At 35.9% G+C, this 144179-nt stretch overlaps 3 protein-coding genes across 4 annotated transcripts; all 3 read left to right on the top strand.

Moving 5' to 3' along the window:
• The first annotated feature begins 44578 nt into the window (after nt 1–44578).
• On the top strand, nt 44579–74066 carry mRpL55 (mitochondrial ribosomal protein L55). Its single transcript, XM_081742120.1, has 3 exons — nt 44579–44707; nt 50890–51097; nt 73817–74066. Exons 2-3 carry the CDS (start codon nt 50891–50893, stop codon nt 73964–73966), a joined length of 357 nt encoding a protein of 118 aa, XP_081598246.1. The 5' UTR covers nt 44579–44707; nt 50890; the 3' UTR covers nt 73967–74066.
• Nucleotides 56359–63576, top strand: LOC145672915 (uncharacterized). Its single transcript, XM_081742119.1, has 3 exons — nt 56359–57136; nt 59072–63345; nt 63449–63576. Exon 2 carries the CDS (start codon nt 59154–59156, stop codon nt 63057–63059), a length of 3906 nt encoding a protein of 1301 aa, XP_081598245.1. The 5' UTR covers nt 56359–57136; nt 59072–59153; the 3' UTR covers nt 63060–63345; nt 63449–63576.
• A 5762-nt stretch (nt 74067–79828) lies between the features above and the next one.
• Nucleotides 79829–139927, top strand: LOC145672914 (cytochrome P450 4C1-like). 2 transcript variants are annotated; one of them, XM_081742117.1, is made up of 12 exons: nt 79829–80068; nt 101287–101393; nt 105110–105200; nt 109808–109993; nt 118759–118828; nt 120842–120968; nt 122290–122368; nt 129690–129799; nt 132937–133005; nt 134155–134323; nt 136641–136820; nt 139662–139927. In XM_081742117.1, exons 1-12 carry the CDS (start codon nt 79882–79884, stop codon nt 139829–139831), a joined length of 1545 nt encoding a protein of 514 aa, XP_081598243.1. In that variant the 5' UTR covers nt 79829–79881; the 3' UTR covers nt 139832–139927. The 2 variants fall into 2 exon arrangements, with proteins under 2 accessions (XP_081598243.1, XP_081598244.1); XM_081742118.1 differs by lacking the exon at nt 101287–101393 and having other exon boundaries at nt 79949–80068.
• Nucleotides 139928–144179: the final 4252 nt, after the last annotated feature.

The following is a 144179-nucleotide window of genomic DNA, read 5'->3' as shown; positions in this document are numbered from 1 at the left end:
CTATTACGATGCAGTAGAATTAAAGATAACGAATGTCGTAGATAGCTTCAACGTTTGGTGACTTCTTTAGTATTACCAGAAAAAGTGACATTATAGTTTTACCTGTACCGTTCATTTGCTAAACGTCAATGACAGGGTAACTTCGATTTTCTAAGCCAATCTTGATGTTTCTGAGTTAGGTGTGAATCGAAAGTTCCCGGATGACTACGTTTGAGAGAAAAATGTGTGCGAACTTTTTTTTTTTTCATTGAATGCTGTAGTTTAAATTACAACGATAACGTTGTATATTGTAAAATTTACCTGTGCCTGTTTGCAGGAAAGGGAATCAGAGGCGAATTTTGTGAGTAATTTTATGTTTATGATATTCAAGATTTCGATTGTCAATTTTTCGTATATAATTGCTATGGTTACGAGGTAACATATGTGCTGAATAATAAGTCAAGATTATATGTGTTTAAAGCATTAAAAACTAGTATCAGAAATAATAATTTGTCTTTATCTATATATAAATGGAACCAGGTAATGATTAATTACTATATCGAAAGTGTTATAGCTATTTAAGGTGATTAACCTTACATTTTTATGGTGCAACGTAACCCGGGACCTTGTACAGTCTTGAAGATTAGTAGAGACGGGGTTTTAAGTTTATTTAAAGGGACTTATGAATATACAATATACGTGTTTACGTAGTGGAAGAAAGATAGAACGAAAGGTAAATATGGCCAACGTACAGAATACTGATAAATCTATGACTAGCACAGAAGAAACCATGTTGCAATCTGTAACTATCAATCAAGTTATGGATATGTTGAAACAATTAAGCCAACAAATGAAGGAAGGTCAGACTCAGCACACTCACCAAATTAGGGAACTACAGGAAGAACAAAGTCAACAAATTAAGGAGCTTCAGGAAGATCTTGAGAAAAAGATCAACCAACAAACCCAAGATTTCGAGGCGAAATTTGAACAAATAGGAATATCTCACGAAAACAAATGGAAAGCCGTTCAAAGTGAACTTGCTCACATGAATCAATGCATTATCACCAGATTTGAGCGATACGATGGAAAATTAGAAGAAATGGAACAAAAGGTTAATGAATTTCAAGGGTCAGTAAATGATTTAGAATCCTCAGTATGCGTGCATGAGAACCATATTAAGCGGTTACAGGAAGAGGTCAATTTGCTGAAAGAGAAAGGTATCCCTGAGGATATATCACAAGAGGATGGACATGGACATGGGAACGAAGTACGCTCTGCCTTTTCATCTCGACGTAATCGTCCCCATAGCAGAGTAGTGAAAATCAATACGTCATCAAGCGGTGAAGAGGAAAGTATAGATACAGAAAGAAGAGGGAGACAGTCATCCCGACGTAATCGTCTCCATCGCAGAGTAGTGAAAATCAACACGTCATCAAGCGGTGAAGAGGAAAGTATAGGTACAGAAAGAAGAGGGAGACAGTCATCCCGACGTAATTTTAACAGACGTATGAAAATTAATACAGGTAAACGCATAAGATTTAGTGAGGTTAAGTCTCTTACTAGATTTAGTGGAGTACCAGAAGATATCACTGCTAGATCGTTTCTAGAAAAGTTTGAAGATGAATGTGGGCTGATAGGTATAGACGAGTCCCAATATCTAAAATTGTTGCCACATGTGCTGCTACCGCCTTGTCTAACTTGGTATAAAGCTATTAGGAGCAGTTTGTACTCATATTCTGACTTCAAAAATGCTTTACTGTCAAATTATGAGAACGATTTCATGATTGCAAACAGAGATGCCATTTTAAGAACCAAATCTTACAGTCCAAAACTCCATGGAAGTATTACCGAGTTTGTGGTATCAACATACAATGAGCTAAGATCTCTGAATCCCACTTATCCTGAATCCCGTATTATTGCATCCATCCGAATTTTGCTGCCATACAGGTTACAACAATTGTTAATGACTGTACAGTGTATTAGCTTCAATTATTTGATCATGCTTGTTCAAAGCTATGAAAGTCAGTCAATAATTCACAATAATAATAATAATAATAGAATTCAGGATAGAGGTCAGGTTAATTCTAGACGTAATCCAATCCAGTATGCTTCTGTTAGTAATATTAATGTGCAAGCTGATAATCATTCTAATGTAAATGGTTTTAATAATAGAGGGAATAACTATAATGGTACCGGTAATCAAACACAATCTAGTTGCAGAAATAGAACTAGAAACTTTAGAAATGGCAACAGAAATTTCAACAGAAATAACAATTATCGCAGATTTTCACAAAATCGATTTGCAGATGGGAGGAGTTTTGTAAATAGAAATCCAAATAATGCAACCGTGCCTAATCGTCATGGAAATACTATAGATTGTGGAATACAATGTTGTTTAATTGAGCCCTTCGAACGTATAACTTGAACTATCCAAAAAGGCGTCCGATGGATTTGTATTTAGTTGACCTTTGCTTACGTTTATGGTTAATATGATCTTCTGTCGAAAAACATATATAATTATGAAATATTTTGATTATGGATTAAACTCATTATTTACAGAATATTGACGAAGTTAATTTATGGCAATTAACTGAAAATAATCTTGCATTTATTCCTTATAGTTTAGTTACAATTTCCTTTTATAACTGTAATTTGAGGAATTGTTAAGTTGTACGGTTACATCGTCAAAGTGACGCCGCATTAAAGAGGATATACAAGTTTTGTGAGTTGTATGCCGGACCTTATTTATGCACTAAACAATTTAGTCCTAAAGTATTTGAACTTATGGATATAAAGACAGGCAAAACTTTAGGATTACGAAACATCGATGAAATTAAGTTGTGGAAACCTACCGAGAAGATTAGAAAACGGTGGTTGGACTTAGTTCGAACTTTAATTCCTTCTGAGGTCATGACACAAGCTAATATTGAGACCAACTAACGAAGGAATTCTTTCTTTAAAAGGAGAAAAATGAAGTGTTTTGTGAATATATAAATATGTAATTTAGTTCATTGTATTTGATGTTGTGTCATTTTGTCATTGCGTTTTCAATTGATATATCTTAGAATTATGTTTCTTATTTGATGTTAATGTACCATATCTTTTATAAAAATTCTTCCATAATTATAAAAAAAAAAAAATTTTGCTCATTAGGGGATGAGCATTTGTTTTAACAATGATTTCGTTTGAATTTGTTCTCTGTGGATTTGTTGCAAAGTTTCTTTCCAAATTATTCACTGAAGATTTGTTAATTTGTATTTCATATCAAGAAATCATTTTAAAAATGTATTGTATTATATTTATATTTAAACTATGTTTATATTAGAACGATGGTACTTATACAGGGGCTGTTCAAAAAGTAAGTGTCTTAAAGTTTTCCAGGGTTCTTTCCTTTGTAGTCAAACTACTACGGAAGTCCGCATTCGGGCCCCATTTACAACGATAACGTTGTATATTGTAAAATTTACCTGTGCCTGTTTGCAGGAAAGGGAATCAGAGGCGAATTTTGTGAGTAATTTTATGTTTATGATATTCAAGATTTCGATTGTCAATTTTTCGTATATAATTGCTATGGTTACGAGGTAACATATGTGCTGAATAATAAGTCAAGATTATATGTGTTTAAAGCATTAAAAACTAGTATCAGAAATAATAATTTGTCTTTATCTATATATAAATGGAACCAGGTAATGATTAATTACTATATCGAAAGTGTTATAGCTATTTAAGGTGATTAACCTTACAAAATTCCCGACCAAACTTGATGAGTTCGGTGTAATTTTACTATATTTTACGAACGAACTTAATCGTGTTCTTTCTGACGATATAGTGTGGTAGTTCTTAAGATACAACGGTTACCCCATGCGTCAATTTGTATCCTTTCTCCACAAATTGTGATAGATATAATACGATAATTGTTGGTTTTGAAGGATGATGGAGAGTTTCCTGTACATCTCCCAACTGGGTTTGTTTGGTGTTGGAGGAAATCATCATAATCCAGTGTCGGATCTATAAAACGCAAGACCCCGCGGTGCGGGGGGCCCGGGCCCTAAGGGGCCGAAAAGTTTTAAAAGGGACACTGCACCTTGCCTGTAAATACTAATTTTTAAAAATTTGGAGAAATTGGGATAGTCTTTAAAAATGCAGAGAGCAGGGCCCTGTGTTCGTAGAAAAAAGGCAACTCAAAAAAAAAAAAAGCCTTCAATGAACTAGTAGATGATCATCGGTTTTCGGATACAGAGGCTTGTTTCAGGGTTCATGTTTACAATAGACTTCTAGATATAGCGAACAATAAAATAGAGAACCGTTTTACATCATTGCAGACAATTCTTGATGAGTTTTCAATCATATTCCCGAAAGTACTTGTGAACCTTACAGACGAAGACATTTTAGATAGGGTTGGGAAACTACAAACGAAGTACCAGCAAGACATTGGCCCGTAGCTACCATTGGAATTAATTTCCCTTCGCACTGGACTTAAAAACCATATTTCAAAGATCAACACTGATTTCGAATTGGCGGTATTACTATAAGTCGAGTTTAATTACCCCAAATTATCCTGAAATTTCGACTATTTTTGCTTCATTCCTCACTTTACTCGTGACTGTGGCTTCTGCTGAACGGCCATTCTCGATCTTAAGAGGCCTCATCCCGGCGAAATTAAAATACCGCTAATTTTACAGTAATCATGTGATATCTTCAAATAGATAAAAGATAATTGAAATGTGGAACAAGAGCGCCCTAGACAACATTATTTTGCGTAAGGTACCGTTATCACAAGTCACCTGGTGGCTTTCCGTTTTCAGCCGTTTAGAAACGCGAAAATAAATGCCGATTTTCAAAATGGCTCGAAATCGAAAGCAGATAAGTGAATCGTGATAACGGTATCTCATGTAACATAATATTGTCTAGGGCGCTCTTGTTCCACATTTCGATTATCTTTTATCTATTTGAAGATAACACATAATTACTGTAAAATTAGCGGTATTTTAATTTCGCCGGGATGAGGCCTCTTAAAGAGGATCAAGAGCTATTTAAAGTGTTCAATGACACAGGAGAGAATGAGCCATTGGGAATGGTTGGCAATCAAACCATATGAGGGCTTCGGCCATTGAAAAGAGAGATCTTATAAGTTAGTTTGCGCACATGAAGTCGAAGAGATACGATTTCTTGTAAAACGTAAGGTTGAATCTCTATTCCATAGCAAATTGAACACTAGGAATATTTAATTATAATTACAATGTATTATTTTATAAAAAGTATTGAATATAGAGAGGGGTCCCTTTCAAATTTTCTTGCGGTGGAGCCCGAAATTTCTAGATCCGGTATACTGCCATAATCTTATCCTCAGCTGAAAGGTTTGTTTCTTCGGAAGGATCCAAGGGTGCAAAACTTAGTAGTAAGCACACTTAGTGGGTTGCAGTGATCTTGCTTTGACGGTGTGCTTGGCCATCTTCAAGGCTGATTCAGTAGCCACAAATTTACCGAATTCGTCCTAAAAGGTAAAGTACGGTACCTCATCTAATGTGTGAGCTCCGAAGCGGAGTCTAAGTTCAGTATGAGGATAAATTATATTACCATAAAATTTGTAAAATCACCCCTAAAATTAGACTAAATTAACAGAGTAGCCGGGATTTCTGGGTGGGTGTGGGCTGAGGAGGCGACCAACCGGAACCTTTTGTTGAGGAAGGTCTAAGCTTGTGGGGGTATAATTCTACAAGCCACTATGTCTATGTCAGCGTTTTCCCAACCGGTGTGCCGTGAATGGACCGCTGGTGTGCCGCGAGGAATCGAAACAAAATTATTAATTTTATAGCAATCAAATTGCAAAACGAAGGGAAAAATGTATATTTGTGTTTCACATTACTATGAAACCCTACTATGAATCTACAATTTTAAGTTTCATACCGGGTTTCTATTCTGTATATTTCTAATGTTGAAAAAAAAGTATTTGGTATCATTGTTATGACCATTATTGCTTCTTTATTGTTGCAGACTATTTTGTAACTTGAAAATTTAAAATATTGTTCAATCTTTTCGAAAATTACCTACATTTGTGTTTTAAAAATAAAATAGATTTGTTTGTTCGTTCTTATTTAGTGATCTTCCTTCTTAGTATTAGGTTGGATACAGTTTTTAAAAAGAAAGCGTATTTTTAAAAACCTGAGTCCAATATTTCTTTGCAATTGTTTCCTATTTTTAAATTAGAATGAAAAATAAGCATAATTAATTGTCACGGGAAAAAACAGTGATAGAGCTTTCTTCTCTGTGAGAAGGAGATCAATAATCACAGAAAAATACCATTGTGTTTTATTTTTACAAATAATAATAATATCAATAAGTGTGCCGCGAGAATCCAAGTAACACCCGTAGTGTGCCGCAAGTTGAAAAAGGTTGGGAAACGCTGGTCAATGTACTGTAATATTGAACGGGTATTATTCTGCACCCGAAAAGACCATAAGTAATTGTAAAATGCTTCCACCTATACTTTCAGAAAAAAAATAATAGAACTAGATTGTTTTTATAAGAGAAAGAGTACAGATGAAGTGTAAGATCAATTTTTCATGTTACATCAACCACTTCCCTGTTAAATAACTATAATTTTATTGAGAAAGTGTACAAATGTACTCTTATGCTGAGTCATGAGGCTTTGGGGAGGAGGTCTGGGCTCGGTGGACCCCCGTGGGTGCCGATTAGGATTAGGATTAGGAATTTAGATTTCTGGGCTCTCGGCGTTTATGGCCGTGTTAGCCCCTCACGTTTGAGGGATGATGTCCTTCGGCGAGCACACTATCCGGGGAAAGGGTAGGAAGAAAAGACTGGGGAAGGCAGGAAGCGGCCTGGGACCTATGTATTAGGTACTATCCCGGCATTTGCCTGGTGTGAATGAGGAAAACCCAGGAAAACCTCATTCAGAATGGCTGGCCTGAAAAAGCTGTTTACACTTTTTTGAGCGACTGCCCACACCGGGAATCGAACCCGGGAGCGCTCGCACCCGAAGGCGAGAGCGTTAGCGACTACGCTACGCGGGTCCATCGCCTCTAGTCCTGACTCCCAAGAACCATCCTCTTGCGTATGTCCCTGATCCTCGTGCATTTATACCCCTCCCCTCGAGGGAGATTCTCTGTTATCTCCATTGAGTCTAAAAATTTTCGAATGAGGTCAAATTACTTCACTTAATGTTATCTTTTTCACATTTCTTACTTCTAGGAAAAAAGAAAGAAAGAAAGAAAATAAACTAATATTTGCAAAACAAAGACTTAATCTGCAAAAACGCTATGAGGTTGAAAGATGAGTTTGCAAGTTTTGCCTTTTTTAGTTAGTGGCTTAACCTTATGATCATGAGTTGAGAGCATGTCTTGACGAAGTTTAGATGTCTGTGTTTTCTTCTTTCTTCTTGTTTTTCATGGACAGTGACTTAGCATTTTTTCCTGCACGACATGGGTTGTATTAAAGCTGTAAAGATATTTATGAAGTCAGGACATTACTTTCTGCTAATAATAATCGAATGAGTTTATAGATCTTTTTACACGTGTCTCAGTCCCACCGGGGACTTGTCCCCCACCAATATTTGTTAGACGGTTTTCACCCCCCCCCCCCAATATTTTAAGTATCTTAAATCAACGATGACCCAAAAGAGACTCAACCATGTAGCAGTTTGCTACCTTCACGAAACAACGTTAGACAAAGCGGATATGAAAAAGTAGCACAAAAATTTGTTCCCAGTTGTGAAAAAAGGCAGTCAGTTTTTAGGTCCTATGAAGCAGTGGCGGATCTAGAACGTAAAAACTGCGGGGGGGGGGCTGTCAGAACCATACTATGATAGGTATATCATGAGTTTACTATAATCTCTCAAGAATATATAAATAATAGCTTCAATTATTTTTGTCGCTCAAAAAACTGAAAATTTGGGAGGGGGCTAGGCCCCCCGGCCCCGAGCTAGATCCGCCACTGCTACGAAGCTGAAGATGGAGTAATCTATACAGTACAATTATTATTATTATTTTTTAAATTATACATTGATGAGCCTCATTTACATCAGTAGTAGACTTATATGTCTAAAACCTGTTTTCAAATCTTCATTGTTTCTGACAGTATTCACTTCACACTACCTTCTATCGTTATCTTATTTTTTGACATATACGTGGTAAAATTTAAGTGTAAAATTGAGTTGAGTTGATTTCGAGTTTAATATTCCTTTCAGCAGCGAGGCTATATGAGACAGGATCTACTTATTAACGTGGAATTCGAACATCATGAGCTCCCCCGGGAATCGAACCCGGGTCTCCCACGCCAAAGGCGCATGCTCTAACCGCTTAGTCACGAAGGAGCTCTAAAATTGTAAAACAAGATTGAATTTTACTGTAAAGTATGCTTTTGTTTAGTACCATATTTTCCAAATAATTGAACTATCAAAGGTAAATATAAAACAGAACAATGTTTAAGTTTTTATTTGCTTTTTAAGTCAAAATTGTTTAAACTGCAAGGTACGAAGACTATTTTTTAAAATTTTCTGCGGGGCCTCGGACCCCCCGCTCTCCTGAGGATATTATTCCATACATCCCAGTCCCCTGGTAGTCTGTACCCCGAAAGTTTATATGCTGCTGACCCCAATGGATCGGCACGTTGCAGGGCTTTTGCCCTCAATGTTTTTCTACTCGTGGCTATCCCGCGAAAGTCATGAATCAGAGTCTAAAGGCGAAGAAATCCTTGATGGATTTGAATCGGAAACAAAAACAACAAAACCAAAGAAGACGAGACGTTATTTTGAATTTACTTTTCAACTGAAAAACAAAGCGATACTCAACAATTGAACGATACCGTATCTATTGTTTTAGACAGAGTTAACATATTTTAGACATTATTTATATATTCGAAACGAGAGAAAAATAACAATTTTTATCACTTGTGTTGGTAATATGTAGTTTATTACTTGTTCGTTTGTATGACATTCTTACCTGTGCTTTGTTACTTAAAGATGAGCATAATCTGCGATTTTTGAAATCAAATACAGGAGTGTTTCAAAACAACACCGACAACGTTTGGGAAATGATTCCTGACACCAAGATAAGACAAAAAGTATAGACCAACCTGGGTGCACAAATGCTTCCTATCGGAGTTATAAGCTGAGTGGTAGAGCGTTCACCTCCTGTGCTTGGGGTCCCTGGCTCGATCCCAGCTCGCGCCGTGTGGATTTTGTGGTGGACAAACACCGTGATCGTCGGTTTCCTCAGGGTTCTCCCGTTTCCTTCCACTTTCTTCATTCCACCATTTCATTCATTACTCATTATCACCGTCTCCTTTAGCTTAACCTGTATAACTGTGGGACGTGAAACTTAAAGATTTCATTTCATTTTTTTTAATTTTCATGAACAGAGTAACAAAGTTGAATAAACGAAGGTAAAATAATTAGTGGAATAAGGTCATGAGCTGGGTTCGAACCGGGGCCTTTCTCACAAGCGGTAGGCGTTTCATCATAAATCACTAAATTCTCTTTGCTATTTGATTTGAAGTGATATATGAAAAGATAGATTTTGAGATCGGAATCTATGTCTACATTCTGTCGTCTTTATCACTTTACATTTAAAAAAAAAATGAAACAATAGAGCATTTCGTTAAATGATTTTTTAGACTTTGGCACTGGAAAAAGATATGTTTTGTAAAAGTTGAGGAAACACGTGTTTGAAACTGATAAGAATCACGAGACCTTATTTGCGAAATCGATGTTAAATCCCGTAGCAGAATAACTGGAAACAATCACTATACATCTATATATTCTAGCGAAATGTTTACATGTATTTTGTAATATTTTATCAAATTTGTTTTCCATAGTTTTGTAATTGGTCATCAAAAGAAGAGAATAAAATGTCTTTCTTTTCATTTTTTTTTTAAAGTTCTCTCTGTTTTCCTTTCTGGAAAACCTTCAGGTGCACTTTGATACGAACTGCTTTGTACTCCCTCATCTTTGCGTGTTCTTCTTCCAATGTCATTGATCTTTTAAGCATGTGCATGAAAAGAGAAACAAAGGATTAAAAAAAAAAAAAAAAAAGAACTCGATACGCAAGGGGTTGTTCCACTACGAAGAAGCCATAAAAAATATCTTAAATACTATAATCTTGTTAGTATAACTCCTTATTTACAATACAAAATTAGTGGTGTAGGTAGCAAGTTCTTGAGGGAGCACATGAATTTTTTAGAAGACGGGCTTTTTACATGCTAGAAACAAACCAAACATTTTCTTTCAGAATATGAAAGCATTAATAACACCACAAGCATTAATAAATGCATTAATAAATGCATATTACATATTAATATTATACTCTATTACATTTTCTTGGGGCGCGGTGGCTCAGTGGTAGAGCGTTAACTTGCAGTGCTTAGAATCCCTGGTTCGATCCCATCTCGCGCCGTGTGGACTTTCTGGTGGACAAACACCGTGCTCGTGGGGTTTCTCGGGGTTCGCCCGTTTCCTCCCACTTTCTTCATTCCACCATTTCATTCATTTCTCATAATCACCGTCTCCTTTAGCCTAACCGGCATAAACGTAGGACGTAAAACTTAAATATTTCCTGGGGCCGCGGTGGCTCAGTGGTAGAGCGTTCACCTCGGGTGCATGGGGTCCCGGGTTCAAATCCTGCTCCCGTCAAGTGAACTATGTGGTGGACAAACACCGTGTACTTGGGTTTTCTCGTATTTCTCCCATTTCCTCCCACTTTCTTCATTCCACCATTTCATTCATCTCTCATAATTACCGTCTCCTTTAGCCTAACCGGCATAACCGTGGGATGTAAAACTCAAAAATTTCATTAATAACATTTTTGAAATATTTTTATTACATTTTCAAAATGATGCCTTAACCCTAGAAGTATTGTGCTATATGAGTCGGAAACATGGACATTACGCAAAAGGATGAGAAACGACTGGAAACTTTCGAAATGTGTGTGTGGAGAAGAATGGAGCGAATTATCTGGGTCGAACGGAAAACGAATGAGATTGTGTTAGAAATGGTGTGGGAGAAAATAACAATGTTATATATTATTAAGAAGAGGAAGAGAAACTGGTTGGGACATTAGATAAGAAGGAACTGTAACATGAGGAACGTGCTAGAGGGTATGGTGGCAGGAAAGAGAGGGAGGGAGCGAAGGAGACTACAATTAATGGACGGTATCAAAATAGAAAAATCGTACTTGAAGACGAAGAGGTTAACGGAAGACCGTGGAGCAAGGAAGCTTTTAAATTGCAGCAAGTAACCTGCCAATAATGGCGGAATGCCTATGATGATGATGATGATCCCTAAAAATTCCAAGAAACAAGGAAAGGAAAAGGGGGCTCCTACAACCAACAAGGTAACTTTTGTTTAAAAAAATCAACAAAATATTATCAGCAGTCTTTTCTTAGTTATTTATTAATTGCTGTTAATTGGACAGCTTCCCATAAAAATAGAAAAATCTCTATTTATAAGTAGCTTAGAAAACAGGGTTGTGGGTTCGAGAAGACTCTCATTGGGATTACCTGAAACTATTTAATTTAAATTTCATAACAAATCTAATTTAAGTACTGTTATTTAACTGACAAAATATCAAAGATAGTTTTATTTCTCACGTCCCTGAATTAAATGAAGTATGTATATATCTGGTCATACTGGTCAATCAGGCAACATTGAAGTACTATTGGTGATGCACGCCAACGATGTTACAAAATAGAGGATCTACCCATATGTATCTTCATTCTTTTAGCACAATGAAGAAAAAAAAGAGCATCGACACATCTGATTGGCTACTGTCATTTTCGCCATGAATGTTGGCTCAAAACACTGGGACCTTAGTGGCCGGAGCAGGAGGAGTAAGGATGGCGAAATTGTTACGTATAGGCAGATTCTCTATTTTATAACATCCTTGATGCACCCTTGCTTCATCTTCACTTATTATTTGGGTTTATTATGTACACATTTAAAAAATGCTATAGTATGCGGCGATAACCATTTTAGGGGTACAGGAAATATGTGCTCAGATGCTTTGATTGCTAGATTGATAGTTTTAGGAATTTGCATTGCTCAATTTTATTGCCCATAAATGAGAGTGGAGTATCATTACTCGTACGCAATATCTATTTACTCTGTACCAAAAAATATTGTGCGATGCGTTGATGCAGACCGTTACGGAATATGTCCGTTGGTAGGAGTACGTTCTGCGCTATGGCCTAATGTGACTATGATCAGTATGTATGTATTCAAGCATCGGGACAAACAATCAGACGGAGAGATATTAATAAATCACTCTTTCGGCATAGAGGCTGTAAAATATATAGATCGGTTGAAATCTTTAATTCGAGTTCTTTAGATCGTTGCTCGATTCGAGTGGAGTGAGTCAATGGGTCGTGGATCAACAGAACATGACCCACTACGATCTATCCCCCATCGTCACTCACTGACCCATTCTAACCCATCGATGGGGCCGCGGTGGCTCACTAGTAGAGCGTTCACCTTTGGTGCATAGGGTCCGTAGTTCAATCCCAGCTCGCACCAAGTGACCTTTGTTGTGAATAACAGTGTGTGTGGTTTTTCCCGGGATTCTCCAGTTTCCTCCCACTTTCTTTATTCCACCATTTCATTCATTTCTCATCACCGGCATAATCGTGGGATGTAAAATTTAAAGATTTCTAACCCAACGACCCACTACAACCAACCAACCCACTACGATCTACTGACCTACTGTGTTCAGTGCATTGTAGACGGCATCTTCTGAACACTGGTTAATTTGTCTACGTTTTACTTTCAAGGCCTCCATGTTTCTTCTATTTTCATTTGTTTCTATTTACGTGCCTAAGATGAGTATACCTATATCTAAGTGAAAAAGAACTTTTTCAGGCACTTTTGTATATTGATACAATTGACCGTAGAAATTCAAACTACGATTAGCGATAGTCTCACAGCCTTGTTTTATTAGAAGTGTAAACTCTTTATTCAGTTGAGAGGAGAGCGTGGATCATGGGTCAGAGTTGATGACGATGAGTTTTGGTGGGTGGAGGTCGTAGTGGGTCACAGTCATCGGTCAGAGTGAGTCACGGTAGGTCGTGGGTCAGTGGGTCATGGTTTTCATTGACCCACGCCATCTCTGTGCTCGAAATTAAAACTGAATGGGTTGAGGTGTTGCTCATAGTGACGACTAATCCTCGGTCTTGCAATCAACTATACAGATCTGAACTTGCCTGCAACTGAAGCATATTTAATACATAGCATTAAAGTTACGTAACAGACTGTTGAATCACCTATTTCCTGCTCTATAAATTCGTTACTGTCTTCTCTGAACACAATAAAGGAAACATACGTGTTATTTCCACAATGCAACTGTGAGACTATTTCTATAACAAGATACGAAATAACAAAAGCATGCATATAGAATCTCGCAATTAAAAATAAATAAAAGTGGCATTTTTCTTTTTTACACCTTGCAGTGACACCTATTAAGGCATTAATAGATTTTCTGAAAAATGATTTATACGAATGTTCTTTTTTTCTAATGATCGTTTATTCAATTAACAATACCCCTTATCACATTCTTAATGACGCTCTTCTTCTAAGATCGGAAATATCACTTGTGAGCAGAATACAATAACACGTCAGCTATAAATTATCCCGTGACGCATTCATAATGTAATGTTACAATATCTGTTTTCATGATGGCGGAGAAGTTAAAAAAATCAAACGACTATGTTGCATGGGCGTCCGAAGAAAATTTTCTAGGGGAGGATCTCCCTTATTGCCCCACGTTTGGTATTTTTTTTTTATTTGTATTAAGAAAATCTTGTGAAATTTAAGTTGTTTTCGTGAGCCAGGAACACCCTGCCCCCACCTTCGGGCGCTCATGCTATGTTGTACTATTTGCATATTCAATACAATATTGCTTAGAAGTTCCTTGCGATTTTCATACAAACGCGTAGGGACGCCGGCCTTGGAGGACCGATGGGATCCGTGATCCCCCAACGTTTGCTTCGACCCCGTAGAATCTGGATAACTTTGCTTAGGTTTCTGATAACGAAAAACAAATATCTGAACTCCTCCCGCAAAAAAGTTATACGGCGCCGCTATGTAAAGAAGTACTCTTGAAAGGCATCAAGTTTGCAGAGATTTGTAAATGAGCTGTCTGAAACCAATCCGAACTAACTACATTTTCGTTGCTGAGGGAAATACGCCTTTACGGAAACGGTGGCAATTTGACATAAACTGCTGCCAAAACCAAATATTATATACATAAAAAAGGTTTACTTTGCTTATTTCATATCCATGTACAGTACATATATCAGGAAAACAATTAATAACAATTACGCTCAATGATAGTAATTATTATTTGAGCTGTCTGAAAACAGAGTGCACTAACTGCATTTTCGCCTGAGTTCAAGCATGAAATCAGTTGCGTTTCGTGTATTTCACACGGAACCTTATGACAACATACTAAATGTAGAAATTGACGAAACATTCACGTGTATCCCATTACCAAGAACAGCAGTTCCTGTCGATAATAAATGAAATGTTTCAGTTTTACGTCCCACCATTATGCTGGGTAGGCTAAAGGAGAAGGTCATAATGGAGAGTAAATGCAATATTGGAATAGGAGAACCCCGAGAAAACCCACGCCTATGGTGTTTGTCCACCACAATCACTTGCCGAGAGCTGGGATCGAACCAGCTACCTGACGCACCAGAGGTGAACTTTCTACCACTGATCCACCCTCCCAGTTCCTTTTGAGCATTCACTGTTTCCGTAAGGGCTAATTTCCTACAGCACGAAAAAAAAAAAGTTGGTTCGTTTTAGCTTCAGACAGCTAATAGAATCTTGAGCGAGAAGGTTTTGAGGAACTATCACCATTTAAAAAAAAAATAAAGGTTGTACGCTATTTCTACTTATGCTGTACCGTGTATCATATACCTTGTATACTTCACGCCCCGTTTCCTGTCCTTTTTGCCACTGGCGCAAATCTCGGGGGGATGAGAGGGACATGTTCCCTCCAATCTTGGAACTGGGGAGACTATCCCCCCAATAATCCGATTTGAATTGTGCTTTTTGGGGAGAGATGTGATGATTTTGTCCACCGCACAAAGGAAAGTTAGCTGAAAGTCATGTTCCCCAGAATAAGCCTCAAATCTGCCCGCCTTGCTAGGGATGCGCACGAGACGAGTCGAGACAGGATTTTCCTGACAAAATTCGAGTCGAGACACGGCTCTTCCAATAGTAAGATATACATTTTTCGAGTCGAGACATCATTTTTACAGCACATTTTCGAGACGAGACAGCCACAAATCTTGTCTCGTGCGCATCCCTACCGCCTCCCAATGTTGAAGACAACTCTGCTCCCCTGATCCTCGACAGCATTGTTTTTCAACTTCAGAAATATTTTGAACATCGCCAAAAAAAAAAAAAAAAAAAAAAAAGCAACGGTCTTATCCGTCCCCCCAATGTTGAAGACAGATTTGCGCCGCTGCTTTTTTCTCGTTGGTCATGCGTTGTTTCTTGCTGACTCCTTCTGTGATTTCAAATTCAGCTTTGAATTTTCAAATCTTCAGTAATAATAATAATAATAATAATAATAATAATAATAATAATAATAATAATAATAATAATAATAATAATAATAATAATAATAATAATAATATCAAATATGGTCTTCATGAAACTACAATTCTTACTCAATAGTTATTTTACGTTTCTACCATATTTAATTTTAAGACTCTTTGTTACAACACTTATAATAAGTAAGTTAAATAATCAAAACAAAAATCGTAATTTAGTATACATTCTAGGCTCCTTGTAAATCAGTTATGAGTTGTTTAACTGTCACTTTTAATTTTTTTTTTTTTTTTAGTAATTTCAAATGTACCGACAACCCTTTCGACAATTGAAAAATGATACAAAAAATGAGCATTACTTAGTTTGAGGCTGATTAGTGATCGATTGATAACGGGTTCTTTCTTTCTTGTTACAACACTGTCGCTATTGTGCTTCTGAATAATAAACAAAACCAGTCATACCAATTTAGCCTATTTTAGGCTAAATCTAGGCTATTTAGAGAGGCATTTATTCATACAAATTTACGAAATGCTTATAGCCTCAAATATAGCTTATTTTATGAAACTCTTTTGCCATTTTTGCCTTTTCTATTAGCCGTTAAATTAATTGTAGAAATTATTTTTCTTTCAATATATATATATATATATATATATATATATATTAATTTAGCCTATTTGTCATTATCGTATTAATTGATTTCTCTAGACAGAGGGTATTTTATTACGCAACAAACATTTTTTTCATTCTTCTTCTCTCCCCCACCCACAGATTTACAACTATTTACAACTTTACAGATTTTAACAATATTTATTGACTCAGAATTTCAATGTTGCTCGCGTAATGGTCCCATTATTTGCTACTTTAGATCTATATCTATATCTATATCTATCTATCTATCTATCTATCTATCTATCTATCTATCTATCTATCTATCTATCTATCTATCTATCTATCTATCTATCTATCTATCTATCTATCTATATATATATATATATATATATATATATTTATATATATATATATATATATATATATATATATATATATATATATATATATACAGTGGCGTATTTACGATTTTGTTTCGGGAGGGACTTTCTAACTTTTTGGGGGGGGCTTTGCCTGGAAATGTGAAAATTCTGCAAGATATTTCATCTACTTTACTATACTAAGTAAGATTTCGGGGGGGCTTAAGCCCGGATTACAGTATATATATATACAGTAGAGCGTCGATTATCCGAAGTAATTGGGGGACATGGGTGTTCGGAAAACTGGTTTGTTCGGATAATCGAACTGTACTGTACTGTACTGTACTGGACTGTACTGCACTGTACTGGACTGTACTTCTACAGCCAGTGCCAAACCGACAGAAGTGTGCTGATTGTTGAAACACAGCGACTAGCGGCTTGGCCGGTCAGCAGCGCCTTATGAAGGCCCCATTAGAAGTAATGTTCCGCCAGCGGTGGCTCAGTGCGTCGACTACTGTGGGAAACTTGGTTTGGGAGTGAGGGGGATGATGGACGGTAGGGTGGGAGAGTTAACAGGTTCGAGCGAGTATACAGTTCGGTTAAGCGGTCGTTCGGTTGACCGACGTTCGGATAATCGACGCTCTACTATATATATATATACATTAATTTTCACATTTCATTACAAGGATGAAAATTTTCTAATACAAATTTAGTAAGCTGTTCGTTTCTTCAAGCTACAAAGATTGTTTTTGTTTATTAAGGAAACAAATAGGATATCAAATTAGCTTCAAAACTCTCAATGCAATCATGATGATTCATGTGGATGTACGGAGAAATAAGAAGTGTTTATAAGAACTATGACCTGCCGAAAGAAGTGCTACTGAAAATTCGGACAATGGCAGGCTACATATAGACAACCAATCCACAATCCAACAATGGTGCATCCAGTTCCAGCGCCTCGGCTAGCTGCGATGTCATCGATGATGACTTATTTCAATTAAACTAATATGGCTGTTGATTTTCACAAATCAGATGAGTTCATGGATTTTATTGTAATTTAGTCATGTATGATGCTTGTTAATCTTCTGCGAATACAATTCAACATTTCATATTTTATTATAACTCACTTATAATCCTACATACAAAAAGGGGGTTTAAAATCTACATTGTGGGTTATAGGTTAGCAGTTCAAAATCTAGCAATTTTTTTGCGTAAAAAAGCTTATTTCTGAAGATCATCTAGCCTATTTTGTTCAGAGGTTGTTGGTAACACTGAACAAAACGCAGACTGTGTACATTTGCAGTATTGCAACCATTAACAAGTTATTGTTCTTTTCATTAAATTTTCAAGCTGATGTTCTGATCTGAGAGGTTTATTTTGTAGTGTTGTGAATAATGTATTGACTTTGTAATTTATCGTTTGTGTCAGTGTGTGTGAAGTAAAACGACAGCTTCCAGTTCAAAGAGAGGATTGTACAGGATGGCCACAAAGTCCTGTTACCCCTGAAAATAAGTAACAAACCACTAAATGTACGTAAATAACTACACGGAAAGAACTGAATGGCATGAGCAACAATGCTTTAGAGAAGTGTTATTGAGATAGGAGCTTGTGTAAGACATTTTGCGGAGCATTGCAGGTGTAACTTGAGTGAAAGCTTGTTCGAGAGATTCTGTAAGACATTTTGTGGAGCACTCCAGGTGTAACTTGAGTGAAAGCTTGTTTGAGAGCTTCTGTAAGACATTTTGCGGAGCATTGCAAATGTAACTTGAGTGAAAGCTTGTTTGAGAGCTTCTGTAAGACATTTTGCGGAGCATTGCAGGTGTAACTTGAGTGAAAGCTTGTTTGAGAGCTTCTGTAAGACATTTTGCGGAGCATTGCAAGTGTAACTTGAGTGAAAGCTTGTTTGAGAGCTTCTGTAAGACATTTTGCGGAGCATTGCAGGTGTAACTTGAGTGAAAGCTTGTTTGAGAGATTCTGTCAGTCCGGTAGTGGTGTCGTAACAGTTTTGTGGAACGATGCTCTTGATGAACCCGCATAGCGCTATCACAGGTGGTGAGGCCTGGGTTTCGTGTTGGCCAGGCAAGTGGTGAGGACAGATCCGGACTACCGGAAGTATCAATCATCGTTCACACAATCTGAAACAACGGAAAACCTTACATTAGCATTTATGAAACGGTAACGGCGAAACTTACATTCGCATTTATCAAGTTGTTCCGGGAGTTCGTAGCCACCCTGTATAGTGAAGGTTACATCAGGTATGGTTTAACGTTCATTGAAAAGGGCGGTATTCAACTGCCACAGTGTGTTTTATGACTTTCTGTCCTTAGCAATGACGCTCCCCACCCCCTCTGATTGGGACGACATTTGTTAACAGTGCATCCAGAAAAATCTAAAGATTTTTTTTTTTTAATTGTGAAAAGACACTTGCTAAAACGTATGAAACTTTTAACGACCAAAATGAGAAGATGTTTGAAACATCATATGAACCTTCTGTTCTAATAGCCAAAGATAAAAAAAAAATCCTATTGTTGAGACTTTTATCAAACCGTCATACTTATGGCAACCAAAATTGTATCCTCGTCGCCATAAGTGCCTTTACATCGCAGTGACGGGTATGTGACCGCGCAGTACTCCAAGGAAGGGATGGTTGTATAAGAATTTGTGATTAATTTTGAAGAGTTTTTATTTTGACTAGGGAATTAACATAGGTGAAGGGAGTAAAGACACAGATTTGAAGCATCAGTTCACTGTTATTGAAGCATCAGTGCACGAAAAGATTCGTATTCTCAGTTTTTCTATTTATTGTTTTATATGTTAAGTTAAACACCACAATATGTATCACTGATATCGCAGATCGTATTATTTTTTAAAATCGTGTTTGTAACCTATTGTCAAAACATTCATCTCCAGACATGATGTAGAGAGAAGAGAAAGAGATACGACATCTGTAATATATGTATATGTGATTCACTAAGTAACTGTAGAAATTAATTCAAGGACACATAAGAGAGCGAAAAGGAGCTCTAGAAGTCTGAACTTTTTAGAAACGTCCTAGATAGGTGAAAATATAGTTAAAAATTGCAAAAGGTATCATGTAAATTACCTCTCTTTTCTTATATTCTAGTATACTTTTTCTTTCACATCCAAACATCTCTATTCAGAATTACGAGATAAAGGTGAAGAGAGAAACATTTCCATTTCAAGAATTATATCAGGAAAAAAATCTTTTGACTTAGACTAGATTCGAACTCGCAACCCTTGAATCCATGGCTCAGCGCTCTACCGACTGAGCTAACAACTACTGTTGGAAATGTCAGATTTCTACAACTACCGGTTGCTGAATGGTGTGTATTAACCAAGTTTGCCGAGATAATTGCTTCATATAGCTATAATAATAATAATAATAATAATAATAATAATAATAATAATAATAATAATAATAATAATAATAATAATAATAATAATAATAATAATAATAATAATAATAATAAAGCAGAAGAAGAACAGAATCTAAAAAGTCACATATGTTAAAAATTTGACGTGCAGAGTAAGTCCTAATATGAGATTTTATTAATTATATATAATAAATGTAAGCGTGGTTTATTCGTGCGTGCTACTCAAACTGTGCAACTCACTACCTAGTCCCATAAGGGTTGTACGCGTATGGTACAGTAGCCTTGCGTCCTCCAACCGTGAAGAATGTTTCTGTTTGAACCTATGCGTGTCCTAAGAGGAAGGAGGAGATTGAAAGAAAGAAAAGTGGTTTAGAAATTATGCAAACGTAGAATATGTCACGAGGTGAGGTGATATAGAATTCAGCGTGTCTTTCAGCTACTACTCTATACAAGACGTGCATCTACGACTTAACGCGGAACCCGAACCACACGACTCCTGACGGGAATCGAAACCCGTATCACCTCTAGTTCTCTCATGGGATACATAGGAACATGTAAAAGTAATCGAAAATTTCTTCTATCTTTCTGATAAAGAAAACAAAGTTGATACCAGATATAAATAACGAAAAAACATATGAATTTAAATGTAAAATTTGAGTCCAAAACACCCACTTATAAACAACTGCTGAATTTTAGAAAATAAAGACATGTAAATTGAAGTTATGTGATTAACTTGGAGCTTCAAAAACCAACACCCAGAAACCGCCGTGTAAAGTCTAACTGATGCAAATTTTTTTATTGCATAACTTGCGTTCGGCTAGGCGGGGAGTCCGCCCCCAGACGCTTGCATTTGCTCTTTCTCCGACCTCTCACTTTTCATATCCCTAAGACCTCTGATCTTAAGTGGTTTCGAGATATGGCTATCTTATTGTAACAATTTCAACTCCCAACTTCATCTTCCTGCTGTTTTTCTTCTAACCGTAATATATATATATATATATATATATATATATATATATATATATATATATATATATATATATATATATATATATATATAACGCTGGAATACATCTTTAATGGAGATGTTTCTACTCTTAAGGGATTTTGGAATATGGCCATTCTATTTTACCAATTACAATTTAAACCTTTTTTTTCTAAGGAAAAATGAAAAAAAAACGCAGAAACATGTCTTTAATTGTTTTACTTGCAAAACCTAAACACCAATTTTCATTCCCGGCGGGAGCTCATGTATTTCGACTTCCACCTTAATCAGTAGGTTAACGTTTCATATAGTTTCGCTACTGAATGGGACGTTAAACTCAAAATCAACTCAACCAATTTTCATGTCAATAACCTTAACGATTTTCGAGTTATGACCATCCAATTATAACAATTGTAACTTTACCCTATTTTCTTCCTTTCTAGGGCAAATATCATAAAAACGCTTACATACATATCTAATTATTTTAAATGAGAAGTCCATATACCAAATTTCATGTCGTTAACACTCAAAGATTCCAAGGTATGGGCATTTTAAGATAATTGCCACTCCTCTTTCTCCCTTTTCACTTCAAATTTCCAAATGTATGGTCCCATTCTTCTTTTAGTGGGACCATACATTACAAATCATATGCCCTTTCTAAACTTCAAGTTTCTAGCTTAAGCGGTTTGGCCTAGCGTTGATCAATCAGCCAGCCAGAACTTGTTATTTTATATAGAAAGATACATAATAAGCAAATTAATGACAAAAATATTACTACAAAAGCAATATAGCAAAGAACTCATATACTGTGTTAAAATATGTAGATATTCATTCATTTGGTAAAATTCATAAAACTAAGAGCACAAGCTTAGCGTACGCGCGTTTGGCGTGGGAGACCCAGGTTCGATTCCCGGTGGGAGCTCATGTGATTCGGATTCCACGTTAACCAGTAGGTCTACATATCATATAGCCTCGCTGCTGAACGGGAAGTTATACTCAAAATCAGCTCAGCTCTGCTAAGGGCATAAGCAGTGTGGACCTACGGGTTTTTGGGTTCAACCACAGATGACAAAATTACACCCCTATTGCTTTACAATTGCTGTAAATCTCCCTGCTTTGGAAATGAACGGAACTTGACATTCACTTCACCAACTTTTCTATTTCGTGTGTTCATTTTAAAGCCGTACACAGCGCATGAGGGCATTGCTAAAGTTTTCAAAGTCAATGTAAGAAATACAGATGAGTTCTATTTACACAATGTGTACAGTAGAAAATATTCAATAATATTCCACATAGAAAATATCATACACAACAGTGTGTAAGAAATTCATCAAATGTTTAAAAATCAAAGAAAACGTACTTCAACACAAATGCAATTAAAACCTGACTCTGAGAGCGCAATAATGTTATCTTGTTCGAAGGGTCAGTGATTTTGTGTCTAACAGGCTGAGCGTGGGCTTACCCTGTCTTATGTTTATGCTCTTGGTCAAGTGGTTTATTGCTTGTGCCTTTTGGTATTTGCCCTAAAGCTATACAGCGCGTTGTGTGCGTTCTTCCTTCCCTGCCCCTGGGTGGCGAAAGGCTGCATTGGGATGAGGGGCAAGACACCTTGCGACCTTGGAAGCGAGTAACATATAAAATGATCGAAAACGACAACCGATGTTCATGTAGAGTTCATAGTTTCGAGGTCGCTGAGATGGTTAGGCGTAAAGCTATCAGCTATTTTCTTTTAGTGATTTCTTCATATACGTCTACCAAGTTAACGAATCAGTGATAGAACGTTCTCCTCTGGTGCTTGGGGTTACGGGTTCGATCCCAGTCCCCGCCAAGTGAACTTTGTGGTGGATAAACACCGTGTGCATGGGTTTTCTGGGAATTCTTCCGTTTCCTCCCACTTTCTTCATTCCACCATTTCATTCATTATTCATCATCACCGTCTCCTTTAGCCTAACCGGCATAACCGCGGGACGTAAAACTCAAAGATTTCATTTCATTTCATTTTCAAGTTAACGAACCTTGACTTACCTGCGTACAGTGGTTGGTTAGTGTGTCCTCGATGGCTATTTTTACTTTTTCCATGATCATCCCATACCATACAGTATTTTTTATGTTTTGAGAAAGCTTGATTCTATCAATTCGTTAAACAACAATGTTTCTTTTTTCTTTTTCTAATCATGTTTCTTAGTATTATCCTCTTCATTCTAACTAATTTAAATATTTTCAATAATTCAGAATTTAGACTAAAAAATGTTACAATGATCAAGAATTGTATAAGAAGAGGACTCTTCATTTCTAATCATTGTCATAACCGGAAGGGAAAACTTTAAAAAAATTGAAATAACTTAGCAGACGTAGAAAATCGACGGAAATAATAAACATCAACTATTAGTTGACTCTTAGAAGTATAGTATATAGTTCTCAACCCAAGTAGAAGATGCACTCTTTGCTTCATGAAAATAATAAACATTTTCCACAAATAATTACAGAAAAGTAATTTCATGACATTTACTGAGCGAACGTAGGTTACTGGTTAGCGTTGACCTTTGTAATTGGGAGTCTCCAGGTTCAAATTTCGATACGAGGCATCTTGACTAGTGATTTTGCAGTACCACTGGGCGAATACCGGGATACTTTTAATACATAAGCTTTGGCAAATTTTCTTGAAAACTTTGTTCTTGTGTTGTTAATGTTTCAGTGTGAAATGGCATTTTGCTGCACGGAAAATATTTTTAGTAAACAAAATATAGTAGATGAATGGTTAGTATAAGGGACTCCTACTTGTTTTCTTTAGGTTCAAATCCCGACTGTTCTTACTGATTTTTTCTTTTAGTTACGCTCATATGTTGCGCTCCAGAAGTTCAATTTTGAAGTAAATGTAGTCGCAGCTAGTTTAAACTGAAAATATTTTCAAAACTTTTTGCTATTATATGTTTTTGTTTTACTTGCGATGTTTCAACTTTGATATTAGATCTTAGACCTTAATGTAACTCATCTTCCTACGTCATATTATGATGAATGTTTTCACAACAACGATAGTCGGGCGGTAATACAGAATTCCATTGTTACTGCAGGGCCGGATCTTGAATCCTGCGAACTACGCGTTCGCAGGAGGCGCCAGGTGAACAGGGCGCCAAATTAGAAAAATGAATTTTGTTTTAAATGTAAATATTCATTTTAAAAATGTTATGATGAAAAATTTTCCTCATATAGCTTCGAATAAATATTGTACAGACTGAGATACAGATAAAATACATCAAAAGGACAATAAAGTCGAATCTTCGCTTGGTTGGCTGTAAAACACCCCTTTACAAATGAAATGGACTCGCACATCAATTTCTTGCTGTACTGTACCTTGGAGTTACAACCACAGTTATTTGCTCAATTATCAGTTCTTTACTGAAAGAATGTGGGGATAGCACTTCGCATGGCAAGAGAGAAAGTACGTGGGGATCTGAGCAGTACAGCGCTGAAGTAATTAATTGGGGATGAATGAAATGAAATGCATGTTTTCTAATAGAAGAAATCACAGAGACACAAAGGTTAGGAAAGGAAAGGGTTTTACTGTACCTCAGCCATTTCGATATGATGAGCCTCTTCAAATATCGGGTGAAGCCTTATCCTCCAATTCGTTGAGTGTTTCCGTCTGGTATCGATCCCGGACCTCACGTTCGAGAGTGAAGAACCTCTCGACTTCAGGGCAACAGCTCCCAGATGTCCTGACCTCTTCAGAATGACACCTCTGTCATGCAATGGATGGTGAGGGCCCAGGCGTGCCGACCGTCTTTCAATTGCTGTTACGACGACTCTTCTGAATAGGGGTCCAAAGTGTGTTTCTGGCGGCTTCTGTCATACTTCTCACCTCGAGGGTCCCGTGTCCCCTGGTTTTGTTCTACTTCTTTGCTTTCGCTTCTTCCTGGTGCTCCGCACGTGGATGACTAGCTCATCACAATTATCTTGGTCAATATGGAAGTTTGTTAATTGCTGAAACGGCGTGGCTGAGCTTGTTTTGATGAAGTTACGGAAACTAGGAAGAGATTGGTAAGCATGAATTTGTATTGGGATGAGGTGACAACATAGGGAAGTCTCTTCTTTATTATTTAATAATTACAATTTCTTGTTTGAAGAACAATAACAACATACAGGGAGAATTCAAAATAGGCGCTAAGCCTGATATCCTCTAGAAATTGATGCCAATGCCACACTCACAAGAGATGCTAGTTTGAGGAAAATTTCCATGGCACAGGATAGATCTTTTAAAGAGGGAAAAGGGATGTTTTACGAATATGAGATAAAATCAATGTAAATTTAGCTTTCCAATAGATGTTGTATTAAGCACTATGACCGTAGAGCTAAAGACTGGTATTCTTTCCACAATCCCACCATATGCACAAAATACAAATATAACAGACTCTTCATTCCTTTCTCAACAGTTAAGGGTTGAGAAAGATCACCGTAAATGAAATGCACATTATCAAAGTTGAAGCAAGCATGGGCACCCAAAAGGGGACGAAAGGGCCATGCCCCACCTGGCTTACGACAAGTATAATGTATATGTATAATTTCTTAAGATTTTCTTAATACAAATAAAAATACCAAACGTAATATAGTAACGAGGGAGATGACCACCCTAAAAACATTCTTCGGGCCCCCATGCAAGCAAGTAGGCTTTCTTGTCCATTCGTCCAGGGAGTGGAGCGAATACTAAGAAAAGACGGGCGGTACAAATGGGTTCTTTAAAAATCATTTCTGAGGGAAATTCTAACTTAAGTTCCTAATGACTCACAATCGCTGTCCAGTGCTTAATGCTCACTTTGTTAATATCTATTAGTCATTTGTCATTCGTCAACATTTTCATTTCTATCCTAAGTCATTTCGTTTTTGTTTATATTTTTAATTTATAATGATGTGTGCTTTCACTTTTTAATAGTACTTTGTTTTTCATGTAATAATAATGACCAACGATATAAAACCAAGTGAGCATTTTATCGGAAAAGAAAGCTACAAAACGTGAAAGAAGATAAGAGGCAACCGAAGGCTCTAAAAAAGTTTCTTTCGAGTGCTGGACAAAATTAGACAAATATTGAGGTGGGGAGTTGTCAATATCAGTCACTGTTAACGAAGCATTTGCAGGTCGACATTCTTTTGAAGCTGACAAATTTATTTTAACCTGATTGCAGTAATTTAATTGTGGAATTAAAATGGAACGATACGGTCATTTCGGTTACGGGTCTGAAATAAATTTCATGTATTTCAAAATTTGTTTGAATACAATTAGTTTTCACGTGGCATATAAGTATAGAACTTGAAAGGATATAATCGAAAGCGACGAAAGGTCATTTGGATGACAAGTATTTTTTTCAGTACTCTCACTTTCAATCACAGCAGCGTATACAGATGCTCGTTTTATTATGACAGATAACAATAATTATTAATCCATTCTCTGCTAATAAATATAGATGGAGCGATATTTTAAATTAGTAATAATTCTAATGCAAAGTAGAGTTTTGATTATTAGTTACTTGTGTTCAGGGATGTACCGACATAGGTGCTACGGATGCGCAAGGGGCCAGGTCGAGACAGAATTTTCCAGACAAAATTCGAGTCGAGACACGGCTCTTCCAATAAAGAAATATACATTTTTCGAGTCGAGCAATCACTTTTACAGCACATTTTCGAGACGAGACAGCCTCAAATCTTGTATCGTGCGCATCCCTAATAGGTGCAGTTTTCTATTCAGAAAACATCTTCCGGGGGGCACACTTAGTAGGGCCACTGCTGGTACTCTTTTATTTATTATTATATTATAGACGTATTATTTTGATCTCCTCCCGGGGGGAGTAGCCCCCTAAAATATGTGTGGACGAAACACTGAACAGGCAGTCTGAGAGTCTGGATCCCTCAATTAGCATAATTTCAGGGGGCAAATACACAAAATTATTTGCATTTTGTAGGCTATTCCGAAAAAATCTTCGGACCTCAATGGGTGCATCATTACTTGTGTTTACATTGTGTTACTTCCTGATTTCGAACGTCTATGTTGGAAAGAAACATGAAAGAATTGAATTGTTTTATAGGCATAAGGGGCCCTGAAAAGAATTTTTGCGGAGAAACCTGATTTTAAAGTTCTGCCACTGATCGGGGACAAATTACATATAAATTAAGACACACTTTTGTCATTTGTTGTGTATTGAACTAGTTTAACTAAAATTAATAAAGAATTATTTGAAATCAAGTATATCTCAAGAACGATTAAATGGACTAGCTTTGATGGCCATTGAAGATGACATTCTGAATGAAATTGATATGGATGCAATAATAAGAGATTTTGCCAAATTGAAAGCCAGAAAAGTGTCTTTATAACATGAACTTTACAGTAACAAAGAAAACGAGAAATTAAGCTAATTACCATATTTGTATCACTAGAAAACACTATTTAAATATGCTTTTAATGAAGTGTAAGAGCATATCTCTTTGTCAAAATCAAACCTGTGATAATGTTAGACTTGAAGCTCATTAGTTTTATTCTATTTCGACTTTTATGTTTCAACTGTATTTGTCAAAATACATCTTAGATATACATTTTAGTTGTTTCCTGTGCTTATTTAATAATAATAATAATAATAATAAAGATATAAATTATTAAAACTGGAACTTTGGTCATGATTCATCCACAGTTAATTAGGTTTAATTTTGCCATTTTCCTTTAATACTCACTGGAAGACTGAATTATTATATATTGAAGAAATTTGTAATTGTAACAATTATCTGAAGAATTTTTGTCCATTACAGCATTCAATTCTTTTATTATCATATAGGCGGGGCGCCTAAATATTATTTGCTTACAGTTACGAAATGTCTACAACCGACCCTGTTACTGTTATATATATATATATATATATATATATATATATATATATATATATATAGAGAGAGAGAGAGAGAGAGAGAGAGAAAGTTTTGACTCAGAAAAAGTACTGTTGAACGTACGATGCTACATGGGCTCCTGGAGGGTGCACAATTTACCCCTAAAAATGCTTTCGATCACTGAAATAAATTCCTGCCTACGCCCCTGTAAAGCAGTAAGAATGTTAGGGACTGATCAGGGGGTAATGCCTCCCTGGAGCAACGACAGTTCCCCAGAAATCATATCTCTGATAGGTCCGGATGTGACACCAGTATTTGTGTGTTACCACTCTTCCCTCTCAGTGTACTGAAACTTAAGTCAAAGGAACTGTTCTGAAATCTTCACCGATTCTCTCCTCTGAAACCGCATGCGAATGAGGCCGACCTTGGTCATATACCACATCTGGAATATTACTATTTATGTCAGAGATACCGAAAAATATATATTCGACACAAATATAGGATGTTTCGGTTTTATTTTATTTATTTTTTGCCTGTCACCCTCCCACTCTGACCTCCATGCCAACCAAGGCTTAACTTCTACCTAAGCAACATCGACAGCGTCACTATTCATCTGCGACCACGAAAACTATGATTTCGATACTAATATTGTTCATATTTGACTACTTTTACATTTCCCTTCCCCCTTATTACGAACGACTTCAGTGTCTCGCCTCACTGGAGCAATTTCAACAAACTTAAGTATAGCTATAAACCACCACCTGTAAAATAAATGTGCGGGTGATCTTTTTCGGAGAGGAATTCATTAGCTGCTTTTCCAATGTGGTGGCTTTATTCGCTTCCCATGCTAAAGATTGTCAAAGAGCTCAACTTTATTTGCACCACTGTGCTATGAATATAGATTTTAATGGCATTTACTTTACTGAATGCTCGCTTAGGTGTTGCTCCCGTCACAGGAAAAGTGAGATACTGTTATAAATGAGTAGGAATATAAACAAATACGGAAAACTATTAGCAATGACACCACTCGAAATGAGTTTTTGCAATATAATGGGGCAGTATTTTATTCGAATGTGAAGGAAATCATTGCGTAAATTGTCCCTTCCCCTCCTTAGAAGTCTAAGCTACAATACGTATCTAATAATTTTGAATTAGAAATATATGAATCGAGTTTCATATCCTTAACTTTAAGGTGTCCTGAGTTAAGTAAATGAATAAACTTCCTGCTAACGAAAGAGTAAAGCTTTGGGCTTTAATAGTATCGGGAGTGTAATTATGCATTTCAGCGACCCCGAAAGCTGAATAGACACTCATATATTTCAATTAGGAATTATTAAATTTTCACCCCTCCCATTAAACCTCCATGCAGATAATGCTAAAATTTGATGTGAACGGTATAGAGGGTATCATACATAATTCATGCACTCAAAAGCTATGGATTTAACATTTATATCGTTCATTTTCGATTATTTTTACATGATCCTGTGTCTCCCATGATAGAACTAGAGGTGATACGGGTTTCGATTTCCGTCAGGAATCGTGTGGTTCGGGTTCCACGTTAAGTCGTAGATGTACGTCTTGTATAGAGTAGTAGCTGAAAGACACACTGAATTCTATATCACCTCGCCTCGTGAGATATTCTACGTTTGCATAATTTCTAAACCACTTTTCTTTCTTTCAATCTCCTCCTTCCTCTTAGGACACGCATAGGTTCAAACAGAAACATTCTTCACGGTTGGAGGACGCAAGGCTACTGTACCATATGCGTACAACCCTTATGGGACTAGGTAGTGAGTTGCGCAGTTTGAGTAGCACGCACGAATAAACCACGCTTACATTTATTATATATCAGGGTGCGAAATTCCGGGGGGGACGGGAGGGATTTCCCCCTCACCAAAAATTTTATACTTGCGTTTCCCCCCCACCAAAATATGTAAGGGGGGACACCTTAATATGAAAATATAAGTAGGTCTATAATGAAATTTTTTAAACAAACAATAAATTTGAATGCATGCCTGTTTTTCAAAAACGTAGTTTAGTTGTAAAGATATCAGGTGTTTAACTTTGTCGGCTGTTTCGTTGTGACGAGATGGAGACCTTTATTCTCTAGCGTACCAGTTGCGTGCAAAATTGGCAAAATTTCTTAAACAGTTGACGAATCTACAAACAGGTTTGCGGATAAGCACTTGCTTTTATATGTAACATATGTGGACGAAGAAAATAACCATTGTTGTTGTTTTTATAAATTAGTGCCTGTAGAAAATTCCGATGCAAAATTCCTTGAAGAGAAAATTATTCACGCGTTTTCCGAATATGATATATTTTTAATCTTAAAGAAAAGCTTGTTAGATTTGGTTCTGACGGGGATGTAGTGTTTACTGGGAGAAACAAGGTGTTGCTGCCCAAATTAGAAGAAATGTCGACCAGTGCCTAATTAGCGTACACTACATGGCACATCAAATGGATCTTGTATCTGAAAGAGTTTTTTATGTTGTGAATGCTATTCACAACTTTGAATATTTGTTAGGCGAACTTCATACAGCTGCAAAACTTAAAAGTATCGCGACAGTCACAGATGCCGTAGGAATGCTCAAAATCAGAAGATTGTTTCACATACGTTGGATTTCAAATGTGGAGCATGTATTATTTGGAGTCTTTACATATTTTTCTTGTATAATGCAATTTCTACTTTTGGGGTATGAAAATGCTGACCATTTCAATAGAGATAGTTTTAAACTGAGTGGTATTTACAAAAAAAAAAAAAAAAAAAAAAAAAAAAAAAAAAAAAAAAAAATCTGTTGGAGAAAAAGAACATTCTATTGCTCGGTTTTCTTCTGAATATTGCGTCCATTCTGTCTAATATTAGTAAAACGATGCAAAAGGAACCAGTTTCGTACAATGAAATAGAGCAAGAATTGAATCTTTAATCCAAGCTCTGAGAGAAATGCGTATGAAAGATGATGTCTACCAAAGTCTTTGTATTAGTGCACTGCAGACAAGCGTCTGATACAGGGAGTGATGATAGTGAGTTTGATCAAATAAGGGGGCAGGTAATCCAGGGTTTAGTAGAAGACGTGGAAAAAAGGTTTCCTTCTAATGATGTCCTAAAGTGCTTTTGAGTGTTTGAAAATAAAGATCGTAATAACATGAGTGGTTTATACGGTAACATAGACTTATATAAAGAAGCTCAATTGTTTGGATTAAATCCTGATACTGCAGTGTTAGAATGGCTTGCTTTGATTTAGTTTAACGTCCCACGATTATGCCTGCTAGGCTAAAGGAGACGTGGACCTACTGATTATAATGGAATCCGACCACTTTGGTCGTTCAACTGTATACCACCGGGAATCGAACCAGGACCACGTTAACCGAAGTCAAGCGTGCTAGCCACTAGACCAAACGGGGGTTCTACAGTGTCAGAATGGAGAGAGTACAAGTCAAGTTCTAAGTCGGTAAATGATTTTCAAGTTCTTAAAGACTTAACGCGGAAAGTTCGTACTGTGCCATTATCAACTGCTGCCTGTGAACGTGGATTCAGTGTTGTTCATATTAAAAGTTTCGAAAGAACCCGTATGTTGGCGAGTACCTTTCAATCTTTATTAACAATTAAACTCAGTGGATCTCCTTTAAAATTATGGGATGCTGTTACTGCTGTTCATACGTGGGCTTCTTCTGGCCGTCACATGTTCAACTCTCGTTACACACGGAAAGAAAGTGAAGTTTAATCTTACATTTTTTCTCTAAGGTAAGATACGTTATTGCAAACTATATTTTAGGTCTATAAATACAGTAACACAATCATTCATTACTCGTATTATTGTGGCTCTCTCCGCTGGTCTACTGGCTAGCATTCGCGCACCATCTTCGGTGCACGGGGTCCCGGGTTCGATTCCCGGTGGAAGCGCCTTACAAAACTTTGAACGATTCCACCTTGAACTGTAAGTCCACATCTCATAGCTTCGCTGCTGAAAAGGGACACTAAATTTAAATAAGCAAATCAATCGTATTGTTGTATTTGTGCTTTCGTTTTCTAAGGTTTAACGTCCTACGAATATTCAGTAAAAGTAAGGAAGACGGTCATGATGAGATAGATAATAATGGTGGATTAAGATAGTGGAAGGAGGCGGGAGGACCCCGAGAAAACCCACACACAATTGTTTGTATACCACAAGCAGAATTTGGCGCGAGCTAGGATCCAGCCTGGGATTCCACGCACCTGAGGTGACCGCTCAACCACTGAGGCAGCACGGTTTTTTGTTGTCTATCAAGTATTTGTATTAAAATCATATCTGTTATTTATAATAATATATTCTTGCTAATAATACAATATAAATACATAGTATTATTTAGACTTACATAAGTGACCGGATATCTGAGCGACCAAACGGAAACACTAAATACTTAGCGAAGAAACGGGAATTTCATAAATAATAAAAACTATGCTCTGACTCTACTGCTCATGGGGATCTATGGCTGGCCAGGTAAAGCGCTTCAAGTTAGTAGTTCTAATGTTTGGTTAGGATATCGGTTCTCAGGGACTATTATTTCTGGCTTATAGATCTCTACCGCATTTTCGTGAATGCAGTCTTCAATATGATGGTAAACACAAGGGTACTGTGGTCCCACGGGACTCTAACCCTGGACCATACGCACCGAAGTGTATATTAAACGCAGTAGATATGTTATCAATTTTGGTTAAATGAATAAATAACATTAAAGCATTTTTAAATAATAATGTCGACTAGTTTGAATATTTATTATTATTATTATTATTATTATTATTATTATTATTATTATTATTACTACTACTACTAATACTACTACTACTACTACTACTACTACTAATAATAATAATAATAATAATAATAATACATTAAAATTTCAACTTTTTGGAGGCTCCACGAAGCATTAGTGTGGATCGCTGAACTTCTTCCCCCCCACCATTTTCAAATGATTTCGCACCCTGTTATATATAATTAATAAAATCTCATATTAGGACTTACTCTGCACGTCAAACTTTTAGCATATGTGACTTTTTAGATTCTGTTCTTCTTCTGCTTTATTATTATTATTATTATTATTATTATTATTATTATTATTATTATTATAGCTATATGAAGCAATTATCTCGGCAAACTTGGTTAATACACACCATTCAGCAACCGGTAGTTGTAGAAATCTGGCTTTTCGAACAGTAGTTGTTAGCTCAATCGGTAGAGCGCTGAGCCATGGATTCAAGGGTTGCGAGTTCGAATCTAGTCTAAGTCAAAAGTTTTTTTTCCTGATATAATTCTTGAAATGGGAATGTTTCTCTCTTCACCTTTATCTCGTAATTCTGAATAGAGATGTTTGGATGTGAAAGAAAAAGTATACTAGAATATAAGAAAAGAGAGGTAATTTACATGATACCTTTTGCAATTTTTAACTATATTTTCACCTATCTAGGACGTTTCTAAAAAGTTCAGACTTCTAGAGCTCCTTTTCGCTCTCTTATGTGTTCTTTAACTAATTTCTACAGTTACTTAGTAAATCACATATACATATATTACAGATGTCGTATCTCTTTCTCTTCTCTCTACATCATGTCTGGAGATGAATGTTTTGACAATAGGTTACAAACACGATTTTAAAAAATAATACGATCTGCGATATCAGTGATACATATTGTGGTGTTTAACTTAACATATAAAACAATAAATAGAAAAACTGAGAATACGAATCTTTTCGTGCACTGATGCTTCAATAACAGTGAACTGATGCTTCAAATCTGTGTCTTTACTCCCTTCACCTATGTTAATTCCCTAGTCAAAATAAAAACTCTTCAAAATTAATCACAAATTCTTATACAACCATCCCTTCCTTGGAGTACTGCGCGGTCACATACCCGTCACTGCGATGTAAAGGCACTTATGGCGACGAGGATACTTACGGAAGGAAGCAAGGAAAAAGAACAAAACATCCCTTTCAGCCAATACTGTGAAACATAATATTAATGAAATAGCCTTGAATTTAAAAGATCAGGTAGTTGAAAAGGTACACACACACACACACACACACACACACACACACACACACACACACACACACACACACACACACACACATATATATATATATATATATATATATATATATATATATATATATATATATATATATATATAATCTCCATTTTCCGCCCTGCAGTGTGACGATTCCACTGATATATCTCAGTGTTGTCACTTAGTAGTGTACTGTCTGTTCGTAAATGAAAAGAAGTTAATAGAAGAAATATTTTCAAAATGTTTGGAGATATCATCCAAAGACTTTGATGTTTTTTCTGCTATCAGTATTAATTTTTTGTTGAAATTAATTTGTCGTGGGAGAGATTTAGGATTTCTGGGCTTTCGGCATCTAAGGCCATTTAACCCGTCACGTTTGAGGGATGACGTCCCTCGGCGAGCACACTATCCAGGGAAGGGGAAGGAAGAAAGCGGGCTGGGGCCTATAGTTTAGGTATCACCCCGGCATTTGCCTGGTGTGAGTGAGGAAAACCCAGGAGAACCTCGTTCAGGGTGGCTGGCCTGAAAAAGTGTTTCACACTTTTTCGACTGAGTGCCCCCACCGGGAATCGAACCCAGTACCGAAGGCGAGAACGTTGGCAACTGTCTTCGGACAGAGTTGTAGGAATATGTACTGATGGAGCTCCAGCAATGTTAGGTTCGCGATCTGGATTTGTAAAGCTGGAAAGGACAGAAATCCTACAATTATTGATTCGCAATGCTTAATTCACAGGCAAGCCTTAGCTGCAAAAACTTTACCAAAGAACCTGAAGCAGGCATTATCGTTTGCTGTTAAAGTTGTTAATTTTGTAATTTTCAAGTGCTCTGAATACTCGTTTCTTTGAGGCTTAGTGTGTATCTTAGTGCTGAACATAAAACTTTACTCTCACATGCCGAAGTTCGTTGGTTGTCGAAAGGTAATATGTTAAGTAGACTGTATGAGCTTAAGTCAGATATCTTATGACTTGATAAGAACTGTAATGATTACCTAGGATGAAAAAATATAAAAACTTTAATTTTAATATTAAACAAAATAAACCTGTTTTTTTTTTTTCACAACTTAACAAAAACCGTTGGAAAAGTTTCCGTGGCTGCATTAAGACACGGAACACAAGCTAAAAAAATAACTTTTTAAGTAAAATTTAGTTATAGAAACTAGCTCGTGACCTAAAAATGAAAAATAGCAACAGTATTTAAATTTTGAGTTTTGAGGTCACGGAGGTTGTTTTTGAATGGTGGGCTAAGGTGCTGCAGGTTTTTTTTAAAAATGAGTTTTTGGTTAACAGGTTTTGCAAATTGATTTTTTTTTTATTTTATGCCTTGATTTTGGAAGAGAGAGGTCTTGAGTTTAATTTGGTTTTATTTAGTTTTATAAGCCACGCACAAAGGTTTGCTGTGGGCCGTGATTGTTGTTTACTTTAGAGGTTTTGAGATTTATTTAGTTTTATATAGCCACGCAAAAAGGTTTGCTGTGGGCTACCACTGATCCTATTTTTAGAGGTTTAAAATTTGATTCCGTAGCCACACCAAGAGGTTTGCTGTGGGCTATAACCTGATTGATGCTTTAGGCTTGGAAGAGGAAGACGTGATGCATTTAGTAAATTACAATGCCTATAAAATTAGTGCGTAATTAAAATTATTACTGTGTGACATGAAAATGAGGCGAGAAGTTGACCTCCAAGACGAGACTGAAACATGTAAGTAGCTAGTAAATGGAATTTAGTGCATAAAATAATAGATTTACTTTAAGGCAGTTTTAAGTGATATAGCTCAAGGATTATCGTATGCCTCGGCTAGTAATATTTTATAACAAAGCCATTGTAATGTTTTAGAACTTTCATAGAAAAGATCTTGCTATGGAAACGCCGTTTGAATATTTCTACACACAACTATTCGTGAGGAATATAAGAGATGACGCTGTAAACACTAAGTATTGGGGAGCTTTGTTCTCATTTTTCATTCAATTTTTACTATTTACAATTCATTACTTTGGACAATTTTACTACTTGTTACAATTTTCATATACTATTTTACATTTTCAATATATTCATGCGCCGCTTATCCTTCCTTATTACATTAATAGTGTGATAAACAATTTTATTTAAAACAGGCAAATTCGGCCATCTTGGCACGTGCCATTTTAGTACATATTCTTATTTCAAACAATTTATAATTAAAACAAATATAGTGACATAGTCCACAAGGCTCTAACACTGGGACTTCCTTTATAAATCTCCCTTAAGGGATGTAACTGAAAGAACTATTCGTTTTTTCCTAGAACTTCTTTACAATCAAGAGTGCGATTTAACCACGTGGAGAGATCATATCAACTCAGTCTATGATGAATTCAAGCGATATTTTACTGATTTGTTTGAAAACTAGTAGCGCAAATTATTAAGAGAATCTTTCACAATTCTTTCACCATGTAAATTTACTTCCACACGAAATTGAGGAGGAAACAGTTGAAGTGCGATTCAGATATTAAAGAACTGTTTTAGTCAACGCGTTTCGAAGAATTTTGGGTTTGTTTCCTGTCTGTTTACCCAAGAGTAGCAAAGAAAACCTTAAAAGTTCTTGTTCAGTTCTCGACAACTTACCTCTGTGAATCACGATTTTCGGCGTAGACCACAATAAAATCAAAGTATCGCAACCGTTTGGACGTGGAAAGTAATCTCAGGCGTGCTTTGTCGAAGTTATCACCAAATATCAAGAGATATGTGAAGAAAAAGCAATGTTAACCATCACAATGAGTTTTCCTTTGTCCTTACTTGATAAGTTTTTTTTGAACTCAATCGAAATTAAAATGCTGTTTATGTGGTGACATAAAGAATAAAATTACAAAAGTTTACATTTTAGTACTGGAAATGAATGTTGTCACCAATTTGGAACATTTTAAAAGCACATAGTTTCTAATGTATTGAGATTTTATTTCTTATTGACAGTATGAAGACGATGAAATTAGTAATAAATTTCCATAACTAAAGGGTAAGGAAAAAAAACAAGGAATGTCATGTATGTGCTTTCTCCTATCTGTTGGTGACTCTTGGTGCTATTTGACTGTATATGCCACGCATGCGTAGATGTAGAAATGTCCATCTAAAAAGGAGCAAAAGATTTAATAACCCTATTCTTCTTACGTGGTTTTTCAATATTAAAATGCCGTTTTCTCGAAAATGCATTTTTGTGACATTCCTTGTTTTCTCCCCTTCCCTCCAACTGTTTTCCAAGTGAACTTGTATACCAACCAAAGATAGTTTTGCCAAGTTTAACAACAACAACAACAACAACAACAACAACAACAAATAAGTCCGAAATAAGCCTCTTGAAAACAGTTCTTATTTGTAAAAGAATACATAATGATCGCTTTTGGCTGTTGCAATGGTATGTCTAAGCAACTTGATAAAAATTCAGCGCAGCATAACAAAAACTGCTTTTCTTATATATACACGACAGAAGAAGAAAAAAAAGATGTGGTGAGATGAGATAAGCGTATAGAGAGCACTGACTCCTAGTCTCGCCCCGGGCGCCGAAATCTCTAGCTAAGCTTCTGAGCCTCGCTGTTGAAAGGGACGCTAAATAGAACCAAAAGTAAATCTATTGTTCTAAACGCTTTCGAAATGATTTAGATATGTAGACCTATGTCATTGACCATTAAAACTATCAGAAAACAGATGAAACAGGAGGACAAAAACGGAGCTTTGTTTTTCCTATCCGCTATGTTTGGAGTAAATAGTTCGGAAGATAAGAAACGGAAACATGAAAAACGTAAAAGGAGATTCTAACAATAAACATAACTTATCGTCGTAAATACACAATACTAGTACAAATATTTCAGTAAGGAAAAATATTCATATTTATCTTTCACACAAGTTGGGGTACCATTAATCTTATTATAATAAACTCTTTTTTTATATATAAAACAATTTTAATTCACAGATCCTTAAAAAATGCAGATTTATTCTCTTGGACAAATTGTCTATACTGTGGGTGTGATGGACCATATTCAGAACCTGAACAATAAATAAATAAATGGGATCAGTTTTGTCTGTAAATATTATATTAATAAAATAGATATTATACACCTACTAAGATTTTACTAAAATCTAATATTAATCTTATATAATCTAATATTGATTAAACTAAAATAGAAATATAGAAAATCTTAAAATGAACCTTCTTTTTAATATGGAATCTAGAAAGAAACATTTTGCAAATAGCAAGAATGTTTCATATTTTAAGAAGAAAAACGAGTGCCCCCCGTACATTTTACCATACATTGCATTTTGTTTTGTATATTTGAAAACTTTGACACACAAATCACAAACATTCTCATACTTCGAACAGTCATCATGTAACCAGCGTTCACACATAATGCATTGTATCCAGTCGTCTTTTTTTTCTTGTTCCATTATAATTTTCGCCGCATCGAACTCATTCGTTTTCATCATACTCCACAATATGATTACTGTCAACATATGTTATCGATTGATCATCATCACTGGATGAAGATGAAGAGATGACCAGAATTTTCTTCTTCTTGTTTCTTTTTTTCTTTCTTTCTTTTTGGTGGTCGATTTGGTGCACTTAACCTTCCTCTTCCTGTTTCTATGTAAGCTGATGTGGTCCATCTTTCCCACAATGACAGTGATTCATCTATCCCAAGAAGGAGAGACAAGAAAGGTAATTTATCTATTGTAGTTTTTGAACGCGGGAAACGTCATAGTTTTTTTTTTTTTATTGCTTTCAATGAAATGTGGCAAAGAAAGTTTTGAGCTACCTGAAATAAAAAATCTCGTTTACTGAAGAAAAGTGTGGACTTCTTTTTCAGGAAAGCATACAGTGGCTAGAGCCTTTCTATTTGATCTGTGACCCTTCTGGCGCTGCAGTCGATGTGTGCTTTCACGTACCTCCCTCAAAAGAGAAGGGACAAGTTGCTGCGGCCGAGATCTTTCAATTGTTAGATGCGGAAGCGTTGCCAAAATGAATTATTTCAGGGACTTCGCTGTCCTGTGTCTTGTTAGCCATTCTAAGTAGCCTACGATCTTCACTTGTCAAGACCAAATGATTGAATGATAAATTGGCAGCACAGTGGAGGTCATTCACTTCTTTTCCGTAAGCAAAGGGAGAATTTCCTCCGTCAGAGGATGGCGGGGGTGGGACCGAAGTATAGTTCGCATATTTTCCGAGGGCATAGATGACAGGCTTTAGCATACATCCACCATGACACTATACAAGATTCACGCTGTACTCCTGGTGGATATTCTACGACTTTTGGCCCTGGTTCGTCTCACACAGGGGTCCATCTCTACCAGACTTATCCTATTGTATATATGACTAAGGCCGCAACAGGTTTATGCTCCGAACAGCCTTCTTTCTACTATTCCCAACGAGACCAGAAGTACATGGTCAAATTCGAGACAAGACTAGAAACTTACAATTCTCGTGCCATCTCGAAATTTCTCTAATTTCGTAGGCAATACTAGTTCATCCAAGCCCTAGGTCTCAAGCACTGTTTTAGCGTTACATTATAGAATCGCAGCAGCAGGACCGAGCGTTGGTTAGTCGTAAGAGCGTTAAATGCAAGAACACAGAGGGCAAGGTCAACGAGTGAAACCAATCAGCGACTTGGCTGGGGAATATTACCGGGCATACTTGCCGGACTTTCCGCCATCTGATTACTACTTATCCATTCCCAGGACAACCACCTGTGTGGGAAATCATTTGATAATGAGGCAGACCTGCGCCGCACTCACGGCTTTCTTTGCGGCCAAAAGCTTTGAGTTTTATCGGCAGGACATTGCACAGCTGCACGACGTTGGCAAAGGGTATTGGATGCTGATGGAAATTACTTCGAGATTGACCACCATGCGGTGTACATCTGTTTCTGACAAGTAAACCTTACGTTTGGGTGAATCGAGTTGCTGACTGAGACACATATGAGAAAGTAGTACTAAATGTGGTCAGTATTTCAGTGAAGTTTTAGGTGCGAAGCTCCAGGGGTTTAGGAGATACAGCTACCAGAACATCACATGGAAGTACAGAATAGTCTTCATACAGTTGGGGGTAAAAGCTTTGTAAGACCTCTTGTAACGACAAAAGGTGAATAACAAATATATGGGTACCTATTAAAACTAGAGGGAAGTCATATAGTAAGGGTATACCTGACGGCGACCATCTTGAAATCCGCCATTTTGAATTAAGGTTAAGTTTTTAAAATAGGAATAGGTTCATGTGATACATGATTTAAGGCGCAAATTTAATCAGAAGAACAATGGTGACGTTAATTTTGACTTACGCGCAATTGGTAAAAAGTTACAGGGAAATTAAGTATTGTTGCAGCATATGTATTAGTCCTTTACCCACATTGTAAATTTTATGTTAATGATGATAATTAAATAAAAAGCAGGTGAATAAATATTAGGTCTATGGTAAGAGTTGCCTTGATGGCGGCCATGTTCAAATCCGCCATTTTGAATCAAACAAAAGTTTTAAACAAAACGCATAACATTGACACCTTATTAATAGCAAATTTTACCATAAATCCAACGGTATAACCATTTTTGCTTTTTCATTTACCAGCATTTGTTATCGCATAAACAAGTTGCTAATTTAAGGAAAAATGACCAAAGTGGAATTGAGTCATAATTGAACTTGGGTCTTTCTTCCAGAAAAGTTCTCAGTTAGTACAATCAATATGTAGTTCAGAAAAGAGTGCATGACTTGCACAAATGCTCTGCTCACAGTGAGCACACCTGACAAAGGCAATCGAGTTACACTTGACACATTTGTCGTTAACAATTCCGTCAAAGCAGTAGTCGTAAGGAGCGATCCATTTAATTTTGTGCTGGTTAATGATAAAGCAAAAATGGTTATGGAAAAATTTGCTATTAATAAGGTGTCAATGTTATGCGTTTTGTTTAAAACTTTTGTTTGATTCAAAATGGCGGATTTGAACATGGCCGCCATCAAGGTAACTCTTACCATAGACCTAATATTTATCCACCTGCTTTTTATTTAATTATTATCATTAACACACAATTTACAATGTGGGGTAAAGGACTAATACATATTCTGCAACAATATTTAATTTCCCTGTAACATTTTACCAACTGCGCGTAAATCAAAATTAACGTCACCATTGTTCTTCTGATTAAATTTGCGCCTTAAATCATGTATCACATGAACCTATTCCTATTTTAAAAACTTAACCTTAATTCAAAATGGCGGATTTCAAGATGGCCGCCGTCAGGTATACCCTTACTATATGACTTCCCTCTAGTCCTAATAGGTACCCATACATTTGTTATTCACCTTTTGTCGTTACAAGAGGTCTTACAAAGCTTTTACCTCCAACTGTATGAAGACTATTCTGTAATTCCATGTGATGTTCTGGTAGCTGTATCTCCTAAACCCCTGGAGCTTCGCACCTAAAACTTCACTGAAATACTGACCACATTTAGTACTACTTTCTCATATGTGTCTCAGTCAGCAACTCGATTCACCCAAACGTAAGGTTTACTTGTGAGAATCACGAACGCCAAAAACTTTTCGGTTACGTTGTATTAATAGAAAAAAATACAAGAAAATAATACATATACGTATAATCAAAACCACAAAGCTTTCCATTGTTTTATTTATTTTTATTTTTTTGTATCCATTTAACACATGTTGCTTTGCGAGGTATTTTGTTCCCTGTTAATAATTAAAAATAAAACATTCCTTCCTTTATACACGTAAAATTGAATATTATTATAGTATAGCATTAACAAGATCAGGTATGCAGATGACATGGTTATGATAGCTTAGAAGGACTACAGGAGATGATTGACAAAATAGCTGACACTAGGAAACTAATATGGAATGGAAATCAACATCAAAAAAATCGAAAGTCACGAGAATATCCCCTGGAAACATGCCTTTACGGGTCAGAATAGAACAAAGAGAACTCCAAGAGGTCGATCATTTCAAGTATCTGGGAAACACTTTGATGAAAGACGTTTTACTGTACCAAAGAAATCAGGTCAAGAATTGTCATAGCCCAACGAGGCATTTAACAAGAAAAGATTACTCTTAACTATAGTGCTGCCAAAATGTCTTGAGCCGTGGCAAAAATGCGAACTAAAGCTCACACCCACGCGTTGAGCCAGTAAGGGTTCAGCTGTTGCTAGCTGAGAGAGCTTAAGCGAAAGGGAGTGGAATTCCTTCAGCCGATAGCAGCGCTTAGACTAGGTGTCAAGTAAATGTGGTATATCTTTAGTAGCATTAGCATTGGACCAAGGAAGAAGTTGGTCAAGTGTTATTGGACTGCTACGGAGTATTGGACTGTATGGTTCAGAGAATTGGATACTACGGAAGTTAGAGAAGAAATATTTAGAGACCTTCGAAGTGCGGTGTTGGAGGAAAAAGGAGAAGATAAAATGGACAGACAGAGCAACAAGATGTTTTAAAACGGATAGGAAAGAAGAAGACGCTTTTAGCCAGCATCCTTCGTAGAAGGCCAATTGAATTAGATACATCTTGCGTAGAAATTGTGCTCCTTATACCGCTAAAGAGGAAAAGATGGAAGGAAAGTGAGGGTTAGGAAGAAGAAGAACGCAACAAATGGATGATTTGGAAAATAGAAGAAAATATTGGGAGTTATAAGAGGAAGTTGAAGATCGAGGAGCGTGGAAAAAACATTTGTAGGCCCAATAATAATAATAATAATAATAATAATAATAATAATAATAATAATAATAATAATAATAATAGGCCTAATAATATCACATTTAGGTGATAAGGGGCCGCGGTGGCTCAGTGGTAGAGCGTTCACCTCTGGTGCATGCGGCCACGGGTTCAAAACCTGCTCCCGCCAAGTGAATTTTGTGGTTGACAAACACCGTGAGCGTGGGTTTCCTCGGGGTTCTCCCGTTTCCTCACACTTTTCTTCATTCCACCATTTCATTCATTTCTCATAATCACCGTCTCCTTTAGCCTAACCGGCATAACCGTGGGACGTAAAACTCAAAGATTTCATTTTTTTTTTTCAAATTTAGGTAATGTCAATTCACATTTTATTTAGGATAGGGGACATTTGATTCATTTCTTGCCTCCATGCAACTGATAATTCTTTTGAAGTGTATCTGGTCTCAAGCCATGGATGCTATCATGGTGCAATAATAGGATACTTCGATTTGAACTCCTTCTCCAAACAGGTAACGGCCAATGGGAAATATTTTGTGCATCTAGCAAGAACCATATTATTTTATGCAGAAATGAGTAATATACACACTACATAAATTGACTGTAATTTGATAAATAATATTGTAAGATTTTCAATATCTAGTTTTCAGTCAATTTAAAAATAGTCTCCAATATTTTATTTTAGAAGGGGTTAATTTAAGGTAAGAACCGCTCCCGTTTTGGTTTCTCCCTGGTTTCGAGCCTGATGATGATAGTGAACGAAATAGTGAAATGAAGAAATTGGGAGGAAACGGCAGAACCCCAACCAAACGCACACGGTATTCGTCAAATACAAATTCCACACACAATGTAGTTTTATAACGGACATTTTACTTCAGATATAGTATAATAAATGATTTTTGTCCTGTGCTCAGCTCAAATGTTAGTATTTTCGGGATTAATAGTAGTTGTGAGTGCTTTGAAAACATTTATGAATGTTTGCTAGCACAAAGTAATTATCGGCACATTTTTAATATTTTAGTTAGTAGTAACTGTCACAACTTAGTAGGGGGGACTCGGAGCAGCAAGTTTTTGAGAGGGGACCTGGCACCACTTTAGCTCCTCTACTATAATGTAGGTCAAGTCATATTTAACTACTATTTTCGGAACTCAAAGAGAAAAAAATGCTGCCCCCAAAATTTCTGTGCTCCTCCGTGCTTGCCCCCCCTAGATATTACCTGGCGTCGACACTGTTCCATCTTTCTTCTAATCTCTTTACTAAACCTGGAAGTAGTAGAAATCTGCTACCACTTCCGATTTTAATATTAATTGCGAAAATATCACAGTATGTAAACCAAATTTTCTCACGTGGTATACACGTGGCAATGCTGCATGTCTTGCATTTCAAGTTCCACCGTTGTTGTCACTTCAAGTTTCAACGTTGTTCAAAAGATGTCACCATTATCCAGCAAGTTGTTACAATGTTTCCAACTATAATAATTTCAGATCTCCTGAAATTTCAACTTTATGTAATTGTGGATTTTGTTTTTAAAAAATAATAATGGCTGCAAAAACTTTCAGAGACTAAAAAGACTTACAACAAACTCAATACATTATTTATCGATTTTATATCGCCTATATTAACTTTCTTTTTTTTCTTTTTTTTTTAAGAGAGTGTATCTGTAGAACACCAGATTTTCATGTTACGCACATGTTTCATTTCTAAGAAGCTTTGTTGATTGATAGCTAGGTAAAATCTAAGGACTTACAACGCGGAGTTTGAAATGATGCACTATTTTATTTTGCCTCTAGAATAAAGTTATTTTGGAAATGAAAAAGCTTTTCTACATCAATAAACCTTCCGACACAATACAATTATCTTAAATACCTTCAAAACTAGATGTTTCAAAGTAAAGTTCAAATGTGTAGTTTTCAGTTTATAATAAAATATAAGAAGTAGTGGAATTAAGCAGTATTATCCAAATTTCTATAATTAAGTAGCTGAGAAATTGCATTAGTGCGCCTTATACAAAGGTTGTTTGATGCTATATTAACATTAAAAATGTCTACTGTAATATAGGGAAATTTTCGAGCGCTTGCTACTGATATTTTGGATATATCAACTGGTAACACTGATTGTTCAGTATTATTCTGTTTTCTAATGTTGATCGAACAGTGAAAAAAATTACAATTTCTATTTATTTGTATACAGATAGATGTGTAAATTGTTGTAAATTTAATGGTTGAATTATGTAAGTTTTCTCTGTGCTATAAGTAAACATTACATTACTCTCCTCAAGTAAAAACAGTTGAATTATTATATATTTTATAATTCATGTTTGTACTCATTTGCAAAGTACAAGGCAAATTATTTCGTACAAATTACGGAGGCTACCACGTAATGTTAGAATGAAATATTTATCATATTTACGGTGTTTAAAATTTCACGCCTTTAATGTACAGACTAATAACAGCAGCGCGTTAGGGTAGTTCTTAGAAACATTGTATTATGCATTAAATCAATGGTGATGGTTAAGTTCAGACACACCACATTTTGCAAAACTTACGGATGAAATTCAATACTCTGCATGGAAAGACATGCTAATAAAAAACAAATTTCTGCAGGTGGCAGAATTAAATACACAGCTGTATTCTATATTTACAATTAAATTGTCACTAGAATGAAATTATTACGTGCTATTGTTTAGCAATGGGCTGCCAGCTCTTTCGCCTACTTTTTTGCGATATTCTATTCCGATTCGATGTTTTTCCGGCTTCATACGTTAACTTAGGTTACCAACATTTAATTCAGACAGTATTGCCGAGCGAGCATTAGCGAGTGAAGGCGGTTAGAGCCGCGCAGGGCACGTTGTTTTCTGTCTTCGTTACAAACAGTTCACTTTCTTTTCTCACATAAATCACTTACCTTTACGGTTTGTACAGGTCCCCTACTGCCTTCAAAAAATTGTGTACGGTATTTTCTCATCACTATCAACTCACTTCTGTAAATGATCCCGTTTTCCACTAATTTTGGCCCCCCATCTCTGGACAGTTTTCTTATTACGAACGCTATATGACAGTTCAAATAAGTGAGTGCGTATGAAAAATTACTGTACGGATATTAATTACTACTTTTGGGGCATTACTCGACCAGACGGTTCTACCAAATTTTGACACATTTCTTACATTTTCAGGGTAGGTTAGAGCTTTGTATTTCTTTAGCAGAAAGTACACTAAATGAGGAGCTACATTACTACTTGTACATTGACTTCAGGAGGACATAGTATGAATACGCATTTCATAAAACAAGAACTAACTTGTGCTAGGTGGCCACTAAAAACACAAATGCTTTCTGAGTTAGGGTAGAAGCGCAGCAGTAGGGCCCGTGCCATAGCGAGCAAGTACGTCCGTAGGGAGCAGGCGTGTCAGCGACGTGGGAGATACGCATAAACGACAATAGTGGAAGAGCACACTTCACATACAATATTTTCACTATCGCTCAAAATTCATTTCAGTATGCTGTACATTGACAGTGATTACGTATATTCACACTTCCATTCCTTCCCGAAAGATGTTTCACATCGTATTTTACCTAGTAATTTTCTATTTGGTAGAACCGTCTGCTTGAGAGAACCTGAGTTAAGTAGTAAGTTATACAACTGTATTTTATGTTTAAATGTATAGGGTTGCTAGGGTAAAGTATTGCATATGCTATACGTCAATTGAAATAAGTGAGTGCATGTGAAAGATTACTGTATTATGTACTATTTCAGTACTGATTAAGAATAGTCTGTTATAAAAATTGTAAATTTACGATTGAAATCAGTATGTGTATATGTAAGAGGGTTTGGGTTGGGACGTTTAATTCTACTGGCGGAGGAATTTTTCATAATATGGGAAACCAGTATTTCAGGTTTACAAGCGTCATGTTAGAAGTGTAGATCCATTACAAGGGTAAAATGACAGAGTGCATATCAAACACGATAGTATAAAATAATAATTTCCATCGGCAGAGTATTTCTGCATGCTGTATAAAACCTGTATCTTAGTTTACAAGTGTGAAACTATGAAAAGTGTTTTAACCTATGTGATTTTATGCGATAATAAATGTTCTTAACACTATTCTGATTTATGAACATACCCTCCGCCCCTGGCGAATTTGTTACTTGGGGACGCAACCCCATGTCCATCTGCTGCGTTCCTGCCTTGACTCCATTAGATTGCATTATTGTTTAGTGCTCACGTACCACAAGTTGGTCTTAGTTTTTTTGTACAGACGCTTTGTATGACACGTTCTGACGCGCTTTTGTAATGTGAATATGCACACATTCATCTAACTCGTGCAGAACATGCCACGATCTGCGATGTGATCACAGAAAAATTGCCAGAGGAGAAAAAATTAGCCAACAAAAATGTATAAAAGCATGCCTACCATGTGTAGATGTCTTAAATGGACGGAGTACTCGCATAAATATAGTTTGAACTGTTTTTTACGTCGCGTAAAGCCTATTTTTAAGAATCACAAGTGTTTCTTCTGCAGAAACTTTTTGCAGAATTCCTGCAGACTTACAAAGCTCATCGCAGACAGACAAAGAAAGTTCTGCCATCGGGCGTTAAGATATAATTTCCAAGGACTACGAGTGAATTTCGTGATGAAATATCTGCAACAATAGAATTGCTGGTTAATAGGATATCACATTTTCAGGACACATCAATTAGCACGCATATTATCAATCAATACACAATTATTTGGACATATGCTAGAGTAATAATAGTTCAGAATGCCTTAGGGAGTCATTTAATAAAAGAAAAGTGAAAGAAGAACCTTTTCTTAGTTGGACAGACTATTCTTATTCTGCACCCTATTTTCCACCGGTGGTGTATTTTATGTTTACAATTACAAGTATTGCGGTACTTGTGTGAAATCACTAGAAGTGCTATAGGAACTTGTATCACTGTGGAAAATCACATGTTTTCACTACTCTTTCTCACGCGCGCCATCGCTGACTCGCCCTGTCGTGACTCGGTTAGATACCATTCATGCTTTTTGTCGAGCGCCTAGCACAGATTGGTTTGTGTTTTTTGCGCTATAGTTTTTATGACACATATCTGCACGCTGTATTTATGCGCAAATCGTGAAAGAGTTGTAAGTTTTCAAATATTACTTCTAGTGATCCCCTTGAACTTAATCAGTGCTAAGTCGGATATTGTGTCAATCAATCTTTTGGAGAACAGTAAGAGGGAAGCTTGTGAAAGGATTGTAATTTTTCAACAATTATTCGAGTGGAGTGTCTAAACTTTACCTGCAACTAAATCACTTCGTAATGGTTTAAAACCTCGTATTCTATTTGTAGTATTTCCATTCTTACTAGATACGATGCACAGGGCTGTGCCGTGGGGGGAGCGAGCTGGGTGAGGGCCCCGGGCGCCGAAGTAAGGGGGCGAAAAATTCGGGAGAAATAAGGAAAAAAGACAGGAAAAATTGCTTGGAATATATGTATGGGGGCGCCGTCGTATACTCTCGCCCAGGGCGCTGATTTTCCACGGCACGGCCCTGACGATGCACGAGATTTGCTTCTTGATTGACGGTGAAGTATATTGAGTCTGAGGTGAGCAAATCTGGTTGGCTAACACGGTTAGGGCGCTATTCATAGTAAACTTAACTTTAAAATGGTAAGCAAAGACAAGTGTGTATAGCATAGATGATTAGGACGCTGAGGAGGAACACAGTTTACAGTGAAGAAGTCCCCAAAAAAATACCTTGGAAAATACACATACAAGATTAGTTTATGTTGTATATAATTGCTACTCCTTGCAATGAACTACATGGTAATCACATTTTCATTAATTATTTCTACTTTATTACTACAGGTATGCTCGGATAGGGTCAGTGAGGGTAATTATGAGACAGAGTTCACAACTGTTCCACGTTACTCAGCTTACAGTAGTTTTGAAAGCAGTTAATTTAGGTAGCAGTTTATGGTGCCAGTAGAGTAACACTTTGCTGCCAAGAATTTCCTGTCATCTTATAAGTTGATGAGTAAATGTCAAATTTGTGCTATCTTATAAGTCCCCTCCAAAAGAGTAATTATGAGACACCGGGTGGGTAATTATGAAATACATACATAAATTTCGCCTAAAATTATAAATCTTAAAAAAAAATCGGAGAAGGGAATAGGACCCCTCTAAATACGCCATATTATCTGGGAACAAACTAGCAGACGCGCACACGAAAGAATTTTCGTCTTAAATATCGATGGTGATTTCCCCGTTGGAATAGTTAACGATTTAAAAACCCAAACCCATTGTTTCGAGGAGAAGAAAGCAGGATTGCTCCATTACGCGTTCAAAGCGGAATTTTCCCTAATCATCCTGTGCATGGCACTTGTTTTCATACTATGCTGTACATACTGTACATTTGAGTCTCATTGTATTATGATTATTAACTTCCGTAATCGAAATAACACAACAGAAACGGGATTTTACTTATTTTCACTTTAAATTATTTTATTTCGGAATTTTGATTTAAATCAACGATTTTTATTTAAAAAATCAAGTGATTTAAATCCTGATTTAAATCAGACTGATTTAAATCAATCCACCCTGGTGTTGATAGTCTTTTTTTCTTAACTCATATAAAGTTTCACTTGGGCATCGCTTCTTTACACTCAATTCAAATATAATTTCTGGCTTGATCATTTACGACTACCTAATCTACAGTACATACCTTTAAATAGAAATTTAGCCACAAGTTAGAGTTAATCCTGGAGGAGTAAGCAGATTTTCTGGGCTATGTACACTCATGTCCAAAATGATTGTCGTATATCTATCACTGTCTTCTTGTAACAATATAATTTGATAATGATTTTGCAGGGTACTTTTAATACTGATGCTATGTGTGTAATCGGGAAATGTATATTTGTGGTCAATTTCATAGGAAAAGAATTACAAGTACGAAAATTAGAATGAGTAAAACAAAATGTTGCTAAATAGACAAGAAAGTTTTATTTTCGTTTTATTGTTCTTATTTACTGCTCTTTTGAGATGAAATTTGCCACATACATGTCTTTGCTGATTATAAGAAATACCGGGCGAATTCGTTATCAAATTATATTCCAACAACAACATATTTATAGACATGCGACAGTAATTTGGGACATGAGTGTACAAATCACAGTTGTGGTTAGTGGTTGTTAATTTTAACAAAAATGTCCTACACTTTATCTTTGTTAACCTTGCGTGGGTAATTATTTCCTAGAAGTGATAGGATGATGTATTTTCTAGTTTACGTTTATGTGTCATCTAGCTTATTGGATTTAAGGTTAGTTTACAGCATAGGATTACCCCCAAAGTTCATTTGTCCACTAGGATCGGGGATATTTTTGTTTGGATATCGAACACACCTTTCAAAGCTGTTCTGAAATCGATTTACAGTAGCATAATTTCATTGTAAAGAACTAAACTGCTTTGACAAGGTATAGTGCAATTTGAGCCATCCTTACACAAATGAAACGTCTGAAGGTTATGTGCATTGATAAAACATGTATAGGTTTGTTGTCCATCTACTTAGCAGCAAGGGAGTGCGGTGGCTCAGTGGTAGAGCGCTCACCGCTGGGGTCCCTGGTTCGACCCGCGGCCAAGGAAGTTTGTGGTGGACAGCATCGTTTCCATGGATTTTCTCGGAGTACTTCTGTTTCCTCTTTCTCATTCCACCACATTTTCCATCATCACTCACTTGCCTTAATCATACGTCTCCCTTAGCCTAAAGGGTAAGATGGTGGGACGTTAAGTTGAAAGATTCAATTTTTATTTTATTTTATTTTATTTTATTTTATTTTTTATTTTATTTATTTATTTATTTTTTACTTAGTGGAACAAGTCGCTAATCGTGTACCGTCGGTGCCAATTCACCTACAATGTTATTTCAAAATACACAATTAGAAATTGGACTTACAAGAATAAAATATAGTCAATAAAAACCGATGTGATGCTGATTGTTGCTTCTGTATTCTACGTTTTGTTCATGTTCATTGCTAATATACAGTATTTGAATGCAGTATTCAGGAAAGAAAAAAACTTTCAAATTAGAAAATGGAGAAAAGTTGTAAAAACGTAATCAGCCTCCATTCACATACTTACATAGTAGATGACCAACTCAAAATATGAAAAGAAAGCGTTGTTCGAATGCAATTACCATTTCTCTTAATGGGAAACCACTAATGGATGTACTGGAAATAACGCCAGTGGAGCAAATAAGACCATACTTAGTAGCCCGTAGTGGTAAGGGTCCTTCCCACGAAAAGGTTAAAACAAACAGTAATAGAACTTAGGAATTAGGTAACCATCTGATAGATAAGCAAAATGTTACTAAGCTAACATCACTAATGTGATACTTAACAATTGTACTATTACTAATGTTACTATTTATTTGCAGAATGTGGGCCTGGTTGTATAAATCATCATTGCATTTACTCAAGCAAAACTGTAATATAGCTCTACAACAAAGAAATCTCAATAGTCTCCGATGTAGCATAACCAAAATAGGCCGTACAACGTACATGAGACAATACCCAACGACTTTAGTGCTTCCTGATGGATCTAGTATCAACATCCGGTTTAACGAACCCAGGGCCATTATCAAGGTATGTAGTTATCACAAATAGCCAGGAAACTTAGAATGTTCTTTCATTAAAAGAAGATGAGTAGAGGCACGAGCTTTCGCACTGCGCGATAAAACGAAATGTGTCAGAATTAAGTAATTTTCAGTTTCTTGACGTTTTATGGTATTCTTTGTGTATTTTCATTGGTTTCCGTTGCGCGGTAAAACGCGAAATTGGCAGTTTTGCTCAAAATTTCTAACAATACGCGATATAACGCGAGATTTTAAAAATACGTTTTCATTACTTTAAAAACGCTAGTTTTCCGCTGACGGAACGGTAGAACGTAGCATGAACTGTGTATTTTGGGTGATTAGGACACGACTATACGGATTGCCCGTTAGCTATCACCAATCATCGCAGTTGGATGGGGAGTTTTGAAGTGATGATTATTTGAAGTTTGGTGTAAATGCACTTACATATGTGTGGCTTCCAACAAGCAATGCCAATTGTGAGGGATTTTTTCCAAGTATGGGCTGATGATAAGTGACATGTAGCATGCTTATATTTAATGCTTAAATGCAACTTGTGCCCATATTTTCAGAAGACAACAAAACTTTCCTACTCTGAAGTATCTTATCTGAAGTAAGTTTAGTTACTGATTTTCCTCAGTTTGATTTGAAAATAATAATAATAATTTTCTATAAATGAAATTGACATTGTCAAGTGAAATATTCAGTGTACTTTGTTTTTAGGTAATTAATGGTTTATTTTTATAGTGATCAATGAAAAAAGGAACAATTGTAAAAATGTCAGGGAATTCTTTTCCACAAGAGCTACAAAAGGCGAAATTTTATTTGGGAAATGCGACAAAACGCGAAATATGAAAAATGAAACGCGAAATTTTCAAATTCTTAGTGCGAAAAACTCGTGCCCCTAAAGATGAGGGATAAAATAGTAATTCATTTGCGAATTCTTATAGTGCCCTTCATGTGTTATCTTCCTGTCTTCTGCAGCCACTAATAGAATGTGTACAAAAATTCAGATTTTACAAGAATTTAATTCTGTTTAGGTAATTAATTTAAAATGTACTCATGTTAATACCCAGGTGGTGATCAGTAACAAGCATCATTGGTTTTCAGCAAGAAAATTAAATAGCAGTTATTCAAAAACATTAATATAATCTCTACAGTGGGGCAAATTGATCAAAATATGTAGTTCTATTAAACAGCGTAATTTCTTAAGAAATACACATTGAGGAAGATTACAGTTGGTTATTGAATCGTTTGCATGGAATTACTGACCTCTATTTTGATACTTACATTAATACATTTCTAACATTAATGTCCATCGTCTTACGTTATTATGCAATCTGTTTAGGTTATTTATTTGAAACAAATTACCCATTTTTAGTACTTTTTTTTAAAAAAAAGTGGTAGTGTATAACTACCTTGTTTATTTCATCTGTATGAGTTTTCTCATACGATTTTAGTACAGTAGACTCACGAGTATCCGGGCTAATGTGGCGGAAGGACAGGTCGGATAACAAAAAAGCCAGATAGGCCGGAGTTCTATGAACTCGTTTCTTTGCCCCACCAATACCAGAAGACAAAGTTTTTATGCCAAAACTCACTGTTATGATACAGTACATATCTTCTCACTTCTTATTTGGCTCTGTGCTGGTAGTTTATAAATGTTTATGTACTGCACTGCACGTTTCAAGAATTAATTAGAGAAGAAGTAAGCTAAAGAATACGTACAGTGTATGTAAACTGTTCACATTTTTGATATAAATTCTGTAATGCCAAACTTAAATGCAGCAAACATAAACAAAACATTAACGTAAATCGTAGGCCTAATTCTTAAGGAAATTGACTCAAACTGATTTTACAGTACATAGATATGAAAAGGTAGCCTTAAGATAGAGTCAAAACTTACAGTTTTTAGTTTTTGAAAAAGTCCTTAATAGATGTCTGCTTCTGTATTTTAAGCTCTCTTCCGCGACGCAATGTCCCTCCACTCACGCAAATAGATGATATCAGCTTTCGTCGCTTTCTCCTGCTGATTGATATACTGCAATGCTGCCTTAATGAACAAGGAGCAGAACGCTGCTCTTTTCCTGTCACAACTTGTATTTTGCACAGGACACGTAGGAGGATCGTAGCAGACGCCCGCTTCCAATGTCTTGGTGGCAGTGTTGCTAATGCAACGCCTTGCCTTCCTCATTTAATTACGATAAAAGAAAAGTAGGCCAGATATTCTCGAACCGGATACTCAGGAGTCTAGTGTACAGTAAAATAATTGTCACTGGGTGAGAGAAAACACCGAGTGTGAAGTCTTCACAAGGTTGTAATTCGCCCCTCCTTTCTTGCCCTCAGAGTGTCTTAGCAGAGTGGGTAGAATATAAACTTTGTTTTCTTCACTGAGTTTCAAGTAGACACTGAAAAAGATTTACAGTGAAAAATTGATTACGAGTTTCCCAAATTTTGCTTCCAATTGTCACATTTTGTGCAGTTTTACCTATGAGTATGCTTCATGTGAGAGAAGTTTCGGCAGTCTCAACAGAGTTAAGACTGCCTACAGGAATTCACTGAAGACCGACACTGGATGATTTGCTGATAATTTCCATCAATAATCCTTCATTTAAGGACTTTGCTCCGAGAACTCAGTCGACAACTGATACTTCAGTGCAGATAGAGAAAGAACGTTACACAAACGTGATATTTTAAAGATATTTTTGAATATGTATATGAATTGTTCAATTCAAAATTGATTATTATGAATCTACTTGTCTGGTTTTGAAATTTTATGCCCTGATGTAAATCTCTTTCTTTGTCAAAACAAAGAATGCCTTGGAAGGGGGGAGGAGACATCTCAAAATTTGTACGTCATACATGCTGACGACCATCATTTTGGGATTGGCAAGTGTGTCTGGCTTTGAAATTTGCGCTTCAGGTTTATATAGGGTTTAAAGTTGAAGAATTGAACTGACTTTTGATAAACTCGTTGGTTTTATAAAAAAGAAAAGTTCTGGCAAAGATTTTTAAAAGTGAAGAAATAGTGCCCAGATGAGATTCACACACATTTCATTTCTATAAAAGATCAGTAAAATCTCCGTGTAATAGAGCGCTCGTCTTTCTTGAAAGTGGTCCCTGGCAATGTTTGTAGTAGACATTATGTCCGTGCGTTTCGCGAGACTCTCACGTTCGTTTCCACATGATCATTTCATCAGCTCCTTTCATAATCATAGAAAAAAACTCACCTTCCATTAGGTTTTGTACTGTATCCTGCTAATACTCAGTACTATTCAACATCTCGGCCTGCCGTGAGACCATGAATGCGAACACTTCTACCTAAAATTTGAAGAAATTACTGAGACATTATACTAATTTGGGTCTGTAATAACAAAAACACTCCGAGTATTCAAAAAACACTAAAAAAGTTTTAATACTTGAAGGTTTGAACTATGCTGATTCACTTTTAAGATGTCAAAGTAATATTCGTACAAAGATTTGTCTTCCTATAGACACTTTCGCTTCTCACTAACTTCTTTCACTGAATGCACTTCATCTCTTATAATAATAAGTTTTCTTTTTTAATCTAGGTATGTCAAGAAAACGGCCGATAGTATTTTACGCGGGGTCGGCAACACTGCTGATGAAGTTGAGCATGCGCAGAAGCGTACCCTGATATTTTGCGCTTGCGGCAGAGGTAGAATCGTCCGAGTGGAATTACGTACATGCGAGTAGCAGTAAGGTGAAATGCTTGCCCTAACACAAAATCGCGCCAAATTTGAAGCGAAATCTATCATACTATTTCTGAACATAAAAGGACAGAATCCAGCTGACATCCGTAGGAAATTGTGTGCTGTTTACAGATCGATAGTAATGAGTAAAGGTAATTTCAGGCAGTGGTGCAGAGTTTCGGGAAGAGCGTTCAAATGTTCCTGGCGATGACCACCGTAGCGTAAGGCCTATGTTCAAACGAACGATCTGCTGAAACGCGTTAACGAGAAAGTGCGATCATCGCCAGTAGTAGGCCCCCGCGTATGGCTCGCCGAGTCAGCAAAAATTTCTCGATTCTGATTGGCTGAGAGAGGTCACGTGACGTTAGGCCCCGCCCACGCGGGAAATTCAAATATTCAGGTCACGTGGTATGACGTCATGAGTCACCCTGTGGGGAAATCCCTCATTCTCTTTTATGACCGGGATTTTTGAAATTTGTTCCCTTTTACGGGTAAGATGAGTACTTTGATACCTCATTCTGATTGGTTGACAGCTGTCACGTGATCTTAGACCCTGGGATATTTGAAAATTCGTTCCCTTTTACGGGTAAGATGAATGCTTTGGTACCACGATGCTGATTGGTTGATACCTTAAAGATACCTTTTTGGTACCTTAAAGTTCCCATGGAGGGTTCAGCCTCCTCTTAAATAACCTTTTTGGTATCATGATATTGTACTGAAGTTTACCTTAAATATTATCCTTGTCTTTGACAGATAAGATGATTACCAGCGGGAGGGGGGGGGGGAATCCTTGTCGCTTGTAGATTTCTTATAACACATTGTTGTGAGTTTAAGCGATTTATTGCTCAGTAAGCGCTTCATTAATGGAAACAGTGTTGCCAGATTTTTTCTTACCTAAACTGCTCCGATTCTTTTCGAAACGGTTCCGGCAGCGTGCAAGAAATTTTAAACTAAAATTTTTTTCGAACTAAAGAAATTTTGTAACTAAAAATTTTCGAACCAAAAAAAATTGAAACAAAAACTTTTCGAACTAAAAATTTTGAAACAAAAATTTCAAAAAAAATTTCGAACTAAAAAATTTAAACTAAAAACTTTCGAAATAAATTTTCAAATCAAAAAATTTTCGAACTAAAAATTTTGAAACAAAAAAGTTTTAAACAAAAAATTTTCGAACTAAAAATTTCAAAAAAATTTCGAACTAAAAAAAATTGAAACAAAATTTTGTCGAAGTAAAACATTTTTTAAAAACAAAAGTTTCGAACTAAAGATGTAAATCACATCTAAAAATTTTCAAATCAAACTTTTTATCGAACTAAACTTTTAAAATTTTCGAACTAGAAATTTAAACCAAGTTTAAGAAAAAATCCTAAGAAATGTTTTTTTCAGGAATCGAACTCAGGTCTTTCAAACCAAAGATGTGTATGCTAACCGCTTAAATGAATTCGGTTTTAATCGATCTTGGTGGGTTTCGAACCATGGTCCTTGAAAAGGATACACATATACTTTAAGAAAATAAATCTGACAGTGTAACGCTTCTCAAATCAAACTTTTTATCGAACTAAACTTTTAAAATTTTCGAACTAGAAATTGAAACAAGTTTTAGAAAAATCCTAAGAAATGTTTCTCCAGGAATCGAACTCAGGTCTTTCAAACCAAAGATGTGTATGCTAACCGCTTAGCTATGAATGAATTCGGATTTAATCATGCTTGGAGGGTTTCGAACCATGGTCCTTGAAAAGGATACACTTATACTTTAAGAAAATAAATCTGACAGTGTAACGCTTCCGTTCGTGGATTAAAATAAAATGCTGATAGACTTCTTTGTGTGACGACATAGAAGCACATATGATTGAAAAAATGCAAACGTCAGCGGATCGCATTACTTTTGTTTTACTACGAACGTGTCAGCATGATTCATGGAAAAAAAGCAAACATTGACATTCTCGTATGGAATATGAGGAAAATGAAATGTCGTCACAGTTACGACATGTAGTGACATGATCCTGACAGAAAGCATTTGGGTTCAGAACTGCGATACTATATGATGTAACTATTGAGAAACGTGAATGACGTCACGATCGATTGTTACACATCGTTTTCGTTCGTGATTCATGACAAAAGCAGCGAGCGTTTTGATTGGTTCGTTGTGATGTCATTTTATAAATTTCCTCGTTTCTGATTGGCTGACGGTGACATCGTTTTCGCAGCGACCTAAATAAAAATCTAAATTTCATTTTTCAAATCCTACATCGCTCTCAACTATCGAGTGAAGAAGATCTCCTTTTAAAAGTGTTTTCATTTAAGCTTCATTGCACCGATTTTTTATTCATTGAATTGAGGTAAGTTCAGTGAGATTTTATTTGTCACCCAAGATTCGAAAATCATTTTTATTTCATATTTGTGGGCGGATCACGAATACACTGTTTTACTTTTAGTACGAAATATTTAGACTATGAAGAAATTAGTGGAATGGGAAAGTGGGAGTACGAATCAGGAACCTCCACACATTAAAAGTAAGCACGATAAATGATATGGTTTAGCGTCCCTTCAGCGAGCGCCCGTCGGGAATTGAACCATGGCCAGAAAAATGTGTGCGCTTAGTTTTGAAAAGAATGCATTAGAAAATTTTAGAAACTATGTCTGAGAATAATATGGTTCGATTCCCTTTTAAAAGCATTAGCGACCCCTTCAGCTTAACGTGATATTCGAGCAACCGCCCCGGGATTGAACCAAGGCCAGAGGCGTGTACGTCAACCATTTAGCTTAGTTTTGAAAAGAATGTATGATAACGCATGAGAATATTAAATTTCAGAAAAGACTTGACAGCGATCCGATGTGGGAAAGCAAGCCCACCGAGGATTGAACCAGGACCTTCCACGTTAGAAGCATGTACGCTAACCACTTAGCCACGAGTGCATGAATATGTGGTTAAAAAGATTTACGCTATACAGATTTTGTTTTGACAATTACGTATGTGTTACGTTAACGGTTGGTGAATCTCTTCAACTTGCAAACGCATCATTTAAAGGTCGTTGTGAGTAGAAAAAATGCTTACGCGTACTTTATCACATCTCAGTACTGTTGAAACATTCATTCATTCATGCATTCTTTTTTATCACTATAGAATGGTAGGTCAGTTACATGCTACAGCAATAAAACACACATTTCAGTAACATAATTATTTTTAAAAAAACTTTGATTTCTAGTACATGTGCTTTCATAATGAGATTCTGAACGTCACCGCCAGGAATCAAACTCAGGACCTTTACATGAATTGCTTAGTTAAGAATTTATCATGAATGTTATGATTTCCTGGGCTAAGCGGTTAGCATACGTGCCTTTGGCGTGGGAGACCGGGGTTCAATTCCCGGCGGGAGCTCATGTGGTTCGGATTCCACGTTAATCAGTAGGTCCACGTCTCATATAGTCTCGCTGCTGAAAGGTACGCTAAACTAAAAAATCAAAAATCAACTCAAATTCACGCTGCTCAATTCCTTTTTTCCCATTACATATTTGTTTTACCGTACCTGTTTGTTGTTTTCATTTTTTAATCATGGTCCAATCGGGTTTTACTGTTTGCAATGAAATCACTCGTCATTATAGACGATTTATGTACGTTTATGTATTATGAGGTGTGCACGTCAACCATTTAGCTTAGTTTTGAAAAGAATGTATGATAACGCGTGAGAATATTAAATTACAGAAAAGGCTTGACATGCCCCGACGTGGAAAAGCAAACCCACCGAGGCTTGAACCAGGGACTTCCACGTCCGAACCATGTACGCTAACCGCTTAGTCACAATAATAATAAAAAAAAATACGCTATACAGATTTTGTTTCGACAATTACGTATGTGTATCGTTAATGTTCGATGAGTCTCTTCAACTTGCAAACGCATCATTTAAAGGTCGTTGTGAGTGGAAAAAAAAAATGCTGACGCGTACTTTGTCACATCTCAGCACTGATGAAACATTCATTCATTTCATGCATTCTTTTTATCACTATAGAATGGTAGGTCAGTTAAATGCTGATGTAGTGCTCTCGAGTTTGACAGCAATAAAACACTCATTTCAGTAACATAATTATTTAAAAAAAAAAAAAAAAAAAACTTTGATTTCTAGTACGTGTGCTTTCATAATGAGATTCTGAACGTCACCGCCAGGAATCAAACTCAGAACCTTTACATGAATTGCTTAATTAAGAATTTATCATAAACGTTATGATTTCCTGTTTATCAGATGATTAAGATTTTTCTTTCTTCTTTTCTTTTGTAGTAAATTCACGCTGCTCAATTCCTTTTTCCCTTACACATTTATCGCAATTGTACCTGTTTGTTTGTTATCTCCTTTTATTAACATGGCCGAATCGGGTTTTATTGTTCGCAATGAAATCACTCGTCATTATAGACGATTTAACATTGAGGGCAGAATGCTCGAAGTTCAATTCAACGCACCGCCCGTAGGAACCGATATCATACAGTATGTACATAACAGTTTCCAAGCGATGCTGGACCATTTGTTAGCCAATGTCGACGATGAGGCGATGGTTGGTTTATCAGTAATATCACCACGCAACACGAATAAACCGTTTTGGGTGAGTTTTCGCCAAGCACGAAACTTGACACTGGAAACGATGTGGGCCTCATTCGAAAGAGTGTTACAAAGTAACAATGCATTTCTCCTGCACGAGCCATTCACTGTTCATTTTCATCGTGTGGATATTCCACGTGGCTACGGCGGTGGTTTGCGGCAAGGAGTACTTCAAAACGAAGAATTGTTACGAATCAAGCGAGGGATTGTACGTGTAAGAAATCAAGATTCAAGGTGTTTGGCGTACGCCCTTGTTATTGCTATTGGCCTGAAGGCATACAAGAATGTAGATGTAAAACGACATAAGCAGTATAAAAATCAGAGAAAATGTGTTGTGGACGATGAAGTCGATGCGTTATGTGCAAATGCAGGAGTCAATTTGGATCATGGTGCCAGTGTAAATGAAATTCGACAATTCCAGTCATACCTCAAAGAATATAAAATTACAGTGTATACTAGTTTCACAGGCCGTGACATCATGTACGAGGGGCCCAACGATGAAAATCGCACTCCCATAAATTTGATTTGTTTGGCTGGCCACTTTGACATCATCCAATCCTTAACTGCTTGTTTTGCAACCAAGTTCTACTGTGAAGCGTGCCATAAAAAGTATAGTAAACGTAATGAGCATGTGAAAAATTGTCCTGTAACATGTTCCAAATGTCTACAGAGACCTCTATGCGACAAGAATCAAACGCCGATATTGTGCAAAGACTGCAATCGTCAATTTTACGGCGAAGAATGTTTTAACAATCATCGTAATGCTCCATATCATCAAGGGGAACCTGTATGCAAAATGGTGAAGCAATGTACTAGATGTTACAGAGTATATTCCTTTGTACGAAGTGGAGAACGCCTTCATGATTGCAATGAGATCTTTTGCAATGTTTGTAAGAAAATTGTTCCGGGATCGCATCAATGTTTTATGCTTCCTGATCGCCAATGCTTGAAACCTGGTGTTCCTTCACTCATGCACGCAAAGAAAGCCTTGTTGATATTCTATGATATAGAATCTATGCAGGACACGAATATTGGCGATAATACGTATGTACACATTCCAAATTTATTGGTTGCACAACAAGTATGTTATGCATGTGTTGAAAACAATAATATCCAGCAGTCTTGCAGTACGTGTGGTCAGCGCCAGCATATTTTCCAAGGACAGGATCCAGTTTATAATTTTCTCCAGTACTTGCGGGAACGGCGTCCCAATATAAATAGGATTTTCTGTGTCGCGCACAACGCTAAGGGATACGATGGACATTTTATCCTAAAGGCTATGGTCGAACAATGCCAATGGAGACCCGACGTCATATTAAATGGGACCAAGATACTGAGTTTAACGTTGAATAATCTGACGTTCATTGACTCGTTGAACTTCCTACCTATGGCATTAAGTAAATTGTCAAAAGCGTTCAATTTACCCGCAACCAAAGGCTACTTCCCACATTTCTTCAACACCAAGGAGAATCAATCGTATATTGGACCACTTCCAGAAACAAAGTATTATGGTGCAGATGAAATGGCCGTCGAAGACAGGAACAAGTTCATGCAGTGGTACAACGATCATCGTAATGATACGTTTGATTTCCAGAAAGAAATTCTCAAGTATTGTATTCAAGATGTCAATGTACTGCGACAAGCATGCGTTTCGTTTATGACGTCATTTGAAACAGAAACCAAAGTGAATCCCTTCTTGGAGACGATCACGATTGCCAGTGCTTCTAATTTAGTATTCCGCCGGAATTTCCTTAAACCCAACACTATTGGAATTCTACCGGCACATGGCTATCGATGGAGAAGTACGCAATCGATCGCTGCAATGCAATGGCTGGCCTACATTGAAAAAAGCGAAGGAAAACAAATCTTACATGCGGCCCGACAAAAAGAAGTGTTTATTGCGGGATTCCATGTTGATGGCTACTACCAAGATCCTGAGACGTTAGAGGAGCACATCTACGAGCATGCCGGCTGCTTTTACCACGGGTGTAAAGTATGTTTTACTACAGGCCGTAATCAGCCCATCTACAGCAATCCAGAAGACACCATGGAATTCCGTTATGAACGAACGCAAAGAAAAAATGCAAGACTGCGTGAATTGGGCTACATTGTACATGAAATGTGGGAGTGCGAATTTAATCAGTTCTTAAAACAAAATCCTGCAATGGCGACGTATCTGAAGAATCACCCGTACATGAACCGCAGACCATTAAATCCAAGAGATAGCTTTTTTGGAGGAAGGACCAATTGCGTGAAATTGTACCACCAAGTCGATGAAAAAGCGGGGGAAGTAATAAAATATTTCGATATTGTCTCGCTTTATCCTTATGTAAATAAGTGTGCTAAATACCCTGTAGGCCATCCACGAATTTATCTACAGGGTGATGAAAATATACCACCAATAAATAAAGTCAATGGTCTAATCAAAATGACGATATTACCAAGTCGCCATCTTTATCATGGTCTCCTGCCTTACCGATGTAACAAGAAACTACTCTTTCCACTGTGTGCTGCGTGTGCCGAAGAAATGAACCCAGACCCTACAGCAACGTGTACACACAACGACCAGGAGCGGTGCCTCACTGGAACATGGGTATCATATGAAATCCAGAAAGCAGTAGAATTAGGATATCAACCAGTGGAAATTTTTGAAATTTGGGATTATGACATTGAACAATATGATCCCATCACGAAAACAGGTGGCTTGTTCACGGAATATATCAATACATTTTTAAAATCGAAAATGGAAGCGTCTGGCTGGCCTAGTTCCTGTGTCAGCGAAGAAGACAAATCAAAATTCATACAAACCGTCCTGGAGCGTGAAGGTATTGCATTGGATCCGTCCAAAATTGAAAATAATCCTGCACGAAGAAGTTTATCTAAGCTCTGTTTGAACTCATTATGGGGAAAGCTTTGCCAAAGATCAAACTTTAGCCAGACCACAATTATTGACCGGCCGGAAGAATTTTATGAAAAACTCACTTCCCCCGACATTAAACTCCATCAAATTGTACCCATCAATGATACGATGTTGTATGCGTTCTGGGAGTACAATGAACATGTGCCTGTTCAAAACCGAAACACCAATGTCGTGTTAGGTGCATTTACAACATGTCAGGCACGCCTGGAACTGTACAAGTACCTGGAAATGTTGCAGGAACGTGTTTTATATTTCGACACGGATTCTGTGATATTTACGGAGAAGCCCGGGGAGCCAACCATTGAACCTTCAACGTACTTGGGATGCTTATCGAATGAGATGGAGTCTTACGGACCACGAGCATACATCAAAACATTTGTCAGTGGAGGACCAAAAAATTACAGCCTAGAAATATACAATCCGGATACCAACGTCACCAGTTACATATGCAAAATTAGAGGATTTACATTAAATTACAATGCAGGACAACAATTAAATTTCAATACGCTAAAAGAAATGATTACAAATCAATGCCGTGGACAAGTCACCATCACTATCCCCCATAAGATATGCAGGACCAAAGACCATACCATCGTCACACGAAAGGAAGAAAAAATGTACAGTATCCAGTACACAAAACGTCGATTTAAAGAATTCAATTCGTATGATACGGTTCCGTACGGGTACGTTAAAAAACAGAAGATGGAACTGGAAAAAGAAGATGAAGAAGAAAAAACTGTAAATACCCAATAAGGCCGCCATTTCTTTTTTCCTTTTCCTTTTTTCCACTCCTTAACCACAAAGCAGCAACACCAAGAAGAAAATGAAGTACCCACAAGAGTTCATAAATCATCAACATCACCATCAGTGGAAGAAATGCAGTCATCTCGTACCGAAGGAGGAACCTTGACCATAAAGCTGCAACACCAAGAAAAATGCAGTACCCAGAAAAAGTTCATAAACATCCATCGGTGAAAAAAAATGCAGTGATCCTGTACCCGAGGAGGAAGATGAGCCTAAACAAATCCATCATTTACGAGTAAGTTTTATTTCTCTCTTATCAATATTGACTCATTTTTATTGTTTCAGAAAAAAAAAAGAAATTCATAAAGTAATCCGTCGTTTCTTCTTTTTCTTTACAGGATACGTCTACAACATTCGAAGATGATGACGCGTCCAACATATTCATTAATTAGATCCTGTATTTATTATGTTAATAAACATGTATAGGAAGACCACATACCTTTCGTTAAATACAACAAGTTGAAAAAAAAATATGTTTTATTATTTCTTGAAACCCTGAACATTTGTTTTCAAATCATGGTAATCTTGAAAATTTAAGGTGAAAAATATATTCAAGATTTGGTTTACACGATTTTGTTCGAAAAATAATTAAAGAATTTTTAGTGTCCAAAATTTGATTTTTAATTTAGTTCGAAAAAAATTTGGATTTGAAAATTTTCAAATGTGGTTTACATCTTTAGTTCGAAACTTGTTTTTAAAATTGGTTCGAAATTTTTTGTTTAAATTTTTAGTTCGAAAAATTTTGATTTGAAAATTTAGTTCGAAAGTTTTCAGTTTAAAATATTTTTCGAAAAATTTTTAATTTTTTTAGTTCGAATTTTTTTTGGGTTCGAAAATGTTTTGTTCGAAAATTTTTTGATTTGAAAATTTAGTTCGAAAGTTTTTAGTTTAAATTTTTTAGTTCGATTTTTTTTGAAATTTTTGTTTCAAATTTTTTAGTTCGAAAATTTTTGTTTAAAATTTTTTTTTAGTTTTGAAATTTTTTTTAGTTCGAAAAATTTTTTAGTTTAAAATTTCTTGTACTCTGCGGAACCGTTTCGAAAAGAATCGGAGCAGTTTAGGTAAAAAAAAATCTGGCAACACTGTTTCCATTAATGAAGCGCTTACTGAGCAATAAATCGTTTAAACTCACAACAATGTGTTATAAGAAATCTACAAGCGACACCCCTCTTTCACCATTGTTACTTCCAGAGACATAGGCTACTAATTCAAGGACAGGATCTCCATCAAGGTAAGAAAGCTGGTAATCATCTTATCTGCCAAAGAGAACGATAATATTTAAGGTAAACTTCAGTACAATATCATGATACCAAAAATGGTTATTTAAGGAGGAGGTTGAACCCTCCATGGGAACTTTAAGGATAACCATAAAAGGGAACAAAATTCTAAAATACAGGTCTAGGGTGATCACCGACATATCGCTCTATATTTCACTCATGGGGTGTGTGGCGGGTCTAAGATCATGTGACCTCTGTCGGCCAATCAGAATCGAGGTACCAAAACACTCATCTTACTCGTAAAAAGGGAACGAATTTCAAAAGTCACAGGGCTTAAGATCACGTGACCTCTATCAACCAATCAGCATTGGGGTACCAAAAGGATTCATCTTACCCGTAAAAGGGAACGAATTTCAAATATCGCAGGGTCTAAGATCATGTGACATTTGTCAACCAATCATAAACACTCATCTTACCCGTAAAAGGGAACAAATTTCAAAAATCCCGGTCATAAAAGAGAATGAGGGATTTCCCCACAGGGTGACTCATGACGTCATACCACGTGACCTGAATATTTGAATTTCCCGCGTGGGCGGGGCCTAACGTCACGTGACCTCTCTCAGCCAATCAGAATCGAGAAATTTTTGCTGACTCGGCGAGCCATACGCGGGGGCCTACTACTTCGCCTGTTCACAATAATTGAACTCACCGAAGAGATTTCAGAAGTATCTGTAGAAGTTGTGGATCGAATTGACTAAGCTGAGTTATCATAAACTGTGTGCGAGTTGCTAAAAATTGCTGACAGACGCTCACAAAGTGCAAAGAATGACAGCTGCGGGTAATTGTTTTGGTCCGCTGGAGGGAGAATGGGTTGTGCACCTCTTTTCTCACATAGTGACGGGGAATAAAACCTAGATATCGTACACCACTGATTTGTCGAAGCAGCAGTCAATGCGATCACGGTACTTTGGTTCTTCTAAAGCGAAGAAATTCAAACAAACACCACCAGTTCAGAAAATCGTGGCAACTGTATTTTGGAACCAAAAGGATGTGATTCTTGTACAGTTCTTTGAATCTGGACGAACAATTACAGCAGGTGTGTATTGCCAAACACTAAATAAACTGCGATGTGCAATGCAAAATCGGCGAAGAAGAATGTTATGCTCTGGAATTCTTCCGATCCATGACTACGCCTACTCACACACAGCTGGTCGTACTGTTGAGACAACCCCGACCTTGCCCTTAGCAATTTCTTTTATAGTTTGTCAGAAAAAACTATTAAGGTAACCAAGAAAGTTCTGTCGCTTTTTGTGGAGATCTGTGTTCAATTGGCCCTCACACCGTGAGTTGAATGCGAATGGAGATGAGGTGAAAGCCAGTTGTTGGTGTGGGTATATCCAACATACTACCTGGTTATGGCAGTTCAGTTACACCGTGAACTCGCGTAAAGACAGGGTGAATATGGGACCTCCACAAAGCATCATAAGGGCGTTGTCATCAGCGAGTTCAAACTGAGGTCAAACGCCGCTGCAGCTTGACAGAAAATATGCCAGGCCTGTAGTGAGGGTGTCGCGAATACGCTGAGGGTGCAGCATTTGTTTAATAAGCTTAAGCGCGGGACAAAACACTCGAAGACACAGTACGTACCGGAAGACCAACACATGTACAAAATGAAGATCTTCAAGCAGCAATAAAGGCGAACAGTGACCAGACATGTGAGGAACTGGAACTACAATTCAGTGTGACTGGAGAAACCATTCGGCAGCACCTCTATCAACTTGGGAAGCACTACAGGTTGGGTCGATGGGTCCCACATGATTTGACTCGCCCCAGACCGCGATCGGACACCTGTGTTTCTTTGCTCTCTTGTCTGAGGAAGGAGCCATTTTTGGACAGGGTGTTGACATGTGATGAGAAATTGGTCCTGTATGAAGCTCCACGGCACCGTCATCATTGGTTAGCAACCTATGAACCGGTTCCAAAACAGCCAAAACCAGCACTGCACCAGAAGAAGGTCCTCCTGTGTGTTTGATGGACTGCTCGCGGCATCGTGTATCGGGAACTGCTACCAGCTAGTCAGAGCATCAATGCAGTTTTGTACTGTCATCAGTTACGCCGTGTTCAAGAGAAACTCTTAACCTCTGCAGCCAAAGGGGTCCTCCTGTTACAGACCAACTCTAAACCCCACGTGGCCAGGATGACCCGGGACATCATTCTACGCCTTGGATGGAAAACAATATTGTATCTGCCACACTCCCGAGCATTGCACCGTCCGATTATCACCTGTTCCTTGGACAACCACCTTAGAGGACGCCAGTTCAGACCCCTAGTAGAGGTTCAAAATTCACGTGCCTACTAAGTTCTACTATGACGAAATCCATGGCTTTCCAGAACGTCGGCAGAAGGTCGTCAATGCTGACGGGGACTATTTTTGATATTCCAGTTACTCGTAGGAGACATATCGATGTTTAAAGATGGTGGGTGAAGAAACAACAGAAGTTAATTTGTTACCTTTATAGCTTCCATCGAAGCGTTTCAACGGCACTGAAGTGCTCAAGACATAAGTTTTGGACTGGGAGTACTCTCAGGAAGCAGATTTTTACACAGAGAGTATATGGAAGCTTGTTCCACGCTACCAGAAATGTTTGGAAGTTCATGGTGACTACGTCGAAGATAGCCAAGGTTGTACTTGTATATCAATCATAAGAAATTTCATCATTTTCTTATTTCGTTAAAAATATCATTTTTTTTTTTTTTTTTCGACATACACCTTGTCGAAACTTGTTTATGGATATAAAATAATATTCATGTATTTTCGTTACAGAAAAGTCACTGTGCAAACTGCAGATGTTTGATTATGTGGCGACCACGGTTGCCAGAAGATGGTGATGAAAGACTTCATTACAAATTAAGTAAAAATACTACTTACAACTTTACAAGTGTACAAAATGAAGAATAAAATTATATATTTTGTTCTAAGTTAGTCATTTTGTAGTTCTTGATTATTCAGTTCCATTGGTGATTTAAATTTCCAACTTCTACATTAAGTTATGGATTCTTGGTCTTAACAGAAACGATTCAAATACATTTCTTCGTGTGTTGTTGGAGCTCGAGTGTCATTATATCCATATCATGTTTCGATTCTTTAATAATAATAATAATAATAATAATAATAATAAAAAACTATAACAGAGATAGATTATCATTACCTACAATTTACTCCGCGACTTACTTGTGCAGTGAGATCTACATAGGAATGATAGAAAGAGGCATCTCAACAAGGGTGGATGAACACATCAGAGACGCAAGAGGAGAGGAGCCCCCAAAATCAGGCTTTTCAAAGCACGTACAAGAGTCGGGACATGATATCGATAGAATTGACATACTATACTCGTGGTGCTCCAACAACACTGAAAGGAATGTATTGAATCGTGTTTGGTAAGACCAAGAATCCAAAACTTAATGTAGACGGCGGAAATTTAGATCACCGATGGGACTGCATAATAAAGAACTACAAAACAGACTAACTTAGAACAAAATATCATTTTATTTTTCATTTTGTACGTTTGTAAAGTTTTTTTTTTTTTTGGTAGAAAGTCTTTTATCACCATCTTCTGGCAACAATAATCAGTGACAAGCAGACATTTGCAGTATGCACAGTGACATTTCTGTATCGGAAATACATAAATATTATTTTATATCCATAAACAAGTTTCATAAATAAGTGAACAGATAAAATTGGATTATTATGAGGGATGAAGTGCATGCAGTGGAAGAAGTTAGTGAGAAGTGAAACTGTCAATAAGAAGACAAATTTTTCGACGAGTACTACTTTCACATCTTGAAAGTGAATCGACATAGTTCAAACCTTCAAGTGATAAAACATGTTTTAGTACTTTCTGAATACTCGGAATGTTTTTTTTATTTATTGCAGGACCAAAAGCAACACAATGTCTCAATAATTTCATCCAATTTGGATTACTCGTGTTTACGTTCAGAGTCCCAGTGCGGGCTGAAATATTGAATATTACGGAAGAATGAAATGAAATGAAATCTTTCAGTTTTACGTCCCCCGGTTATGCCGGTTAGGCTATAGGAGACGGTGATGATGAGAAATGAATGAAATGGGGAATGAAGAAAGTGGGAGGAAACGGAAGAACCCCGAGAAGATCCATGAACACGGTGTTTTTCCACCACAAAGTCCATACGGCGCGAGCTGGGATCGAACCAGAGACCCCAAGCACCGGAGGTGAACGCTCTACGGAGTTTTAACAGGGATACAGTGGCACCAGATGCAAGATGAGTTCTTCTCTATGTTTAAATATGCGTCCTAGAGAATCTACAAGTTAGTATTCCATTCTTAGTCATTTCCTGGCACTAATTATCCGTCTCCTTTGGCCTACTGGGAACAGTTGTGGAACATGGAACTGAAGCTTTCATTTTTCATGTACAGCTGTGTATATATTGTAAAATTACATTGATAAGAAACTAGGTAGAGGAATTTACTACACGGGATTCCGTTTCTCCCCCCAAACCTTTTATTATAAAATTCCTGTTATATATAAATATAACTCACAAAGTCGCTATAAGTGTGGTCCGAAGACCAATACAAAGTTCTCGAAGCAGTTTGGGTAAAGGTAGGTTTCTCAAGGCCCAGGTGCATATTTTAAAATCACGCCTGACCCTAGCCATAGGAGCTAAATACGCGGTTCTGATTCGTTGAAATTATATCTGTTTCTCGCCACGTAGCAGGCATATAGCAGAAATCAAACGCCTTCTAATTGTCGTTCCTTGTGGCCGAGCGTGCTAATGCAACGGGATATTAATAATAATCACTTTTGGCGTGGATTCAAACCCGACCCAAGGAAAGTTTTCTTTTTTTAAATTTTATTAAATTTTCGTAAGACTTTTCATTAAAATAAGATGAAAGTAATACTAAAAAAAAGTAATTTACTTACGTTACGCGTGTAGTTTTGTTATACGAATCCATAGTATCAGTAGTAGTAGTAATAGAAACGGGTTAGAAGCCCCACAGGGCTCGTTTTGTTTCACTTTGACCCTCATGATATAAATTTAACCTCAGTTGCTGCTTCAATTTTCTTATTCTTCAATTTGCTCGCGTCGTGTGGACTTTGTAGTGGACAAACATCGTGCTCGTGGATTTTCTCGGGGTTCTCCCGTTTCCTCCCACTTTCTTCATTCCACCATTGCATTCATTTCTCATCATCACCGTCTCCTTTAGCCTAACCGGCATAACCGTGGAACGTAAAACTTAAAGATTTCATTTCATTTTTTTTCTTCTTCAATTTTAATAAAGTGGTAATTTTCTTGTATTACTATAATACACAATACATGCACAAGAAGGTTTGGATAATCGCGAACTGCAACCAATCAGAAACGTGTATTTAGTTCCTATGTCTAGGGTCGAGCGTGAAAATAAAGTATGCGGCCCAGGCAGTCAAGAGAAGAATTTCCTGAGAGCTCCAGGCAAGCTAAATGGTTGTGGTTAGGATCTCTCAGAGCTCTAGGCAAGCTAAGAGAGCACGAATGACCAGCTGAAACTCATGTCGATTGAGACCTTACATGGAGTTTTATACCTTCTCCTGGACAGCGTTGGTGCTAGTGATCCTCTTCGGTTACGTGGCCTGATGCTGATGATCCTGTCGTCTACTTCTTGTAGAAGTCCTAGTAGAAAAGTACGTGTTGTTGTTTACCAAATGAAAGTACATGTTGATGTTTACAATTACAGACCACATGTAGATACTACAATATACACTCATCTTTCGGTTTAAGAGACAAAATCTGGAGCACCCAATTCAGTCTGAAAGTCTTCAATATAAACTTAAAAAGAATTAACTATATTATAGTGTACTTTTTTAACACTGCCAGTTGGGATAGTGTACTTAATTAAAAGTACAGCATTGTATATTTCCGCTTTCTTTCACAATGTGATTGTGGATATTATGCCATTGTAAACAGATATAGTTTTGGAAATTAGGGACAGTTGGCAATATCGGACCGTATTGCCCTCTTTTAGTCCCTTAGGACGTGCGGTGAATAATACACGAGAAATAGCACCACTTAGACGAAATTGTTACGTTTTTAATTATTGTCTTTATTTTCCTCTGTCGCACACTGTTCTAATAAACGTTTACTTCCCTAATATTATGCTGTGCTACTGTAATAAAGACATGGAAATTAAACGAAACACTAAATGACCCTTCAATCCAGATATTCAGTTTAATGCACATTGTTCCTCATTACCTATTTGTGCATTGTTTATCTAAACGGTGGGAAAATTATCGAAAGTACCCGGAAAAAAAAAGTTCAAATCACAATGTTTATGACACCAGTATTTTTCAGTAATTTTTTAGACCACCACGGGCCATATTCTTCACAAGTGTTCCACATAACAAAATATCCACTTCGTGGTTTCAGGTGCAAACTAGTTCCTCAGTGAGTTGTCTCCTAGACTTATATATCTTTCCGTGTAGTTGTCGTGACATAATATGCCACAGATAAGATTGTCTGGTGAATTTGGTTGGCACAATAATCTTTGGATATCAACGCTTGAAAGCCTGTTTCTTAAACTCCGTGCCCTGTAATATATGACGCATTATCATTTTGAAAGGTAAAGATAATTCGAATTCAGACATAAGAAATAATCGGCAGCTGTTCGTAGTAACTTTCGTTTCAGAATATCAATGTAATATGCAGCATTAACTTGTTTACTCAAATTTCTATTCGTCTCAAGGTTGGCAAAATCCATTTTTAAATTTTAAATTTTTTTTTTTTTTTGGTTTAAACTTTTTTTTTTTTTTAATAATTTGCTCTATGTATTTATATCACATATGGACAGAAATAAGTTTGTTTCACCTTGGTGTTACTATGCAACAACCGGGTTTTGCTGGAAGGGGTCACATAAGCTTAAAGCGGAATCTAAACCGCTTCTCGGCTTACAGCCGAGAGAAATTGTCCTCTATTTGGATTCTAAACCGGGATTAAGTGACCACAAATGCGATACGTCTACCAACTTACTCACGAAGGACTCCTGATAAAAATACGTTGTACTGATCTTTACATACTTGTTAATATAATTGTCAAGAATCATTTCAGAAGGACAAAAAGATAAACAGTTACACAAGTGAAGCCATTATACAGAATTACGTGTAGACAATTTCAAAATACTGCAGAGTACAGAAGAACTAATTTAGTGTGAGTTAAACACTATTAAAACGAAACAATATTAAGAATTTTTCTTCGACTGCATTTGCATAACAGTAAAAACAAACTATAAAAAATCACAAAGCTTTTGTAGTATAATCTCTTTGAGTAATGAATGTGAAATTTAGGTCTGAATATAATACGAATAATATACGGGAGCGAAACGTGATAACCCTACAAATGTATGTTCATCAAGATTTTACGAACACTTACACTTTTACGAATGTCTTTTTTTTTCTTCTTTCTTTAAACAGCCAACCGTGATTCATCTCATTCTCTTTGAGATAAAACATCCTCAAACGTGACACTTTTAGGCAAATTTTCTTGTCTGAAATCAATCTGGCTCGAGGATTTATCCTTTTTTGATCCATAATTTCACTCCACTGTCATTTCAATTATTATAAACTTCTCAGCCGAAAAAATTACTCCATGAACAATGCCCACTCACAAACTCTCTTCTGGCCCTTACGTATTTGTGACTCAAAAGTGGCTTTTTTCTTTGAAGTTTTTTTCTCTAGTGCCTCTTCATTCAATCGTCTGACAACAGGCATCCGGCTTATATTGTAATTTGCATTACAAGAGACAATCGCTGCAATTCCCTGGAAACTTGTGTCACACACAGCCCAACAAATCATCTCTCGATCCAATCCCGTAGTTGTTTTTCATTTTCGTTGAGAAGACACTGTATACTTCACGCTTCCGCATTATTCTTCCAGGCGATTTCTCTATTTGTAATCGCAATGTCAGAATGAGTTGCAGTGACTGGGATCCGTGGTTCGACCCAAGCTCGCATCAAGTGGACTTTGGGCTTTGTGGTGGGTAAACACCGTGTGCATGTGCTTTCTCGGGTTCCCCCGTTTCCTGCAACTTTCTTCATTCGACCATTTCATTCATTCTCATCATCACTTTTAGCAGAGCGTAACTGTGGAACATAAAACTGAAAGTTGAGTTGATTTGATTTCGAATTTAACGTCCCTTTCAGCAGCTAGGGTATACGAGTCATGGATCTACTGATTAAAGTGGAATCCGAACCACATGAGCTCGCGCCGGGAATCGAACCCGGGTCTCCAACACCAAAAGGGCGTACGCTAATCACTTAGCCACAAAGGAGTTCCATAAAACTGAAAGATTTAATTTCATTTCATGTTTGCAGTGTCAAGAGTTCTTTCTCGTTTACAGGGGCTCAGGTCACACACACACACACACACCATATTTCGAATTTTAAAGGGATTATGAGATTATTAACGCTTTAAAGGGTGGTTTAAAGGGACAAGTTTTGCCGATAGATGGCACTACAGTATTCGTATCTCTCCCATGTATTTTTTACCTTTCAGGAAAATTGACTATTTCTCTTACAAATTTCAACCTACAGACTTCAAAATTTTTAGAAAAGGAACTTCATAATCTATCAAAGGCAATAATCCGGTTTTTTTTTTTTTTTTTTTTTTTTTTTTTTTTTTTTTTTTTTTAAAGAATTTTCTTCATTGTTGAAATGGCTTGATTTTTGAAAAAGATATCCTAACTTTTAGCAATGGAACTGTTTCAAAAATGAAGAAAATTCTAAATAAAAATTCAACACGGATTGTTCCTTTAATAGGTTAGGAAGTTCCTTCTCTAAAAAAATGAAGTCTCTAGGTTGAAAGAGAAATTTTTCTGAGAGAAATTGTAAATCTTCGTGAATGGTAAAAAAATACATGGGAAAGATACGAAGACTGTAGTGACATCTATAGGCAAAACTTGTCCCTTTACACTAACCTTAATGTAAGTGAAACACTTCCGCCCACAATGTAAATAAGCAATCAATAATAGAAATTTTGTACTAAACAATGAACTTTACATTGCCCAGACAACAAATTAAACACCAAACTCGTATTAAGTACAGCGATACTAAACGGAGACCACCTGAATTACTGTAACTAACAAAATACTGCTGCAATTCACCTGAAACTTTAAGGGTACTGTGGACACTAAGCAGGGATCATGTTACGAAATGGCTTCTAAATGAGTAAATATATTCTGTAAGTTTTAAACTAGTTCATTATCTTAAATTTTTGTGGTCTACAAATTAAATTGTAAATAGACCTCAAACAAAATGGATTTGCATAGAACGAAGGTTTCGTGAAGCCAATAAGGCGCATTAGGTAAGACAACACCGAACTTTTTTTTTTTTTTTTTTTTAAATCACTAGATCAAAGATATTGACGAAAGAAATTTATGGAAGGTTTTGATTTTCGGTTATTGAGTTTTTTCTTCTTAAATTTTCAGTTGCCACTTGATTTGTCAACGTTAACAGAGGAAGAAAAGAAGGCGAGACTCGCTAGAAGACGTCCCAAGAAGAAAGTAAAGATAGAAGACGATATAGATGATGACTTTGATGTGAATCAGTATAGGCATTTATGGGAGAAACGCAAATAAACAGGAGCAGTCAGTTTGTTCCCCGAAGTGTAAATATTGTGATACTTTTTGTATAAAATACAAACTTAGTTAATAAAATAGTACTTTAGTTGACCATAAATGTTGTTTGTTTCTTAAAATATTTATTATAAGCAGGGCGCAAGATTTCCGGTCGCCAGGTCGCCATTGGTGACTAGAAATTTAGAGCTCGCGACCAGTGTTCAGTAGGAGTGGTTTCTGCCTAAACTCACAGGGCTGTGAAGTTTTTGTTTCGCACGAAAATAATTGTCACTGAGAGTGAGAAAACACGGAATGTGAAGTCTTCACACGTTGTAATTCGCACCTCCTTTCCTACCCTGAATCGAAATGGGTTTGTCTCCTGGTGCATCAACGCGAGAGATCGTTTACGCCGCTGTTTGAAAGCTCCTTCGTGGCTAAGCGGTTAGCGTACGCGCCTTTGGCGTGGGAGACCCGGGTTCGATTCCCAGCGGGAGCTCCTGTAGTTCGGATTCCACGTTAATCAGTAGATCCCGTCTCATATAGCCTCGCTGCTTAAAGGGACGTTAAACTCAAGATTATGCACCTGCTGTTTGAAGCTAGAACAGCTGGGAGGACAGCCAGTGCCTAGATTAGATCAACCAATCACGTCATGATGTCAGTGATTAATAAACAAATAACCAAATAAGAAAATACATAAAATATTTATTTGATCCGAAAATTGACAACTGGAACCTTGTACTTCAGTGCAGAGAGAGAGTGTGTTACATAAACGTGAAGTCTTAAGGTAAGATATTTTTAACATGTATATGAATTGTCCAATTCAGAATTAATTATCCTGAATATAATTGCCTGGTTTTGAAATTTTATACCCTGATGTAATTTCTTTCTTTGTCAAACCTAAGATCGGGAGGAGGGGGTCTCAATTTGTATGTGAGAAATACTAGCGACCATCATTTTTGGATTGTTGAGTGCGTCTTACTATTCAACCATTGCTGGAAAGTCCACTTGACGCAGATTGTAAATTTAAGAATGAATTAAAATGTCACAATTTTAATTTTTACACATGTTGCGTGGATTGTTTTACTTTCCTAATATTTCGCCCATCTTTCTTGTTACGAGCTTCATCCCCTAAACAAATTACTTATATGCAGCTAAGTACATTTAAGTTGCTTACCTACATTGTTTCGCAGATGAAGTCCACTACAAAAAAGGTGGACGAAATATTAGGAGAATAAAACAATCCACGCAACAGAAAGGTAAAACTTTTCATATAATTAAATATTAATTGTTCATTACTATAAAAAACGAATAGTATCCCGACTGTGGTTGATTATAATGGATATGAATAATTATTGAGGTATTAACTAATTCGTCTAGAATTATTTTCTAGGAGCCTAAAACAATTTCAATTCTACCATAATAGAAAATGTAGATTGGGAATAAGCTCAATTTTTAAAATTGAATCATAAATCAAGCCCTGACTTAAGAGTAATATGTACTGTATATACATACATATATAGAAGCACCAAACTGCCAATTTTTCAAAGTACCCCCGTTGAATATCCAGACACCGTTGTCATTGTTGTGGAAGCTTCCTGATGCCTTTGGTGTAGAGAGAAGTAGGTTGATGTAATCACTGCAGGACAGCGTTCTTAAGGTCCTTATCTGTCTGGAAGTGCGTCCAAATGTTATTTAAGAACCCCAAATAAGTGAAAATTACTGGGGGCTAGATCTGATTGTGAGCACTCTGCTTGTTGTCTTCTAGTGCATATTGACCAAAGTTGTTTGAGTCAAATTGGCCGATTGTCTCTACATTGGCAACATTTGATATTGATTGTATGCACTATGTCACGAACGGTTCCTCTCGGGTCTTCAAAGATATTGCTCAACACATGCAATATTCACCGAGGTGACTGCACTTGGGCGAACCTATCCGTGCGGTTCATTTGCTGCCAGCTCCCGTTCTTCATTAAACTTGTGATACCATTCGGATATTCTTGCTCGTGACAATACTTGTTCTCCATACTGTGTCTGCAGTCTACGCAAAATTTCAACAACTTTCACTTCTTTCTTCACAAGAAATTTCATTAAACATTGCTGTTCCATAGCAACTTACCGCCACCTTTGTTTACGCTACTGCACATACTCTAAACGCTTCACAAGGGAGTGTGTGATGGGTAACATCGTTTCCGTTGATTTTCTCGGGGTACTTCCGTTTCCTCCCACAAATTATTCCATTATCATTCACTTGCCTTAATCGTGCGTCTCCGTTAATGTAAAGGGCATAATTGTGGGACGTTAAACTGAAAGATTTCATTTTTGCGTCGCAAAGGTTCATGGTTACTCGCATGGAATCGTGGTTTGGCCTGCAGAAGTAATGAAACGCTATATTAATTCATTAATACGTATTTTACGCAAGAAAATCTTGGTCAATCTTGAATGTGCCTTGTACAGTCACGAACATTAATAAATGGATGCTGAAGTCATTATTTGTTATGGCTCCAACTTCCATTTATTAATGTTCGTGACTGTACATTTCCTTATAAAGTAAATGTTTATTTATCCTTAATATTTTGTTGAAAAAAAAGGGGGAGGGGAGTTGTTAAACTTGGAATTCTCCTTTTGCGAAGGCCACTCATATTGTAACACAAACAAACTTGTTACGGTATTACTATGCATGGAAAGTGTGTAATTGTCCGTATGCTACCAAAAACTCGTTCGTTTCATTTATTGATCAAACATGTTATAGGGGAGCCAGCAAGAGAAGGGTCTCTGACAGATCGCAGCGGCGTTGCCATTACTCACATGTCAAGGCTTTTTCGGTGCATCTATCATGGCACATTCGCGAAATGTCCCCTCGGGTTTCGCGTTAAATTGATTCAAATGCAAAGTTCTCCGTGGCCCAATGTGTATTGTACTACTTTTAGCAGCCCATATCGGTAATTTGCATATTTATGAGCCTTCATATATCCGGAATTCAATCATACATTAGTATAACGCTCGGATATAAAATTTCTTTTAGTTTCTTTAGATGTAACTGGATATTAATGTGGGCATATGCAAAACAAGTCGGATCAAGTACTGGTTTTCTGACACATGTTACCCATCCCGGCCGCCATATTGGATTCAACTTACGGTTTTCAAGTGGGAATAGGTGCATGTGACACATCAAATTCATGTACATTTTTTTTCTTTCTTTTCGGAAATTCACTGGTGTAGTGAATTTTACTTTAGCTTGTACCATTTGGAAGGTATTGCGTGTTAAATCCCTCCAAACACTTCGCGAATACAGTAATATCAATTACGCTTACGTTTTTGATGTTGACAAATCAAAAGAATTTCTAACTGGGAAAATGTTGTGGGTATGAACAAACTCTTCACAACATTGGTGTCATAATCTTATTACATGTCTGTGAGTGATTAAGAAGGACGTACTGTATTACGTTCAAAATGCCTAATGTAAATCCAGATACGACCAGATTCGGGTGAAGACGTACTATTTCCGTATTGACGTCGGTGTGTATGTATGTATGTACGTTCAGAGAAATTTCGACAATGATAAATCACGTAAAAGATTACATATATACACGGGGCCATGCACAACTTTCTATTTAGTTCAATATTAGTGAAATGCATGTCGTTTAACATTCAATACTTTGCAAACGGTACAAGCTACAGTAAAACTCACTACACCAATGAATTTCCGAGTGAATTGTACATTAATTTGATGTGTCACATGCACCTATTCCCATTTGAGAAACCGAAAGTTGAGTCCAATATGGCGGGCGGGGTAGGTAACATGTGTCAGAGAAGCAGTACTTGGTCCAATTTATTTTGCATATGCCCACGTTCATGTCCAGTTACATCTAAAGAAACTAAAAGCAATTTTGTGTCCAAGCGTTGTATTAGTATATGATTGAATTCCGGATATATGAAGGCCGATAAGTATGCAAATTACCGATATGGGCCGCTAAAATTAATACAATACACATTAGGCCCCGAAGAACTGTGCATTTGAATCAATTTTACACGGATCCCGAGGGGGACACTTCGTGAATGTACCTTGTATGTATATTGACAGTTTTCTTAATGGTGTAAAACAGGGTGACCGTGGTTCGTAACACTAGCACCAAAGTAATGACTGTATTTTCTCTCCGTACGTGGAAAGAAACTTCAGGGACCATCTCATGATGGCTCCTCTATAGGGTTTGTATTCATTTGGCTATTTCCGAATTACCACAGCAGTTACTATGTTATAGGTTGTTTCGTTATGCTTCCGTGTAACGAATTGGTAAATACGTTTTTTCCGTACTCGATTCCCGCCAGTCTTCACTGGTCCAGTGGCAAGCGCATTTGCCTTTGCTACACATGGTCCAGGATTCGATTCCCAGTGGGAGAGCGGAAAAAATAATTTGACAATCGTTATTTTTAGTTAATCACCCATCTTCTTTAGCCTAAAGTGCTTAGCTGTGGGACGTAAACTAAAAAGTTCCACTTCAATTCTTGTCGGAGGTAGAGAATTTTTTTGGTAGTTGCTCAGGAGCAAGTCAATTGAGTGAGGTTAGCGTCCCTTTCAGCACGTCGAAGACACGATTCACATTAGTAAGGAATGAATGATATTTCTGTAAATTACTGACATCTATTGGCTATCTAAGCCCGTCACGTAGTTGGGATGACGTCCCCCTGTGATCACACTACACGAGGAAAGAACTGAAATGAAATATTTAAATTTTACGTCCCATGATTATGCCGGCTAGGCCAAAGAAAACGATGATGATAAATGAATGAAATGGTGGAATAAAGAAAGTGGCAGTAAACGGGAGAACCCCGAGAAAACCAACGCGCACGGTGTTTGTCTACCACGAAGTTTACGTGGCGCGAGCTGGCATCGAACCAAAGACCCCATGCACTAGAGGTGAACGTTCTATTACTGAGCCACCGCGGCCTTCACTACACGAGGAACTGGGAAAAGAACGGAATGGTAAAGGAAGGAACTGGCCTGGGACCATTACGTTAGATACCATCCCGGAATTCGCCTCGTATGAATGAGAAAACCTCAGGAAAGACTTCACTCAGGATTTCTGCCCTTTAAAACCTTTACATCTTTTTGACCGTTTGTCCCCACCGGGAATCGAGTCCGGGACTGCTAGCACCAAAAGGGAGAACCTTAGCGACTAAGAGACCACACTCACTACTCACATTAGTTTCATATACCAGACATTGAATTCCGAACATCCTTTTTATATGGGTTTGTAGCAGTGCGGGGTTTATGTTTGATGGGGCCCTAAGCTATTAAAAGGGGCCTTTTATACTTCAAGCTTTCTTTTTCAGCAACAAAATGTCGCCGTTTTTTAGGTTTGAATATGTTATATGCTAATTTATGGCCCTAATGGATGTCTAAATGGAAACAAGGGCCCATTACAAACAGGGTTAGGAAACGGGGGCTCCATTGTAAGCGGGGCTAGATAACAGGGGCCTCATTACAAATGGGGCTGAGAAATAGAGCCCTACTACTTGCTTCATAAAAGCTTAACAATACAAAACATCATTGTTGTATGTGCGTTTTATCTTATTTGCTTTTTCTTGTTGTTTGAAAATTACATTACAATCAGTTTTTTTTTCTTTAATTTTTTTTGGGCCCCAAATGAGTGGGGCCCTAAGCTGTAGCTTGTTTAGTTTATACGTAAATCTGGCACGGTTTGTAGTGATACATGTAGGAAACGGCCATTGAGTTTTTATTATCCTGATTTCAAGTGACCTATGGGTTATCGCTCTAAAAGAAGAAAAGTCATGTGTTAAGCATGTCTTGTGTGTGTTTTTTTAAACCTTCATTTGTAGTGACCTTGGAACAGATCGGATACATTAACAATAATAAAGATAATGAAAAGAATTAGAAAAGTCGTTATGCATATTAGAACTAGCCGTGGATCTACAACATGGCGTTTTCTATAGCATGGGTTTGTCTTTCTTTGCTTTTATCTCCGATAATTGTTTTCATTTTGTTAATAATCTATTGGAGAATAAAACATCATAGAATTATAACGAGGGGTAAGCACCTTCCAGGTCCACCAGCATGGCCGTTAATAGGAAATAGCCTGCTTTATATGTTCCGTGATGCTCACGGTAAGTTAATGTCTTTATATATATATATATATATAAACATTAGACATAGGTATTTGTGTTGTATACGAGGTGTTACCTAGAACTTCCGACAATTTTAAAATCCTTTTATTTTGAATTAGGATTAGAAACTAGGTTTATGGGCTTTCGGCATCAATGACCATGTTAGCACTTCATGTGTGAGAGATGACGTCCTTCGACGATCACACTACCCGCGGAATTGGGAAAGAAGAAAGGAATAGGAAAAGAAAGAAGCAGTCTGGGATCATTGTGTTAGGTACTGCTTCGCATTTGTCTGGTATAAATGGAGAAAGCCTCACTCAGAATGGCTGGCTTGAAAAAAGCTTTTTTACTTTTTTTCTACTGAGTGACCCACTGGCACCGCTCGCACCAATGGCCAGAGCGGTGGGAGCACTATCTCTTCTGAAGTTTAAGAACCTGACTTACTAAAAATAATACAAAATTTACAATTTTTCTTTTGCTTGTTTTTCATAAGTGAAAGGAGATAGTGAAATGCAACTTACCACAATCATAGATAATGTTATTCTACAATAGAAAATATGAACCTGAAGAATTTTCAGTGTTACCATCCATAGAAATTACAGTGTTTGCCAGAATAACATTTCTCCCAAAATCTAAGTTAAGGCAGTGACTAGAGGAACGAACTCAACTGCATTTGATTACGTATCATGTTATCTTGGTATCGTGTGAACTACTTTTTAAATAATAGTTGTATTTAATTTGTAATAAACAAAATAGTTTTAACATACAGTTATTAAAATTAAATAATAATGTTATTCAAAAAGTAGTTCACGGGATACCAGAACAATATGATACGTGATCAAATGCAGTTGAGTTCGTTCCTCTAGTCGCTGCCTTAACTTACATTTTGAGGAATTGTTAGTCTGGCAACACTGTAATTTCTATGGATAGCAACACTTGAGAATTCTTCAGGTTCATAGAGTTGAGTTGAGTTTGAGTTAAACGGCCCGTTCAGCAGCGAGACTATATAAGACGTGGACCTACCGATTAACATGGAATCCGAACCACATGAGCTCCAGCCGGGAATCAAACCCGGGTCTCCCACGCCATTCAGGTTCATAGAATAACATTATCTATGATTGTGGTAAGTTGTATTTCATTATCTACTTTTACTTATGAAAAACAAGCAAAAGAAAAATGGTAAACTTTGTGTTATTTTTAGTAAGTCAGGATCTTAACGTCCAACGATTATGCACCAAAACTAAAGGAGATGATGATGATGATATGGATGATAATGTTGGAATGACGAAAGTGGGAGGAAATAGGAGAAATCAGAGCAAACCCACGCACAACATATTTGTCCACCACAAAGCCTACTCGGCGAAGCTGGGATCAAACCAAGAGCCCCATGCGCAGGAGGGCTCTACCTTGATTTTAATATTTCTTTCAAGAAGTAGAAGTACGAACACGGCAGTGTCTTTTTGGTGGTATTTCATTCAACTGGTAATCTGCCAAATAACGTTGTTTCTAGTTCGAAAGCTTTTGCTGGTTTCGTTAAACAGTGTTTTGCTGTGTCTTCAGTTTTCGAAATTACATGAAGGAGGAAAGGGCCTGCATTAAGTTCTGTTTCAATCTGAATAAAATTGCAGCTAGAAACCAGCAACCTATGTTCTTCATTGGAACTGAAGACCCTGTCTTGAATTTGGATAAAGGTAACTTCGATCATCGATGAGATAACATGATCTTTAGCACAAGAGGATACTAATTCTATGTATAAAAATTTCTGTTTTTTTTTAGATATCAGAAGTGAATATATAAACATCATCAGCACTCTCATACTTTGAAAAAAAAATGTACGTTTCGCTGCATAAGAATCTACCACATAAAAAGTATCTTCTCACACACATCACAGACTGCTTTTTAATTGTTCTTTGCTCTTTAGATAGAACCTGTAATAGGAAAGTAATGTCCACTTAAAAGTGTTTTCAGTTATTTCCTAGTGAATTACAACATACAACTTTCATCTTTTTTAACCCTCTCCATTGATTTAGTTGCTAGCGTGCGTGTGCCTTGCACGGACACAGTCCTGGGTTCGATTCCCGGTACAAAGAGCCTTGAAATTTGAATGTATTACGGTGGTTCGAATTCAAACCTAAACCATAGGTCCACGTCTCATATAGTCTTGCTGCTAAAAAAGGGACTCTGAACTCCAAACAACCAATCATCTTTTATTGTTTAAAACACCAGCACACAACTTTATTTCGGATAAATGGAAAATATTACGAGGGAGGATCAGAAACTAATGTTACAAGACGGATATTTCTGGAGTTTCGTCTGTTATAGAGGAATGGGTAGTGTGCGGTAATTGTAGTACATGGAGTTGGCAACTATGCAAAGTTTCATCCACTCGCCATCTACGGCGCTAGTTGCATGTATGGCGACTCGTTTGGCAAACTGGTCTCGCGAAGAAGTCTGCTAAGTTATTCGACTTCTGTGGGCGAAACATGTAACCGTGGCTGAAATTCACCGTTAGCTGGTAGAGGTTTATGGAGAGACTGAATTGTTTTGTGAGCATGTCACAGAGTGGTGTCGGAAGTTTGAGAATGGTACGGAAAACATCGCCGACGAGGAGCGCAATGGCCGGCCGAGCACGGCATCAGCAGATATGAACACAGCTCGCATAAGAGGAACTTGCCATCTTCCCTACAGCCCGGACCTCGCTCCAAGCGACTTTCACCTGTTCCTGCACTTGAAGGAAGCACCTAGGAGGCCGTAGCTTCACTTGAGACGAGGAGGTGAAACACTTCGTGACAACGTGACTGAACACGCAATGACAGGATTTTTTACCAGGAGGGAATCTTCAAGCTCATCCCACGATGCAACAAGTGCCTCAACCGATACCAATACCGACTATGTAGAAAAATAACCTAAAGTATGTACTATCTGTTGGCTGTATTGGTTGTAGGAAACAGCCGCGTAACAACGTTTCAAATATAGGAGGGGGTAAGTCTTTTTGTTGCGCCCCTCTCTCAACAGCGCCCCCCGCCCCCCATCACAGCGTGTAATTTCCACTAATCTTTACAGTATTACTGTTATGTATTTTTTTCGTGTGTGTGGGAAAATAATTGTAATTTACGAAAACAGCTATATATTTGAAAAATTAAAATATTAGATTTACTTGAAGTAAAGACAGTTTCTTCACCCACCCAATGTATTCATTCAACACAAGAATCGTACATTAATAAAACTAGTACACCTCATTTGATTTGCGTCGGGATACGTATGAAGTAAAGTTTACTATTAATTAAACACTAGTACGACATGATTGTTCCGTATACGTTCGGCACTAAAGCCATATTCTCACTCTCCAGAACTCATAGGCTGAAGACATATCAAAAACACAAATTTATTTTCTGAAGTGATCAACAGATTCTCACAATACACCTACACGCACACATTTTTTTATTTTACTTTCACACCACATTAATCTTTAAATGTTTCAGTACATAAATTGAACTGCACTTTGTATTGATATACCGGGCTAGAGATGCAAAATAGCCTGATGTTTTAGACGTGCTTTATTTTCATTTAAAAAAAGGCTTTAGGAAAGAAAACGGAAATTTTCGCTCTTTTGACACAATTAGCATCTCATAAGTCCCATGTTAGTTGTCTAACCATGATATCAAGTTCTTGAAATTTATACGTCTTGAAATGTGTTCTTTGGGTTGCCCAAAGTCAAACTGGCAGACAAGAAAAAAGTATCACCGCCGTTCCAGAAACACTATTGTTTAAGATACTCTTCAATACCTAATATTAGAGCCAAAAAGGCTTCATAATTTTGTTCATATTTCAGAAGAAAATGTTTCACTAATAGCAGCAGCATAATATGATTTAGTTTAAGGAACTGCAGCAACAAAGCTTAGTGCGGTGGCTCTTGCCTTTTATTTTTCTTCAGAATACAGTATTTATTTTATTTATTTATTTATTTATTTATTTATTTTAGACTATGATGGGAAAAGAAAGCTGGAACACACTGTTGTTTCTTCACTAAATATGAAATATTAAAAGGAAAAAATCCCAAGCCAAAAAACATGGAAAAGATATTCGTTTTTTTAAAAGTTTTTTTTGAGACCTTAAACCACTATTTAAAACTGTTATTGTTCCCACCACTAACTTTTCACTAAAACTTTTTTGTCGTTAAACATTATTCGAAGAACTGTACAAACAATTCGTTCGAACTAGAAAACCCTATACATTAACCCTTTTGAGATTTCCACTTTTTAAGGTGAATTTTAAACTTTCAGTCAAGCAGCTATTACGTCGAGACTATTTATCATAGAACCATGGTTCATACCCCGTTTTATTCGGAATGAAAGTGTTTTCCTAATTTGTAAATTTCCCTAATATGTACCTAAGGCAATAAAATTCCTGTCCAAATTGGAAAAAAAAGGATTTTTTTTTAAATCCCCATTTCCTGCGAATTTCTTCCCTCCGTTACACAACATGGACATGCGAATGTTACCAAAATAAATAAATAAATAAATAAATAAAATAAAACTTTGCTTCACTCCAAACAAAACGAGGTATGAACCATGATACTGGGGTAAATAGTGTTGGTGCTAAAATTCATTTATACTATTTTTTCCTAATATCTACTATTGTTCTTCAACAAGCTCTAGTGTCAAGATTCTTTATCGTAGGATCATGGTTCGTAACTCTTTGTATTTGGAATGAAGGAATGTTTCCAACTGTGCCATTCAATTTCCCCATTATGCACCAGAAGTGAAAAAATCCCGCTCAAATTGGGAGAAAGATATTTTTGTCAGGAAAAAATCTTTTTGAGAATTTCTTCCCCCAGATACATGCTAGCGCCACGGCAGTGGTACAGTTCGAAACGTTACTTCATGACAAACAAAATGAGGTACGAACCATGGTCCTACAATGAACACTGTTGACGCTAGAGCTTATTGAATAACAATACATTAGGAACTATTACCCAAAAATGGGGTGAGAAATTTAGTAAATCAGCCCTAACACCAAGACTATTTATTCTAGGATTATGGTTTGTACCTTTTTGTATGATACCAGCGTTTTAAATCGTATCACTTGCACGTCCATATCATATACCTGAGGGGAGAAAATCCCGCCCAAAATGTATAAAGAAAAGCGGGAAATTCAAATTTTCATAAATTAACTTTCTCGGAAATTTATCTCCTCAGGTATATGGCAGCGCAATGGGTGGTACCGTTGGAAACGTTGCATAATTACGAACAAAATGAGGTACAAACCATGATCTTACAACAAATAGAGATGACCGGGAATAGTAAAGTAGCGATTATGAGTAGCTACTTTACTAAACACGTTGACTAAAAGTGTGTAATAGGGGAAAATTTCAGATTTTTTTTTTTAAATCACTATTTACTCTACGACCATGGTTTGTACCTTGTTTTGTTTGGAATTGTGGTAGGTTTTAAACGGTACCACTCACATGTCCCTGAGAGGAGGAATTCCCGAAAAAGGAAAAAGATCTGAAAAATCCCTGTTTTCCACTTTCTGGGGATATTCCCGCTTCTGGTACATAATAGGGAAATTTGAGTGGTACAGTTGGAAACATTTATTTATTATGAACACAACTAGCTACGGACCATGATCCTAGGATTAATAGCGATGTTTTAGGATTAAAAAAAAAGCTCTAAAATTTATCCTTTTCTTTCTTCCTTCGTCCATGTTTGTGACGTCACTGCCCCCAGGCATCGCGAGCGTGACTGCAAAATGCCAATGAAACACATTCTTTGATGCTTCCCTGCTTGAATGAATGCAAAAAACACGCTGTGAAAAGCTTTACTATAGATTTATAAAGCAAATTCCGAAGGTCGACGCCATGGTTCAGATCTGCACCAAAAGTCCCCAAAGGGTTAATATATTTGCCCTTTTTTTTTTCTTATGAGTGATCGATTATTCTTGATTGTTGAACTTCTCATATTTATTTTTCTTCAGAATGCAGTAATTAAGTCTCTTTTCCTTTTTATAATAGGAAACAAACGTGGAAAGTACTTTCTTCATTAAAATTGAAATATATATATATATATATATATATATATATATATATATATATATATATATATATATATATATATATATATATATATATATATATATATATAAAGTTCAAAATTTGATAGGCATAAAAGCGGTGGAATAAACTTTTTTAAGAGCCGTTTTTAAGAGCATACTTCAAAGAGCAGAATTCACACTTTTCCGAAGACAGTTGCATGGTAGGAGCTATTTGTGAATTCTCTACACAGTTCCTTCACGTCCAGTGAGTCAAGCCTGTCTGGGTATGCATTAAGAACTGCAAAATGGTTCAGTCTTGCCTGGGTTAATGTGGACCTCAGATAAGTTTTGAGACGCCGCAACATTGAGAAACTTCTCTCGACAGTTGCAGATGTCGCCGGGATGATAAGCAGGAGACGAAGACACTCAACACTTCAGGAAACAACTCTCTTGTTTCTTTACAGTTTTTTGAATTTGTCAAGCAGGTATTTCAGATTTTTTGAAGCGGGAATAGTGGTGAATAACTGTTGCATCTGTAGTTGTAGTTGGTCCGGATTGACGTGGTATTCTTTTAAAATGTCACTAATGTCTTGAGAAAAGTTACCTTCCAAAACTACATCCTTTATTGCACGATATTTCTTCAGTTCAGGCTGATGGAATCGACTACATTTTGCAAATGATATTGTCCAAACATTCATAATAGGTTGCGCGTAATTTCTCTTCTGCGGTGTTGAATTGGTAATTTTTCGCGGATGTCTGCGAGTGTTCTAGTCTTTTTGGGGTCTGTTTCCTGCGCGGTAGCTGAGGAGATCCTTGTTTGTTCTATCGAAAGCTCCCCTATACAATCAGGGCCGACAAAAGGAATAATTAATACATCTACAACCCCCTTAGTGCAATATTACATCCTTGTTTATTCTATCGGAGGAGCCCCTATACAATCAAGGGCGACAAAAGGAATAATTAATATATCTACGGCGCCCTTTGGGGCAATATTATAAACTTGTTTGTTCTATCGAAGGCGCCCCTATGCAATCAGGGGCGACAAAAGGAATAATTAATATATCTACAGCGCCCTTGGTGCAATATTATATCCCATTTTGTACTATCGAAGGCGCCCGTATACAATTAGGGGCGACAAAAAAAATAATTAATACATCTACAACCCCCTTAGTGCAATATTACATCCTTGTTTATTCTATCGGAGGAGCCCCTATACAATCAGGGCCGACAAAAGGAATAATTAATACATCTACAACCCCCTTAGTGCAATATTACATCCTTGTTTATTCTATCGGAGGAGCCCCTATACAATCAAGGACGACAAAAGGAATAAATAATACATCTACAGCGCCCCTTGGTGCAATATTATTTCTTTTTTATTCTGTCGAAGGCGCCCCTATACAATCAGGGGCGACGAAATTAATAATTAATATATTTACAATGCTCCGTCATTGTAACATTACTTTCTTTTCTATTCTATCGAAGCGTTACGTCGCCCGTACATAATGAGGGGCAAGAAAGGATTAAGAAAATGTTTATATCGCTGCTTGATAATTTTTATTTTTTATTTTATTGTATCAAAGGTGCCCTAGACAATCAACACAAAAGGAACAGAAAAAGTGTCCATTAGTTATAATAATACAAAGCACTGCACTCTATATTTTGTCGATTTGGCAGTGCATACAAAACACTGCTTTTGTACATAAACTTTTCATTCTTCAATCGACTTAAAAAAAAGGCAAAGTAATCATTAGGCGCCTTCGGCGCCCCCAATAACTTCTACCAGAACTTTGGGTGGGGGCAATGCCCCCTTGCCCCCCCGTCTTGTTACGCCACTGGTAGGAAATAATGTATATATGTTTCACTGCAGGCTTGGTAACCTTACTTTCCGATCACCCCTTGCACTACGTCTTCAACTAAAAGAAACATCTCACCACTTTGTAACGTATTTTTTTGTAGATGCTACGTTTATACAATTTTTGAAGCGAGGGCTAAATTCACTTACTTCTAAGGAATTTGGTTTACCAACTACTTGTTTATGCATTTATCCTGTCTGTCCTTTTGTCTGTTCGATCGGAAGACAAAATATCTATAAAACTACTTGTTGCATCACCATCAATTGTTTAGGGTATAGAGGATCAAAAGTTAAGAATCTAGTTCGCTTTCGGAGGTGCTATTGAAACCGGAAATGGAAGAAATCAAGTATTTCCGGTTTTAATATTGATCGTGATAGAGTAAAAGCGGTAATAGATTGTGAGAAGCAGTTTTCTGCAATCGATTAACCGTTCCAAGAATACATTTCACCCTCATCCTTAACTCTTTACTAAAACCGGAAGTGATAGAAATCTACTATAACTTCCGGTTTCAATATTGATGTACATTCAGGTCCAAAATGATTGTCGCATATCTATAACTGTCTTCTTGTAAGAATATAACTTGATAATGATTTTCCAGGGGATAACTGTGTTGATTACCTATTTCATTTAGATGATCATTTTGATTGGAAGTCAAATATACTTTATAAATATTAAATAGGCTAACCTTTTTAATACTGATGCTATGTGTATAATCGGGAAATGTATATTTGTGGTAAATTTTAGGGTTACATGCGTAGGATCGAAACTGCGTAGCATCGAAACTGCGTACGATCGAAACTGCGTACGATCGAAACTGCGTACGACCGAAACTGCGTACGACCGAAACTGCGTACGATCGAAACTGCGTACGATCGAAACTGCGTACGATCGAAACTAAAACCGGCGTAGGATCGAAAACAGATAAGGTCTTATGATCGAACAATAAAAAAACAATTATTTTATAATCACAGAATATTAAGTAATAGTATTTTTTTGAAGTTATATAGGGAAAAATCGGAGTAGGATCAAAACTGTATACGACCGAAACTGCGTAGCGTCGAAACTGCGTAGGATCGAAACTGCGTACGGTCGAAACTGCGTAGCGTCGAAACTGCGTACGGTCGAAACTGCGTACGATCGAAAGTGCATAGATACGAAACTGAGAAATAAAATAGTGACAAATATAATTAAATAATCATACAGGGGTGTACCCAGGAAGTTTTTCTTGGGGGACTATGACTTATTCAGGAGGACCAAAAAAGCTAAGTCTTGTCTCAGCAGGGAGAAAGGAGAATCCTCCCCCCAAAAGCCACTACTTCTGATCAAGTTGGCAAATTCCTTGTTCAGAAGATTGCCGTTAAGTTCAATTGACTTAGCTTAACATTTTCTTAGTTACCTAGTTGCTGTGAATTGTCACTTCTTTTATAGACTTTGCAGGTGGCACAATCGAAGGTTCATGTAATTAGTTCAAGTTTTTGCTAGTTTGGGCTTCGTCCCAAATTTACTAACTTCCAGGGTTGTTTTGTTTAAAACAAAATATTTAAAACAAATGATTAAAACTTTTTTTTAACAATTGATTTTGTTTAAAACAAATTTTGTTTATGTTTTAAACATTTTGTTTTAAACACGTTTATTTTGAAGACTTGTCTTAAACATATGTTTATTTGCATTTTATTTTATGTTCGTAAAAAATAGAAATCTTCCAGAGCAAGAGAACTGTCCAAAAGTGCTCCCCAATCAGAAGACTATTTTCTTCCCATGTGAATGGTTTGATTTCTCGTGGCTACAGCAGGTCAATGTGGTGATCTACAATTTATTTTGTCTCTTTTCCCCCTTATTTTTAACGTATATTGTATTGTTTAAATGCTTCTCAGTTAACTTGTGAGAAAGTGTCGTAGTCGAAGGTTGGACTACTTATAGAACTGATATTAAAAAATAAATAAAATAATTATCACGGAAACAAACTGTTGTGTTGTATTCATTGCGACGTTGAGGTTCTGAAATTAAAATATCGCAAGCATTCGTTTGTACAGTACATGTTAGTTCTGTCTCCGTACAACATGGAATCGTTTAACATGGATTATGCGTGAAGAAAAGAAGGACATGATTTGATACAAATTTATTAGAGTAACTCAAACTCAATCAGGTAAGTAAACGATCAAACGAGTTTGTCACAAAACGTGTAAGAAAGAAATGGGTGGTTTAGTTCCAAGAACGAAAATCATTATAAAAAATGCAATGCTTGGTAAAAATGGAAACCCAAACAAATGGTAAAAATGTTGATCCGAAAATTGCTTCTGATGAATCTAACGTCAGTGGTGTGGCTGAGATGCAACTGGAAACTTCAGGTAACAACTAATTTTGTATCAACAATATCTTTTTCATTATATTATGAAAATTTTATTTCGTACCTCTTCCCCACCACAGTTCTAAATTTTCTTTGAAACTTTACAACTTGGCATAGCTTGTATGAAGAGACCAGGTGAGAAACGCAAGGTATGGCAGTCGATCACGTAACTAACCAAGTGTGACACTTATTATAACGTTAGTGCTGAACGTCAAGGTCTGGGACAATTTGATCTCAATTTGTTTGTTTGTATGTATGTACCACGCTACAGGGTGCAATATTCAGTCTTTTAACATTAATTTTTGAGGATAGAGACACGAGGCGTCGGAATTTGCTGTATAGATTTTGACTGCGATCCCACGTAAAATTTCAAAATTAGTGGGTCAGATCCCACTTTAAACAAAAAGCCCTGTCTAATATAGCCTTGCTACTGATGCAAGATGTAATCAATCAAACTAAACAAACTAATTTTATATGTTTCGAACAAACTTGGGTTGCAGGATAAATTTGGCTTCAACTCAACATTTAGAGCACAAGGGACCCAAGTTCATTTTCAGAAAGGTTCACTTTTGCTCAGAAAACGTAATATCTTCGTAGCATAGGGTATGAAATAAATGAAACAAAAACCACGGGAAAGCGTGTGGACTAGAGTTTCATAGGACAACCGCTAGACAAGGGCGTTGACGGAATGGGGAGGAGAGCTAATTTTCCCTTCCCCCTCCTTGCTCATACATTTAAGATATTAACATTATACTTGTATTGTGTATGTTGCAGCGTTGGAATGATTAACAAGTCAAGCTCCGAATGTCATAGTCAATGATGCATAATTACGTTACATAAATGCAGAATGTGTCCAAAAGAATACATCGACGTAAAATGTCATATTTTCACAATCACGAATCCGAGATGAAAGAAAGAAAAACTACCTGAAAAAAGGAATCTAGAATTTTGTATGATTGCCGCTAGATAGGGGCGTTCGTTTAGAAATCATCCGCCTTCTACCCTGAATTTCAGATTTTTGGGGCAGTAATGCAGATTTAGAAACATTTTGCTTAGCAAAGTCCAACATTTAAAAATTGAAGTCCTTGCACCGAATAAATACGGATTTTGATCATTGGCCGTAAGGAGCTATAGGCCTATATTGCTTTCTTGTATAATTTTTTTACCCAAGGATTTCAAAGGTGGCTCTACTTTCGAGTTTCGGGCCTGCTTAAAATTCAGGAAATTGGACCTAAACAACTTCCCAGTTTTAATCATCTGTATGTTCTTCGTATTTATTCGGTGTAATTGCCTCAGGCTTATTCTGTTGGACTTTGCTTATCAAAAGATTTCTAAAACTGTCTTACCGTCCCCAAAATCTGAAATGCAGGGTGCGGATGAGGGTGGTTGCCCTCCTGTTCCACTGACGCCCTTACTAGCGGCTGTCATATGAAACTATCCCACGCCTTTTCGCATGGTTTTAGTTACATTTGTTTTGGATTCTTGACTGCGAAGTATTATTTTTTGAAATAGAATTCATTTGCTGAGGAAAACTGAAGTTTATTGAAAATGGATTTGGATCTATTGTACTCTGAACGCCCCAAATATTACCTTTCGTCAATAAATTTTTGACTCAAAAAACAACCAATTACATAGACTTGCAGAAAATATAAAGTTAACACAATATGAAGTGTGCTTCAAACATTACTTTTCGAAAACGTAGCCCTATTATTATAAAATAATTTTATTAGCACCAGTGTTATGAAGTAGTAATCAAATTTTGCAACAAAAATCTCACCCGCCTCCACGAAACGCTAGCTTAGCCCCTAAAGGCATAACTACAAAACTTTTAGAAGCGGTAACTCGAAATGATTTTCTTTATGGTTAAAATAACCGCACAACAGCATTTCTGGTAAAATTCTAGCCCTCATGTAACATGACACCATTTGCATTTGAAATTTCGAATACTAAGCACAGATGTTCGCCATGATGCTTGATAGCACCATCTGATGTGTCAGACCACTTCCAAGATTCATCATTCTCCCTCAACCCGTTGTCAACGCACAAGGATGGTGAGGACTTTTGTTTCGCCATGTATATTGATAGATTGTGTAAAACCTCTATAGTTGGTAAATTTTAAAATCTACCTTAAAAGCTTACTATATCCAAGAAAATACTTACTGTATGAGAGTCACTGGCAAGAGGGTGTAATAAAAGGGGTCGTTATATGAAATAAGTTGAAAATTACTAATCTATACGGAAATGTTCTGTACCCAACACTGTGTAGTCTTAAAGAGAATAAAATAAATGAAAAGATCGGTTGAAAGAGCAAAAAGTCTTAATAAATACGTGATTACACGATTTTGAAATATGTTTAAAATAATATTTTAAACTGTTCAAAATGTTTAAAACATGTACTTTTACTTTTTTGTGTGTTTTTTAAAACATCTTTAAAACATTTTAAACACTTTTTTCATGTTTTAAACACGCGTTTTGTTCTTTTTTTTTTTTAAAAAAAACTGTATTTTTTCCAACCCTGCTAACTTTTGACCAAGTTGGAAAATTAGAATGCGTTGCTGCCAATATTTACTTAAAAGACTTCCGTTTCTTTCAATTGACATTTGGATTAGCATTTTCTTACTTACCCAGTTGCTGTGATTTTCAATTTCTTTATGAACTTGGCAATTGGCAAAATTGAATGTTTATATAATCAGTTTAGTTTTAAGTAGGTGGGAATTTGTCGCCAGATACAAAATTTCTCATCCTACGGCCTCGCGCCTCATAAACCTACTAACATACCAAAATTCCTAGTTTTTATTCCGATTTCAATTACGGTACCTAAAATATGAGATTTTGTACATCCAAAAAGTCTATTTAAATTACACAGTTTTTTGTCTCTTTAAAGCTGCTAAAAATGGAAAATATTCACTTTTGGAAATTTTCTATATAGTCCCAGGAGGCTAAAAACTTTGCCAAATTTAATCCTTGTAGTTCTACTGGAAGTGCCTATACTGTAAAAAATCGTTGTATTATTTCAACGACATGCCTATGTGTTAGCACGATTGTGTTAAAATATAACACAAACAAGTGGTTAGAACAACTCACTCTCCGTTTGGAGTTGTGTGTCAAATGCTGCTAGTTGAAATGACACACAGCCTGTGTGTAAACAAAAGGTTAGAATCTTCGGTGTTGTTTTCTGCGTGATTGCCATATATGTTGGGTATCTAATTATAAAGGCTTATGAACTGAAGCTACAGGCAAACACAGTAGAAAGAAATACTTAAACAAATCCAAGTATACGCAAAATTTCAAAATACAAACCGCGCGATGTGTTTTCAATTGTTTTACAAAATGTTTCTGAAGAAACCCTAACAGCACAAGATGTGCTAGGCATGTACCATTTTGGTGTTCTAAATTCATCTCCCACATTTGATGCATTTATTGCTTCTTTTTCAAAGCGGTTGTGTACTAGAAGCAACAAACGCATCAACTTTATTAGATGGCAACTGGCGCCGATCATTTGAAAGTGAATATGGAAGAACTACAAAATAAAGTAAATAGACAGTCGTCATTTTGTAATAAAATTAGGTCTACATGGCGAGCAGATTTTATCCCGAACGGTTATCGTCGAATATACGCGGGTTAAAGGAGCACTCTGATTAGCCAAATTCAAAAGACCTTAAGAATTTATCCCTCTACAAGCAACGGTTTACGTGTTATAGGCTGCCAAAAACATGAAAAAAGGAATTTTAAAGGTCCATAGCTCCAAAACTATGGGACCTACCGCAGTCGGGTCAAGACTTAACTTAGGAACTAGTATGTGCCCTATCCAAAAATGCGTATGTCAGAATCCTGAGGTGCTTCCACAACAATTTTTATAGAGGGAGTTTAACTACGGGCCTATGATATAAAGTATTCTCCAACTACCTCCATAAAAATTGTTGTGGACATCTTAGGTGAATTGAATTTTGGACATCTTAGGTGAACTTTGGACATCTTAGGTGAATTGAATTCTGTATGGAAATGGAAAACATTTCAGTTTTATTTAAATCTTGGAAAAGAAACATTCTCTGTGTGCAAGAGGTTAATCTATACACATGACGATACATCACTCCAAATGTTTTAAACATATTAACTGGCAGAGTATATAGTTATCCTGGGGGCAAGAAAACAAAGGGATTTTTACTGAAATTAAAAATCGTAGTATGGTGGTACGTACCATACGCATGAACTTACTTTGGAGGAGGGGTCCAAATTCAATGCGAAGATAAAGTATTTTCAGATTTGTCAATTTTCGAAGTTTATGTTTATAATTCCGTACCTATACGTCCGAGCGCAAGTGAACTACGTCAGTCAAACATCGGTCCTTACTGAACAAACTTGGGCACAGATCGTTGCAATTGCGTAATTAGGAGGCGCACCATAAATTCGTATTTAGGTTCTAAACATCGTGTGTGTGGGTTTTATCGGGGTTCTCCCGTTTCCTTCCACTTTTTTCATTCCACCATTTCATTCATTTCTCATCATCAGCGTCTACTTTAGCCTAACCGGCATAACCGTAGGACGTGAAACTAAAAGATTTCATTTCATTTCATTTTCGTATTAAGGTTCTAATCCTTGATTTTTCTCACTTTTATATTTACCATAATCTATTAATTTTTAATTACTAGCTTCGTTTATTCAATATCGACATGATACTTTCAGGATATATTAGTGGTGGGCTAAGGTTTATTTGAAGATAGTTGCATCTGTCTCTTAGCAGTATTTCCAGCCATAGAACTATTTATTTCCAGACTTTTTTTGGTAAAAATTTCCTTTTTTCCCTTCTAAAATTTGCCTCTTATTTCCTTCTCTTCTATTGGCTACATTGGAACGAACATACCAGATTCTGGAAGCCTCATCCTTGACTTACACAACGCACTATAAAAAGTTTCACTTGGATAATTGGAGACACTACAATTCCGGTCTTACAGTATACCATATTACATAATTTTAAGGATAATAGTGACTTTCTAGGAAAAATGATATACTTTTTAAAATTACATGCTTAATTTGAGAGATATCATCATGATACTAGCTGAATATATTATTGGTGGGCCAAAGATTACTTTAAAATTGTTTGCTTCTGAGTGGTAGCAATGTTGCCAGCTACAGAAAATGTTAATTGTAATTGTTTGTAAAAAATTTGGGAAGTTTATCCTTTCCCCCCTATTATTTCAGTGTCCTTGGCTATATTCAAACCAACGTACAACTGTCTGGAATCATTCTTGGCCTACAAAACGCACCATAGAGGAGCACGATTGAATAATTAGGGAAGACGGTGAACCACCATGTATGCTGATTTTTGCTTCTGACGCGTAAGAAGTGCCAAAATTTGATGTGTATTATGAGAGAGTTTTTTTCTTTCTCTCTTTGTATGGCAGCCAGCGACTTCAGGTTTTTACTGTACCTTGTCAACATACCAGAAAATTCTTTTTAGGTGACTTGAACCCCTGTGGCTTCGGTGTTCCCAGCTAGAAAAAATCATGAAATTCGGCTAGGGATTTTTTTTTTAAATTTCACTCCTACATTTTTTCAATAATCCCTCCCGTTCGCAACACTGCAATCTAACTTACACCAAAAAATAGCCATGTCCCTTTTCTAAAATACAAGACGTAAACGATATCAATCGGGATAACAGTGTTTGGGCAATAAATCATTAACTGAAAGTCTACCAAAAACCCCAAAATCGATTTTGTCCCGAAAGGGTTAATGAGATATGCGCGCCAAAGATTTCGGGCTCTAATTTAACGTGAGCCCCCCCCCCAAAGTTTCTGGGCTGGTCCAGAGAATGAATGGCCTACATAGTACTGTCTACGGGCTGGATAGGCTTCCAAATTTCAGCTTTCGTTCTCCCATAGTTAATGTGATATAGGCGCCGAAAATTTGGGGGCTAACTTCACCAGAGCCTCCCAACTTTCTGGGCTAGTCGAGATAAAGATCGATGGGCTAACAAATTTCATCTTTCGGGCCAATATAGTTAATAAGGTGTGAAAATCAAAGTTTTGGGGCGTTAACTTAACGTGAGCCCTTAACTTTTTGGGCAAGTTGAGATAATGAGTGTACCAGGTACTAAACTTCATGGGCCTTCCAACCCATTATTATTTAGCATTTGGGGCACTCAAGGAACACAGATACAGGGTCTCCAAATGTGAAAATGAAAATGCAATCTTTAAGTTTTATGTCCGACTGTCATCCTGGGTAGACTAAAGGAGACGCAGATGATGAGAATAAATGGAATGGTGAAATGAAAGAGTTGTGGGAAAGGGAAACTCCAAGAAAACCCTCACACACGGTGTTTGTTCACCACAAACCCCACTTTGCGCAAGTTGGTATAGAACCAGGGCCCCGCAGCATGTGTGAACCCTCTGCCACTAAGCCACTGCGGCCCGGAAGTCCTCGAGACGAGACACATAGGCGTATACCTAACGTGTAATTTGTTCGTAGCGGGAATTTCTGTTATGGTATAGTTAATTACATACAATGAAAAACCGAAAATGTGATGTGGACAATCGCGAACAAGCAATAAACAATCTGCGTGATTTGTTTTAGATTTCGGAAAATAGGTTCTGCCAGATTTACGCTTATCGACTGTAATAGTTTATTTATTTATTTATTTATTTGGGAGGGAAGCAAAGTATAATACATTTCAGTCATTACACATGCAAAGAGATGTTATATGGTAATTGTTTTTTGCTGAAATATAACTTCGGTATCTTTTATACGTGTTTAGGAGCTGAGATTATTATCTAATAATTATAAGGAAGATACAAGTTTTTTTTTTTTTTTTTTTTTTTTTTTTTTTTACGAAGATACAAGTTTTTCACCTTCGTACAACAATTCATGTTTAATAGGCGTATAGAAGGGGCTCATGCCCAAAACATTGGGACTCCATTTCTGGGGCCCCATGTTGGGGGCCTGGTTCCTGACCACCACTGTGCTGAGGGGAATCGGATCTTTCCAACGTCACCATCTGTATGCAACAACTCCATGCTGAAACGAGAAATAGAGTGGACTCAAGCCCAACATTTCGGAACCACATTTTCTGGAGCTTCGAGGCCAGGGCCCAATTTCTGACATTACCGCTTTCGTTAATCGACCCCGACCTTTCAAACGCTAACACTATAGTACAACACCATGTTAAATAGGCAAATAAAAGAGACCTGAACCCAAACTTTTGGGATCTCATTTCTGGAGTCTCAGGTCCCGGAGCTTTCCAACACCACAATATGTATCCAATAACTCCATGCTTAAAAGAAAAATATAATGAAGCCAAGCTCAAAATTTCGGGACACCATTTTTGGACCTTTGAGACAAGGGCCCAATTTCTGACGTTAACACTGTGCTCAGACGACCCGAACATTTAAAAACTTCACCACCCACCCACATACAATTCCATGTTTAATAGGCGTATAGAAAGAACCCTTTTTCTGGAGCCTCATGGCTGGGGCCCGGTTTCTGATATCACCACTGTGCTCGGGAGACCCGGACTTTTCCAATGCCACCATCTGCATCCACTAACTCCATGTCTAACACGGCTTCCCCATTGTAGGAGGATTTTGACGAATTTTCTGCAGGTTCTTTACAACTATTTACAACGTTTCAAACTATTCATAAGAAATGAAATTTCAATACATTAGAAACTATGTTCTTTTAAAATGTTCAAAATGGATGACAGCATTGATTTCCAGTAATAGTTGTAAACTTTCGTAATTTTATTCTCTATTTGAATAGTAGTTTAATTTCGAATCTTTTACGGTTAAAAATATTTTTGTGAAATGTAACGGAATACATTGAAATGCTCCTACTCCCACGGGTACATGTTCCAATTATAAATCGATTTAAAGGTTCAGTGTACAAATGAGAAACTCCCAAAGCGAAGTACAATATTGTAACGTTGTTGACATACATATGAATAACTGGTGATTAGGTCGTTAAGCTGTACATAAAATCATATAAATTTTCATTCATATTACGCAGACAAGTACACACAGAACAGCATATGAATCTTTATCTGACTTTTGTTTCTCTAACTTTCTGATAGCCTTTAGAAATAATATCTTTACAATCGAAATATTCGTTAAACATTATTATTATTATTATCCTTCAATATTCATTATACATCATATTCTTCATTACTTTAAATTCTTCATATTACATAACTATTTTACATTATATTCCGTCGAAGCTGTTTCAAAGTTAGTATTACACTTCTGACATAGTCATCATTACAAATCATAATTGATTCTCAATCCATACGCCTGTAACTTGTCCATCCTACCTGCAGTGTGGATCCTACGCAGTTTCGATCCTACGCAGTTTCGACGCTACGCAGTTTCGACCGTACGCAGTTTCGATCGTACGCAGTTTCGACCGTACGCAGTTTCGATCCTACGCAGTTTCGATCCTACGCAGTTTCGACGCTACGCAGTTTCGACCGTACGCAGTTTCGATCCTACGCAGTTTAGGTCGTGTGGAGTCCATGAATATAACCCTAATTTATAGCTGCACAGGTTAAACAAATTAAAGAGAGAGAGAAAAAAAATATATTTTTTGAGCGCATGATTAAAACTTAAATTATTTCAGGGCAACTGCGTAGGATCGAAACTGCGTACGGTCGAAACTGCGTACGATCGAAACTGCGTACGATCGAAACAGGTTTTGAGCTGAATTTTTCGATCGTACGCAGTTTCGATCCTACGCCGCATTCCCAAATTTTATAGGAAAAGAATTATAAATACGAAAATTGGAATGAGTAAAACAAAATGTTGCTAAATCGACAAGAAAGTTTTATTTTCGTTTTATTGTTCTTATTTACTGGTCTTTTGACATGAAATTTGCCACATACATGTCTTTGCCGATTATGCACATACTAACATTATAAGTAATACCGGGCGAATTCGTTATCAAATTATATTCCTACAACAACATATTTATTGACATGCGACAATAATTTTGGACACGAGTGTACATAGAGCAAAAACGATAAGAGATTGCGAGAAGCGTTTTCTTAAATTGACTTAGCGTTCTAAGAACAGATATCATCTTCTCTCTTAACTCTCTATTCAAACCGGAAGTGGCAGAAATCAACCACTTCCGGTTTTAACGTTGATCGCTATAGATTAAAAAGGGTAATAGACAACGAGAATCGGTTTTCTGTAATCAATTAAAAGTCTCATAATGTATTCCATCACCACTCTAATCTTTCTACGAAAACCGGAAATGGCAGATATATATTACCACTTCCGGTTTAAATATTAATTGTGAAAATATTACATTATACAAACCAAACTCCTTTACAGGGTGTAAACCGGATCCTTTTACTTTTCTTATCTCTAACTACACTTCTCTTAATTCATTAAACCTGTATACCATACATCTCCAGTTAACGTAATTTAGTTGTTAAATAATTTCAGCTATAATAATAATAATAAAAATCCTGTAACAATGTAGAGACCTACAGACGGTTTCGACGAAGTAGTGTCATCATCTTCAGTGAACTAGAACAAAAACTTGTATTACTGAACCCCTTACATTTTGCAGATACTTCCACTTACAGATGAACAACTAAGTACAGATGAAAATGGATGAATCCGTGAGTCCCGGGAACATTATACAAAGAAGTTACCTTATTGAGTCCTTGAACTAGAGAAAATGGCATTATAATCAAATAGGTCTTGCACACAGAGCACTCATTCAAGAAGAAAACGTCAGTTATTTATATTCAGTGACGCTGTGAGATTTAATTTCTCGGAGGGGAGGGAGGGATGGACAAAAATTGTATTTCTGTCTTTAGCCAACTGGACCCAGTTTCCATTTTGTACTCCTATTTCTGCGATATCTAATCTTAATATTATCCTCCCATATGCGCCTAGGTCTTCCTAATAGACGTTTTCTGATTGGCGTTCCTGTTTTCTTCCGTTCTGGCTATATGACCTGCCCGTCTGAGCCTCCTAGATTTAATAACCCTAACAATGTTTGGTAAACGGTATAAATTATGCAGTTCCTCGTTGTGAAGTTTCCGCCATCCCCCATTTCCGTTCCTCTTGGGTACGACTATTAATCTCAGAATTTTATTCTCAAATATTTTCAATCTGCGTTCTTCTCTCAGAGTATGCGACCATCTTTTGCAACCATACATCACAACATGCATGATTGTCGTTTCATAGCTATAACTTCCTCGACAGAATTCGCGTCAACAAAAAGTTTTGAAATGAATAGTAACACGAATTCCCTGCTTTTAGTCTACATTTAATTTCTTCCTGGACATGATTTTGGTCTGTTAATATTGATCCTAGATATTTGAAAGTATCCACTTTATTAAAAGTATTTTTTGATATTTTAACGCATCCATAATTTACAGTATTACGATCAGGACGAACTTCCATGTATTTAGTTTTCTCTGCATTTACTTCTAAATCCATGTCTCTGTAAGCATTTAATAACACTTCTGCATTTCTTTCTGTTGTTCTCCTATCATCCCCTACTAAATTTACATCATCAGCATACGCAATAACCTGGTGAATACCATTCAGCTGTAGGCCCTGGTTGTTGTCTTTGATTTTCCTTATAGCGTACTCCAGGACAAAGTTGAATAATAATGGCGACAACGCATCTCCTTGTTTCAAGCCATTCTCGACGTGAAAGCTCGTGGACAAGAATTTTTCTACCCGGACTTTACTTTTGGGATTCAATTAAACATATCTTAACTAATCTAACCAGTTGTTTCGGTATTCCAAAGAATTTAATATTGCATTTTTAATGTATAGCATGTGTCAACCATTGACCTTGTCATGGCGGTGACAAATAGCCTAGATACTGGCGCCCCCATTAAAGCAATCAATTGTCGAATGGTGGATATTCACTATCTACAGTAACGAATGTTGAATTCATTCAATAAATTAAGAAGCAAATAATCTTGATAAACTTGAGCTACAATTAAAAGTGATTCTAATTATTTGCAGAAATATTTATGGCGATCAATAAATACATCGCACTCTACCAAAATGTGTACTGTTTTTGGTTTGGCTTTCATCCAGTAGTCAACCTCACGTATGCTCCAGATTTAGAGGTATGTATTCGAAAGGAAATAACGACCGTACCAACTGAGAATTTTTTTGATGTAAAGAATCTCACAATTAATTAGACTGCAAGAGCTGGTATTAATACAGCAATATTATGTTAGGTAAAGGAAACATGTAGCCAATGAAATCTTTTATTAAGAATATATATATTAAGGTGTGTTGAATTCGAGTAATTTTTTTTGGGGGGGGAGGGGTAACCCATGATGAAATTGGTGCTTCGTGGCGTCTTGATAGTGGGAATAAGGTGGGACGTCGTCTGTAATCTGTACTTCTATGCTAGTGCAGATAGTAGTTCAGAATGCGTATACAATATGTACTCCATATCTGGCTGTAATTGACATAAAATCCACCTGTTCAAAGTAAAGTTGCCCCTTCTAGACAGTATTTAAATGCACAATTATTTTATTTCTCATTATCAGGATGCGACGGAGTACCCCAACAAAAGTGTTATCCAAGTTCAACCCACCTTAAAATAAATAAATAAATATATATAAGGTGTTTAACATGGAACAACCATGTATGAATATGGACAACTTCCAAGCGAACTATGAACCACTAACATAATTTCATCATACTTTATTTTGATTACTATACAGTAAGAGATGTAAATTTATGTACCGCTCTAACTTGACCATCTGCTTAAATTAGTTTCCTACTTGTGATACTTAGATATAAAGATACATCATTTTCTTTGTACGTTAATCGGTGACAGGAGTTTATCTTTTTTATAGGACTTCAAGTGGGCATCTTAGACAGATTTTACTGTTTGTTATCTGTCGTGAGAATATCAGGGTGACGATTCTGTAATAGTAACGTCACTATATACTTTCGTTAATTTTGGTTAGGAGTCATGTACGTATACAACAAACTGAAACAAAAATCACTGGTGGAAACATCGAACATAGTGCATTGAGAATTGAGTTGGACTGGCCTAGTGAATTGAATTTATGATAATCTCGAAACGAAATAATCTCAATATTTGCATTTAGTTTAAGTTTTGGTTCGTGAAAATTCCTTGTACTTTATCAAGGTTTCGACTCTCCCCACGGAGCCTTATTCACAATTTATATATGTTATAGATATGTGTATTCATTAGTGACTAGAGTTAATATTAGGTTGGTTCGAATAAAATGTCCAATTTTTGACGTCTGGTGGGAAATTTACTTGAAAATGAAATGAAATCTTTTAGTTTTACGTCCCACGGTTATGCCGGTTAGGCTAAATGAGACGGTGATTATGAGACATGAATGAAATGGTGCAATGACGAAAGTGGCAGGAAACAGCAGAACCCCGAGAAAACACACGAGCATGGTGTTTGTCCATCACAAAGTCCACATGGCGCGAGCTGGAATCGAACCAGGGACCTCAAGCGCCGGAGGTGAACGCTCTAGCAGTGAGCCACCGCGCCCCACGAAACTCACTTGAGCAACAAAGCACAGGGATATAGTAAAGACCTCAGACGTCACATTGGGGACCGACTCTTAAGTACATACGTACAGTACTAGGAAAAAAAGGGATTTTCCTATTCCTAAACATAGTACAACGCTCTAGCAAAAAGGCCATAAGTATACAGGAATATTAATTTACAACAAACTATCTAACGATATAAGAGACTCCAAGTCAGATGAAATTTTCAAAGAAAGACTAACACGTTACCTGTTGCAACATTGTTTTTATTCTCTCCCTCTCTCTGAATCATTTAAACATACAAAAGAAAATTGTAAAGCTACAATCAAATGATAAGCTAGAAACTATAAACTTAACATAATGAAGTTGGCAACACTAAATAGTAGAGCAAGTAGGTATCTAAGTAAGAGCAGAGGCGGCGATTAGGTTGCAGTTTTCTCCCACATTTTTGAAGTGACTCCTTAATGTATATAGTTTCATTTTGAAATGTAAAGTTTTTGTATGTATTACTGGTTCATAGAAAAAAATGGTGCCATATAATATTTGCCGTTGCGTGAGTACGTATTTGTTGTTTGTCTTCCCGTGGAATTAAGAAAGCTACAAGAATTGCGTTTTAACTGCCATGGAAAATGGCCCAAAAGTAACCTATTGGAGCGCAACAATTTCAGCGTACGTTGATTTCTTCTCACAAGGGCTCGATATGTTGGTCATCTGCTTTGAAACTAGTTGAGAGAACATTTCACAAAAAAAGAAAAGTCTTTCAGAAGTATTCTTTAATTGCACAAAAATTGACAGTTCCTAAAATATTTTTTTTATACTTTTTAATAGTAAGGAATATTGATCAAAAAGAGAGTAATAAAAAACAACTTCTACCTTTTCCATAAAGCCACTAAAAAAAATATGGCCTACTAGTAATAAGATGTTGTTATTCACATAGAAATATATGGACATGCTCTATACCGCATGTACAAATGTACAATACTGTGGTCGCTTGAACGTAAAATAAATAAATAACACTATGTATTAAAAGTAACATTACTTTTATCCGTAAATGGTATACTTATTAGAATCACGGTTACGGTGACTTTAACGGTGACTATCCATATCCCATAATGGATAAGTAAGTTCGTGTGATTGTCTTTATTGTCTCTACCAGACTTACCAAATTGCGAAATATTCTTTGTGTTCGCATCTTGAAAAGTTGTATATATTTTACTAATGTTGATTACCCTCTTCTCTAGGTTGAAATAAAAACTTTAAATGCACAATTTCTTTATATATATATATATATATATATATATATATATATATATATATATATCCCCTTTCCCCCTCCCTCAAGTTGTGATGCTGGGTGCTGAATTTGGACTTAAACGGGCATCGGAAGTGTCACTGGTCATTTCAATGACCCCGAAAACTATAGATTCGACACTAATATCGATCACTTTTATATATCTTCCCCTTCCGTAAGTTGCAGGGTTAAATTTGGATTGAAATGGCATCGGAAGTGTCAATGTTCATCTCAGCGACCCCTCCGATATATGTATTCCCCTCCCCTAAGTTGCACCGTCAAAGTGAAATGATCTTTCCCGAACCTCGTCTTTGTGGCTATTTGATCGAGATCAGTCGCGTGGTTCATATATATATATATATATATATATATATATATCCCCCTTCATTTCCCCTACGTTGTACCGTCAGTGAAATAATAATAATAATCATAAAAAAACATCCCAGCCCCGAACCTCATCTATGTTGAAAATTTGATGGAGGTCGGTCGGGTGTTTCAAGAGGTACACTCATGTCCAAAATTATTGTCGCATGTCTATAATTATGTTGTTGTAGGAATATAATTTGATAACGAATTCGCCTGGTATTTCTTATAATGTTAGTATCTGTATAATCTGCAAAGATATGAATGTGGTAAATTTCATTTCAAATGAGCATTAAATAAGAACAATGTAACGAAAAAACCTTTCTTGTTCATTTAGCAACATTTGGTAATTACTCATTCTAATTTTCGTATTTATAATTCTTTTCCTATAAAATTGACCATAAATATACATTTCCCGATTATACACATAGTATCAGTATTAAAAGTATCCTGCAAAATCATTATCAAATTATATTCTTACAAGAAGACAGCTATAGATATGCGACAATCATTTTGGACATGAGTGTACAAAATCACAAACATAGTGACTTTCATTTTTATATACTTACATTAACAAATCATTTATATACGTCATTGGCTAATGTAATATGAACGTTAAATTAATTGGTTTGTATTTATTAGGCTATTCTTGGCAACTCGAAGAACATTGAGAAAAGTCATGTCTATGACTTACTTCATGATTGGATGGGGACTGGTTTACTTACAAGTACAGGTAAGTACTGTATTCATTACATATAAAACAAAATTAATTTTATAGAGTACAATTTTTATGTTCTTTCGCGATCAATAGAAAAAAAATGGAAGAATGACACACTGCTGAGTGCTTAATGATTCTTCCTAGTGTTTAATAATAATAATAATAATAATAATAATAATAATAATAATAATAATAATAATAATAATAATAATAATAATAATAATAATAATAATAATAATAATAATAATAATAATAATAATAATAATAATAATAATAATAATAATAATAATAAATTTTCTCTGTTTCTCTTGTACTCCGACGATAAGACGTGTAAGGCTCGAAAGCTAAGTACTACTTTTTACTGCCTTTTAGTATATGTGGGTTTTCAACAATCGTGTAAGTACTGTACCCTATATTCAGTTGTTATACATATGACTATTGACGATAGTAAATAGCCAGATACACATTTTTCTAAGCCTTGAATGGCTTTTCGATAGAGTGTAGGTAGAACAGAAGAAATAATCAGAAAATAATAATAATAATAAAAACTACAGATAAAGGTGTCTTCTCGTGTGTCACTATGACTCATTTTAAATATTTTGAGAGCTTCTTTCTTCTCTACACTGGTCGACAATCCATTCGGAGCTTGAAAGCTAAGTCTGTATTTAGTTATTTTCTCTGAGTTCTAAACATCCATGTAACTAATTTGTTATGTTGCGCGAAGCGCGTATTATTTTAAGTATTCTCATACCTTGGTTCCAGTAAATTTTCGGAAATCAACTGTTGGATTAAAAAAAAAAAAAAAAACTATACTTATACTAAGAAATTAGGGCAAGTACCTGTGTTAGAAAATTCGTGAACTCAGTTAATTTACTATACAGTACGCATATAATTAAAAAGAGTGGTGGAAAAAAATATATTTTTCTCTGCCTGTGGTGTTTTCAGAATGCCGCATGGTTTAGTTGGTGAAGCATCAACCTAGCAATTCCATGGCCCGGGTTCGATGTCTGGTGGAAGTCTCTTGTTCTACCCTCGTCAAAATATGAATCAGAGTATGTGGGAAAACATGGGGATGGGGTTAAATACGGCTGAAACGGGGTTGCGACCACATCATTTTAACTGTGTGCTGACATCATGGCAGTCTGGAGCTTTACCATCAACCGCTCGTAGGGCACATCTACCTGTCCTGAATGGAATGCATACCTTTACTTAAGCCATGATGTTTTCAGTTCTATAATTTGGGTGCAATATTGCCAGGACATAGTATTTACCAATTATGTTTTTTAAAAAAAACAAACTAAATTTATATATAGTAAGAGTGCGTAGGAAAATTGTAATTTTGCTAATAAAGTGCTTTTTAGTTAATTATATGAACACTTTTATGCATATTTAAATAATAAAGGATTGATCTTAAATTCACTTAAGCACCCATCGACTACTTGTTGTCATCGTAGATCTATGAATGCAGATTCAAAAAATTTGGTGCTTCGTCCCCGAGTTCGAAGCAAAGCATAAACAGGAGGAAGCTACAGCTTGTGAAATGAAGTACATTAATCCTTGAAGCTAGTTCATTTAAAGTGAATTCAATGTTGTATGTGGCGTTAATAAAGTACAATAATAATTCTTTCCACGATGCAGGAGTGTTATCAGTAATGTGAGACTACAAAGCAACGTAAAAATTCCTTCATGGATACGTACTGAGGATGATGACCAGCAGTCGTTGAAACTTATTCGGACAAGTTAAAGGAACACGGTGGCTCAGTGGTAGAGCGTTCATCTCTGGTGTGTAGGGTCCCTGGTTCGATCCTAGCTCGCGCCAATTGGATTTTGTGGTAGACAAACACCGTGTGCGTGTGTTTTTTCGGGGTTCTCCCGTTTCCTCCCACTTTCTTCATTTCACCATTCATTCATTTCTAATCATCATCGTCTCTTTTAGTCTAGCCGGCATAACCGTGTGACGTAAAACTGAAAGATTTAATTCTTCGGACAAGTTAAAAACATCAGTGCTTATGTGAGTTTAAGATCAATATTTTATTATATGAGTACTTATTGGAATATACAGGTGGTTATCAAAGTAATAGAAACATCTGAGAAAAGTGCAAGTTACCAGATTAATATGACAGTGGATCACCTCTCGGCCTCAGGACAGCTCTGATGCATTGTGGAATGGATTCATAGAGGCCATCAATGATAACAAGTAATATCATATTCCGCGTGCAGTGCACATTCAGGTCCGTGCGAGTGGATGGAGATGGAAATCTTCACCGGATTCGTCTCTCTATAACGGACCACAAATGTTCAATTATGTTCAGGTCCTGGCATTTGGAGGACTATAACAGCTCCTACCCGGAAACAATATCTGGACCATACGTTGCATATGGTTCTCTTAAATGGTGACATAATCACATGCAATGGCGCGACCGCTAAGCATCAGCACGACACCTACTGAAAACCGAATATTGAAGAACGCATAACATCACACAGTTACTACGATGTTTCACGATTGGGCGGAGACACTGCGGATCACATGCTTCTTTGGGGATCCGCCATACACAAACATGGCTTGCGGTTTGAAATAATGTGAACAATGACTCACCCTACCATATCACACGTTCCCAGCGATCAGCGGTTCATGTTGCATGTTCGCGGCACCATTGGTGTCGTGCTGAAGCGTTATGGTCGCTTATCAGTGGTTTCGCAAGTGTAACCCGATCCTGTATATCCATGTCATGGGACTAGCGGTGGATATAGGCTGTAGGAAGTGCTGTTTAAGTTTCTCCGTCACATGTACTGCAGTCACACGATGATTCTGAGTGAGAATGCGCATTAATGCGGGGCGAGATATGTCGCTGAGGTTTTTCTTCTGACCACTGTTCCTCTTCGCCGATGTGCTTTTGCCGTGTTTTGTAGACCATCATCACCTCCGGCACTTCCCCTCACGACACACCCAACACACGTGCCACTTCCGTCTCGTTTGCAACACATAACCGAGCACCAACAATATTGGCCAACACTATTGAGAGTGGCCAACAAGTTACTTTGTTTGAAAATCACAGATTATTCATTTTACATTATCACGATCTGTTCAGCTCACTGCACACTGCCGTTCTACTGCTCCTCACGTAGTACGGAGTTCGTCCTAACACACCATCACCAAAACCCAGAGCTGCGGTTGCCATATGATTGTTGGCTACCTAGACGTCTGACGTGTTCTGAACTCCATATGATTTTTATTAAATTGATAAAGATATGTATATAGGGTTTATAAAAAAGAATCATCCGATTTGAAAAGGCTATATTTAAACAAATGTACCGTAGAGTAAATTGTAAAATTCATGTATGGGTATAAAATTTTAAGGTAGGTTCCCATGCTGCAAGAATCTTGCAGCTGTCATTAAAAATCTTTCTATAAATATTTACTGTTTATACGTATAACTTTCTGAAAGCAAGAAAGATATCTGCATCTGTGCAGCACTGCACTCTAGTGGACAAATAGTGAATCTCCTCATTCAAAACATTTATTTTGGCGCGCTTCTCCTCTCCGTCCGAAAGAACTGTCGTTTCAGAAGGCGAAACTTTTTTTCTTTCTTTATGTTATTGCGGGGCGATAGCAGGTAGCAAGCAAGACGATTTAGAAAGTTGCACATGGTTTGATTCCTTGCAAGATAAAAAAAAAAGTTTTATGTCCCTTTCAAGACTATGTTTACATGGAGAAATATTGTAGGGTTTCAATATTTTTAAAATGACATCTAAAAGATTCTTTCAGCATGGCAATCTAGCTTTAGCAATCAATTTTAAGAAATATTCAGTGTACCCACTTTTGGATGTCCAATATTTTTTTACACATTTATGATGATTGTTCGTGGTTATTCAACCTCAGATGTTGGACACCGTTAGAAAGTAAATATAATTAAATGCGAATGTACTCGAACACAACAATTAGGGAATCTTAAAGGAAATATCAAAATATTCCTTCAAATATGCTCTTGGCGTAAATGTTGACAATCTATCTATCTATCTACCTACACACACACACACACACACACACATATATATATATATATATATATATATATATATAATGTAGGGTGTTTCAAAACAACACCGAACGTTTGGGAGGTGCTTCTTGACACCAGGATAAAACAAAAAGTATAGACTAACCTTGGTGCACAAATGCTTGCTTTCTGAGTTATAGGCTGCCGAAAACATTTAAAAAAAAAGAAAAAAAAGAAAAAAAGAAATGAACTTTAAAGGTCCATAGCTCCAATACTATGGGACCTACCGTAGTCGGGTCAAGACTTCACATAGGAAATAGTATGTGCCCTATCCAAAAATTCATGTTTCAGAATCCTAAGATACTAACGCAACAATTTTTATAGGAAGCATTTGTGCACCCAGGTTAGTCTATACATTTTGTCTTATCTTGGTGTTAGGAATCACTTCCTAAACGTTGTCGCTGTTGTTTTGAAACACTCTGTGTATATTGCAAAGTTCCAGGAATTGAAATATTGCAAAATATGGATTTTATATAATCATACATGTGTGATATGCTCCGAGTGAAATCTTGGCAATGAAATTCATTATTAATTAGGAACTTGTTTTAACCTTTCTTTAATTTTCAGGTTCTAAATGGCACTCTCACAGAAAGATCTTAACGCCAGCTTTCCACTTCAAGATTTTAGAACAATTTCTGACAGTTTTCAACGAAAAGAGTGCTATCCTAATGGAGAAACTAAAAGAGGAACTTACAACTCCGGGTTTCAACTTATTTCAATACGTGGGTCTCTGCAGCTTGGATATAATATGCGGTAAGAACTATAACAAGTCTTTCTTTCATCGTAAGTTTTGAGTTTTGATTAAACACAGGATTTATCAACCTGGGGGTCGCGAGAGGTTTTCATGGATTTATCAACCTGGGGGTCGCGAGAGGTTTTCATGGGGGTCACGAAGATAAGCGGAAGAGATAAATAAGATTAGAACCTAATACCGGAAAATATTTTTAAATATGATTTTGAAATTTGTTCTGATATTCATATTTTTTTACTTTTATACATACTGTTAAGAACAACAAAAAATAGGTCTACTAAACATTTTCAACAGGTGCAAAGTTGTTCAAAAATCGATTTAAGTGTAAGAGGTACGATATGAAACTAATGAGAACTGCATATTGAAATACCAGAAAATTACAAATGCAACAAAACTTGCATATTGAAATACAATTAAAATTAAAAACACTAATCCGCAATAGCTGCGTTGCGTTTGCTGATAAATCAACAATTGACAAATTATTCTGTCGGCAATAAAAGGGATTTTGCTTTAGTTTAGGATCCTTTGTTGTTCTTTGCAGAATTTTACACGCGCGGCCTATATGTGTGAGCGAATAGTCTTTTTTTTTTTTTTTTTTTTTTTTTGTCAGTGAGCTGGACATAATGAAGGTTGACTTTTAGTGGTTGATTTTACTTGTTTCCTAAATTATAAATGTAAACAAGCTGCCTTTGCCAGTTTTTGTAGACACTAAACACACACACAACAATGTACCAAATTCACTATATGAAGTGACTCAAAGTAGCGGCCTCTCGAAAATTAAAATAGTCAGTAACTTTTAAAACAACTATCCAAGTTTTTTTTTTAAAAAAAATAAATAAGAAATCAGTTTATTTTGTTATCACATGACTCAAAATTAAGGGAATTATGAAGTATTAAAATATTCAAATGGCCTCCATTTTGAAATTGTATGACGGATCGAGTTCGATATTTGTAATATGAATGAACTAACCAAATTTGATTTTAACCCGTTCACTTTTAGTGTAGTTACTGTATCCACTATATACAAGAAATGGATTCTACTATTATAAAAATATATGGATATCGTGAGATCTCCGCAATGGGTATATTGAAAATCCCACACAAGCTTATTACAAACAAGAAATTATAAAGATGTCGCTGACAAGAGGATGTGATAAAATGGGGGTCGTAATAGGAATTAGGTTGAGAACCTGGATTAAATATAACGTTTGATTTTTATTTATGTAATTAATTAATAATTACTTTTAGACTTAAGAATTGCTTTTGTTACTCGAGGTTGAATCTACTCGGAGGCAACGGAGGGAATTCACCTTCACCCGTTAAAAAGCTCTTTTGATAACAGTCCTTAAAATTATCGATTCTCATGAAACATGGTCAGGGCCAACTCTACCATATGTGCAATATTTGGTACCCATGTGCATTTGCACGGAGCGATAAAAATCTGTCATAATTACATTATTTAAAATAAATTTTTCTTGTTGGAAACACTTCATGATAATGGTAGCTAAATTTACTAAGCTGACCTATTTGAATTCTACACTCATAAATCATGTTTAGGTCGCATTAGTTTAAGGTCACATGGACAGTACTAAAGCAAATGGTCAAAACAAATCCCAGCATGAATTGCTTGATTGTTGTCAAATACAAGAATTCAATTCTCGAACAGTAACGAACATCTGCTCCATTTAATTAGTTATCACAGTTTAAATATGAAAAGTAGTCTTGTCTTTGTCACAAACAAGTTCTTTATAATTGAAGGTGGAAACAAGTTTTTTTTTTTTTTTTAATTAACAGATGTAGAAGGAAAATCAAGAAATAAAGATAAAAGAGATAGTTGTACTGAAATTGCAAACTGATATATTGAGATTGAAACTCGATTTGAATTCTATAAAATAGATTACCATCTTTCCTCTGCAGATGTGTTTGCTTTATCTTTCATTAACATAATAGATTATTATTTAATTAAGAAATTAGATTCAACCAGATTGTATTTATAGTGTTTAAGCCTTTCTGAGTGGGAATGATATTTTCTTCCCCTTCGTTGTTGATGGGGTAACATACTTAAAATCGTGGCTTTTAAATTTTCTTCTTTCTGGAGAAAAGAGGGCGGCAAATGATGCAATTTAACGGGGCGGTAAATTGTCTAAGGCAGGCTCTGAACATGGTATGCGCTTTCTATGAGTCCTGTTAGTTGGATTGAGAGCAGCTACTGACAATGGGGCGCATTCTCACGAATCTTAAGCCCTCCCCTGGCGCGGAAGATCCGGGTTCGATTACCGGTTGGATCTCACGTTAACCCCTTGACTACCAACGGAATACATGTGTCTCATGCGAATAATTCAAACATCATTAGGAATTTGTTTTTAGAAAATTCTAAAAAAAAAAAAAAAAACATGTTCTCCCATCGTGTCAGATGTGACCAGGAGATTGTGCTTAGTTTCCAAAACTGTGTACAGATGTCAGGAATATCCCACATTAAAGGAGTCGTTGATATAAAATTATGTTCACGTTAAAAAAAATGGTAGTTAAAGCGTTAAGCTGTAGGTCAACGTCTCATATAGCGTAGTTCTGAAAGGGACACTAAACACCAAATCAATCAATCAAGCTTAAGCCCTTCCCGAGGGGTCTAGTGACTAAAGTGAAAGTCTTTGGAGACGAGATTCGGGGTTCGATTCTCGGTGGAGACCATTGAAATTTGAGCGCATTACTGAGGTTCAATTTCCACCTTAAATTGTAGGTTCATGTTTAAAATAGCCTTGCTGCTCAAAATGGACGTTTATCTTCAAGAACAAACAAAACAGCCAATCATAAAAGAAATTACATCTCTAACTATAACTTATAACATGGTACCAACTTATAACTCAGTGTTCGTGGTACCTAATCTACAACATAAGCGATTCGGATCTCATTTGTGATGCACGCACTTATAACAAGAGCCGGGATTTGATTATCGTGTGATTTGGAACGGGACAGTGAATCACACATGAACCAGTGATTCGATTCCTTTATCTTTTTCATAGATACGTACGATTAAAAGTTTATACTATGATATCTTTCCCTGGAACTATTCCGATTCAATGTCTTATATTTAATTAGGCTAAATTATAGACCTTCACCTAGGTGAGGATCGAACCTGACACAAGGTTCGTTTAGTGACAAGGATCTTCGTAGCGCCACCACTCTTGATAAACGATGATGACTATGTCTGCACTTAATGTCATTTCAACGGTGTTAACGTAAAAGGTAGTAACCATCAAAAAATTGAAAATGTGGAATTTTATTCAGCTCACTATAGGTCAGGCCATAGGTGCGAAAAATATTGTAAGCTTGTGTGTACTATTAAGGCAAATAAACCACTTTTTATACTTGTGTCTTGCAAGAATGTAAATGGAATTTAGAAGTTTTTTTTTTTTGCTCTCCTGAAAAAAGTTGGAAATGAGGCTTACGACATTTTACCTTAATACCGTATGCAGACAGAGACATCAACCACGTAAACCAGAATAAAACTTAAACCTAACATACTTTGATAATTCATACAGAAAATTACAATTATTTTCAAGATGAAGTAATCAAATCGATTTTCGGTTATTAGTTTTATCTTTGAGCTTTCTTTTACTTACATTTTTTAATTCACCTGATACCTACGAACAACGAAAACACACTAAATATTTTATATTCTCAGAAAAGTACTTACACATCACAATTTTCACTGTATAAGATTCAATATTTGTAAGGGCTTTTAAATTTATATACTATTTTTTTTCTATTATAAGCCCATATCCATATCGATTTTGGCCTGCGCGGTAAAGAAACGATGTAACTATAAATGCAACTGCGAAACGATAGGATAGATTAATTTCTGTAGATAACTGGCATAGTTAAGGCTTCCAAGAAAATTCTATGGTATCGTTACACAATGATGCTATTTCTTTTGACTTCAAATATAAAATACAAGTGGACTATAGCGTTGTTTCATTTACTTCCATAGGAGTATTATATTGCTTAATAATAATAATAATAATAATAATAATAATAATAATAATAATAATAATAATAATAATAATAGTCATATTTTCTCTGATCTATCTTTATTTCCAGAAGAACTTCTACATAGCATTATATATATATATTTTTTTTTGTCTTTTACTATCTTTGTTCTTAATCGAACCACAGTTCTTACTCAACAATTATTTTCTGTTCGTACGCATTTTATTTAATTTAACGACTCTTTGTAACACGATTCATAATATGTGTAATTACGAATGTAGTTTATTTCTGTAACTTGCGCTCCCTTGCTCGCTCATCACGACCCCCAGGTTGAGAACCATTCCTCTACACTATAAACACAAATTTGCATATTAGGAGGGCAGAGTAGCTCAGCCATAGACTACTAAATTTTGGTGCAAGGGGTTCCTTGTTCGATATCTAGTCACGTGAGTTTGTAGTAGACAGCATCGTGTTTGTGAGTTTTCTCGGGGTTTTCCCGTTTCCTTTTACACTATCGTTCCATCAATTATTTTTATAATTATTCATCATCCATCTTCTTTAGGCTGAAAGTCATAACTGTGAGACGTAAAACAAGAAATTGATAATTGATAAACTTATCAGTTTATTTATTGATAAACTTATTGATAAACTTAAGCAGTTTATTTGTTGATAAATTTATTGATAAACTTAAGCAGTTTATTAATAAACTTATTGATAAACTTTAGCAGTTTATTTATTAATAAAGTTATTGATAAACTTGAGCAGTTTATTTATTGATAAACTTATTGATTAACTTGAGCAGTTTATTTATTGATAAACTTAAGCAGTTTATTAATAAACTTATTGATAAACTTTAGCAGTTTATTTATTAATAAAGTTATTGATAAACGTAAGTAGTTTATTTATTGATAAACTTATTGATTAACTTGAGCAGTTTATTTATTGATAAACTTAAGCAGTTTATTAATAAACTTATTGATAAACTTTAGCAGTTTATTTATTAATAAAGTTATTGATAAACGTAAGTAGTTTATTTATTGATAAACTTATTAATAAACTTGAGCAGTTTATTTATCGATAAATTTATTGATAAACTTAAGCAGTTTGCCAATAAACTTATTGATAAACTTTAGCAGTTTATTAATAAAGCTATTGATAAACTTAAGCAGTTTATTGATAAACTTATTGATAAATTTAAGCAGTTTATTTATTGATAAACGTGAACAATTTATTTATTGATAAACTAATTGATATACTTAAGCAGTTTATTTATTGATAAACTTAAGCAGTTTATTTATTAATAAACTTATTGATAAATTTAAGCAGTTTATTTATTGATAAACTTATTGATAAACTTAAGCAGTTTATTTATTGATAAACTTATTGATAAATTTAAGCACTTTATTTATTGATAAACTTGAACAATTTATTTATTGATAAACTAATTGATATACTTAAGCAGTTTATTTATTGATAAACTTAAGCAGTTTATTTATTGATAAACTTATTGATAAATTTAAGCACTTTATTTATTGATAAACTAATTGATATACTTAAGCAGTTTATTTATTGATAAACTTAAGCAGTTTATTTATTAATAAACTTATTGATAAACTTAAGCAGTTTATTTATTGATAAACTTAAGCAGTTTATTTATTGATAAACTTATTGATAAACTTAAGCAGTTTATTTATTGATAAACTTATTGATAAATTTAAGCACTTTATTTATTGATAAACTTGAACAATTTATTTATTGATAAACTAATTGATATACTTAAGCAGTTTATTTATTGATAAACTTAAGCAGTTTATTTATTGATAAACTTATTGATAAATTTAAGCACTTTATTTATTGATAAACTAATTGATATACTTAAGCAGTTTATTTATTGATAAACTTAAGCAGTTTATTTATTAATAAACTTATTGATAAATTTAAGCAGTTTATTTATTGATAAACTTATTGATAAACTTAAGCAGTTTATTTATTGATAAACTTATTGATAAACTTAAGCAGTTTATTTATTGATAAACTTATTGATAAATTTAAACACTTTATTTATTGATAAACTTATTGATAAACTTAAGCAGTTTATTTATTGATAAACTTATTGATAAACTTAAGCAGTTTATTTATTGATAAACTTATTGATAAATTTAAGCACTTTATTTATTGATAAACTTGAACAATTTATTTATTGATAAACTAATTGATAAACTTAAACTTATTGATAAACTTAAGAAGTTTATTTATTGACAAATTTATTCGGTATTTTTCTGCTGTATAAGATGCACGTTTTGCCCTTTAAATACGCATTAAAAATTGGGTGCATGTTATAAAAAGTTAAAATACAAATTGTTGTGCTATCCTGCTTGATGTTAGCGTTCATCAACTGACGCCGATGGATGCTCTGAAACGGCGCCTACAAATCACGTAAGTGTACGAGTAAAAGTAAACGAATAAACTATGATTGAATCATTTCTAAAATGTGGTATCAGCAATGCGGTATGATATTGTCTGCGATAATATTGACGAGACAACTCGTAGTTTAGAAAATTGGTTTGCCTAAAACAAACTGAAATTAAACACAGACAAATCTACAGCTCTAAATTTCCATCACATTCAAAATAAGCAGTGCGTAAAAATTGATATAATGTTAAATAATCATAATATCATGTACTCAAACTCAACCAAATTTTTGGGACTCTGGCTAAATCACAATCTCTCCTGGAAAACTCACATATTTTCACTGGCCCAAAAAGTCAATAAAATACTCTATGCATTAAAATCAATCAAACATGTTTTACAACTAGATACGATTCGTAACTTATATTTCGGGCCCTTTCAGTCTTTACTTACATATGGCATAATCTTCTGGGGAAATTCTCGAAAAAGTAATATGTTGTTTGAAATTCAAAAAAGGCTTTTAAGAACTATAGCAGGGGCCAAAATAAACGACAATTGTAGGCCAATATTTAAGGAATTTAAAAGTTTGCCTTTACTCTCTCTTTACATATTTCGACTGCTGCTCTTTGTCAAAAACAACATTGACTTATTTAACACACCATCAACACATAAATATGATACCAGGCGTAAGGGTAAAATCCCCAGCAAACAGCACTGCACTAAGTTATATGAAAGGAATCCTATGTTTATGGGTATCATATTGTACAATAAACTTCTTCTGTATATCTGAAGGACAGAACAAAAAGGAGAGTTCAAGAGATTAATGAAAACATATCTGCTGCAGCACTGCTTTTATTCTGTAAATGAATTTTTAGATATGTAAGTGAAGTTGTCTATTGATAGTTTTGGAAATATATATTGTTTTGTACTGCTTTTATATCGTAGATGTAGCATAGTAGTTTGATTCAATAGGTATGTATTTGTCATTACTACGTATTTTATATATTTGTACCTTTGACGAGTCTTATTCATACGCACGTAATCGTGCAATATGTATGACTAAAAAGACGAAATAAATAAATGAATGAATGAATGAATACCCTTGATGCAAGAGAGGATCATTTTTTTCTTTTCTTTTTTCTTTTTTTTCTGTATAAATACAACCAAGATGACGATAAAGAGGAAGAAAAGGGCGGTGTCATGAATTGGGAAAAGGTGCAGATGGTAAAGATGTGGAAGGTCAATATACAAGGTGATTGTTTTAAAACTCACGGATTTCATTTGGGTCTAGAATTTCTAACTGAAGTCCGATTTTCATGTGGCTTATGCCAAATGATCAAGGAAGGATGGGAGATTTATGAGGCTATGTTCACTGGTTTAAATTCGTCCGGGGTAATACCGACCACGCCTCAAGAAAAACAGCAAATATTCACCAGTATGCCTTACAATTGGAATGAGATTTTAGATTTTTGAAGCGAAATTGCAGAATACAAATTAAGTGTTAGTAAGAATACAAATTAAGTGTTAGTATGAATACAAATTAAGTGTTAGTGGTAACACCCATAAATCACATGTTGAATACTTATAGCCGGTTTCTTGCGACAAACGACGGAGAGACTTAAGGTGTTGATAACTGACATCTTCCACAATACCAGCCTTCGGAGTCCGATGCCTCCCTGTCTCACTCAGAAGCGATTCTGTTTCTTCCAAGTTATTCACTAGCGACTATATTATGTTAATGTCTGGAGCAGAACGTGAGACAAATTTGTTTCTAAATGCCCTTTGCGTACCAACAAAAAATTCCGTTCTCCAAACACTTTTATCGATAAAATCATCTTGGTCACTCACGCAGTAGCACAGACAACACAATTCCCAATACAACAGCCCAGTTTCTTGTTTCTTATTGACCTTGGCAAGGTTGTCATCTAACGAAGAAAACTCACATCTCCACACCGCACCGCATCTCATTCCAACTGTAAGGTACACTGGCGAATATTTGCTGTTTGTCTTGAATCGTGGCCGATATTATCCTGGATGAATTTAAACCAGTAAACATAGTTCTATAAATCTCCCATCCTTCCTTGATCATTTGCCACAAGCCGCATGAAAATCGGACCTCAGTTAGAAATTCTAGATCCAAATGAAATCCGTGAGTTTAAAAAAAAATCACCCTGTATGTTCAAAAGCTATTTACAGAATTTTATTGAATATTTTTAGTTTTGTATTGTTATCATTCCTCTCAATTTTGTTTCTTTTTCTATGTTTTTTTTTTAAATGGCGCATCTTATACAAAGCAGTGTTTTGTACACCGGAAAATACGTTGATTTTCATTTGCCTTGTTATACTTATTTTTTTCTTTTTCTTATTAAAGAAACTGCAATGGGAACGCAGATGAATGCTCAAGAGAAGAAACGATCTGAATATATATCAGCAGTTTATAGGTAAGCTTCTTTTTTAATAAATGTACTGTTTATATTATGTACAATTTGGACTCTTCTTTTCTTACATTCCTGAGAGCTTTCTTTAAATGTTATTTGTTTCAATAGATTGAGAATTCGTCATCATTGTGAAATATATCGATTCGTTTGAGTTCGTTATTTTCCTGAATACTAAGATTATTCTTTAAGTGGAATAAAAGCAGTGGTCGGTATGAGCTGGTATGGCATACCGACAGTAAACTAAGATACCAAAAGTCATAACAACTTTAAGCATTTAAAAATAAGCTCTGCTATATTGAAATATACCTAAGAGAAACTATGCATACAAGCATACCCGTAGTAATTTATTTCCAATCCGGCCTCTGAACACGAGTAACTAAAAAAAATAACGTGCTCATACTGTTTTATTTATTCAGTGGAAAACAACAATAGTACCTCAAGCCCTGTAACATTGCAATTAGGGCTGTTCCGATAATCGAGTAATCGATAACAATTCGATAAAATTTCAAAACCGTTTTATCGATAAACAATTTTAGTTTTATCGAATTATCGAACTTTCGAGATTCCCGAAATGATCGAGACTCTCGAAATGATCGAGACTCCCGAAATGTTCGGGAATCGAAGTGTTTGAGGCACTTGAAATGTAAGAAACATTAGACAACTTCGAGACACTCGAACTGTTCGAGAATCTCGAACTGTTTAAAAGCAGAAAATACAGAAATATATCAATATGATCGCATTTGTCGAGTCGCTTGAATATTTAGAAAAGTTCGGGATTATCGGAGTGTTCGAAAGAAACGATGTATTCGAGGTTATAGTTGTATATAATATGTATTACATATATGCAGAGTGTTTATTTTAAAACTTCTCTCCTTAGTAATGTAGTGAAAGAAAAGTTTTTTTTCACCACAGATCTGTACAAGGTTTAAGCAGTCTGTCAGAAGAGGGAAAGAGGAAGAGAAACATGCATCACCCGAATGGAATTGGAATCCAAGACAACATTAGTCTATTAATAGTCACTTTGCCGATTGCGCCAATAACGGGGCAGGCAGAAAAATAATTTTACATATGATTTCGACAAATACAACTTTGCAATAACTTATCAGATGAAAAAAGTTGTTTGACTAGTTTGGCTGCAAGAAGAAATCATGGGAGAGGTGACCCAAAACTTCGATAATACTCGAAATGTCGATAATACCCGAAACTTCGATAATACTCGAAATGTTGATAATACCCGAAACTTCGATAATACTCGAAATGTCGATAATACCCGAAACTTCGATAATACTCGACATTTCGATAATACCCGCAACTTCGATAATACTCGAAATGTCGATAATACCCGAAACTTCGATAATTTCAAATACTCGACCGGTTTCGAGTAACCGATGACAACTCGATAAATTTTCACTCCCGAAGTTCGATAGGTCTTCAGGCTTATCGAACACCCCTAATTGCAATTTAGTGAGTTTCAGTGTCAGACAGTTGGTAATAAGGATCTCTTACTGCTGTTTATTATTACTTTATATTTGCATCAAGAATGCCACAAGGATCATATTTGTTACCGCTGTTTATAATTCGTTGCGTTTGAATAGAAAATAACAACAGGAGTACCTCAAGGATTACGTCTATCACCACAAATTTTTATAGTCCAGTAAGTTTTAGTATATACAAACCAGTTCACAACAGTAGTGGTAATCAAACTGGTTCGGTATGGCTTGGTATGGCATATCGGTAGTAAATTAATATGCGAAAAGTCATACTAGCTGTAATAGGCTCTATCGAAATAAAGCCCTAGTAGCTAATACTTATTCATACCTACTACTACACTAAGTGAACTGAATAAAGTGGGTTGTAACCAACAGTACTTACATAAACATCTAACTTCCTCTTTGTAAAATTGGATTAGCTTACTAGTAGTATTTTTTTTTTTAAATTGATAACTGAATAAAACGCGATAATTTTTAAAGATGAAACAAAATTAATTTATTTGTAATTTTTCCCATTCTCTTTTAGGTTAAATGATTTATTGTTGGACCGTCTGTTTTCTCCATGGTTTCATCCAAACTTCACGTACCGTTTGACACCACAATATAAAGAATATAGAAAATCTCTGGACATCGTACACAGTTTGGCTTATAGGGTAAGATAATATGTTAACATTTATTCTTCTTTTCTAAGACAGTAGTAGGTTGGTTTGGTATTTATTTCTTCTTGATCATGTACATAACATAGGATTTGTCAATTATGGTATATAAAACTATATGATTGAGGTAAATGAAACTAGAGAAAATTTATAATCGTATACAGGGTGTTTCAAAAAGAATGACTGATTTTAAAAGTCCATATGTATTGCTAAAAACATACTATAAAAATGAGATAAATTGTAAAATACTAACAAAATCTTCAGGTTTTAGTTATGCTATTATAAAATCCGTGTGTCCACCAGCAGCAGGACGAACAACATCTACACGATACCTAAATTCCAACATTTTATCGGAAGTGCGAGGACGACCTGAACTCTTACCTTTGCATAAGCATCCCGTCTCTTCAAATTGGCGATACCAACGACGATCCGTTTTGGCAGACGGATCAATGCCAAAACGCCGATGAAAAGCACGCTGGACCAAAATCACTGACTTAGTCTTTCCAAACTGCAGCACACAAAACGTCTTCTGTAAGCGGACGCCATCTTACTGACTGCAAACTGAAAAGACGGATTGACTGATATCTAACGGTGATTTTCTGAAGTTCTAGGCTACGATCATTCAAACAACACTCATTTCCTTGCCGGTATGTCCCATGTTCCGTAATTATTACCGCCCAAAATCAGGTCATTCTGTTTGAAACACGGTGTATAATACTAATACATACATGATACTAGTGAGTGGACTAGGGTAATTTTTATATCTTGAGAAAGCAGTTGTTTAAGTCTCTGTCACGAATGTAAGTCAGAAAGATTTATTCAGCCTATATTCGTTAGAAAAACTTAAAAACTACTTCCTCAAGACTTACAAATTACACTAGTATTATCTTATTTGTACTATTACGGTACTTTGTATCAAAATTTAACTGAACAACTTTCTTTTCGGTTACAGAGAATATCAAGACAGCTGCATACGATTTATATGTAGTTCGTGGTGGTTTTTGGGGCAAGTATATTTTCTCTGATCAAGTTTTTTTTTTTTAATTCCAGTTCTGGAAATTTGACGCCATTGATATAGAGCGCCGGCATTTTCCAATGACCCAGGGTGGCAAAAATATTAAAATATAGTCCTGTACTTCTGTAATATTTATATCTAATTATCATACTTGTATTACCCTTATATTGTTGATATGTACAATAATATTAATTAATTGTGTATCGTTTACGGTAGTTTTATGTTTTACATCATAATTGTGTGTGTCCCTTTTGAAAAGAACGTAATAAAATCTAATCTAATCTAATCTCATTATTTTACCAGGTGATTGAAGATCGGAAAAAACTATACCATGAAAGAAAGAAAACTGCAAAGGATACCGACAGCGAGATCGAAACATATTGTAAGCTAATATCCGTAATAATGTTTTGAGATTGTCTCTTTGTTAAAAATTATTGCATAATAAAAATATTAAATGGATAGTTTAAGGTTGTCAGCGGTATCATTTTTTGAAGTTATGCTATGCTTCTAAAAACATTATAAAATTATCAGATTTACTTTGTAGATCTAAAATTAAACTTATGGGTAGTATTCTATATGAGAATGAGAATGTAAATAATTTTATTATTATATATTAGAATTAAGAATTAGATTTCTGGGCTTTTGGCGTCTATAGCCGTGTTAGCCCGTCACTAGGATTAGGATGAGGAATTAGATTTCTGGGCTTTCGGCATCTATGGCCATGTTAGTCCGTCACTAGGATTAGGATTAGGAATTAGATTTCTGGGTTTTCAGCATCTATGGCCATGTTAGCCCGTCACTAGGATTAGGATTAGGAATTAGATTTCTGGGCTTTCGGCATCTATGGCCATGTTAGCCCGTCGCTAGGATTAGGATAAGGAATTAGATTTCTGGGCTTTCGGCATCTATGCACATGTTAGTCCGTCACTAGGATTAGGAATTAGATTTCTGGTCTTTCGGCATCTTTGGCCATGTTAGTCCGTCACTAGGATTAGGAATTAGATTTCTGGTCTTTCGGCATCTTTGGCCATGTTAGTCCGTCACTAGGATTAGGAATTAGATTTCTGGTCTTTCGGCATCTATGGACATGTTAGTCCGTCACTAGGATTAGGAATTAGATTTCTGGTCTTTCGGCATCTTTGGCCATGTTAGTCCGTCACTAGGATTAGATTTCTGGTCTTTCGGCATCTTTGGCCATGTTAGTCCGTCACTAGGATTAGGAATTAGATTTCTGGTCTTTCGGCATCTATGGACATGTTAGTCCGTCACTAGGATTAGGAATTAGATTTCTGGTCTTTCGGCATCTATGGACATGTTAGTCCGTCACTAGGATTAGGAATTAGATTTCTGGTCTTTCGGCATCTATGGACATGTTAGTCCGTCACTAGGATTAGGATAAGGAATTAGATTTCTGGGCTTTCGGCATCTTTGGCCATGTTAGTCCGTCACTAGGATTAGGAATTAGATTTCTGGTCTTTCGGCATCTATGGACATGTTAGTCCGTCACTAGGATTAGGAATTAGATTTCTGGTCTTTCGGCACCTATGGCCATGTTAGTCCGTCACTAGGATTAGGAATTAGATTTCTGGTCTTTCGGCATCTATGGCCATGTTAGCCCGTCGCTAGGATTAGGATTAGGAATTAGATTTCTGGGCTTTCGGCATCTATGGACATGTTAGCCCGTCACTAGGATTTGGATTAGGAATTAGATTTCTGGGCTTTCGGCATCTATGGTCATGTTAGCCCGTCACTAGGATTAGGATTAGGAATTAGATTTCTGGTCTTTCGGCATCTATGGCCATGTTAGCCCGTCACTAGGATTAGGATTAGGAATTAGATTTCTGGTCTTTCGGCATCTATGGCCATGTTAGCCCGTCACTAGAATTAGGATTAGGAATTAGATTTCTGGGCTTTCGGCATCTATGACAATGTTAGCCCGTCACTAGGATTAGGATTAGGAATTAGATTTCTGGGCTTTCGGCATCTATGGCCATGTTAGCTTGTCACGTATGAGGAATGACGTTCTTCGGCTATCATACTATCCGAGGGAAGGAAAGGAAGGAAGCGGCCTGGGACCTGTATGTGAGGCACCATCCCAGCATTCGCCTTGTGTGAATGAAAAAAAAACAGGAATACCTCACTCAGGATGACTGGCCTGAAAAAGCTTTTACACTTTTTCTGCTGAGTGTCCCCACCGGGAATCGAACTCGACCGCTATTATAGGGTTATTAAAAACGCGTGCCGGTTTTGTTACATCAAATTATGACCTTTACTTTTTCAAAACACACTAACAAAATTCATAAACATGTTCATCACACATTCCGATTTCAGGTATGGTGAGTTCGTCGAGCATATGATTTCCTCTATTGCACTGGCATGTAATAACTCTGTTCCTGGTATTAGCTATGACTGCCTGACAAGTTTCCACTTGGATTTCGCCGAAAACTCGCCGAATTTCCTTCTTTAACTCACGGATGAAACGGAGTTTAATAGCATACACCAATGATTTAAGAGTGCCTTAAAGAAAAAAGTCACAAAGAGTTAAGTTGTATGACCTTGGGGGCCATTGCTGGACAGCACCGCGAAATGAGGCGATTCGGGAACAGCTCTTGGAGCAATTGGATCGTTTCGCGGACAGCATGGCAGGCTATAGTAAACTGTTCCATGGCTAGACACAGACTGAATAAATGCGAGAAATACAAAGTAAGGCGACAATCGGAATGTTCGTGTGCAGTGTTTCTTCCAGACACGTTTTTGGGAGGCCACTCCCCCCCCGGAGCTCTGACAGTGCTCCCCGGACGAGACCAAAATAATACGTCTATAATATAAAATAAATAAAATAGAATCAGCAGTGCCCCCCCCCGAATACTACGTGTGCCCCCCGGAACATTTTTCTGAAAGAACGACTGTTCGTGGGTAGAGCAACAATACAAAACAATGTCGGCAATCGAGAAACAAAAATTTGCCAGACGATCCAAAACCGGCGCGCTTTCTTGAATAACCCTTTATATATTAGAATGTGGCAACTTATAATATGCCAAAAATTGACATGTAGTGCGTACGTACATCAATTCGTGTAGTACGTACATTGTTCGCCTTTATTTGATCGAAACTGTAATATACATCTATAGTGTATTATCCTTTTCATCATTGTCAAAAACTACAAACAGGAAAAGTTTAAAATAAGTTATTAAAATTGCAACGCCACAGGCTTTTAGTCTTTCGTTTCATATAATCTCCTCCCTCCTCCCGTTCTTAGTAACTTCACAGAATTATTTCTAGATTTCCTAACCAGGATTCGACCTTGGATCGTGTAACATTGGATTCAGTTCCATTGCCGAAAAGGAATATTAGCAGAGGCAATTCAGCCTTAATGGACCATGATAATAAGGTCCTGTTGCTAAACAACGATTCGAACACATTTGCGAAAAGTGAACAATCAGTGTTTTTGGATTACTGCCTCAAAATTTTCGTATTACTACATGAGTTAACATTCCATTTGAAGAAGTTAACAGTTAGAAACAGAATATTCAATCAGGTTGTGATGAAAAAATTGTTTTCAGGGAAACTAAAATAGTGGCAAACCGCTGTTTTCCATCTTCTTCGTATATGTTCTTCGTTAGATTAAAAAAAAAAAATCTCAATATAGGCAGCTGTGTTGTTAACCACCGTCCTCAGATGGCCAGGGAAACAATTGATACTTTTCTGAAGGCAGTAAATTGGAATGTTGATAATACCTCTTGAATCTATGCCTCCATGAATTCACATGGACGAAAATTGAGTTTTTTTTTAAAAATGAAAAAACAAACATATTATATGGTTTGATAATCCACTTTTGCGAGCGGTCTAGCCTGTTGATATTTTTGGGTTGCGATCTGAGCTGGATCATAAAGAGATAAGTGGACCGCCATCTTTGTTTACATTGTACGTGCTGCTTCCAGTGGTCAGCGATTGAACTAAGTGAAGCAGGCAATATGAAATTTCAATAAATACTTTATATTTTGGCACGAGTATTAGGAACACCTATTTATTTTTCACCCACTTGTGTATGTTGCTGTCCACTAGACATCCTTAGAATAGATCGTTACCAGAGTAATGTCAAGTTAAAATTAGATATAATAGTAAGTACTTGTATTTCAAAATTTTTGTAGTATCTAACATCCTATAACTCATCAGTAAAGATCCCTACAAAAATCTTTGTTAAGATTCCAATTCTGTAATTTGATGTATTTATACCCTAAATTTATCCAATAAATTTGTACACTAATATATATATATATATATATATATATATATATATATATATATATATATATATATATATATATATATATATATATATATATATATATTAGAATTTCTATACCTATCCTAGGGTATAAATCTAAGCTTCGAGGAAACCCTAGGGAGCACGGTGGCTCAGTGGTAGAGCGCTTATCTCTGGCGCGCGGGGTCCCTGGTTCGATTCCCTGCTAATTAAGTTTGTGGTGGACAACATCGTGCTCGTGGATTTCCTCTTACTTTCTCATTCTACTAATTCTTTCATTATCATTCACTTGCTTTAATCATCATCTCCCTTATCCTACCAGGCATAATCGTGGGACGTTAAACTCAAAGATTTTATTTCATTTCGAGGGAACCCGCGGTTATTATTCATCTAGTCATGCAGACGTTTGCTACACTAGAGGCCGAAGACCAGAATCTGGGAGTAAGCGTTGAGAATTAGTGTACTGGAAATAGTTGTGGGAGTAGTTTTAAGAGAGCTATAATACTACTTACTATATGAACATCAGTCAAATCAGGGGCCGCGGTGGCTCAGTGGTAGAGCGTTCACCTCTGGTGCTTGGGGTCCCAGGTTCGATCCCAGCTCCCGCTAAGTGAACTTTGTGGTGGACAAACACCGTGTGCGTGGGTTTTCTCGGGGTTTTCCCATTTCCTCCCACTTTCTTCATTCCACCATTTCATTCACTACTCATCATCACCGTCTCTTTTAGCCTAACCGGCATAACCGTGGGACGTAAACTCACAGATTTGATTTGATTTGATTTCATTTTCATTTTCAAAAGTCAAGTCCGAGTCAAGGAGCATATCAGAGATTGAAAAATGGAAAACCTTTTTATGTCAGGTTTATCGAAGCATTTAAAAGAAACACAACACAAGGTAGAAGATTTAAAAATTTTATGGGTGCTAGAAATGAAGTAAAGAGATTTGTTTTTGAAAATTGATTTATCCAATTAAAAAAAAAAAAAAAACGAAATTAAATTTGGACAAGGGATGGTTAAGTAATGAATGGGAAACGGTGATTATAAAATTCTCACAGCATTGACATAACAAAAATGATAGCACGAGCTGGCAACCTTCCAACAAAGAACAGAAGAGCGTACAAATAAACTCCGCCATATTGTAGTTTTCATCATCATCATTTGAAGATTACCGGCATATCCATTTAAGCTTTCCTGGCGTCATATTGCAAACAGATCTTCTTGGGTTAGCAGTCAGGTAAATACCGTTGTATCTTGCAACGTTTCGAGGGCTCACATTATCCTCATCTTCAGGCAAATATGATGGGGCAATGCCTGAAGATGAGAACAATGTCAGCCCTCGAAACGTTGCAAGATACAACAGTATTTACCTGGCAGCTAACCCGAGAAGATCTGTTTGCATTACTGGCATACTTGACAACATAGTTTCCAGCAGGGCCGCGCCGTGGGGGGAGTTGGGCGACGGCCCCGGGCGTCGAAGTAAGGGGGCGAAAAAATCGGGAGAAAAAGGGGCAAAAAAGGAAAAATTACTTGGAATATATGTATGGAGGCGCCGTCGTATACTCTCGCCCCGGGTGCTGATTTTCCACAGCACGGCTCTGGTTTCCAGCACAGCTCTGTCCCTTGGTAAATTCGTTTCATTTTATTCCTTGATGTTTTTATCATCCGTGACCAGGACTTCAGGGGAGAGTAGAAAGCTCCGAAGTGTAAAGAATATTCAGGAATTACAGAAATCCGTAAGTAGAATGATAGTTAGAATTTCTGAGCGTGGTTTTACATTATCTGTATATGAAGATCGCAAACTAAAATTCTTACAAAATATAGGAGCTTTGCAAAATATATTGCTTATGAAATTCATGGTATCCAAAAAGTACGTTATTTTACTTTTCAGCACTGGAAAAATTTAATTTGATGTCACTTGAAAGTAAGGTTATACAACGAGTATTGTATTTCAAGAAATTAACTGATAATAAAGAAGATAACATGCTATTAAACAGTTTGCTTTTTATTGTCCTCACCAAAACCTGAAAGTGGACATGATTTTTATATCTGTGGCAATAGAATAAATGTAAATAATTATTCTCCACTGTATAAAATGAGTGATGCGTGTAAACGAATAGGATCTGTGAGCTTTGGTATATTTCAGTTTTCATTTTTACAGCTTTTAAGCGTAATTTTTCAGTTGGTAAATAATAAATTGTAGAATATATTTGTACGTTATAAGCAAAGGAGAAAAAATGATTTCAGGTTAGAAATATTAGTTATATATTTGGTGCTGCACATCCTTTGATGATGATGTATAAACTTTCGTACTTTTTAGTTGCCCTTGGACGTTGCACATCGATTGACGATGATGTATGAACTTTCCTACTTTTTAGTTGAACTTGGGTGGGCTGAACATCCTTTGATGATGATGTATAAACATTCGTATTTTCAGCTGCTTTTGGGTTGTATTGCACATCCTCTGATGATGATGTATAAACTTTCGTATTTTTTAGTTGCCCTTGGGTAGTGTTGCATCCTTTCGTAATGATGTATAAATTTTCGTACTTTTTAATTGCCCTTGGATGGTGTTGCACATCCTTTGATGATGATGTACACACTTTCGTACTTTTAATTGCCTTTGGGTGGTGTTGCACATCCTTTGGTGAAGATGTATGAACTTTCCTACTTTTTAGTTGAACTTGGTGAGCTGCACATCCTTTGATGATGATGTATAAACTTTCGTATTTTCAGTTGCTTTTGGGTTGTATTGCACATTCTTTGATGATGATGTATAAACCTTACTTTTTAATTGCCCTTGGGTGGTGTTGCACATCCTTTCGTAATGATGTATAAACTTTCGTACTTTTTAATTGCCCTTGGATGTTGCACATCTATTGACGATGATGTTTAAACTTTCATACTTTTTAGTTGCCCTTGGGTGGTGTTACGCATCCTTTGATGAAGATGTGTAAACTCTTGTGCCCTTTACTTGCGCTTGGTGGTGTTACACATCCTATGATGATGATATATAAATTTCGTACTTACTTTTCAGTTACCCTAGAGTGGTTTTGCATATCCTTTGATGATGATGTATAAACTTTCGTACTTTTTGTTGCCATTGAGTGGTGTTGTACATTCTTTGATGATTATGTATAAACTTCCATACTTTTTAGTTGCCCTTTGGTGTTAAGTAGAAATAAATTATTATTTTTACTATTAATATGCATGACATGAGAATGAAATCAAATCAGTTTTTTGTATTATTATAGTATATGAGAAAACATTCATAAACTTTAAAATTATAATAATCTAATATGGATTCTAAGTACAATACATCAATTCATGATTCAAGGGTCGTTCTATGCCCACCGTGTGAGATTCAGTTATTATCCTTGTAATGGTAAGATTTCAGTTGATATAACACTCGCAAAATTAAAATAAAATGTTGCCTTTCAGATGGGAAAACTCGTCTTGCCTTTTTAGATCTACTAATTGATGCATCGGAGAAAGGAGCGTCTCTTACAGATGAAGAAATTAGAGAGGAAGTGGATACATTCATGTTTGAAGTAAGCTTTACGACTTTTGTTTTTAATTTATTTAAAGTTTCCACACATATTTATGAGACCCTAAATTTTCAGGTGCTCACTGTATTTATCTACGAGTTGTTGGATGAGATCTGTGGTAAATTGGTTGAAAATATAGAATTGATGCGAAACGCTCCCAAATAACGTAAATATTTTTGTAATTTTACACAAGTTATTCAACACAATTTAACACAATTTAAAACAATTTACAGAACATTGTTTCTGTTTATATGACTTCCATTATTTCTCATGCATGTCAGTGTTACCAGATAAAAAAATAGACGTGTAAATGGAGATCACATAGAAAATTTTGAAATGAAAAATACACTTTTAAATGGAGATTATTTTAAAAATATTTTTTGATGCAAAATAGACGTTTAAATGGATATTATTTATAAAATATTTTCTGATGAAAAATAGATATTTAAATGGATATTATTTATAAAATATTTTCAGATGAAAAATAGACATTTAAATGGATATTATTTATAAAATATTTTTTGATGCAAAATAGACGTTTAAATGGATATTATTTATAAAATATTTTCTGATGAAAAATAGACATTTAAATGGATATTAATTATAAAATATTTTCTGATGAAAAATAGACGTTTAAATGGATATTATTTATAAAATATTTTCTGATGAAAAATAGATATTTAAATGGATATTATTTATAAAATATTTTCTGATGAAAAATAGACGTTTAAATGGATATTATTTATAAAATATTTTCTGATGAAAAATAGATATTTAAATGGATATTATTTATAAAATATTTTCAGATGAAAAATAGACATTTAAATGGAGATTATTTTAAAAATATTTTTTGATGCAAAATAGACGTTTAAATGGATATTATTTATAAAATATTTTCTGATGAAAAATAGATATTTAAATGGATATTATTTATAAAATATTTTCAGATGAAAAATAGACATTTAAATGGATATTATTTATAAAATATTTTTTGATGCAAAATAGACGTTTAAATGGATATTATTTATAAAATATTTTCTGATGAAAAATAGACATTTAAATGGATATTAATTATAAAATATTTTCTGATGAAAAATAGACGTTTAAATGGATATTATTTATAAAATATTTTCTGATGAAAAATAGATATTTAAATGGATATTATTTATAAAATATTTTCAGATGAAAAATAGACATTTAAATGGATATTATTTATAAAATATTTTCTGATGAAAAATATACGTTTAAATGGATATTATTTATAAAATACTTTCTGATGAAAAATAGACGTTTAAATGGATATTATTTATAAAATACTTTCTGATGAAAAATAGACGTTTAAATGGATATTATAATATAATATATTTTCTGATGAAAAATAGACGTTTAAATGGAGATCATTTTAAAAGTATTTTTAGATGAAAAATAGACGTTTAAATGGAGATTATTTTAAAAATATTTTTAGATGAAAAATAGACGTTTAAATGGAGATTATTTTAAATATATTTTCAGATGAAAAATAGACGTTTAAATGGAGATTATTTATAAAACATTTTCTGATGAGAAAAAGGCATTTAAATGGAGATAATTTAGAATATTTTCAGTTGAAAAATAAACACCTGAACGGAAATTCATCAGGATATTACCGTCTAGTTATTGCATTCAAAATAACAATACTATTATACCATGACTTGTTGACTCTAGCGAAGTGTGAATTACGTGTTGAATTTTTATTAATAGGCAAATCAATCGTAATAATATTAATTTTTATATCTGTACTTCTTGATTTCTCTAAATTATTCATTGTTCTTTCTTACATTTGTGCTCTATTAGCGCTTTAAATTCCTGAAATAGTGTTTTCATTATTTTTGAAGTCTCTAAAATGTTCTTTCATTTTAAGTTTTATGTTTATATTTGCTATTTCTGTATATTTTTCCTGGCATTCAAGATAAATCCTGTTTGTATAAATAGACAAATTGTTAATAGATTTTGTAATTTATAATAGAAATGATAGACTGATAACATAGCTGTATAAGGTGTTAAAAAAGATTAACAACCAAAAGAAATTTTATTCTCAATAATTTATACTAAAAGTGGGGCACATCATTTTATGTATGTTTGGGTAAGGAATAAAACCTAAGTACGTTATTTGTAGCATAGCTCTACAAAGGCAACTTTCAAAATAACGGAAAAACAAAGAAATATTGGAAAAGAGTTCATGGCTTCATAGACGTAACCAGAAAGTATTAGAAAACAATGATAAGTGTTCCTAAGATATGTATTTTGGAACCATCAGTATTTGTTGTCATATACCAGGATATTTTGTGAACAACGATTCTGTCAAAAAAAAAAAAAAAAAAAAGTTAGACTCATAGCATTTTGAAATTAGATATGAGGAGCGTTCAATAAGTTTTTACCTAGACTGGAAAGGAGGAGCGGAGCATAATTACACCTGACACACACGCCAAGGTCACTGTGGGGAACCCCGCTGCGCAATTTGAGGTTAGTCGGAGCAACGTAATAGCCCTGAGCGAAGTGTTTGTGTTACGCCACGTAGCAAATGTTTGCCGGATGCAGCTGTTCCAAGACTTGTTGGACTTGTTTGAGGAAGACTAGGACAAATTCCTGGCTCAACTGGTAATGGAGGACGAAACCCCGGGAAGAAACACCTGTGGGGACAAAATTTTTCTTCGGACAACGAGGTCCAACAGGGTGTTTCCCAGTGGTTTGCACGCCGACAAAAACTATTTTTAATTTGGGATTTCTTCGCCGCCCACAAAGTGGCGACGGTGCATAGACCTCCATGGGGACTAAATCGAAAAACACTGATAACCAGGTGAGCCTATCTGCATTCCTTCTTGTCTAGGTAGATAACTTATTGGACATTTCTCGTATTTATGAACCGCCATGTTATAAAATATAATTATAAAGAGGGTACCACAAATAGCGGAAGTTCCTGTTTTGTCTCTGAATCACTTATGAAGACTGTAAAGTAACAGTCGTCATAATCACATTCTTATCAATTAATTTAGATAAACATGGACTTGTGTTTTCTTCACGACTATTATTTTGAGAAATGTAGTGTATTAATATTACTAATACTATCCTTATTAATTGTTTACAATTAACTACTTTCACAGGGACATGACACAGTATCCACAGCGATATCATGGACACTCTTTCTTCTCGGAACATATCCTGAAATTCAGGTGAGTTGACTGATGCGTAATGAGATTCATGAGAATTTATGATAAATACAAATAGGTAAATGGAAATAGTCGTCTCATTAATTTTAGTTTATTTATTTGAAGTTAAACCTTCTTTTCATACTAAATTGAGGATACTGAATCCAATGAAACTAACATTTCTGATTGCACTTTTTATAGTAAATTGAAGATACTGAATCCAATGAAACTAACATTTCTGATTGCAATTTTTATACTAAATTGAGGATACTGAATCCAATGAAACTAACATTTCTGATTGCAATTTTTATACTAAATTGAGGATACTGAATCCAATGAAACTAACATTTCTGATTGCACTTTTTATACTAAATTGAGGATGCTGAAACCAATGAAACTAACATTTCTGATTGCACTTTTTATACTAAATTGAGGATACTGAAACCAATGAAACTAACATTTCTGATTGCACTTTTTATACGAAATTGAGGATACTGAAACCAATGGAACTAACATTTTTGATTGCACTTCTTATACTAGTATGAGGATACTGAATCCAATGAAACTAACATTTCTGATTGCACTTCTTATACTAGTATGAGGATACTGAATCCAATGAAACTAACATTTCTGATTGCACTTCTTATACTAGTGTGAGAATACTGAATCCAAAGAAACTAACATTTCTGACTGCACTTCTTATACTAATTTGAAGATACTGAATCCAATGAAATTAACATTTCTGATTGCACTTTTTATACTAAATTGAGGATACTGAAAACAATGGAAATAACATTTCTGACTGCACTTTTTAATACTAATTTGAAAGAAATAAAGTTAAACATGGGTATAAAGACGGAGATTTCATTCGTTATACTTACAGGTCGATATTCGTTAAAATGAAATATTCTAAAAATACTCAATTTTCATTCGTTACACTACAAGTTGGAAATTCGTTAAAATGAAATATTCTAAAAAGACGAAAGTCTATTCGTTATACTGAAAGTTCGAAACTCTTTGAAATGAAATGTTGTAATGCAGAACATTTCTTTATGCTGGCGTTCGTTACAGCAACTTTTTACTGTAATTGTTCTTTAATGTCTGTTATTCCTTTTCTTTCTTAAGCTAGTTTAATTCTTACATATTCTGTATCATTTTTCTCTTCACAAATAGGACAAAGTTGTGGAGGAATTGGATGGAATTTTTGGAGACTCCATGCGTCCTCCGACAATGCAAGAACTACACGAAATGAAATATTTGGAGCGATGTATAAAGGAAACTCTCCGATTGTATCCCAGCGTTTCTTTCTTTGAAAGAACCTTGGCCGAAGATCTACAAACAGGTACTCGTTCAAACACTACATTGTTTTTATCTATGTTGAACATACATAAATAAAACAGTCTATTTGACTTTTTCGATCTTAAGTCGTGTGGCCTAAAAAAAGGCAAACAATAAATGCACGTGAAGTGTGATGAAATAATTAGGTTCTTTTTATTACTATTTATAACGTTTTAGGTTATATAATAGCCCTGAGTTCGTTATATTAAAATTAGAGAAATATTTAAAAAATAATTCATATACTAACTGTTCAAATGATAACACAAGATATCGAATTTATATACTACTATATTTTTTGTGGATATTTTGCATTTAACTTATTATTTTTATAATTAATTTTCTTTATAAACGATCTTACATACATCCACTATGGCTTCCTCACATACTATCTAAAGAACTATCCAGAAAAAATAGTTCTACATGTTTGACCACACACACACACACAAAAAAAAAAGAAGATACCATACGATACAGACCATAGGAAATTATATCATAAGATACATACCATTACCCTTACTAACACATATTTCTACAAGTTATTGTTACATACTGAGAAATATTTTTTGAAGAAAACATTCCCACAGGTAACATTATGTTCTACATTAACAAATTTTAATTTACACCAAAGTTAACATCATGAACAAATAGGTCTATAACCTCATAATTATATTACAAAATAAAAAGAAGTAAGAACAAAATTTAAAATTAATTAAGACGGGATCCGTATATGCGCCTCATACTTTTCTAGGATTGGTTCATTTTAAAGTCAGTTGACCTTACACATACCTTCAGCCCTATCGTCTCTCTTAGCCTAAAGTTCATAATCGTAGGACGTTAAACTAAAAGATTTCAAGATGGGTGCGCCTTGGCCTAACTTAGCTTTTTATCACACTTGTTATCCGGACGGGTTTATCCTAGGGAGGGGTTCAAATATTGACTAAAAAAAATACAGTATATCACGAGCCCTCCTGATCCTGTTTATGTTCAAATTGATCTTGCATCAGCATGAGGGTGACAGGTTATGTAAATATAACCGAAAACAATCAATATTTAGTATCAACAATTTCTTGGATCTCTGAGGTGAATAGTGACTTCTCTCGGTGCCGTTTATCTCCAAATTAATCTTACATCGGCTTAGGAAGTGAGGGCGAAGGAGTGAATGTAAAAATAATGAGAAACAACCGATATTAGTGTGTAATCTATAGCTTTTTGGAGATTTCTGGTGGCTATGAGGGTAGCATGCGCGCCTTTGGCGCAGGAGACCGGTGTTCGATCCTAGCCGAGAGTTTACGTGGTTTGTATCCCATATTATGCTGTAGGTGCACGTCTCATTTAGCTACACTACTGAAAAGAACGCAAAATTCAAATCACGTTACGTAATTTTCGAGGTTACTGAGATGAATAGTGACACTCCAGATGCCGTTTAAGTCCAAATTCATCTCCCGTCGGCATGAGGGTGAAGGTGACAAGGGTTGACATGTAAAAATAATTGAAAACGAGGTATTGGTGTCCAATTCATAGTTTTCGAGGGCGCTGATATGAATAGTGGCACTCCAGATGTCCAAATTCCAAATTCATTCCCCATCGGCATGAGGGTGACAAGGCTATAAAAATAATCAAAAACTATAGATTGATGACCAATCAATAGTTTTTGGAATCGCTGAGTGATTACCACACATTTTATTTTATCGCTTCACACTAAGGGAATTAGCACACATTTTATTTTATCGCTACAAGCTACGGAAATTAGCACACATTTTATTTTATCGTTACAAGCTAAGGGAATTAGCGCACATTCTATTTTATCGTAAGAAGCTAAGGAAATTAGTACACATTTTATTTTATCACTACAAGCTAAGGGATTAGCACATATTTTATTTTGTCGATACAAGCTAACCGAATTAGCACATATTTTATTTTATCACTACAAAGTAAGGGAATTAACACACATTTTATCACAACAATTAGAACATATTTTTTCTACCCTTAGCATATAGCGGTAAGATGTTAATTTTTAGCAATGTGACTTCCCTCAACAGTTGCCTCTGATGGTGTATTCTTTTCTCTATGACTTGAAAGAAATGAACACGTTTTTCTAAAATTTCTCGATATCTTATAGCGATTCACAATCTAGTAATATTTACAGCAAAGATATTCGGACATCAACTGGTCCGTTTGTTCTGAGTTGTTGAGAATACAACACTGTGATTGGCACATAGTATGTTGACTGATGGTTGTAAAATGTAATACATAATTTTCGAAGAGTGTGTATAATAATACACTACGAAATGAATTAACATTTTTTTCTTCAATTATTTCAGAGGACTATGTAATTCCAGCTGGGTCGACTATTGCTTTGAACGCCTACATGATTCACCGAAGACCAGAATTCTTTCCTAATCCAGAAGAATTTGATCCAGACAACTTTTTACCCGAAAGAGTACAGAAACGGCATCCTTATGCGTACATCCCGTTTAGCGCTGGTCCACGAAACTGTATCGGTAAGATTATAAGATTTTATGTACACTGTTCTTTCCTTGTATTTCCTGTTAGGTGATATACTTAAACAATTTCAGTGTGCTCTGCCATTTTCATCAGTATCTCCTTAAAATTAGATTTATTACTAGGGTCTCCTTTTCTATGGAACTATCCTAGAAGATTTAATGAAACTTTGGTTCTTGGAAAATTTATTCTTGTGGAAAACAATAAGAAATTCAAGAAAAGCTGTTAATTACGTTCTACATTTGAACCAAATATTTTCTTAGAAAAAGTCAGCCTTTCTTTCCTAAAAATAAGTGTGCCGGTACGCTTGACCACAAGTTCATAATGGTTAAAAAGTTGCATACCTTTCATGTATTATTATTATTATTATTATTATTATTGTGACCCCCGGCCTGTAGTGTAATGGGCTAAATTTGGAAGTTAGTGCGATCGAAGTTTCACCATTGACCTCAGGGACCGCGAAAACTATTCATTTGACACTAATATCGGTTATTTTGTACTACTTTTACACGTTCCGGTAAACTCTCCTCGAGACTTCCCTGGTTCGAATTTTGAGAAAAACTTTTCGTCTTGGTACCCGTGGCCAAAATTTAGTAACTCTCGGTCCACTCATCTGGTTCCCAGGCCGCGCAGAAACAAACAGACACACAGACAAACGAATTCTTGATTTTATTTATATTAGATTAGATAAAGATGATGATAATTAATATTTCCTAGTGATTTGTTTCTTGTTTTTTTATTCTTTCATTCAACGGGCAAAAGTAAGCCGCTATTGTTTGTTTTCAAAAGGCATCTGATCGGTTCAGAGCCTTTATGGTTTGTATTACCGTGCGAAAAAGGAATGAAAAGAGGGAGGTGCGAGGACATGCCAGCAAGCGAGAGACAGAAGGGTAAAAATATTTTTAGTCCCTGAATACAATTAACTGTCTTCAACAAGGAAAAAAGATTCACAACTCTTTCTATAGAAAGGAAAAAAAAGGAAAGGAAAACGATAAAATCTCTGATTTTCAATAAAACTATATATTTACTATTTGGTATTGAAAAGATTTTCAAGACAGAAGAGGAAATATTCCGTTCTTATTAAAAAGGTGCCGGTACATCGTACCGCGAGAATAAAAACACTGAAAAGTATATATGTTCCGCTTGATGTTAATAATGAATTTGTAAAATTTGCTGTAAATGAAGAAAATAACGAAAATCCAAACAACTTTCGATCATTTTCAGATTTCAACACAATGTCATCTTAAATATATATATATATATATATATATATATATATATATATATATATATATATATATATGTAGAAACTGTAGTTAAGTTTTGAACTATTATGAATTTGATTAGACTTTGTAAATGTTTGGACTAACCTAATAAGTCTAGGAGCGAACGCCCACTTCCACCTCATCCACACCTGTATGCACAACAGGCTTGTCTAAGCATTTAGAGGGACTCAACGCCAGATTGATATCATTAAAGTTCTTCATCTCTCTTCATCCAACACCGAATGGAAAGTGTTCAAGTCGTTCTACATTAGAACTAAATAATCTTTTAATAAGTTACTGAAGAAACTGGCAGGGTACACTGAAATTATATCGATAAGGAAGACACTAATTTAGTTTAGGTAACGAAAGAATGGAATATATATATATATATATATATATATATATATATATATATATATATATATTAACCGACTGAAGAAACCGCTGAAAAACAGAATTTAAAAACTTTTTATAAGTATGGCAAGTTGCGCTGTCTTGTTGGAACCATAAATTGTCGATGTTTATTTGATCCAAACGGGGTCAAAGGAAAGCAATAAGCATCACACGATAACAAACTCCATTCACAGTGACAGCCCTTTCGTCTTCAATAAAGTAATAACCGACTAAGTCCCACTCCAAACCCCACACAAAACCGTAACTCGCTGAAGATGCATGTCTTTTTCGTCAACTACTCTTGAGTCCTCTGATCCCCATATTCGGCTATTATGCTTATTCACAAAACCGTTTACATGGAAGTGAATTTCATGTGAGAAAATGGTGCGCTTTGTTAAACCATAGCTCTCTCGTTCCATTACACAAATTGCCTTCGTTTTCCATGATCCTCTGGTTTAAATTCCTGTGTTAACTGAACGCTGTTTGGGTGTAAGTGCAAATCATTTGTCAACATTCTGTGCATTGTTGCTGCGCACATACACATTTCTTGAGCACGACGGCGACATGATTTTTCCGGATTCACAGTAACAGAATCACGCACAACTACATTTGCGTCACTTCGGCCACTTCGAGGGCGTCTAGGGTTTTTGATGTCTACAGTTGAACCGGTGTTTTCAAATTTCTTGGCCAACTTGCTAACAGTGGATTCATTTGGTGCATTGTTGTGTCCAAGAATGGTGCGGAGTTTCCGAACAGTTTCCGCGAAACTTTAACCATTCTTGTAGTGAGTTTTAACAATCAACACTTGCTGTTCCGCACTGTATCTTCCCATGACGATACTTCGCAAACACTGACCTGGAAAACAAAAGCACAGTATCAGAACATAACTCCAATGATCACTATAACAAAACATGCAAATACGATGTTGCCAACAACAATAAATGTGTTCAACACCCTTTACATAGTTTGGAAGTCTATCGTAGCTTCAGAATGTAAAACGATACTAAACATTTAAAAACATTTGACATTGTCATACTAGCTGAGATGATGTTTGGGGTTATGACCTGTATGCCACAGCAGCTCAGTTCAATCACTAGATAAAAATCAAAGATGGCGGATGTACTCGATACTTTTAACTATAATCAACATCAACAAAATATTGATGTCAACTTAATTTTCCAGGTCAAAAATACGCTATGACGGAAGCAAAGACAGTAATCTCAACGTTTTTACGCCACTACAAAGTGACAGCTGTCGATAAAAGGGAAGAGTTGAAGCTGAAACTAGGGATGGTTCTTCGACCACACAACAATTGCCTTACGGTAAGAATTAGCAAGAGGGAACGGTTATAGCATTTTTTTTAAGAAATGTTATTATACTAGTAACGTTACTGATTCAACATTCCAATGTAAATAACTCGTTATTCAATAAAATATTGATTAATAATATTAATAGTTATTTCATTTTAAATGTAAATATCAGATACCCTTTCCCTTTCTAATCATTTTTTCTTTTTTTTAAAGAAAGTTTCTTCGCAATATTTATAAATAGTATGTATCTCACTGTTAGAAGTATATCTGTCACTTTTAGGAGTATTTTTGTCAATTTGAATAATGTGTGTCACTGTTAGAAATATGTATGTCACTGCTAGTAGTGTCTTTGTCACTGTTAGAAATATGTCTGTCACTTTTAGGAGCATTTTTGTCACTTAAGATAATGTGTGTCAGTGTTAGAAGTATGTATGTCACTGCTTGGAGTATATGTCACTATTAGGAGTATGTATGTCACTGTTAGGAATATTGTGTTATGTTACTGTTAGGAGTATGGTGTCAATGCTTCGAGTGTATGTGTCGCTATTAGGAGTATGTATGTCACCGTTAGAAGCATTTGTGTCACTGTTAGAATAACGTGGGTCACTTTTAGAAGTATATGTATCATGGTTAATATAGAGATGCAAGGGCTCGGAAAAAAACCGGCTTTTTTGGAAAAAAACTCGGTTTTTTCTGCTTTGCTTTTTTGCTTCGGAAATTTTGGGCTTTTTTCAAAATACTGCTTTAAATTGATAAAACAGACTTTGTATCGCTTCTCTATAACACAAAAAATCATTTAATTAGTGGTTGATGCTGATAATAATATAAAACATCGAAAATAAACTATGAATTTCGAAAAAATATTTCAAACAATTTTTCTTCAACATATTTACATTATAAATTCCACAGGATTAACCAATGTATATAATAAGAATTTTTTAACCTCCTATATACAAAAGTAAGGAGAGTTGGCAAGAACCGTGGTTGTTTTTGAAAATGCCAAAAACCCGTTTTTGGGGGGATGTTTAAACCAGGCTTTTTTGGTTTAAACCAGGCTTTTTTGACTTAGATTTTTTGCTTTATGTATTTATATTACATATTCACAGAAATAGCCTAAGTTTGTTTCGCCTTGATGTTATTATGCAACAGCGGGGTTATGCCGGAAGAACTCCCATAAGCTTAAAGAAGTGCGGTCAGTAAATTTCTTAAGTTGAGAATCTCCCGCCCGAGAAATTGGGAAAATCCCGTCATTACTTGAAATGTAAGACAATAACGGGAAAATCCTGTTATTGCTTTGCATGTAAAATTTAAAGGTCAACGTACCATAATCAGTACGCTAAAACTGAGGTATTAAATTACAAATTTAGTACCGGTAGTCCAATCCAAGCTAATGTTGGAAGCTACGTAGGCAATCGATAAATTTTGCCAATTTCTATCAATATATTTAAGCAATATTGGCTTCTTTATAAAACAACACGCATTTAGGCATGTAGAAATATACAATTTGGTTTGTTTCGTATATTTAGGCTTAACATCCTTACGAAATACCGAGGTTATCAAGGAGAAGACTTTCGCTTAAACTGACATCCGAACCGCTACTTGGGTTACGCATGAAAGAAGGATTGTGGTTCGACCGAGAATTGAACATGGGACACCTTGATTAAAAGGTGAAAGGCAAATAAAACTATTGCAGGTAGTTTGATATCTGGAAACGTCACCATGAAGTTCACACGATTCGCATTTTTCATTCTTTTTATTTTTGTGGTTTAAACCAGTTATTAAAAAAAAAAAAAAAAAAGTTGGTGTAAACCAGCCAACCCTAAAAGTAAACACTTCTTTTTAAAGAATACACAAATAACTAGCAAAATAGTATGTAGTATTTTTACTTCAAAATATTCCATACCCTCTTTTTGAAACAAAATAAAATTAAAATTAAACATAAGAGAAATACTTAGATTTATATGATACACTTAAAGGCTGCACATCTAGAGCTTTTGGTTCTGTATATTCTTGAAATTCTACAGTTAAGTTTTATAGAACCACCATCACAGTTTACCCAATCCTCAAGTTTTCTGAATTTTTAACAAGAGGGATTCAACATATCATTACGGAACTCCCCCCCCCCCAAAAAAAAAAGACTACGGAATATATTTAAGTTAAGCTAAATACAACTGCACAACAAACATGACTGAGTGATTAGCTTTTGCGCTTCTATCGGGAAGTCCGGGATTCAACCAGCATTCGACCATTCTGACAAAGATTTTCTTCATTCCATCTGTGAATGTAGAAATAGTGCGTGTACTGTGAGTTGGGCGACTTCCTTTTTTATTGTTTTTAAAATCGTTATTATTACTAATTACCAGCAGTGACAGTTTTGCGAAGGTTAGGGGGGCGGTCTTTCGGACTGAAGCCCGTTCCCCAAAGTTACGGAATGTCTGCAACAAACGAAATATCTATTATTTATGCCTTTACTCATAAACTTTTAGCTCCCGTCAAATAAAAATTACGAATGTTTAAAAAAACTAAACATTAGTAAGAAATCCTTCCCAAAATACTTTTCTAAATCCGCCACTGATTCTCAGTATAAAATGATTTTTAAAGTTGTATCTGGAAGATTATTGCTAAACATATAAACGAAACGAAATATTAGTTATGCCTGTACTCATAAACTTCAAGCACTTCCCAAATAAAATTAGGACTTTTTAGGAAACGAAACAATCAGAAAAAACCCTCCTAAAGTACTTTTCTAAATCCGCTACTGATTATTTGTATAAATTGGTATTCAAGGTTGTGTCCGGAAAATTATTGCTAAATCACTTCACAGCTACAGTATAACAGAAATGTGGAAGTACGGTTTGACGGATATATTGAAAAACGTACGCTTTGACGGATAAATAGAAAAACGGGCAAGTTTAACTTTTGCGCTAGAAGCTAGAGTACTAAAAGCTCTTAGAAATGAAACACGGATGACAAACTAGAGAAGAAAAAAGATGTCGATAACTCAAAAGTTAAAATAAAGTTAAATAGCCTTTAAAATTACCCTCAAATACTACATTCTTCATGTTAGCTTTAATTCGTAAAACATGTGCTCCATCCATCTTGATGGTGAATTTCAGAGCGAAATATCACATTCAGGTCATGGAATTTTTATCTAACTATAGAATATACTATAAGAAAGCTATTTAGATAGAAAAATCATGAAGTTGAAAAAAGCCAAAATTTCCAAAATTCTCGTTTTTTTCCCAAAAAAGCTGGCTTTTTATGTGAAAAAAACCATCGATTCAAAAAAGCCGGCTTTTTTGCATCTCTAGGTTAATAGTATGGTTACATTGCTTGGAATATGTATGTAACTGTTAGGAGGAAATACTATTTGTGTCACTGTTAGCAGTATATATGTCAGTGTTAGGAGCATATATGTCACTGATAGGGCAGGTCAATGTTAGGGGTAATCAAAAACAATAGAATAAATCTGTTACGTAACAGCATATATATATACTACAAAAGTAGGTACTGTATACAATAAATGCAAATTTGGAGCGAAGCGATAGACCTTTATTGATTATTCCCGTTTTGGTGATTATTCCTCAATGGTAGGACCAATCAGGACATAGAATCCCTAACGACACTCAGCGCACACTCTCGAATCACCATGTCAAATTTGATGAAGATCGGTTAAGGCATTTCGGAGATCCGGTTTTTGGGTGATTATTCCTCAATTGTATGTCCGATGGGGACATGCGATCCCTTACAATACTCAGCGCGCGCTTGTGAATCACTGTGTCAAATTTGTGTGAATCACTCAGCATCTTGGAGGAGTGTCCGGATAACCAATCGCGTAAGTCGAGTAAAGAGAAGTTTCGCTATAATAAATAAGGATCTATTCGAAGAGAACAAAAACTGCTTCAGGTTGTCAAAGAAGGACACATTTATTTAACGCTATAAAAATTTATTTTCCTCGAAATCTACGCATGATAATTTATCTATAAGCATGTCATTTTCGTCAGCTTATTGTAATCTTACGATTGATATGTATCTTTGTCATTGAACAACATAATAATTAAAGAAAAATTAAATTTCAGGAGTTAATCAACATCATAAAAAAAGTCAAAACATAACTCGTGTTTCTATCTTAACTTTTACTTTAACTTTTTAAACCTGTGTGTGTCTGTCATCTTGCTAATGCCATAATGAAAAACTTAACTCTCGCAGTACCTAGGTATTTTTTGGAACGCGGATACCAAGGGAGGGGCCATATTGTACCCACGTGTTAAGATTAAGTATACCTGGTACAAATTCTCAGAAAAATCTATCAGTGACAGAAGTGAACGGTACACCTAATACAGTGGTGCCCCCCCTCAATTGTCTATCCGTAGGTGTTCTTCCATGAAAA

This window comes from Thermobia domestica, chromosome 16 (genome assembly GCF_964235325.1).
Source record: "Thermobia domestica chromosome 16, izTheDome1.hap1.1, whole genome shotgun sequence".
In the NCBI taxonomy this organism is placed as follows: Eukaryota; Metazoa; Arthropoda; class Insecta; order Zygentoma; family Lepismatidae; genus Thermobia; species Thermobia domestica.
Note: the sequence above shows the minus strand (reverse complement) of the source record. Positions and strands in the feature narration are given on the sequence as shown.

Coding starts and splice junctions, on each gene's coding strand:
- LOC145672915 (XM_081742119.1), top strand. CDS start 59,154: ATGGCCGAATCGGGTTTTATTGTTCGCAATGAAATCACTCGTCATTAT.
- mRpL55 (XM_081742120.1), top strand. CDS start 50,891: ATGTGGGCCTGGTTGTATAAATCATCATTGCATTTACTCAAGCAAAAC. Junction 51,098..73,816: donor AACCCAGGGCCATTATCAAG/GTATGTAGTTAT, acceptor TTAAATTTTCAG/TTGCCACTTGATTTGTCAAC.
- LOC145672914 (XM_081742117.1), top strand. CDS start 79,882: ATGGCGTTTTCTATAGCATGGGTTTGTCTTTCTTTGCTTTTATCTCCG. Junction 80,069..101,286: donor TATGTTCCGTGATGCTCACG/GTAAGTTAATGT, acceptor AATTATTTGCAG/AAATATTTATGGCGATCAAT. Junction 122,369..129,689: donor CAGCGAGATCGAAACATATT/GTAAGCTAATAT, acceptor GTTGCCTTTCAG/ATGGGAAAACTCGTCTTGCC.